At 43.0% G+C, this 128,462-nt stretch overlaps 1 protein-coding gene across 1 annotated transcript; it reads right to left on the bottom strand.

Moving 5' to 3' along the window:
• Nucleotides 1-26,290: 26,290 nt before the first annotated feature.
• On the bottom strand, nucleotides 26,291-98,312 carry ALDH12A1 (aldehyde dehydrogenase 12A1). The gene is made up of 16 exons (XM_087377821.1): nucleotides 97,997-98,312; nucleotides 97,831-97,913; nucleotides 97,593-97,696; nucleotides 62,491-62,558; nucleotides 55,391-55,448; nucleotides 55,152-55,265; nucleotides 54,552-54,635; nucleotides 54,203-54,307; nucleotides 51,541-51,654; nucleotides 46,628-46,759; nucleotides 38,486-38,575; nucleotides 38,040-38,129; nucleotides 31,078-31,287; nucleotides 30,873-30,983; nucleotides 27,250-27,329; nucleotides 26,291-26,981 (listed from the first exon to the last, which is right to left on the bottom strand). Exons 1-16 carry the CDS (start codon nucleotides 98,104-98,106, stop codon nucleotides 26,843-26,845), a joined length of 1,692 nt encoding a protein of 563 aa, XP_087233947.1. The 5' UTR covers nucleotides 98,107-98,312; the 3' UTR covers nucleotides 26,291-26,842.
• Between the last annotated feature and the right edge of the window lie 30,150 nt (nucleotides 98,313-128,462).

Below are 128,462 nucleotides of genomic sequence, written 5' to 3' on the forward strand. Positions count from 1 at the left end.
CAACCAAGCAAGCTTTATTTAGTGACATTCATCTGCAGCATTCAATATATTAAGATAATATATCCACCTTGGTGTGAAAACACTCCCGGACAAAGGAGTCTATTCAAGGTGGACATGGATATTGGGGGCTTCACCCGTCCGCAGACGAGTGTGAACCCCCCCTAAGGCCTTGCTTTCAACAAGGTTGCACAATCACTAAGTCCTCGTTTAGAGGTAGCTGGGGTAAATATTATAATGAAATTTTCCAATAACCTATAATAGGGAAACGAAAAGGTGTACAAAGGGAACGAGAAAAATGCAAGTAAACTTGAATGAATATGGGGAAAGATAGATGAGTGAAAAGAGAGGAGAGAAAAGAGAAAAGAGAGGAGATATGCCATTTATATGAGTGGGGGCATGGCAATTTTGACAAGAGGTCCTCATTTCACATGCTTTTAATAAAGGGGGTGTCATAGAAGCTAAGAGGAGGTGCTTGCGTCTCACTAGCGCTCTCCGTGCATGGCGGTTCAATGCCAGGTTGCTGCAGCGTGGCGGACGTTCTTGCATGTCTTCCCTACGCCAATTGCAACCCAACGCCATACGTGTGTTGGAACTTGGAGGAGCACACAACCTGCGAATGAACTAGTCCATCCAGTATCTTCCTGTGTGTGCAATTCCTCCTACCTCTGCATGCTACATACACACAATATTAAGACATGCATAGTACATACACATTAATTTAAATTAAAATAATACCTACATATTAAATTAAAATAATTTAATATTAACACCTGGATAGTACATACACGTTAATTTTAAATAGGTTAACTATATATTGTCTTATATAGATACATATGATACTTAGATATATATGCGTTACACACATATAGCGTAACATATATAGCTACTCACATGTCTATACTTAAAGATAAGTTAGATATATAGTCTACTCCATATATTTTTATTTATTTATTTATTTATTATTATTATTATTTGTATGCTTACATAGCTATGTGTGGTAACAATATTAACACATTAACAAATATTAAAACATTAACAATATTAGCACTACAACAACAAAAGAAACATCCGTACTCGACATAAGAAAGACCTTCAATCAGGAAGGACAAAATAGATACAAAAACTGAGGAGTGAAATGGCTTGCTATTGCATAAAGCTTAAGGTAATGGATTGATGGAAACCACATACTCTATCAATAAATCCCACATACGAGAGGCCTCGGGTGAGTCCTCATCTATTGCATAAGCAACATTCATGTTCTCTATCAATGAATCATTCATATCAAGCTTCGGAACTTCATCCCTCTCATCATCGTAGTCCAAGGTTAAGTTATGAAGGATGCAACATGTGTGTATGAGCTTTGTCAGATGTGGCACATCCGAATTCTTGATTGGGTCCATCGGGATCTTCCACGTGTTCTTCAGATGCCCAAAGGTGCACTCCACCCCACAATGCATGCCGATGATAGAAGAAAATTGAAGTGTGCTTGTCTCGGGTCACCAAGCAAACGATCTCACCTGTAAGGTATCATACACCAAGGCAATAGTTTAAAGCCATTATCTCCCACGATGTATTCTCTGAAACCGTGTCCTCCCATGACCATAGCTGCACCTGCAACAATTCCAACCCTTTCACACTGCCTAAAGAATCCACAACATGCTTGTCATTATTACAACGTGGCCATCCTGTCATGATGTCCACCATGAACCTCATGTTTGAATCCACTACAGCTTGCACCACCATGCTATAGTTCTTGTCTTTATCGTACCAATTGTACTGTCCTCCTTTGCCGCCGGTAGGTCTAAAAGGATGTGTGTGCAATCAATTAACCCGCAACAATTTGGAAACCCATGGAGAGCACGGAACCCTTCCTTCACCTTGTCCATCTCTGACTGTGTCTCTGGCCAACAAAACTGATGGGCTGCTCAAACTCTCAAGGCTTTGATGAACTTCCACACAAATCGGCAAGCAGTAGATCTTCCACATCCAAATTGCTCGGATATGTACTTGTACTTATGGCCAGACGCCAAACATAGCATGCAAATTGCAACTTTCCTCTCCAAGAAAATAGTCACCCAGCTACATCTCGCAAGCCAGTAGGAATTGGACCTTGTTCAAGATCATCTCGCAACATATCACAGAGGCTGGTAAATAGCCCAACAGGAAGGCTCAACACATCTCGAAACCTAGCATCATCAGCAAGGACAAAGAAGATGTAGTGATTGAGGTGGCGGATCAAGGAAAGCAAGCCTAGCACTTGCCTCATGTGTTGATGGTGGAGCAAGGCTATATCCTCCATGGCATCATCCTCCTCCTCAATAAGATTTTGTGATGTGAGTAGTCCCCACATGTTCCAATAGCTTCACAACACAAATTCTATGGCTCAGTAATTCAGGCTGCCCGCATGTCAGCTATCTCCTCCACCTCCATCCTTATGTGTCCTAGAGCTGACTCAAATGCATGGAAGTTTGTGACAAGACGCTGTGCTCTATCAGCCTCTCTGTCGTATGGCCTGATCGCCTCCTACTGCTATCTGATCTATCGTAGTAGGGTCTCACTGTGTCAGCGTATCTCAAGTAGATATAGCCCAATGCAAACCTGATCCTGGAAGTGGGTCAATCGTGGGGTGGACCGAAGCCGCTCCCTTCCTGGTAGAGGCAATGGTATCGTCCCCTGATTAGTAGAAAGGGTTGAATCCACTATTCTTTAAAAATTAATGACTATTTCTTTGTCATTTACTTCCAAAAAAGAGGAAGCCATCATGATCATGGCTTGCTCTATGTACAAGGCACACCAAATGCATGGTGTGGATCCCAATGATAAAATAGAGCAATTTGTTAATTAGTACATCATAACTGATGTTTCTTAGCTTAACCTCTCGCATCAAGACATGCACACCCATGAGTGTAGAAAAGCATACAGGAAATGAAAGCTTGCACATTTAATTTTCCATGCCCACCAATGCGCAATACAAAATTTTTACACCATCGTCTCCTTCCATGAGCACAAGCTCTCACAAGGATAACTTCAAGTGCATTTCAGCATTTCTTAGTGATAAGTCCATGATGCTCCGAGGCCTTGATGATTTCTTTGTGCATTTAGGGTTGTCGGAAGAAGAATACATAATGGCTTTAAATGCCACCACTTTGCAGCCAACATTGCTTTTGAAAAGGGACCCCTAATACATATTCCACAAACAACTTCAACCCAACATTGTCTAAGATTTGGGGAGCAAACACACAAACATCCAATTTGTATTGAACTCCCATGGAGCTGCATCATACTACAATTCCTACATTATACAATCTGATAACACATTGGAGACAGTCAAGATAGCACTCTCAGAAAGCCTGCGTACTAGTGCACCTACCAATGAGCACATACATAAAGTTGAAAATGCCATACTCAACACACAACACATCAATGCCATGCAAGCTATCTATCTGTCCTTATCGTTGCCTCTTACAACCAACACTTGTGACTTTCTATTCATCAAAACAAACATACTAGAGGAGTGCATATTGTTGTTGAAATGAGCAATGCAACTAGAAAAGATGGACCCTTCAAGCATAGTTATTTTCATCAATGACATAGTTGCAAAGTATCTTCATCCCAAACATTACCTAGCAAACGTGTGCCTTGCATCCCTTGCCAATAACGAGTACTTAGTTAGGAACATGCAAACAATAAAGAGATGGCACTCCAAATTGTACACTATAATAAATCAAAAGCCCTTAGAAACCATTATTATAGAGAGCTTTGTTTTCTTTATTTGCCTTTTGATGAAAAAGAGCACCTCTTGATTGACAAACTTCCCAACATGGTATGACATGTACATGCATCATCAAATTATAATAGAGGCTCTCACAACAACATTTCAACAAAGAAGATCCTTCTCCTATAGTGTCTACAAGTGCGAGCATCAACAATAGACCCATATTGTCTCCATTTCTTGAGGGCATTGCAAGCAACTTATTTGACCTTGCAAGAGAAATTATTTTCACAGGTAGACAAAATCAGATTCCACTAGGTTGATTAGCTTACATTCAAACTGATGCCTTATGGCAAATACTTTACCTCTCTCCAAAAACTAGGCCCAAAACAAAGAGATACCTTGGACAACATAATGCTAAAGAAATGCGTGGACCCACAACACAAATTGCAATTATTATTGTGAGACAATGTCGGGATAGGCAAAACTTTCTCTTTGTTGAAACACGTTCATTGCAATGGACATGCGTCTTCACAAAATAAAGCATAGTCATCTTCAACCTTTCGGAGGTGTGGACATGCTCCTCAGTGGTGACCTATGCCAGTCCGACGAAAGACTCTTGAATTTTCTTATAACACTCTAGCCCCATGGCTCTTTTGCCTCCCTTTAGAAGAACACATATATATTACTACGAGCTCACAACTCCGATGCACCAAGATTTGCTTGGGCAACCTTCACTTTATTTATGGTCTTCTTAATGGTTTAGATGGAATTTTCAAAGATTCCCACACAGGCTCAAAACCAACACATGTTTGGATTGAGTTCAATGGTGCAAAAATAGGAGCACAAATTCCTATACAAAACCACCACTCTACGATCATGGACCCTAATTCTTCAGATATCACAAGATTTTCAAATTGGCAAAAACCATCTAAACACTATTTGTTGATTCTAGCTCCCTATCTAGCTAGGTGCCACTCAAACAACACATCAATCGCGCTTTCAATGCATTTTCTCACATTTGACCCATTAAACATTAGATCACATGGCCTAGCTTATAACCCCCTTCACAAGTCTATGACCTCACAAAATCTACCCCCTTCATAAAGTTGAGCACACCCACATCTAAGTTGACCCATTGGTCACACAAGAATTCAATGCCTTTACAATCAACATACAAATGGCCTCTCAATCAAATAGAATTCCCATCGCAAAATTGCAACAAACCAATCTTGCAATCCACTCCCATGCAATAGACATCATGTGTTCCCTAAGCATGCTTGCAATAACAGTTCTTTTCCTGCAAGAGACACACATGCCACCAAACCAAATTATGTTGCTTACCAGGTTCTACATCATCAAACATAGGTGAGTGTATGGAATAGCCACCTACTACAAGAGGCACCTCCAACTTTTGCAAAATAATTATCCTTTCAATCAAAGAGGTGAGTGCTTGGTCTCCATATTTGACTTTCCAATCCTTGCACAATTTGCAATAATCAATGTCTACAAGGTACCACATCCACTGCCACAAATCCTCTTTTGTATTCTTCAAACAATGCTACTTAATATACCACACGATACTCCTAAATATGTCATTGGTTACTTCAGCCCTAACACACATACACGACTCCAAGCAACTCTCAACTCTGCCAGTTCATGTCACCTCACAAGCCACAACAAGTCATCAAAACATCTACAATAATCAATGTTTGTGTCTGTGACTAAGGGGTAATTCATTTGAGGCTCCTAGTACCTACATGGAGATCATATATGTGGCTTCTCAACATCTATTGGATGGAATCATGTGTTGCATGGTAGTGCTGCATCAACCAATCGTAGTATGGAATTAGCTTGGCGGTGAGCCGATTGGTTCTCTTGTGTAACGTTGATCAAAGCGGCTTCAAAGTCTTCAAGAACAAGTTGCTAATGTGAAGCTCTCTCTTTTCAAGACTCAAGAGGATTCACATATGGTTGTCTCTCTGTCACAAGATTTGCCTCAAAAGGATTCATGTATGGTTTTCTTTTTGCCAGGCCTCCATGGTTGGAATTAGGTTCATCATTGTCTAGTATTTCGCATGGGCAACTACTTGTAGGAGTCTATAGATTCTTTTGAGTTGATGTCTCTACAGCAACAGACCGATATGGGTGTGGAAAGTCCATGTCTTTCATCTAGTTATATAAGTTCATTACTATGTCAGGTTTTCTCTATGAATAAGCATCATTTCATGTGGAAATGGATTAGACTGTGTGAGAGTGAGATAATTAGAATTGCTTGTCGCTAAATCTAATGATCTTTCCCCCCAAAAAAAGGTAAGGTGAAGGCATCCCAAAAACAAAAGATGGCTCTCATCTAGTAACTTATCATCTCAAACCATGAATTGAGATCAAGAATTGGCTCAAACTAGCCATGGCATGGCCCTCACTAAATACAGCCATAAGAAAGCCATAATTCCAATGGAATCTTGTTCATGTCAATGAGGTCAGCAATGGTAAAAACACATAATCTATAGCCAACGTGTGAACAAAGTAATAGAATCTTGTACCATATGACCACATTGACCCATTCAAATGGGCCACAAACTCTTCTACTACCACTTGACCAACAAGTCAACCATGATCCTATCACTATGATCAAGCCCATCACCACAATATGCAATAAATTATTTTGGTGTGTGTTTGCAAAAATGGCGTCTCTCTCTCTCTCTCTCTCTCTCTCTCTCTCTCTCTCTCTCTCCCCTTGCTGCCCTTCTACTCCCCCCTTGTGACCTTTTCACTCACCCCTTGCAACCATCTATTGCTCGCAATGCCGATTGTTATGTCTACACTTCCCTCCACCCCTTGCCTTGTTATGATGTCGCCTCACTACCCTTGCTCCTTGTTACATAGGGTGCCCTACTACTGTTGCACACCCCACCCCCCCGACCTCTTATGGCTACTAGTACAACACCCCCCACAGGCTGTTCTTCCTCCTTTGCTACCCTATCTACTCACTCTAGCCCCCCCCCTCCACTGCAATGCCTTCCCTTTGGGCCCTGTGTGCTTTGCCCACCATAATCGAAGCACCTCCTTGCAAGGGAAACAAACAAGCAATCAAGTCAGCCACTTTCTAAATGGGAAAAGGAAAAAATGAGAAGGACAAAAAGAAGAAAAAGCACAAGAAAGAGGCAAATCAGAGCTGTTTAAAGTTTGAAGATGTTAAACACTTCAAGTCTAGTAGCCTTAGAGTGGACATCACACGGGTACATAAGGGCTCTACATCAATAATAACTACCTCACACACATCTACATCAGGGACCTTGACCTCAATAGGCCAGAATCCTCACCTATGTCACCATCACCAGGGATGACATACACAGGATCGTAGTATTCTTCATCCTCCCTCTCACCTGTCCCTCTCAGCCACAGCTACGTTTCCAACCCCAAACTCGAACAACCTCCCCATTGCTTCAGACATCCCGACACCCTGCTCAACTTATGTAGCCACCTCTCACTATTCAGCCCCATTTGAGGTCCTTCTTAGTTTCAGATCCCATGAGGGCTGGACTTCCCATGATATGATCTTCCAAATGGATTAGACTATGTAAGAGTGACATAATTAGAATTGCTCATCGCTAAATGTAATAATCTCTCCCCATTAAAAAAGGTAAGGTAAAGGCATCCAACTTATCATCTCATTGAGGTCTAGAATTGGCTTAAACTAGCCATGGCACGGCCCTCACTAAATACAACCATAAGAAAGCCATAATTCCAATGGAACATAATCTATAGCCAAAAGTAATAGAATCTTGTCGGAGCCATCATCTGTACTACATCAATATTGAAGGAAAAGTTTTTTCCCCTCCAGTTTGTTGTGTACTCTCTATTCTTTGTTCAGTTTCTGTTCCGCTGCACCGTGTAATTTAACACTTCATGCATTCCCCTACATCACCCGCTCCACTCACCCCCCACCTCTTGGTTATGTACCTTGCAATAGCTGGTAAGATGATGAGTGCAAGGCTCTTTGTTGCCAACGTTGATTCAGGATGAAGCATAGCCTTCTGAGCAAACCAGAGATGTTGCATGAGTACCACCATCTAGTACACTAGAAGAAGTAGGCTTTTGTCTACCAATATGAGGAGGAGTTAATAAACATTTTGTTTAGCAGCAACTCCAAGGACTTATGGCAAAAATTCCTTGAGTGGCTATCCCCATCACCCCTCACATACACCCATATTTGGCACACCTACGCATGCACATTATATGACATTCCACACAAGCTTGTCCCCAATTTCTTGCACTTACCTCGTCCTATCTCTTACTCTCTTTTCACCAAGGGTGGTGTCAAGGACACATTACTAAAGCTCCATAATGGCCAATTGAAGGATCATGAGGGGTTATGCACTGACTTGTTGCAAATAGGATTAATATCCTAGTGCTGATCTTAGCAAAGTACTTCAATGAGGCAGTTTGTCTTGACTTTCCACACACCTGGACTCTTAACACCATTGCACCCATTCACATGTTAGGAGCAACGTGATAAGGGAGCAACAATGCATGAAGTGCAATGCATAAAATACACAATACAGAAAGTGTACAGAATGGAAGAGACAAAGAGACACTAATTTATGAGTTTCACCCAGCGTGGGCTATGTCCATGGAGAAACATCTAGTCCTAGGCATTTCTTATCCAACAAGTGAGAAGTTACAAGATACAAGCAATATATCCACTCCTTAGTTCCCCACTAGATCATTCAAGCTGAGTTTGGGTCATCTATGCTTTGGCTTGATGCAGCCTTCTAGGTCATCACATATCTATATTGTGTTAGAGGATACGATGATTGCACCTCAGGACGTCATAGACTACCACAATTAGCACTATCCTCCTTCATAATCCCTATAGCTAAGGGTGATCATAGATGCTAGTATGCACACACATGCAAGTGGTTTGAGAGATTGGGACTACACATGGACAGATTGTATCCATCTTCTAGTACAACATTGATGCATCGTTCTCCCACTTGGATATCACGAGGTCAACTAGGTCAACGAGGTCATACATGAGGACCTTCTATAGCTACACACATTCAAGATTTGGTTGGCATAGAGTGAGCTCCTAGTGAAGATTAACTTCTATAGGGATCATTGCTTGCACATCTCCGATGACGGATTTATTGATCCTCCAGTTCATACCTCACATTGACTCCACATTGAGGGTGGGCAAGCTAAGGGAATACCCAAGGAGAGGTGCATATGTGCCTTGTGTGATCTTTGGAAGATTGAGTCAAACGAACACTTCATCTTCAAATGGCTTATGTACTATGAGATCCGCAACTACTACTATTTCCTATTTAGAAATAGCTTTGGAGTCCTCTCTCATTTCATCTCTTATCCATATCAAAGATCCCTAGTCCCCTTCATCCATGAGGCAATTAAGTATACAGAGCGCTTGCTCAATTAGGACAGGAACCATATACACAAATAAACTCATCTCAGAGGATGATTATAGAGTTCTTCCAACTAGATCGAATAGATCACCACACATGGGTAGCCGTTGAGGTAGAGATCCAAAGCCAACAACACGACACACTCGACGAAGGAGTCAATGCATAGATCATGATTGCATCCATAGATAGCTATCAATATTATATGTTTAACATCATACCAGCATGGCCCCACTTGCCACTAGGTCCATCTTGTCTCACTTGTAGACCTTCAATAAATGTTGTATCGGTCCAGCCTTGGCATCATATTGGATGTGATATGATGATGATCTTGATGTTATGAATATGTAGTACTCATGATAATATAGCATGGGTCATGATGCTTGTTTTAGTAGCTGCACTCTTTCGGCTTATTGTATCAAGTTTCTCACAACCTCATAGACCATTGGTCTTTCTAAAACTCTAGTAATTCTTTCTTTCCCATCTGCTCCCCTCTCTATCCCCCAACTCTCTTTTCTTGTCTTTTATATCCCTTCCTACTTTGATCTCCCTCTCTCTCTATGACTCTCTCTCTCTCTCTCTCTCTCTCTCTCTCTCTCTCTTTGCATTATCGTTCCCCTCTCTATCAAATCTCCTTGCTTCTGGTTGAGCTGAGTCCATGGCTTAATGAGAGGATTCACAAATCAATGGAGCAAACGAGATCATCGCCTGCTCTATAAACTCTCCCGCCAAAACTATATCACCTCTATTTATCATTGCCATGATGCATCTTCCTTAAAGAAGAGTTCAACACTCATTACCAAGAAATGCCATAGCCTTATCTTGGTACATTTGTCATCCCTCTACACTAGAGCTGCCACCATAACCTTGGTCAATGGGTGACCCTATGTAGCGAACAGTTCACATTTCCACCTCAACTATTTATGGCTTACTTTCATCCAACTCAATGTCAAGGCTTTTTGCTTGCTGCTAATTCTAGGTTTTTTGCTTTCCAACAACTCATTCTTGGCATTATGGGCAGTAAGAAGGTGAAGTCATTTGCTAAAGTGGTGGCTTTCCAATCATTGTCTCATACGATAATAAACACATAAGTTCTAAGTTTATAACAGCGGATTGAGGACATTGAAATAGGAAAACCAACAACTCTTGAAACTCAAGGTAGAGCAACAAAAGCGTTCAACCACTCTAGAGGGTCAAGTCAACAAGCAGCTCGACTCTCACCTTCTTCAAGGACCTAGTAAATAGGCTCTCTCTCTGTGCATCTCTCTCTCTCTCTCTCTATGTGCATCTCTCTCTCTCTCTCTCTCTCTCTCTCTCTCTCTCTCTCTCTCTCTCTCTCTCCCCGCTCCCTCAACACTCCCTACAATTCATGCCAGTAGTAGTTGCTACTAATATGCAACTACCTAGTAGAATGGAATGCTAAAGAACAATGTTGCTCAACTTGTGAACCTATGCCAAGCACTTGCTACTATGTAAAGTGACGAGGTTAGCTTAAATTAGATATGAGCCATCCGATGAGGCACTTTCATAGAAGGAGTCTACCCTCCTTCCACTTAACCTAATTAATGTAACTCCACTAAAGTCACCTCTCATAATTCAAAAATTTAGCCACGATTAGTCCCCTAAACCGTCCCTCTAGCCCTCCACATGGGGGAAAGTGCCAAAGTTGGACTTTCCTCCCAAGAAAGTCCTCTTCTGACTCTTTCCCCTACATATCAATGCCAAAGTAGCCACAGTTGATGCTTTCAAAGTGTGCCACACTTGCTATATGTACACGCAAATAAAAGGTGCCAATTTGCGAACCTGGTAACGAGATGACTACGACTAAATGAATCAAACAAGAGGATGAGAACTTGTGACAAATAGGTGCAAAATTAGTGTTGCTACCCTGCGATCATCCAACCATGTCTAGCCCATTGTAAATGGCACACATCCACTATGAACAACCATGCCAAACTTGTTGTTGATAATCATGATCAAAGGACAACACAAAGGCATAAAATCTATGACTAGTAAATTGTGCCAAATAGGTGCCAAATTTGCTACTACAATATCACAACATTAGCCAACATTTGGATGCCGCCAGATTGATGCCTACACTACTGTTGATTTGAAATAGAAAAGGGATCAAAGTTACATACATACATATATATATATATAGAGAGAGAGAGAGAGACAGATAGATAGATAGATAGAGAGAGAGAGAGAGAGAGAGAGAGAGAGAGAGAGAGAGAGAGAGAGAGATTAACATCAGTGGGAGTCCTCGCGGGCCTATGGGATAGACTCCAAAATACACCAAAAGGGGAAAACTCATACAAGCCACAAAGGGCTGGAGCAAAGGGCACACTAAGGCCCTTGTTGAGTATTGTGCTGAAATAAAGAGTCAATATCTCAAGAAAAATCAAGTACAAAACATGTCATATCATATCATGTACTATCTGAAGTAGGGTGAGAGCTGGAATTGGAACTCAGAATCCAAAACCCAGCATTGTGGTGGCTTGTCTATATGAGTGACAAAAATGTCTCATATTTGCATCTGTCTAGGTATCTCATGCCATGGTGGGTGAGGGGGATGTGGTCTCCTCGATCTCTGAACCCATTGAGCTATGTTCAGAGTGAACCCTCATCCCGAGCGATCTCCTATGAGGAAAGTTGTGATAGGTCAAATCTCATTTGAGTGTGCTATGATCGCTCTCCATGTCATGAGTGGCCTTTACAATCCTCTCTCAATAATCCATACTACCTACATATCAGGAGCTAGCTCCTCCTCCTCTACCCCAATGTCCTAGAGCTAACTCAAATGCATCAAAATTTGTGCCATGCCGCTGTATCTAGTTAGACTTTGTGTCTTGGTCATTACCTGCTGCTCTTTAATCTATCATAGTAGGGTCTCCCTATGTCAGCACATCTCAAGCAAATAGAGCCCAATGCAGACCTAGTCATGGAAGTGGATCAATCATGATAGTGGGCTGAACCCACTCCTATCCTAATAAAGAGACAATGGTATCATCCTCGGATCTCATAGTAGGTTGGGTAGGCACAAAGAAAGTGTTCCTCTATCTTAATCACTCCTAGTGTACATAGCATGTAGATCCGCTACTCTCTGGGTATATGTGTTGCTCTCCCTTTCTCAATCCTTAGCTCAATGGGATGAAACCCACATCTACCCAATTGCGATCCTTATTACGTGTGAGACTCCTATGTCCTCAAGATACTGTGGTCTAATGATGAATCCTATGTCCTTCAAGACTCTCAAGAAATGGTCGAGGTAGAATTGGGTCTTGGTGGGGAGCTCCTGATATCCCCCCCAGTCTGATCACCCAATATGACCCTGCCTTAAACACCCCAACCTTTCCAAGATCTGGTTGTTTTTGTCACTAATCATGTGATATGGAACACACATGTTCTTCCTGAGACCCCAGTATTCCCTTGCCTTAAACACCCAAGCCTTTCCAAGATTTGATTGTTTTTTTGTTTTGAATTCTCTTCAGAGACATCTGATAGGATTTGATCATTTTAGTCACTAATCATGTGATATGGAACTCACGTGTAATTCCCAAGACCCCTCCCTCTCCCATGTTGTTCAGCCCCACTTTTGAGACCCCTCTCCAAGCTATAGTTGCTCACCCAATAGTTTAAGGATGTTACAATGTTGCAAGATGTTACAATGAAGCACACACGCATGCACGCGCATGACGTGAATGCATGCATACAAGTGCATGCTCGACATATTTCTAGTCATGTGTTTAACTTTATAGCTGTTACCACCCAACTCTTATCAACATGTATTAATGATGCTTCCTCACTTACGAGACAATTTTAATGCACACCAATCTGATTTCTAGCATGCATAAATATAAGTGTTATCATGCTATTGTGCTACTCCCCTAGATTTTAGTTCTTCAATGTTGTTGGCTACTTCAACATGTATCTCTCTTGCATGTAGCCATGCCTATAGAAGTATCATGTAATTGTATTGTCTAATTAGCAAGCTTTTTAAAAAAATCTTTGGAATGGTTATGATTTGTCATCTTATTTTGCTACCTTCTTTTTGTCCAAACAAAAATCAATTTTTAAAAATCATGAAAATAGTATTAAAATATTATCTATAGGACAAAAAATATGAACCAGTGCTAATCCCTGTGCGTAGGCAACCAACATTTTTGCCCAATGCATAGATGTCAAGGCTTAAACCCATCCCTATAAGGACACAAGTGCCTTGGTTGTTGAGAAATCCAAATCCCCAATTGTGCCTCAAAGTTATGATCCCACTCCAACAATTGTGCTAATTCAACATCTATAACCTATGGAATTGGAGCCACAATACAAGTAAGAACCAAAGTACCCCATATACAAGTAAGAACCAAAGTACCCCATATACTCTATGGAAGGTGCAAATAGACTCATGCAGGTGTACCACATATTGGACACCCATCCAATGCTTCTTATGTGGGGAAATCCACTGAATAGCAAATTAGCCAAGATTAATTTCAACCTAATTGCGAAGTTGGGCATGGATTTCCTACGTAAAGTAAACTGAGGTATACTGCTTGGAATGATTGGCATTGAAAGTCAAAGTGTGACAACAGAAAGCTTTGTATCCCACATCCGATAAATGTGACAACAAGGAGTCAAAAAGAGAAATTCAGCAAGACTATCTTTTGAATCAAGAAGCATTGATTGTAAGAGCTAAACAAGCCTTGACTGCCGCGAACAAAGCGACACAATGCCAAGCACATCAGCACTCCCATTGCTACTCAAGAAGCAAAATAAGTCTACCCTAATGCCAAAATATAAAATCCTAATATCAAGCCTTAAGGCAATAGGTAAGGCAAGAACACGGGTAATTCGAGACAAACAAGTTAGTAGATTCAGTACAGAAAAAGTTTGTTGAACCTACCACCAACCAAAGGGTGATGAATCTACACATAATTGAGCCCCAATTAGAAGGAGTTGCATTCATAAGCTTAACTAGTTGCCCTATCATGATCACAACTAGAACCCTACTGTGTCACGAGGACGTGAATTTATAAAAAAAATTATGACTCTTGTAATTTGCATATGATTGCCTTGGGTCTCTGGGGCAAGGGAGTTTGGCCAGGTGTGTGGGACTTGGGAAATTAAAATTCCTAGTGGGTTCTTGAAAATTGTGAATGTGCAGGCCAATTAGGCAATTAATTCCTAGGACTAGTGTGTGCACTAGAGGGGCAAAAGAGTGGTGCAATTAATACCCCTGTAGTAGATGTCTTGGATGCTATATGCATTCCATTTTAGTTATTGAGAGTCATCTCTTATGTTTGGGCCACGACCATTTGAAAAGGTTTTAGAGGGAAAGAGGGTATATCTCTTCATGTATTCTCTAGAACTACCTGAATGACACGATAAACAAATCATATGCTTCATGTTGGTGGGTGAATTACCTACGAGTCAAGTACAGATTGTCGTACTGCACATGAGCATGGGAAGTCTACTGCACAATGTAGGGTGCATCTTAACTAGGCCTACAACATGTTGAGAGATCACCCTGAACATCCTGTGATCATATGTGAATAGCACTAACACTTATAGAGTGCTATAAAGGAAAGGGTTGGATGCCCTAACCCTAACCCTATATGGGTTTGCATATATTTAACATTTTCAACTAAATCTAGTGTACAATTAGTCATTTGTGGTGTGCTCTCTAGCTATGTCCTCTCTCCTCAACTCCACTCTTCTCCTCCCCCCTCCATATTTTGCCATGGTATCAGAGCTCCCTTGCCTTCTGCTAAGGCATTGAGATCATTATGAGAGAGATAGAGAGATCAGGAGCGATTGAGAGTTCTTTCACTTCCGTTGAGTGATAGAAAATTTTGGTTTATTCCAACAAAGATTTTCATTCATTGTGTTGAGAATTTCCATCCATTCAATTCCTTTCCATTCTCTGGTCATGTGAGAGATTTCCTCATGAGAAAGATAGAGGTTCATTTTGAGAGATTCATTGAGAAAGAGAGTCTCATTTCTCTGTTGCATGAGATTTCAATTCTAAGAGTCCATTCTATGAGAGAGAGAGAAATAGGGAGTCGAGTACATCTTATTGTCTAAGAGAGCGCACCCCTAGTTATCCTACTCTATCATCCTCTATGAAGGCAAGCTTGCACGGACCTCAACAACAATCAACGACCTTCAAGCTTCTATACCCCGTCCTGCGAAATGGCCAACCCTCTGACGACCCGAGCAAATCTGCAGACGAGCCTCCAAGCCTCTCCAAGCGCCTTTCAATGAACATAGCACCACTGCATCAATGCCTCCATCTACAGCCTCAAGAACGAGCAACTAAAGCCTAATGAATGCCGCATCCAACAACGAACCTTCTGCTGATGTGAAGAGATTTAGAGGTTCCGACGAGTCCAAAGGCTGAGCCACCTTCGTATTTGCCAAGAGTTGTCTCAGAATTGGCCTTGCAATAGCAATGAGTAAGAAACGTCTTTTGAGCAGTATAGTGATGTTCTCCTGCTTGCCCGCCCAAGCCTGAAACGATCAATTTTTTGTGCTCTACATGTCGTCACATCATGCGCACATTTTGGTGCAAGTATCACTCACTTTTGAGCCTTTCCAACAACAAATCCACTTCCTACATGCACATCAGCCTTTACATCGATGCATCTGACCTAGCACTTAAAAAGAACCAAAGAAAAAAATTTATTTGATGTTCTTTCATCGATCGATGGTTGGTATAGATCTAGATCAGAGTAGACTAGATCACCATAGAGGGGACACTTTGAATTTCCCCAAGTTGCCAATCTAAGCCATGCCCAAATTCCCGACTATTACCTACTCAGAGTCAGTCCCTACGCTCACATATGATTTCACATCATCACATTACCTGAAACTTGACGATTCATCAGTTCAGTGATCAAACTTCAGAGTGTTCAGAGGCATTGCCAATTGTTCAGTAGGCATATAGCACATGGTTTGATTTCACACACACATGCCATCATTGTAAAGCATATTCGGCTATTTCATGACAATGTGCACATCATTTCAGCCTTGTAAAGTCTCTTGGCTATTCCCGCCATCATTTGCTACAAGCCTTGTAATTCAAATTGGATTATATATATATTGTAATTCTATCTTCATCGCAAGTTCATATTTCACTTGCCACAATCAATGTTTTGGAGTTGATTTAGACAGTGATTTTCATGACATTTTGAGTACATTTCTTGCACCATGTCTACGACTAGCAATCATAATTTGGAGGCATCTACTAAGTTAAACAACAATTATAACACATGGAAATATCGAATGGAGACCATTCTTGTACTTCAAGACAAATGGGGGTATGTCGATGGATCTACACCTAGACCATTGGATGATCTAGCCACTAGTAGCTCTACTCCACTTGTCACAGCACCAGCAATGGGATCTCCATGTAAGAAAATAATAATACGTCTATGCTCAACAGATAACAGGATTTCGTATGCAAGAGAGAAAACAAGATAGTATGGAGAATCAAAAATTTGATTACTATAGAACTGATACAATAGATGGTGCTGCCTCCCAACCGTGCGCTCCTGTGAAAGAAGCTTCGATGGCATGCTGGAAACAATAGAAGATGGAGGCAGGATGCTAAAGAATCAGGGTTGCTGTAGCCAGTGATGAAATGGGCTTCACGGGCTTGCTCTTATATAGCCACTAGTCATAGTCGGTTAGGATCAATTGGGTGACGGACCCAGTCCACCCAAAACGGTCGACTGGGGGTCGGTCCTGAAATAGGCCACCGACCATACGATAGAACCGGTGCACAAAACAAAGTAGTTGACCTACGGAAGCCGTTCGGCCCAGAGCCATCCGGGATCATCTGAGGCTCCAAACGGGCCCTGCAACCCGAGAGTGGACTGCCCCAAGAAATGCTCCGTCTACCCTCAGTGCGGTCAGTCAAGGGATGCCTTCCCGCACTTGCATGTAGCCTAGTTGACGGTGTGCCAACTCTATCTGAAGCCGGGGTTGTTGCCCTTGTAAGATGTCTCCAACTTTGGCTATTATGTCACTTTAACGCTTGGACATAATTGCAATTTTGTCATCGTGTTGTTGTGAAGCTTTCAATAAATTTTGAAAGTTTTGTAGAGACAAATGTTGCCTAAAGACTGGTTTAAACTCAGCCTAGGTTGTGAGCTATTAGCATTGAAAAAGAACGATCGCTATATAAGCATCACTATATAGCGACACTAATAAACATCGCTATATAGCGACACTGGTAAACGTCGCTATATAGCGACAATTAACATAAGCTAAAAAAACATTAGTGGGGCTAAACAGGGCCACAACAAGCCCTGTTTTGCCCAATGTCAGAGAGCACTTCATCAGAGAAAGAGTGTCACTTAGTGACATCACACTGCAGCATTGTGATAGCAAAGAGAATGTTGCAGACTCTTTACCAAACCACTCGGTAAAGAGCTTTTCGAGAAATACTGACTAGCTCTTGGTTTGATGCAGAGGAAAGACATTCCCCCATTAAAGGGGTGTGATGGAATGTAATGTTCAGTACTTCTTCGATTCCCTAGAATCATCATCTTGAGGGAAGGCCTACTTCATGATGTTGATCTTGAGGGATGGTGTTGAGATCACGCTCAATATCCTGTGTGAATAGCAATAACACTTATAGAGTGCTATAAAGGAGACCTCTGTTCTTCTGATTGTGGCACTATACATCAATGACCTCATTCTACTATGCAATGATCTTCATTAGCACAAGCTCTCCAAGAAGGACCTCCACACTATCCTTTCCATGACCGATTCAGGCCCCATTATTATTTAGGTATACAAGTTCAAAGGGATCGCACCTCTAGATGAACTTACCTCCTCAAGGAAGTCAAGGTCCATAAGCTTTTGACCACAAAATTTATTGCTTTTGTAAGAAGCTCACTTTTAGTGGTAGTATTTAGCACTTCATTAAGCTTCATTGGAAGAAAGAGAGAACACGGATTGTTTCTGATTAAACCATGAGATACAAGTTGACTCTAATGACATGTCGTAGACCAATGTGTGATTATTAGGTAAATTGACACAACAACTTGTAGCATAGGCAATGTCTAGCCTTGTAGTACACAAGTAAATGAGGGTGCTCGCTAGTTGTCTATGAAGTGTATCATCAAACTTTTAAGTACATTTCTCAAGTGAAGTGAAATGGGTTTGTTGTCTTCCACCTTGAATTTCTGCAAAAGACTCTTGGCATACTTTATTTGAGACAAGCATCTATCATCTTTGGTCTGCCAAAACAATAGTGCAATAAGCCCAAATGTGTCATATCAAAGGTGTTTGACAGCTCACCCTTCACTTTTTAATCTTTTTACATTATTGCTAGTGAATATGATTCGTCTCTTCTTGTAGAACATACATAAATGACTCAATGGGAGTGTTCACAAATTCCTTGGACTAGAAATCAGTGTATCTTCAAATACAATGCATAAAGTGCTTGCTTCAGCCCATTAGAGCTTTGCATATCTTGTGCTCTTATCTTGAAATCTCAAACCCTTGGGGCTATGTACAAAATCCTCTTCTTTAAGATCACTGTTTGATCTAATATCTTTTTTTAGTAAACTCCCTCTTCTTACCCATACTCCTTGGTAACAAGATGGGTATAAATTTCTCCACATTCCCATCTAAAAAATATATGAAGGACATTTTACCTTATAGATTCATCTAGTGCCCACATTAGTTTTCCCAATGGGTAGATCAACCAAATCGCAAGTGGAATCCTTCTCTATAGATCTAATTCCATGTCCTTTTGCATTAATGGATGGCCCTATGCATATTGATATGTATGAGCCTCAATAGTAGCATCTTGAGGTGCTCATCAAAGCATGATTGACCTCAAATTGGCTTGCCTATGTTGGCTACGCTAGTCCTTCCTACAAAATGTTGTCCTTGGCTATTCTTAATAGCTAAGTTGGCTTGATAATTGCTTGTAACATTTTTATATGTTGATATGCAATGGGTTGCGAAGCAATTCATGGTGGCTGCCCATTTCTTAACAATTGGCTACAAATCTAAAAACAAGTTGCTTTGAGTTGTCATGTGCTTGTGCTTGTTGTTTGGTGTGAAGATTGTATGATATGCATGAGTTTGTGAGGTTAATGGCATCAAAAAAAAAGTCAAGGGCAAGGGATATGCTTTTGAAGAGCCCTTGTAGTCATATCTAGGAGGGGGAAATTGAGGCTACATTGATTACAAAAGCCATGATTTGACAAAAATAAAAAATATGGTTGTGGTACGTGGTTACCATCATGAGGGCCGCACCAATCAAGAAGAAGGTGTTAGTATCTTAGGTTGTGAGAATTTAAACAAGACTTTCTCTCTACATATCAATCCCCACTTGCTTGGCTATGCTTTGTTCTAGTGGTTTGATTCCCACTTGACTAGGTATGCTTTGACATGATTCAAAGCTCTCAAATTCTTGGGTCTAGTATGATTTTTATATAATTAAGCTAACTTTGAAGTTTAGTCTATACTAATTGATGTAGGCAAGGCTATTATAGAGCTGTACTATTGAGTACTATGTTCAAACACTAATATCTATTTTGTCCATTCGTTAAGTGAAGAGAAAAGCTATTGAAGTTGTGCCCTCGCCAAAGTTATGTTTGTAATTTCTTGCCATTCCTATTTGTGTCATCGAGATGATTTTAGTCAAAGGTGGAATGGGCCTCATTAGTGATACGTTATACACCTAGGCATAGTCAATAAGCCACTTGCATGCTCTCAAGGTTGAATCAGGTGCTATCAACGCATTTTGCAAAGTAAAGGATGAATTTGATTAAGAGTAGGGGTTGTGTATAGAAGGAGAAAATCCAAGGTGGCTTATGAAATGGATATAACACCAAAGCAATGGCTAAATTTCTTTCTTGAGCTTCCAACAAGGGGCCATGAAATCTAGAATTGTTCAGGAAGGAACATTACACACAATTTTATAAACTATACAAAACATGTTATTTAGGATATCCTTGAAATTTTGAAGTCAACCTAAGGCTTCAAGTATGAATTGTGCACTGGGCTAGTGAATTGGGCTACGTTTGTGGAGATCTTTGTGAATAAAATAAGGGTAGACTGTAGGTTTCTCAAAAAATTATCTAAGTTTTCCATGAAACTAGTGCGCCACATAGTGGCCTCGTCAACATCTATGGGTGAATCCATGGACGTTGCATGCACTCTAGGACCATCGGGAGTCCAAAGTGGACCTATAACTAAATCTTTGCCAGCAGATATGTTGGAAGATGTGAAGAAAAAAATAAAATATTCCATTTCATCATCTAATACAACAAATGAGATGCCTAAGAGTGCAAAGCGCATCCTTCATCGCATTGAGGACATATTCAAAGCGATGGTATACCTTAGGGAAACATTGCCTACAACAAAGAAGGCCTTGAAAGAAGCAAATAGTGTTAGAGGGAATGGTGCTCCTCATCTTGAGGATGATGTAATAGGTTTTTAATGAATGGCATTGCTACAGTCCTGGCCACCAAAGATACACCAAAACTTGCATGCACTCATCATAGTTGACTTTTATTTAATTTGTTTATATTGTATATTTTTGGGTGTGCTACTCTCTTATGTATCTTTCTTTTCTCCTTTGTTTTTCCTTTCTTTCTCTTTTCCTTTTTTCTTCTCCCTAATTTTTACTTTGTTTGAAGATTTCAAATGTCAAAAACGTACTTTAATAATATTTGTGTTCTTTAATAAGAAGTTGAATCTACATTGGTATGTTGAGGGGTAAAACTTATAGTACATGAGTTTTTACTTATATTGAAATGTGCTTTGTAAGGAAGTAATCGTTATAGTGTATTATACTGTCAAGCAACGTTTTGAAAAGCTCTACAATGTATTGAATTTTTTTTATATGTATAGTGAAAACACACACACACAACCCACATATAAATATTCACATAAACACGTGCATGCAGTCATGTACACATGTGAGGCAAAAGCAAACATTGAGTAAAGACTAATTGATATGATGCTACACTTTGAAGAAATGAAAAAATACTAATTGGAAGATACATAGATACTCAATTATGATTGATTCTCTATAGGTAGAGTCTTGTAAATTGTGTTCTCATTGCTTGGTTGGTGTTACAGATAATGCCTTTGTGAATGGATGAATTTAGCATGGGCCAAAATAGTGGGTTGATTATTTCTATGGAGTGATCATCCACTTATATGTATATCTTATGTTAACTTAGTATAGCATACAACTAGTCACTTTCATGGCTTTTCACTTGTATAATGTATTTTCCTTTTGTATATAGCTAGGCATTTAGGTAGATTTCGTATTGTAGAGCCTAGCAATCTGTCATTTCTTACTATCCTTCCTAAATGATATCAAAGTTAGTTTACTCCTTTTTGGATTGATCAACAAATTATTAAAAAGGGCTAAGAGTGTCTTGTGTTTGGAGGTATCCCCTTAGAGAGGAGTTGAAACTTTGAGAGGATTTTCTTTAGACCAAGCTCCAAGGACAAGCATGACATCTTGCAACTTGCAATCTCTTACGATGATCAGGCATAAGTTGTGACTTATACCATCAAGAGAGATAATATCACCATCATATCGTAGTGATGGCAAGTAGTCAAAAAAACTTTCAAAAAGCAAAAATAGAAAATTTGCACCATTATAAGGGTGCAAAGCCCTACAATACCTGACATGCCCCTATCATCACCAAGTCACAAAATGCCATAAAAAGGGATGCATATAGATGCATCAAATATGAGATGCTATTGGGCATGGATAAGTTGAGAATCTTTTATGCTCACTAATCTTAAGCTTCCCATCATTTAGGGTGGTCACTCATTGGTTGCACAATAGGCTAAACAAGATGCCCAAGCATGAGCTCTTATAGCAAGGAAGAAGCATATGAGGAATTGAAGCCCTTTATAAACCATTTTTGCTACTGATAAATGAAGTGTAGATCCATTAATAGGTGTGAAAGTTCATTTGCAAGATTGAGAAGGTCTCCTAGGATATTTCTACATAGTGCCTTGTAGTTCACATATTAGCCTTTTGATATTTTTGGCATATTTTTGCCATAGGTTTGGTCTTCTAGAGTGTTGAGGATGGTGTAAATTGCCCCATTAAGATAGAGTTCATGGGACAAAGCTCAACCCTAACCCTAACCCTAACCCTAACCCTAAGTTTGAGGTCTAATGTATATGTTTTAACTTTGGAATACAACTTAGTGTATAGTTAGTCATCTCTTGTGCACTCCTCTCTTTGTCTCCTTGATCCTCGAGCTCAAGCTCGTAGTAGAATTTTTGAAGGCTAATTTTGTACCTTTCTAGAAACATATTTCTTATTCTATGAATTAAGACGAGCATACCTCCTCTCTTGTGCTATAAGTTTCATGTAGCATTAAAAATATAAGCATGTACCTCAAATCCATTTTTGGGAAGAATACTAGCGTAAAATTTCATTGGGAAGTATACTAGCCGCAATTTTTATTGGGAACTTTAAAGCTATCTTTCATCAATTTTGCTATCTATCAAAAAAGGAAGACTCGAGTCCTTTTAAAAAGCTACATGGTGTTGAGGAGGATATCTTTTATATAGATGCATTATGTTGTATACATTGTTTTTTGCTTATATTTCACAAAATGACCAAACTCCCATACAAAAATAATATCCAATTCCATGGTAGGTCTTATTTTGAGAGAAAGTGTGGTGATGTCTCTTATGTAATAGGCTTATGAATGGATAATGTATTTCTTTAACAATTATAACAAAGTATATTTTTTGGGTGGACTCTTTTGGTTTGTAGAGGTTAAGTTTAGTAAGGGGTTATTGAGCATGTGGCGATCACTTGTCTTGTTAGGTGGAGGCTCTCATGGGGGACTTTAGGGCATTAAGAGGGCTTGACAAATATGAGGAGAGGTGTGGGTGATGCAATGGAGGTATGTGGATTCACTCAGTAAATAGACATAACATCCAATGGAGAAATTACTTGAATATAACTTTGAATCCACCCTAGGCCAAATATGTTTATGTTTCTATTTGCACATTAAAATATAACAACAATGGCAATCATACATGGAATATATAGTCTTGTCTCTTACATAAATGAAGCAATCGGAAATAGGTTTATTGATTACATTTGAATTATTAGAAATTGTGAGATCTTAGTTTGGTTGAAATTTGTCTTTGCAGCAAGCAAGCAACATGCACCCATCGAATACAATGATGAAGTAAACTCTTACAATGGCCCAAATGATGTGAAGAGTTTTCAACCATCTCCCCATAATTATCCCTCCATTGCTAAAGCAATTGGTCCTTCAAAAGAACATTTTATAGGTGGGGGGAATTCATTAGTATTGTTAAGCATTACACAACTATCTCATTGCACTCTTCATAGGTTTGTTTTTTAGAGAAAATTGCTTTGCGAATATGGTACATGTAAAGTTGCCAATCCCAAGTACCCAACCTTTTTGAAAAGCGACAATTGGAAGGTTAGATACTCAACAAATCACTCTCTCACTACTCCCCTCTCTCAAGTACTTTTACTTCACTCTTTGCAACAAACTTCTTTGGTAGATAGTGAATAGAACACCCCAATCCATGAACTTTACTCTTAAATTATTATTGGTTCATGAACATCCCAACCTAAATTGGACAAACTTCTCATGCATATATTAATTATACCCACCCCACATCAAAGGGTAAATTTGATCTCAATACCCCTCTTGGATGATAGTGCTAATGATGGGTATTGGCAAACTTTTTTTCAAAAAGGTTAATATATTAAATAGGGAAAATAATCACATTGACATTCAAAACACAAAAAGGTCTAGTGAGTCTCTCAAAAGAACCTTCTTGAGACTCTAACATAAAATGTTAGCATCCTTGATTTTTGCGCATTCGCTCAAATCTCAAAACTACTTAGCTAAAAAAAAGGTGATAATAGGTTTGAGGCCCCATGATTGAAGGTGATGAAATTTCTAGCCTTCCACACTAAAAGAGGCATAGGACCTCTTAACGAGGGCCAAATAATTGCCATGCCAAGAACCTCCCCAAGAAAGGCATTCTTCTTTTTTTAAAGAAGAAAAATTTAACTGAGATGCCAAACTAGAAAATCCAAGAGTCTACTTTACTCCAAATAAGTCTCACTCGTAGCCGGAGAATTTGTTATCAATATCCTTCCTCCATTGCTAGTACATGAAGTTCATTTTGGCACTAATCCCTTGCCACACTCTTGCAATGCTTATTTTCCATGTAGCTAAATGATTGTGTAAGGACTCTGACACTATCAAGCCTACAAATCATACTATCTTGAATTATTAGATGCTGATAAACATCGAGTTTTTTCTTTGGGTAAACATTGGTTGAGTTGCTTTTGTGGAGACTAGGAGTGCCAAGCACTTCAACCATTATTTTGCATTGGTGGTTGGGTTGGTAGGCCAACCTTCCCTTATCACCTCCAACACCTTTTCTAAAAGATTAGCGTCTTGTGGATTTAGCTAGAATTTTTCAACATTTTTGTGATGGATAGCCAATAGCAAAATTAATCACTCTATGTATCCTTCTAGTAGGCAAGTCCCATAGTGCAAGTTGCATTTTCTATGGGGCTAATAGCTCGCCACCATTATCAATACACTTCGACCACAAGATGCCACAATAAGGAAGTGTCCCCCTTCATGCCATCACCACCATTATTGTCAAGGAAGGAACTAAGATGCTTCCATGTTGCTACAAAGCTAGCAGAGCCTTTGGTCCTCAGAGAGAAGTGTGAGAAGAATCCAAGCTTCCAAAGGATGCCCTTCCAATTTCTCATATGGCAATACAGGGGTGGTGGTTGTGGATTTGTATAAATTCCTTGTAAGATTGTGTATTTTGGTATCATTTCATCTCGATAGTAGTGGCTTATCACTCTTTATTCAGCTCATTTACATTCTCGTGGGAGTTTCACGCTCGCTGTAGATGTTCTTGGCATTGTCACATCTTAATTATATTGCCACGGGGACATTTTAATAAAGGAATAAATATAAAAAAAATAAAACTCATCCACACCACACCCATACACAGAAGGAAAGGGGTGCCCTTGGGAAAACGGTTTCATTGAGGCTTGAACTCTATCCCAAGTAGGCTCTAACACCTTGATCATCTGCTTGAGTGTCTGGGCCGCTGCTGCCATGGGGTACCTTTTAAAAGCCGCCTTTATCCCATCATGTGGGCTCTCTTATCAATCATATGAATTACTGTAGTGGGCTAAAAGTTACTATGCATTTAATCTATGTAATGCTGATGCAAATTTCGTACCCTCATGTTGGCATTCCTTCCTAGACTTATTACTATTTTCGAGCATTGTGTTTCAATTTTCTAAAACATCAGCTTTGTTAAGGCACTTATATAAGATGGATAGCAGCCTCAAGTCTAAGGGTCACACCTATGAAATGTTTTGACGACTCTGCTTTTCATTATCTCCATGTCATTACTATAAGTCTCTTTACACCCTGACAGGATCCAATGTATCTCAATCTTACTGCCTTGACATTTGTCTGCATTCTACGATTTGTTATTACGACAAGCACAAGTATCCCACATTGTCCAGCAAGTATGAAAGAGAAAACGGGGTTGGTAGATTGCTGATGATCACAATTTTCTTTTAGTATCGTAAGCATTCAGCACTCTTTGACTTAAACTAGCTGAACAATAAATTCAGATGAGAACATGAATTTTGATGCTTGCAAATATAGTCAACGAATGCAATTCATAAAAAGTGAGAGGGAGGTTGGATAGGTATCAAAGGATGTTGTCCAAGAAAGACTACACAACTCAGATAAGAACCCTTTTGAATTAGCTAGAGGTAGCCTCATAACAGATTCTCTCTCTCTTTACGGACTAAAATTTAATGCAAGAGGACTCTTCTTTTTACTTTTCACTAGAACATGCGTCCCAAACCCGTGAGAGAGGAATTGATGTCTGCAGGAAATATAGAGGAGGATTGAAGGGATCAGAAAGAGTCCAGTAAATTACACTTAGAAAGTTATTTGCCAAGAAATTTCAATACAGAAGTGATCTGGAAAAATCAAACCACCAGAGTTCGCTATATCAATTTCTCCTGCTTATTTGTACAGAAGACATCAAGACTGAACGATTTACTAGTGTTGAGATCTCAACTTTCTATTGCAGACCCATGAAATTTGAGCCACTTGGTTCCATTGCACAAAATCCAAGTATCAGTTAATTTGACATCAAGAAAGATGATCTGCATCAAGTCGACTTTCATATTCTAGACTTTCCATGAGGCTTTAGAAGCCAATGGCAGTAAGTCAGTTGATCTAATGAACTATATGTAGAACAAGAAAACACCAAGCTCTTCAAATGAAACACACAATTTTCTTTGTACAATGCAATCTGAGTGATTAGCTCACGTAGATGGCAGCAACGTCCAGCTATGGGATGGGACCTAAATCTTGAATGATCTCACGATGACTGTACCGAATAAGCCTGATGGCCTCTGGTTACCATGGCCACTGATTGAGGGGATAAGAAAAAGAATCCACAAAATTACATTTGGAAACTTATTTGCCAAGAAATTAGGAGTCGTGTTTCAATGAATGAATTGAACTGGAAAATCCAATCACCAAGAGTAAGTCAGTTGATCTAATGAACTATATGTAGAACAAGAAAACACAAGCTCTTAAAATGAAAACACAAAATTTTGTTTGTACAATGAAATCCAAGTAATTGCTCATGTAGATGGCGGCAATGCCCAGCTATGGGGGATGGGGCCTAGATCTTGAATGATCTCACGATGACAGGACCAAACAAGCCTGATTGCCTCTGGTGTACCAATGCCTGCTCCCCTAGGATCTCCTGCTGGTCCAAACCTACAGAAAAAAGTTGTGCAAAATAAATAAGTGTGCACCAACCAAAAAAGACGTTCCTGTTTACACGATCAAGGTCTGAATTCGTGTCATATGAGAAGATAGCGAGGAGAACAGAAATGGTTGGAAAGCTGTGTGAAATGAAGAATGCATTAATGAAACAGATGTTCTCCTTTAACATGAGGGATGGTTGCAGTCCTCTTTCTGTCATCAGAGACAGTACAGAGAACTTCACTCCCAGAAACCCTGGAAATTATTTTGCTTGACATACCAATGATTCTGTGGAGCTCCTGTTGTGCGTGCCCTGATGCCCACATATGTTGTGCCATTAACGGTCTTTCCAAGAACCTCCTGCCAAGAAAAAATATGAAAGGTCAAAGCAGTACACGTCACCAGCTTCATATTTGCATAAACATACTGTGCCTAAGTATCCATGAGCAAGGAAGCAATCATTCCTGAGCTCTCCATTCTAGCCGTCCCTGAGCGCTCTTCCTCTCTCCTTTGCCATCGCCCCTATCTTCCCCTTCCACATCCCTTTCGCTCTATCTTCCCCTTCCACATCCCTTTCGCTCCCCACCCCCACCTCTGCCCCCATGCTTCTGCTTCCCACCATCCCTCCTCCTGTGCAGGTTCTGCTGCTCCCTCCGGCTTCCCCGTTGTATGCCCTGGCCACATGCCCCCCACAGCTGCCCATGGGCAGCTTCCAACCCACCAAAGGAGCATAAGTAGCATGGCCCCCCTTCCTCCACCCTTGTTTTGCCTCCCCGTTTGTGGGGTGTTCATGTCCCCTGATGGAGGCTTCAAACTCCCCCATGTGCCCTTCATCCCCCTTCCCCATGCATTGGCTACTGGTCAACCAGTGTGTTTCTTCATTGCCTGAGCTTTCCTTTTGAGCTTAATCCCTGTGTTTCTTGTCTGCACTCCCCATAGCCATTTCTTTGCTTCCCTTCAAGAGCTTCTGCCATTTTTTTGAAGACTTGTTCACTAGAGGGAGAAGATATTTAGATGGTGACCGCAAAGTGTGGTCAGAAGATCTCTCATGAAAGCATCCCTGACACAACTGCCATTCAGATACCGCTCTTCCCAAAGGACAAACAAAAGGTTGAGAACACTGACTAGCAGCTTCAAGACAATGCAGTTGTCAGGCGCATTGTTGGCCCCATCCCCACAAGAAGACATGTTAGAGACTAGTTTCAAGTGAGCGTCACTATAGAAGGAGAGACCAGATGCAAGATAGCTGCAGCTACAAATGCATGGTAGAATTTCTTGCATGTAGGAGTCCTTGCAACATTAAATGGAACATTGCAAGAAAAGAAAAATTGATTCTTTGCATCTTCTACCTCTTGCTATAGGTGTGGTACCCAGGCACCCTGTGCAGAAGAGAGGATAATGAAGATGGTGTGACACACTTAAACCCTCAATGTCTCTGATATCTGAATAAGATAATGCGGACATGTGACACTTATTCTATTAATAAAAATGTGCACACACGTGTCTAGGTCCTAGGGGCAGTAGGAAGGGAAGGGTGCATTAAGGTGCATTGAATGGTAGAAGCATCCATCTCTCTCCCTCCTTGCATGTAGATCGAAATAGAAACAAGTACTCTCATGAGAGCCCTCTTCCCCATTGGAGGGCCAATTGGCATTCAAATTCTGCATGCATTGCACACATTTGCATTCTCGAGAAGTCTGGTTCTTCACAAACTCCCTCTTTTTGACATTACTCGAGTCTTCTACCAAGCTGAATCCATGCTTGAAAACTTCCTTTTCACACAATTGGCAAGAAGAACATCCTTCTGAACATCTAAGGCAACGGGAGTCATCCAAATCAAAGCGGACTGATTTCTTCTTCATTGTTGGCAATGTTCTCTTTGGGGCAAGAGATGGCTCTCTTGCACCTCTCGCATCTCAGCTACAATGGATATTCGCAATGATTAAACGCAACAATAACAATAGCTCTCAGCATTTTAATTAATTAAAGTCTAATCATCCTTTAAAATTTTTCCCGATGCAGGGCCCTTCACGGGCAGCCTCTTCTAGAAGGACTGTTTTTCTTCGAGTTTGGAAGGGTTCTCCCTTTTTCTCGGAGGTCTCTACTGGATTGAGATGGCACTATCAGCCCCAATTCTCTCTACTGGATTGAGATGGCACTATCAGCCCCAATTCTTTCTTTTTGGCTCTTGAGCTTTGCATGCATTGCATGGTGTATCCCGTATGGAGCTTGCTCTAACGGCTTTCTTTAATACTTAATAGAAGTCTCTTTTTGAAAGAAAAAAAAAAAAAAAAGGCCCGATGACCACCTCTACTTATGCATATAATTAATTACACAATAAGCATAGAACAAATAGAATATCCTAGGCTTGCTAGGGCTATAGCTCAAGCTGGAAAATTTTGATTTAACCCCTACTAAAAGCAGTAATCAAACCTTGATGTGCAAGACGTAATGTGCATTTGAGTAATCGTATTATTTCTCTATTCACTAGATCAAACATAAGGATTGTTGGTTGCGGATATTATGTCCACCTTATAGGTCTATCCTTATTAACCAAGCATTATTGCCTTGAGCACATGCCTAGCACATCGAGACTTGTTCCCAAGGCCTAGTCTGAAGGTACTAGAAACCCTAAAGAGTGGGTACAAAAAACCCTTTGGATGTGAGGAGCATCCAAGTCTTGTGAGGCATGCTGATTAGGTGGAGGGTGATCCGATAACGAATGGATCAAGCCCTACGGATTGTGAAATAATTCCCCATGTAGTTGAATCACCCCATGCACTAGCTCCCAACATCCTGTCACTAAATGTGATAGTTGTGGCTATCCCCATGAAAGGTGCCACCACCATAGCAAATTGCGTGATGCAAGGTGAAGACCAATATCTTTATATAGCTGACCATTACCAATGTGTTACATTTGCAGAGGATAATCGATCGGCCGTGTGAAATCCTCAAACAAGAACTTAGATGTATGAAAAATAAACATGTGCACAAATAACAAATGAATGAGAAAAATAGTAGATCTTTATGGAAAAAGTAAGCCTTGTCAGATGGGTTAAGTTCATCGCTTCTTTTTAGTTTCCAAGGCAAAACGAAAACAGGGAAACGAGAAATGGAACGGAAACAGAAACGTTTTGGGATTTTTGGACGGGCTGAAACGGAGAAACACCGCGTCATCAAGAAGAGGGGGGTAGAAAAGGAGGTTTTGAGCTGAGCACACATTTAGAATGCCACAGCCTGCAGCCTACGTGTAACTTAAAGCATAGTGCATAATACATACCAGAAAGAGATATAGTGCATAAACATAGGGCAGAAGAGAGGGCTGAAGCGTGAAAGAGAGGGCTGAAGGAGGGGGCTGAAGAAGGGTTGAAAGAGAGCTGAAAGATGGATGGAAAAGAGGGCTGAAGGAGTTGAGGCTGAGCTTTGAAGGAGGGTTGAAGGGGAGTGGATGATGGAGGGCTGAAAGGACTTCAAAGGAGTAAGGGAGCTCAAGGAGGACCGGAAAACCCTCAGGAGTGCAAGAGTATGAGGCTGAAGGAGTGAAGGGAGTGCAAGGTTAGAAGTGGATGCCAAACCATAGGTAGAAACAACAAAAGGAAGCAGTGTAGGGGGTGGTTGTCTGAAAAGGCGCGTTTCAGCACATTCCAATCTAGAATCATGGCCTCTCTGCCTTAATGACTCAATTTCTTCTCTCTCTCCTATTTCACCCCACCTTGCTTGATCCCTTTCATCCCCACCTTGCCATGCATCCTCACAAGTGTTTTTGTGAACTATGTTTAAAAATCTGTTTGCAATCTCTTATTTAGCTGCCCTTCCAAGTTCCAACCTGATCATTTACAAACTCTGCAACTTGTAGGATTGCTTGTAAAAGGGAAATTAGTAAGAGTAAAAGCAGAAGATAACCTGGATAAAATATGGATCATTCGAAACAACAGCTGCTGTTAGGTGTGCATGCATCCTCTCACAAGCTTCCAGCACAAGTGGCAGCTCTTCATTTTTGTAATCTGTCACAATCTGCAGAGGGCCCCTTTATTCGGGTCAAAGCTGACAATGGTGGATACAGATGCTCAAAGAAAATGCATGCTCCCATACAATCATGGAAACGTACTTGCAAAGGTCCAAAAATTTCAGTTGTGACAAGGTCAAAATGGCTATCTTTCAGCATCTCAGCTAGTGGAACCAAAACAGCAGTAGGTTCCAGAGCTCCATAAATTTTTGGAATATTATGATTTTGTAAAGGCTTTCCTCCAAAAAGCAATTTTGCACCAGGAATTTCCAGTAATTTCTGCACGTGATTCAGCATTTTCTCTGTTGTGACCTGAAAAAGAACGAAATTAGATTTAAGATGCAGCAGCATTGGCAGGACTGTCTTATTTTGACTATGAAAAGATTGCGAAAAAACTTTCTAATGCAAAAATTATCTCTTACATGAAGAAAAATGGTGTGAAACCACCAGTTAAAACAAGTGATCCAATTAATGAGAAGGGAACATGAACAGAGTTTTTCTATGGAAAACCACAAACAGCAAATTAAAAAACTTGAAGTTTAAACAATGAACATTCAGATAAATGTTGCCAGTCTAAGTAGATTCTAGCTCAAACACGATCGTCAATGCCTTATTGAAATAAATCTAATGATCCCTAAGCTTGACGAATTATCCATACACTCTTGAGTTCTTTAAAGTTTGCATTCCCTTCTTGTACACACCACAAAGGGTAAGGATAATATCCAATGTGCAACCCCTGAAAGTACCACCTGTGGGATACATTTCCCAGAACTTAATGAAATTTGTGACCCTAAACCCTAGAACTAGATTAAGTTGCACAGCGACACTTGGCATAGTGCCATATGTACAGTGCACAAAATTATTATTGCACCATCCTCTAGGGGATCGTAGACAACTCCATTTAACTACAGTCAGATCCTTGATCTTGTTTACAATCCATGAGAGTATTATCCTATCCATGATGAGCATAAGCCCAACAATCCTCTCCATAATGCAAAATGGTTGTAGGGTCTGACTTCACCAAGTAATCTTTTTTTTTTTTTGCAAAAAAGAGACTTCTAAAGTAGGAAAGAAACTTGCTAGAGCAAGCTCTGTGCGGAAATACAACATGCTAGGCATGTAATAAAAAACACCTCAGAAGAATGAGGTAGAAAGAAACCAAGGCTGAGGCTGAAAATGCCAACTCAGCCCTGTAGAAGTCTCAGCAAAGAAGGGAGAGTCTCTCCAATCCTTGAGAAAAGTAACTCTCCTGGAGGAGGCTGCTCGAGATGATCCCTGCATGGTCGCCCATATGGCCATCAGAGTGTGTACCGTATCTGTCCAAGTACTGGCCAAGGTCTGAGAAGGGTGAACCTGAGAACCGCGTCCATAGCCTCAATGCATCTGGCTCTCCAAATGTGCCCTGCTACAATGCTAGCTAAAACCTCCCATGGAGAGTCAACTGAGGAATGAGCAGCCCTGAAGATAGTGGCTGGAACATCCTCTAGAGAGCATGACTCCACACAGTGTCGTCGGATGTGAAGAGCCCAAGAGGAGTCATGTCTCTCAAAGAAAACCTGGGGCCCTGAAAGAGTGAGCCAAGCCACTAATCCCCATGTCATATAGAAGGGGAGGCAAACAAAAGTGCTGAAAAGTCTTGCAATCCCCTTCCATATGATTCTTGCCTGTCTGCAATCCCAAAGGCAGTGTTGTATTGTCTCCGAAGCAAAAAGGCAACGAGGGCAAGTAGGGTCAGCCTCGAACCTGGATCTCCATTGGTTCACTGCTATCCCACCATGAATAGAAAGCCAAAAGAAGAGAGTGATTTTTCTATTCTGATGGGATTTCCAGAGCCTCTGCCAAAAAATTTTATGCAAGTCTACAGAAATCTGAAATTCTCCCAATGAGGAGCTCTGGTGGGACCTACAGCTGAGCTGGAATTTCTTGGCATTACTGACTGTGTAACGAAAGAAGGGGATGCCCTTCTCTCAGTGTCCTTCATCTATCCACTCCCATTCCCCAGGGTCCCACTGCAAAAACTTAATTGGGACACCTCCATAGAACCACTGTCTCCATGAGCCCAGGGCAATGAGTAGCGGGTTAGGATCCAAGTACCACTGTGAAAGAGAGCCATGCTCCATGAAGCCTACTATCCTGGCTGGCTGAAACGGTATCTCCAACAAAATACCGTCTGTGGATCTGAACAGCCTGCCCCCCGAAGAAACATCAAAGACTAGGGCATCCTCATGTGTGTTATGTAAAGCAATCACCTACAAAGGAATGCCCAATCTGAAAAATGCCCCCATCCAAGTGGAACAAGTAATAGGCATGTCATCTGTGTTCACCCAATCCAAGGGCAAGGCTGCATCAATCTGTTGGACTCTACCTACACTCCCTCTGAGATTATAAACCACCTGGGCCTGTCAGTCTGCAGGACGCATCCTGAAGGCTTTCCATGCTCCCACAGTAGTTGCAGGGCCCCTCTCCCATCTGGGCCACTGCATGTAAAGAGAAGCTCCAAGTGGTATGCCATGCTCATCCAAAATATTGTCGTTCCACATGATAGGTTGCCTTTCATGCAGAGTAAGGCTCTGCACTGTAGATCCGGGTCAATGATATTCAAACCCCCTTCTCTTGTAGGAAGAATCAAGGTCTCCCAAGCCACCCTGGCTGTAACATCAGTTGTGCCATCCAGACCACTCCATAAAAAGTTTCGTACGGGCCTCTTGAGCTGAGTGATACAATCCCTAGAGTGGCACCAACAAGAGCATACAAACCATGCTGTGGCTACCAGAACCTGGTTAACCACCACCACTCTGGATGCCAAGTCAAGTTTGGCTGAGCTCTAGAAAAGGAGCTTTCTTCTGATGCTCTCCAACACCGGAGCAAACTGTTGTGAAGGAGAGATGCCCACCCCAACCTGGCAGCCCAAATATCTGACAGAGACACCCCTCAGTACCCAAGTGAAACCAATATCATTACCCCAATCCGGGATGTCATCATCGCAAATCCAAAAACCATTGGATTTATGCCAATTAATGTACGCACTTGCAACCGTGCAAAATAAATCCAAGGCTGTCCGGAAAGAAGTGAGTGTCTTGGGGGAGGCATCCAAAAAAACAGCCGTGTCATCTGCCAACTCACTATCCAGGAGCTCTTCTTCTCGGCGGAGAGGAAGCCTCAACCCATAAATATCAGCTTGAGACATAGCTTCCACCACAAATAGAAAAAGAAAAGGGGCAAGGGGACAAACTTGGCGGACTGATCTAGAGATCTAAAATCTGTCCCCTCTTACCCCCCCAATAAGCACCTGGCTATGGGCTGATCTGTAGAGAGAGGATACTCCTCTAATCCATGCATCTGAAAAACCAAAGCGAGATAGAGTACCCTCTAAAAAATCCCAGTCTACTCTATCATAAGCTTTCTCAAAGTCCAAGAGTAGAATGGCCAACCTTTCGCGGCTCTGCATGGCCCATTCTGAGGCATCCCAAAATGAGAAAATATTATCGAAAATACTTCTGCCATGCACAAACCCTGTCTGCGTGTCATGAATCAAATCTGAAATAAAAACCTGTAGCCGCAGACTGATCGCTTTCGCCAGAATCTTGTAAAAAGTGCCCAATAGAGTGATGGGTCTCCATTGTGACACTAGATTCCTATTACCCCCCTTTGGGATGAGATGAATGAGACCATCTGTAAGTGAGTCAGGCATCTCACCAGAGTCCCACACGCCCTGCAGGGCTGATGTAATGTGATCACCAATCTGCTCCCAAAAAGTAATAAAAAAAGAAGGGGTAAGTCCATCCAAACCTGGATACTTGCACTTGTGAAGGGCAAGTAATGCAGTCCTGAATTCTTCATTGGTGAAAGGTGCATCAAGAGAAACAAACATCTCATCCTTCACCAATACATACACTGCCAAATAACCTCTCGGGCATCATCTATGGCCTATGTGCCTGGATCTGCAGTAAGAAGGGATGTAAAAAAATATGAAGCTACACGCATGACCGCATCAAAATCTAACTGTAACACCCCGTTTGAGTCAACAAGCTGCAAGACACTATCTCTACTATGTCTGGGTCCATGAGTAGAGAAAAAGTGTTTGTTGACCTTGCCACCCATCTAAATCCAAAAGGATTCCCGTGCATGAAAGGCATACTCTGCTCTATGGTCCAACAATGTTTGTATATGAGCCCTTGCTGCAGCAAGGCGCTCCTGAATCCAAGCATCTGTGGGTCTCTTCTGCTCTTCCCTCTGAAGGGACGCTAATTGCTGGCATATACCAATCTCACGTCTGAGAATCTCACGTCTCCTGGAATCAACGATTGTATGATAATAGTCACTAATTCCGGATAAGGCTGCAGCTACCTGAGATGGGCGGGCAACTCCACCCTGTATGTGAGAAACCCAAATCTGTAAAATATCCTCCGTGAGGCTCTCCTCTGCATAAAAAGCATCTGGAATCCTGACACTCGTAGAACATCCTCTCCAATGAGGCTCAAGAACCTGCAACACCACTGGAAAATGATCTGAAGTGGAAACCCCAGTAGAAATGCATACAGATCTGCCTCTGTCAAGTGCCCAATCGTCTACATAAAATCTGTCAATACGTGCATGGATGGGCATGTGAACTCTCCTGTTCGACCAAGAGTACAGGAGTGACTGTGGCATAACAAGAAAGGCATCATCAAACCAAGTGTCCCTGCCACTGTACTGAAAGAGAAAGGCATCCCAGGCTGCCCTCTCCAAAGAATGAATTCCACCTTGTATGCCTCCCTTTTTGTCTAATGGCAACTCAACCATGTTGAAATCGCCACCAATGATCCAAGAATCTGCAATGGGGGCCCAAGAGAGTAGCTCCTTCCAAAAGGAGACCCACTCCCCTCTGTTGTTAGGGGCATAAAGATTGAGAAGACCAATCTTACGCCCTCCAATCAAAATAATGATCCATTGAGCTCTAGCGGGGGAGATAATACCATGACCAGCAACCAAGGGGAGAATAGGAGGAGAGACCGAAATGCAAGTACCTCGCCTTGTGCCCATAGTAGGCGACCAGAAGGTATGTCCTGAAAGCAGTTTGCCAGACTTAGAGCAATCACTGGCATCCAACTTGTGTTCCTGGATAAAAAGGATATCAATAGCACCTCCGGTGACACCTGGATGAAGTTGATTCCGGATCAGCTACCTACGGCGACGGTGTGGAGCTCCGCCGAGGCCCTGTATGTTCCAGCTGACTATCCTCATCGACAGGAGGATGCTAGATGGAAAGGCTTACCCGACCTAGTAGAGGAGACTAGCTTCCCTTAGGCCGAAACACTCCTGCTGAGGGCAGGAAACTCAACAGGTGAAAGGATCCTTACTTATCAAAAGGAATCCCAATGACCGGGACCCCTAAGGTGGAGGGCACAAACTCCTCATCATCCATGAAAGTCGCCAAATCTACTAGTACCGAAAAAGAGTTCCTAAGAAGCAAGTCTGGCCGAGGAGTGCGAAGAAGACCTCCACTCGTGGAAGATGGAGGAGAAGGACCTGCCAGGCCTCTATCAGCAGAACTGGAGCTGGGGGCTGAGGAGGCCTATGGCTGGGCTGAAGAGGAACCTGGAGTCCTCATCTGTGCATACACTCTCTCGGTCGTCCTGACTATGGTGGGAACAGTCTGTGGGGAAGAAGTATCGGTCGCCCCCTCCTGATCAGAAACCAAAGTGACAAGGACTAGTACATCTAAAGGCCCCTCTTGATGTGGAACTGTAGTATCTGGGGCTGCAGCAACATCCACCTCTGGAGTCTGGATGGTGTCTGTCTGAACCGGATCAAAAGTCTCCTCCTAAGGTAAGGGAGCCACTTTGATCGCTCTTCATGGTGGTACTGGGTGTGCTGTAGGCTTTGGGCACCCTGGTGCCCCTGGTGGTCCTGGGGTGCGCGGAGCAAAGCGCCCTACTGCTCCTAGTGGTCCTAGAGTGCGTGATACAGGACGCTGGGGAGGTGCAGTCGGGGTAGTATGTGAAGGAGCCGCACCGGGTCTTTTTCTCTTCCTTGGGCAGTCTCTAGCAAAGTGCCCAAGGGTCCTGCAAATCCTGCACTGGTCCTGTCTACCTGCAATCTCGACTCTCTGTCGAAAGAGAGAGCCATTTGGACGTTCGACTTTTGGGACGTGGATTCTTCCAAGTGGTTTTCGACTCCCACGAGTCCACAACCCTTGTTCTCAAAGCTAATCCTCTGGCTTTGGGTCCGAGGAGGATCTTTCTTTTACCATGCACCTTGGGCTTTGATCCGGTCGAGGAGGGCAGTCAGGTCACATCATTGTTCATTAGATTTCCTGGTCTTCCTTCTCAGGTCTACCATCGACTTCTTGCCACTATTGGAGCCACATTCGGAGTGGTCACTGAGATCCCTTCCCCTCCTGACATGCCTTCTTTCTCAGCAGAGGCAGTCAGAGCGGATGGGGTGCCTCGAGTTAGGGTCATTGTCTCTGACCCTAACATCTCAGATGACCACATCATGCTTCTTCCCCTGAGGTGTGGGGCGAGATCTCCTGGTAATGCCGCCATGCTGCCCACAAAACTGCCTGGCATTACAGGTCCTTCCGTGGTCTGTCCCACCATTGCTTGGAACATTGAACCCCCTCCGAAATCCCCTTGATGCATCATAGTATGCAGAAAAACTTGCTGTTGCTGATTCACTGAGTGAAAGTTATTGTCATTACCCATTCCAGGGGCAACTGAGGGCATCATTGGTGGTTGTTCACCTGAGGGAGCGTGCCTATGAGTCTTCTTATGCTTCTTCTTAGATGTCGTTTTGCTTCCAGGAGGAGCAATACTGCCAGGAGGAGCTTGCATGATCTCCACGAGTTCTGTTGCAACTGTGACAAGGCTCCCACTGCACTTTGCATTTGCAACTGAAAATATATCTTTTTCGCATATACCTATTTTTCCACCTGATGTGCTTCTTGCATGGTGGTTTTCATTGACGATCCAGAAGTTGCGTTCCAGGTTTCCATCAAAGAAAAGAGAGCTTTCCAGCTAGATGCACACAGATTTGACAGTTTTTTTGCAAATAAAACTGAAAATGGCATGCATACAACTCACCGTAAGAACTGGACCGACTGTAAGATCTTCAAGCTTCCTGCGCTTTGCAAGGCTCCTCAACTTGTCCACAAAGTTGTTCAAATTCCAATTCTGCATAGAGTTATTTCGTTAAGACATTTGTATACATTACAGTGGTAGAACTATATGGTACAATAGTGGCACTTTACATCTTTAAAACGTGCTCCTAAACTTTGAGATGTGGTCTGAAAATATTACGAAAAGTCCCATAGGTATAAGCTTGCTATTCTGTTGATATTCAGCTACTGTGTGATGCAACATGGCTTTAGGTAAGCATAACCACAAACATTGGCACAAGAAAAGGACAGTTTGTGTCATGGAGCCTAGTGCACCTGCAATAATGAATTTTGTAGTATATGATCCTGCTGCTATGATTTCAATTAGTGGAAAACAGCTAGCTTGGTTGACAGAGGGAAGACTAACAGTACCTCGTGCATGAATAGTATAGACTGTGCAGAACACTTCTGGCCACTACAGGCATATGCATCCTGATCACATACCCAAGCAACATAGTCTTCCTGCAACCGAGCTTTATTGATAAGAAATCCCAGTTCAAGTTTCAAAAACATGCAAATATACAGCTCAAAACAACCCAATAGTGATTGGTACAAGAGAAATTTCAATGATCATTCAAAACTTTGGGAAAAGAGACAATGCAGCTATAAAATGCATCCAAGAGCAGGATTATACATTTGGACCTAAAAATATTTCATAATGTCAAAAAAATTTACCACAGAAAGAAATAAAAATGTGTTTTCAAATGATAACTACTAAACTAGCATGTTTTCAAGGTAAACAGAGTTCAATTAAGGTGACATACTGGAGTGAATCGCATGGCTTCCCGAAGTTGCAATTCACAAAATAAATTATCAATTAGCACCACACAAGAAGACCAAAACAATGCAACAAGCCTCTCCTCCACAAGCCTGGTATAAGATTGTTGGTCATGCAGTTTCTGGTAGTGCAATAACCTCCACTTGTTTTGTTGCATCATGTCTTTCACGTTCCTCATGAATCATTAAGTTTATTTTCTCTCATATGAAAATTATGAGATGACCCTTAAGTGATCAAGCTTCCAAAAAGCTACCACTGATCAGCGAAGGCATAATCATATTAAGATGAACCCTCCTAACAATTACCTCCGAGGCCAAACAGGAAGCATGTGCCATTTGATACTGCTGTAGCTAATTATGCAAGAATAGCATCCTTCTGACTTAAAATAGTTGAAGACAGCATTGCCACAAAACCTCAGAACTCGAAAGTTCTGAGATCTGTGAAGATGTTATGAATGTACATGAGACATAATAGTGAAGGGATAAGTAATTTCCAACCAACTTGTCTCAAAACCTCAGTCATGCATGTTGACATGACTGCTGCTGTGCTGCCCATGCAGGCTGTCACACAGGCTTGGAACCATAGTCAGCCTTGGGTATTGTCTAAACCTCTTACTGCCAATAGGCATTATGCCATGGGCTTCAAGGTGCCTCCACCAAAATCCATGCCGTCACCCTTTTCATCCCGAGGCTCTTCATGTGGAGGCATGCTGGATGTAGCTGCTGCTGCAACTTCTTCGCCATGCATGTGACTCCCTTCAGCCATTGGGTAGGAGAACATGAAGAGGAGTCTTGAGGTAAGAAGAAAGGAAAGAAGAAGAGCTGCGAGTAGGTGACTAGAGAGGAAAGTTTAGAGGCTGGATTTGTGTAGAAATAGGACGCTTAATGAGAGAAAGAAAGAAAGAAAGTTTATTGAAGTCTTCGGGAGACCGTGAAGGTCTATGAGACTAAAGATAACTGATACAATGAGCATAACGGTGGTGGTCTCAAAACGGGCCAACCAACCGTTTCTACAAAAAAAGAGGTTATGAAGGACTATGTGTCTAGTCCTGATACAAAAAATATATGTGTCTACCTCTAGATGATACAAAGAAGAAGAAGGGGGGGGCACAAAAAAGTGGGGCAGAGGAGGGAGATACAGTATACATGTGCAGGTGGTGATCGTCAGAGACCAATCATAGAGGGGCCATCAAATGGGAAGTCAGAAAAAACCCTGCGATAGATGATTGGCCTCTGACGTCACGCGGCCTAGTCGAGCTCGGTCGTCGGGGGCGGCGGGTGGCCCTGTGGATGAGGGCAACGGTAACCCCAGTGGGGCGGGCCGAGAGCAGAGACGAGATGTCATGGACCTGGATGTGTGAATCTGTCCGCTGACGCAGTTGTCGTGACTCTGGTTCTCGCTCACGTCCGCGTCATCGGCTAGACTGAGAAGAAGTATCCTGTGGCTGAAAGAAGTCAGTGATAGGCCGCTGGATATCCTCACGCTGTGTGTGCTGCTCGTGTCGCCGTGCTCGGAGAGAAGTATCTCGGTGGTGGGTCATCTCATGTAAGAAAGCGGCAAGGCACCGCTGATCCGGGAATTGTAGCATGTGTGAGAGGGAGCCGAATCCGTTGCGGAAGAGGCAGTGGTATCGGCCTCGAATGGCATAATAGATAGGACATCTGCAAGCAAAATGCTCCTCCGACTCGATCTCCTGTAAGTCGCAAAGTGGGCAAAGGCGGTCCTCTCGTGGGATACCCTCTGCGCGTCCACTCTCGATCCGTAATCGGTGTGACGAGACCCTAAACTGACCGAGGGAGATCCGGAGCGCATGTGGTAGATGAAGTTGTGTGTAACCCGGAGGTGTGATGAAGCCCTCCTGTGAGATCTGGAGGCAGTGTCGGCGGTAGAAGTCGAGCTTCACAGGAAGCTCGGAGTGAAGGAACCATGTCCGCCAGGTGTGGAGCTAGAGCAGATCCGCCTGAATGAGCCGGTTGACCTCCTGGTCAGTGGGGGAGAGGGGAGATGGTGGAGCGTCGAGGCTGTACTGAAAAGGAGGCAACCGGTCTAAGTCGAGGCCCAATCGGGTGAACCAACTGGAAAGACGACTGTACCAGCATCGCTGGTCCCCATCAACGGATAAGGCCATAGAGGAGGATAGGGCTAACTAAGGTAGGCGGAGGCGACCGTCAGCGGAGGAGCCAAAATCCCTGACTCTGTGGAGGTAGGTGATAGCCTGAAAAGCCGCATCAAGCTGTAGGGGTGAGGCGCCGAACTCTGCTAGAATGATTTGGTGTGGTACCGATGGTTTGCTACGGATCATCCGAGCAAACATCAGTATCTGCAGGCGCTCAACTCGAGCCCACTCTGTGTCTAAAAGGTCGACTCCCCACCAAGGGCTACCATACATGCCTGCTGGGCGGACCAAAGAATAAAAAAGGAGAGACTTGGTCCGCGGGTCCTGGAAGTGGGAGTGGTAGCACTGTCGCTCCAGCCTGGCAAGAGCGGTGTATCCCCGGCTGATCTTGGCCTGCATAGTCGGGCGCATCGTGAAGATCGGGCCTGAGAAGACAACGCCCAAGTATGTGTAGGAGTCAACTATCTCAACAGGGTCGCCGGCGAAGAGGAACTGCTCTAGTGTTGAAGATCATCACCTTGGTTTTCCCAAGGTTGACCTTCAAGTCATGTGTATCACAGAAGGCCTGAAGTCCATCCAAGTGTCACTGAAGACCAGTAGCAGAAGAGGATAGTAGTAGTACATCGTCTGCGTATAGGAGAATCTGGATGGCAGTCCCCGCAAGAGAGCAGCCTGCACCTCCGAGTGTCCTGATGGTGGTCTCGAGCTCGTCGATGTAGAGGCCAAATAGAGTCGGTGACAAGGGACATCCTTGTTTGACTCCGATAGTGCTCGTGATCTCTGGGGTCCAGCTGGTGCCAATCCTGACCTGCCCCGTCACCCGCTCATAGAGAGCTACTACTACCCAGATAATCGCCGAGTCGTAGCCTAACTCCTGCAGACGTCTGATGAGTCGGGCGCGGGGAACGGTGTCAAATGCCTTGCGGAAATCCACAAAGCAACAATATACTCTCTGTCTCCTGTGTCTAGCCTCCTCAATAATCCCTCTAAGTGTAAAAATGTGATCGTAAGTCGAGTGATCCATCCTGAAGCCGGCCTGTCCGGATGCCCTGAGCCCCTGGATCTCTGCGCGAGCACTGACCTCGCCATCTAACACTGATGCATAGATCTTGGACATAACATGTCCAACCATGATGGTCCTGTAATTCCCTGGATCCATGGGATCTCCTGCTTTGTGGATGGGTGTGATAGTGTTCAGGATCCAGGCTCTGGGGAACCCGTGACAGACAGCTTCATTGAACAGCGTTGCCAGGATGGGGGCTAGAGTTTTGATGCCGTAGGCAACAAACTCTGTGCATAGGCCCTCATGATCCTTAGCTCGACCGTTATGAAGCTTATGTGCTGCGTGGGTGACTCCCTCGGTTGTGAAGGGCTGAGAGGTCGGGGGGGGGCTGATCAGGGATATCATAGAGTGTGCGTGCGTAGGTGTGCCAAAGGGAAGTGTCCGTGAGGGGGGAGGGGAGGGGGATCGGCGTTCTAGGAATTTCCTCCAGAAATCCTTGGAGTTGCTACTAAACAGGATGTTCAATAGCGTATCCTCATTCTGGCGCAGGAAGGCTAGCTTCTTGCGACGGACTAGTCGACGATAATCCCTGGTGAGATGTGGGTTGGCCCTAGCGTTTCGCTGGGTTGTGAGTCGGAGTGTGCGGTGTAATGCTTTGCACTCGTCATCATACCATCTGTTGCAAGGGGTAGAGCCAGCGGGTGGAGGGCGGGTGGACCAGGCAGTGGAAGGAAAGATGTGGCAGGCTGCATTGTGAAGGGAGTGGGTGATAAGGGTGGCTCGGTGATCTAGAGAGGGTGTGATGCCTATGTGTCTGAGGAGGGAGGCTAGGTGGGCTGAGTAATCAGGTGAGAGGTTATGATCAAAGTGTATATCATGATAGGTAGTATAGTGCGGGGTGTGGTTGGGGGGGGCTCGGGACGCAAGTATATGAAAGAAAAGGTAAGTGTGATCGGCTCCTGGGGGTAAGGGTGCAGTGCGGAAGTCAGTGATCTGTGAGGTTAAAGCAGGAGATCCCAGAATATAGTCGACGACACTGGCTCCTCCGCCATGTGGGAAACATGTGAAACCAGAGGAGGCAGGCCATCGATCTAGTCCATTGTAGATGACCAGATCATGTATACGTCCAAGGTCCAAAAGAGCCTGCCCATACCCAGTAACGGGAGCGCGACTGTCGGCCGAGGAGCGAGGGAAGCCCGAGTCCTCTGTGTCCATCTCAGGTAATAGGACCGGATCTGAGTGGAAATCCAGGAGTGATGTCTGACGTGCACCTGTCCTTGCGTTGAAATCCCCAACTAGGAGGACCTCTCCGCGTCTGGAGAACTCCACAATGTCTGAGTAGAGATCTAGATAGGGGGATACCCCCGTGTCCTCGCGAAGCATCCGTGCAAAATGTGACATCTCTGGAGGAAAATAGCAGACTGCAATAAAGAGGTCGCGTGTGGAGGGGCGTCGGAATCGGAGCCATAGGTAACGGGCATGGGCATCCTGTCTAACCACGGATGTCAAGCTCGTGAGCGCTGAGCGAAGGAGTACTGCAACTCCGCCTGACCCTCGGACCCCCCCAGTATATCTGGTCTCCTCACGGAATACTGACTCCCAGGTATAGCCACTGACCAAGGGGAGAGGGCGCTCGGGGCTCTCATGTGTCTCTGTATAGAAAGCGATGTCGCGTCCAGTGTATGACTCTGAGAAGTTCCCAGGATCAGACCAAAGGGTACCATTACAGTTCCATACGGTGCATGCCAAGGGTACTGTGTGCTGAGTCTGAGTCTCATAGACCATGTCTCCCTATTTGGGGGGGGAGTCTGCTACCATGTCTGGAGTACCTGGTGGGGCTCGGCGACGGGGGCCAACTAACAGGCGGCCATCTCAGACGACAGCCCACTTCCCCTCCTGACGGGCTACATCTCGCTGCTGAAGCAGGGTGCGCCGCTCTTCCACCTGCATAGGTGTGAGATCCTCATCCATGAAGATAGTAGGGTGATCCCGTAGTGTAGCACGCTGCCTGAGTGCTGCAAGTCGAGCCTGAGTATCCTTGAATCGGATGATGAGTGGCTGTGGGCGCGTGGGATCCCGTCCTGTGCGCCATGCATGCTCGATGCTCGACGAGGCCGAGGGTAGAGGTCACAAAAGTAGTCGCGTCCGCTAAGGGGGTGAGTGAATCTGCGCGGGGGATACCTCGTACTCGGATGTTGAGAGCCTTACTGGCCCTCTGTTCCTGCTCGGCAATGGTGGCTGAAACTGCTGCTTTGGGTGCCCGTCTCGCAACGTCCACCCATCTGGTAGTCTCCGCAATAGCAGTCTGGATAGTAGCGATCCGCTCCTCTACCTCTGGTGCAGTGCGCGGAGCCGCTGTGATTGTAGCAGTGAGAGAGACAACCTCCTGACGGAGGTGAGTGATCTCCTGGCGCATGCTCTGAATAAGCTGGTCTTGTGCTACGGTGTGATCCCGTTGTCGATGTAGCTCCGCAAAGATGTAATCTATCGTCTCAGGTGGGACCCGGGGGGGGTGCAAACTGGGACATGGCGTATGGCTGTGGAGGCGTGGGCGATAGGCTAGCTGTATATGGCAAAGGAGTGGAGAAAGGCTGCTGGGTGAGGGGAAGGGGGGACATAAGAGTGGTGGAGACAGAAGGAAGCTGTGTGGGGGGTGAGGAACTGTGACCCTCTCCTGTGGGGGGCAGGCTGAGTGGTACAGTAGTGGGGGGGCAGTGATTGGAGTAGAGATGATGGCTACGGGAGAAAGAACTGCCCATTGCACCCGATGTTTTCAGGGCTGGTTGGCTGTCAATTGCTAATCCACTCCTGGAGATGCGCTTTGTGATCTCTCCCACGATTGGCTTCGGAGACTGTTTGGGTTTGTGGGCCATTGTAGGACTTGTTCAAGTGCACGATTTCCAGGGGAGGCAGATCTTGTGCAGCATTGCTGTAGGGGTGCGCAGGCCTGCACAAGGCCAGTGGCAAGCCAAGGCTTGCAGCAGACAATGACCCTCAGACCACGGGAAGGCTGCGGGAGGGTGTGGGGCAGAGGCTACGGGAGGGGGGGGGGCGAGAGGGGCAGCGGGGGGGGGGGGGGGGGGCGCCGAGGGCAGCGAGAGGGGCAGCGGGGGGGGCGTCGAGGGGCAGCGAGGGCGTGCGGGGAGGGCGTCGAGGGCAGCGGGGAGGGTGTCGAGGGCAGCGGGGGGGGCGTCGAGGGCAGCGGGAAGCGCGTCGAGGGCAGCGGGGGGGGCGTTGAGGGGCAGCGATAGGGGGCAGCGGGGGGGGGGGCGAGAGGGGCAGCGGCGGGGGGGCGTCGAGGGTAGTAGAGGGGCAGCGGGGGGGGCATCGAGGGGCAGCGAGGGCGTGCGGGAGGGGTAGCGAGGGCGTGCGGGAGGGGCAGCGGGGGCAGCGAGTGCGTGCGGGAGGGGCAGCGAGGGCATCGTGAGGGCAGTGTCGTGAGCGTCAGGGGCGTCGTGAGGGCGTCGTGAGAGAGGGAGGGCGTCGCGAGGGCGTCGTGAGGGCAGGCAGGGAGGGCGCTGCGCAGGCGGGTAGGAGCTGCGCGGCTGGGAGCGGGAGCTGCCTGCGAGCAGGCTGGCAGCAGAGCGGGGAGCTGCAGGCGGAGCAGCAGCGAGCAGGAGCGGAGGGGCGCGCGGAGCAGCGAGTAGGAGCGGAGGGGGAGAGAAATGCAGCAAACTGAAGCATGTTTAATTCACAATTAATTTTAATCTGTGTTTACAATTTCTGTAGTCTGGTTCGCAGTTACTGTGGACAAGTTATGAGCCTAGGGGCTCCTAAATAGGAGGGCGCAGAGTCTGCAAACGCCAAGCACTTTATTCTAGGAAAGCCAACTCTTAGGGCAATCCCAAAGCAGAGGGAAAGGAACTCCTATTTGGAAAGCTTTTCCTAGGACTTTCAGCCACCCCCAAGCACACAAGCTAGAGATCAGACTCCCACAAGCCCATGTGGGATCCCACACAGCACAGCATCTTGTAATCCCCATGTAGATGGCGACTCTTGATCCCATCCAGTGGTCTGAGCACAGCAAATGAACCCAATATAGCCTTGGCCTCTCTTTTATAGAAGAGCATCCTGCTTTATTAGAAATCCCTGGCTAAATTTAGCGGACTCACCCTTTGCTACTGCCCACGTCCTCCAAAGCCACATTAGCCTCCTTCCCTTGATTCCACGGCCCACTAACCCTGCTGGTTTAATTCACTAATCCAAGGATTAGCATCCAGGTAATAACAAAGGCTCAAACATTTTGTTCTCAAAACACCACTATATATATCAAGTGGGAATGTAACACTGAACCAATCATAAGAAACAAATACAGTACGACACATGTAAGAGACAAAAATGGTGATTGTTGATCTTGAGCAATCTTGAGAGAATCTATGAGTTTGTATCCCACTATGGCAATCTATTGGTGTTGTATCTTAATGTGAGACTGTGGCACTCAATGTACTGTCCATGGATAGCCACACAAAAAGTTACTAACAAGCATGAATACATGCATAATGACAAATTTTCCCATAATAAGCCTACAGCAACAATTTCAGCCCATCATTTCTCAACAACTTGGAAATTGCACCTCTTACGATACAAACCACATGGTAAAGAGGAGTACAAAGTTACCTCTTTCACATCTGGGCCAAGGATCTTCCAATCAAATCCGGCATCTTCAAGTTTTACTTGACCCTTCAAGTCCTCAGCAAGTTTCTCTGCTACACGAGAACTTCCCGTAAACAATGTCATCCTGGGTTTGGCCTGATTCAATTTGTGCAAATAGATCAAGACATTGTAAGATGTAAAGAATTCCAATACAACAAGGGAATGTCAAGAGATTGCCCCAAATTCAAAAACGTTTCACATTTGAATGCATGTAACTAAAACAAACGATTCACATTTGGATGCATGAAATTGTATAATATCCAAGAGAAACATGTTGCATAGTGCAATAGAAGAAATAACTCAGAATAGAGTATTCATGAAATCGATGCATTTATAAGAATTCATCCACCACCATAGCTCAGCAGCGTCCATGATTCAGTACCGCAGCCCACCTCTAGACATTAATATAAACAAGCTGCCTCTCTTTGAGCAAAGAGAATGTATCCACAACTTGCTTGGAGAGAGACGTATGTGTAAATCCTTTCCTACTATAAGTGATGCTCCCTACGAAATGTGGAGCAACATAGGGAAGGACTTACCTTGACCAGTCAAGTCTATTAGCACAAAATTTGAGAATCTATGATCTCCTGTCTTGCACAATCTCTGTTTGTTGAAGGTCTATGAGATTGTGAACAATTGAAGCTCCAAGCTTATTTTAAAACTCCATAAAGCTTCCTCAAGCTTCATGAAAAGCTTTCTCCATGAAAGCTTTCAAAAGCTATTTCCATAGCTTTTCTTCTATTCAACTATCTTTTCCCCTCACCGACAAAATTTCCTCCCTCTACCCGAGAAGAAGAAACCTAAAGACACCGTGCAGATTTCTCAAGCAAGACATGACCAAGTAAACACAACCACTCACAGATCGAAGGTGTCTTCGATCCACCGCGACTCTTCATGTGACGATCTACTCTAGTATAGTTGAGACAAATCATACACCGAGTCCTTCACCAAGATCATCTTCACCAAATGATGTTCTAGAAAGCCAACCATAGAGTCCATGATTTGGAACTCACCACCCAACCATAGATCAATCCGCTCAACCCTGAGCAGTGGAGGTTATAGGGAAGACACATATCAAAACCTAGGTTGACCTCCGTGTCCCATACCACGGAAGCCCTATCCACCAGGAATGCATCAACCTAGCTACTAATAAGAGAGAACTAAGGGGATGCCCACAAGGGACTAGGGTTAGTCCAAGAACTAGGAATGCATGCATTTCTCTAACCTTTAATGGTTTAAAGTGTTGGTGTTTGTTTGATTAATATGTAGGACTTGGAAGAGTGCAAAAAGGTCCATAATTGATGGAGCAAGAGCCAAAAAGCAGGTTCCACAAGGCGAAAAGCACAGACCTAGAAGATGGCACCACTAATGAAGGCTGCAATGGGGTTCTAAAAAGGTCATTAAAGCTACCCTAAAGTGGGCAAAAGCAGAAAAGCTTAACTTTGTAAAACAGATAGCTTTTCGAAAGCAAGTCTAGCTTTTTGTTAGACCAAGTTTATAAAAGAAGAACCTCAGAGCTCCTAGATCATTCAAGAGTTGTACATCCCTAGCTATTGACTCACCTATGGGTCTAGGGAGACCCTAGTAGATAGTGTGAAGACGTTAGGATGAGTAATCCTAACTAGAGTGATGTATTTGGATGGACGTTTAGAAGAAAATAGGGCCTATATGCTAATTGTAGCTATGGACTCAGGCTATATATTGGCAAAAGTAAACAAAGCTTATTCTAGTTAACCAAAGTCATTGTTCTTGACCCTAGTCAATCTACTAAAGACCCCTCTTTACTTATTGGGAGAAATACTAATTGGTGACTTCCCCTTGGTTTCTAATCAGTTGTCCTCAATTGAAAAGCTTCTTGATACAACTGTAAAACTTGAGGATACTTCGAGAAGATCTTCTCTCTTGGCATCAATTGCCTAGCAGTTGTCGTACTTGGCAAGATACGTGCGAGTAAGCTTGCCTCTGGGTGCTTTTCTTCTCTGTGGAGTACAAAGTCTGTTCTAGTTGGCGGATGTCCTCCATCTCTTTCACTTTAGGTGGCTCTTGGAATCTGGTAACTTCCAATTGTCAACTTAGATCGGTCTTTTGGCATTCTCTGCTTCTTTTGGCCGACTGGCCTTCTAGGGCAGTAACCTATTACGAAAACTGAAAATCAAACATGCTCACAAATTCATGATTTACCAAAACCATAGAAACCAAGAACAAGGAAACAAGTGGGAGAGAGAAGAGAAAGAGACAGTGACACTGCATGGGATCCAACGGAATTGTATTTCCAATATTTCTTGCTATGGAAATTATTTTATTTTAGTCAAGTGTGACTATGGCAAAGTATTCCATAGGAGCGCACCGGACGCGGCGAAGGTCCTAGTGGATGCTTTGTGGGGTTTAGTTAGGGATGCCTAACTACCTGTGTTTTGCTAGGCTGGTTAGTATTGTGGGTGATTCCATGTTAATACTAATGTCGCTAGTGTTACTGGTGTTATTGCAATTGGTCGCAAGGTGTGTATTTTGATGTCTGTATATCAAGCGTATAATTGTGTTGGGACGAGTTGGTGTGATGATTCATCAATTGATTGTAACAACTAACACAATTGGCTGCTTGAGTACAGATGATGAGTTGGATAACAAGGAACAGAGATGGTGAAGGTGATTTGGATTGATCGAAGTATCTAATGGCTGTCAAAGGCCATGGGTCATATTATAAAGTTATGAATTTTAAGCTGTAGGCTAATTTATTTTACAAATTTTGGATGAGGGCATATTCAGCCTTATGATATTTTAAGCTCATGGAGCTATGTTGAGCAATCCCTCTACTTATGGACAAGGGATGCTTTTGGATGTACTATTATTGACTCTTTGCTTTTTGGAATTACAATTATAAATACTCTAGATGGGAAGCAAGAGCCACCATCTAGGGGGGGCAGATTGGACCCCATGCAGTGTCACTCTCTCTTTCTCTTCTCTCTCCCACTTGTTTCCTTGTTCTTGGTTTCTATGGTTTTGGTAAATCATGAATTAGCATGTTTGATTTTCAGTTTTTGTAACACAACCACACGTCCCTTTTTCTACATCTGCAACACTTTCTTTCCTTGCGGAGATTCCTATTTTTCTCTGGCATTTCATGCTCTTTAAGAACATTGGGCAGCCATAGGCCTGTCTTTCCTTGGCAAATCCATGCCTTGTTTCTTGTGGAGTTGATTGCTTCTTCTTTGCCTTTCACAGGCTTTGAATCTGGCCATTTATGCTAGTGGGAGAAAAGTATTCCAAAACAGTCATAAGACTCTAAAGATAGAAATCCAAAAGCATTTCCATATTTTGCCTTAACGTCTTCCTTGCAGTTAACCTCAAGAGTCTAGTATACACCTGGCTGCTTCTTCTAAGGGCTCAGTATTTCCCCTCGGCTTCTTTGGCAACAACTCCATCTTTAATTCCCAAATAAGAGAAAGAAGACACTTGGCCAATAACCACTTGGACCAATACTAGAGCAGATCCGGCTTTAAGTCTTCTCATTTATGAGTAGTCTCTCCCTAAAACAAATTCAAGAAAAAATTCCACATTCTCCTTAAACCTCCAAGGCATTTGTTCCCTCCTGTATAAGAACTCTTCAAGCTATGCTTGAATCATATAAACTGATGACTTTGGAGTTAACTGAGACCAATTTCTTTGCACTTTATAGAACCACGAACCATATAAGGTCCAACTGTGTAATTCTCAATATCTACAAAAGATGTCCATATTCCTTTGCATTGGCAAGACTGCAAGTCTACAATCTTGATTGAATAGTACCAACTAGTTCCACAATGGAAACATCATAACTTAGATCTTGCTGAGCTTGACATAGTATAACTCAAAAAAATAAATACCTATGTGACACCCTCTTAACTAAAATTTTGGCCTTGCCATAATCTTTCCAAATCATGCTTGACCTTTTAATACTCTCTCTCGTAATTCATTACCAACATGCGACTTTGTCGGTCACAAACATTAATTCCATGGCTCCATATTTCTTCGGCATATTTTTTTCTTGCCGTGTCCAATACTTGGACAAAGAATGCTACAAGATTCATGGGATTATAATTGTGATAACTAATCAAACCACGTATGTCCTGTCTTCGTTTTCCTGAAATAAACAAAGAAAAACAACACACTTCTTTTCTTGCATTGTAGTACAAGGGATAGATCTTTGAAACCAAACTAAACATGAAAGAAAATACTTAGCTTCAGATGTTCAACAACATCTCTGAAACCACTCGTCCAATGACAAGCCTCCATGCTGCTGCTTTTTTTTTGGCTCAAAATTTTTGAAGGAAAACGTATGGTCTTGTATGAGAGACCATAGAAAACTTGAACCCTATTGCATGAAGAGGTTCAACTAAAGAGAACCATGAAGTTCATCTCTTGGCTGATGAGTACCTCTTCAAGGTTGGTTCGAGAACTCGGACTAAAATCAACACTTCTAGCATGAAATCATTTGAATATCTCACTGTCCTGGAACAGCAAACAAATCTGAACCAAATCGCCAAGATTTGGGGTTGATTTGTACTTGGAATTCACTGTCATTGAGCGGTAAATGGGGCTGAATCTTCCATACCAGATTTCGCCAAAATTCTGGGGCTGCTTGTAAATCAAATCGCTGGGACTCTATTCATTTATTCGTGGCGAAATGGAGCAGCAGGCCTTCAATGCCAGATAGAAGCATGTTCCAACAAGTATGACAGATTAAAGGTGGTAACTTAAGCATGTCAAGTTTAATGGCTAGACAAGTGTCTGTATGTACTTAGAAAATTAATGCTTCGTAATTCGTTAGACTCAGACATACATTCAAGAAACGAGCATCATGCTTACCATGCATTCAAACCAGACTTATATTTTATTACCTCTAACAAAAATTTGTGCATTGTTGTACCGTCACAATTTAGAAAATCAGCATCATCGTAAGGCATGCCACACTGATGAAGGAGTCTTAACATTTGCTCCATCACAACGCTAACCTGGAATCAAAACATCACAGCACTGAGTTAAAAACTCATAATGGCAATGATGAAAACCATAACCTCACGTAAACATAACGAAAACCGTTTACTTAATGAAATGCCATTATTTTATAACAAAGCCTTTTCACATTCCTAATATAGAACAATATATACTCCATCTGGGTAGCTGGGTGGCTTAATGTTTTACATCCACATTTCTAGACAATGATTGTGATAACCCTGGCATTACGCATTGTCATCCTCAGAAATTGTGCACACAACCAGCAGCCTGCAAATACAAACAAACAAGTTAGAAGTATCTATCCTCTCCATGGGCTTAGACACATTGTACCAGTGTTTATGTTTATGTATTTGTCTTGGGTGCCGATGCCTGCTCAAAGGCTGCACCCATCCAGCTCATTGTATTTGGTTTTTTTCGGTCTCATACACTCCCATCCAGCTCACTGTATTTGGTTTTTTTCGGTCTCATACACCCTTTAATCTCTTGAAGACCTCAATAAACTTTCTATCTTTGTTTCTTCCTTTCTTTCTCCAAGTTTGCTACCTTGCCAACCATTGCATCTGGGGAGAGGATGGCAGGCTACAATACGACCTCTCACCAATCTCTGCAAAATGAAATCGAATAAAATCCTCCAACTAGAGCCTCTTACAGATCTCAAAGACCTTTTGGACTTTGACTTGCTACAATGGCAAAGGATCAGAGTTGTGGGGAGGTAGGGCAAGCATTGGGCCATCAACCCTTGGCCAGCTAGAGACGAGTACTCAAAATGGGAACTTCGTCTATGGGAAGGCCACCCCCCCACATAGGTGCAATGGGACCTAGGAGAGTGCTTTTTGCTCTCATAGACAAGGCAGTCCATGAGGAACATGAAGCACCCTTCTTCTCATCCGCCACCCATATTGGGAGACAAGTGCAGCTGGCAGCCTCCCCCTGGACCCCATCTCACAAGAGCACCTAGCTTGAGCCTCTGGTCACAATTTTGTACCAGTCCCCAACCCCAAACACTTTTTTGGTTAGTGGCTCATGAAGTCCCCATAGGTTGAGATTGAAGCATATGAGGAGGGAAACTTGTCACAAGCTCAGGATACCATCTCCCATTGCTTGTGGAGTTTCCCTTTGGCACAAGGGATTCGCCAGTGTTCTCTCAGGATCATTTTGAGCATTCAGCGAGTGTTCACTTGGGGATGATAGCCTGCCTTTCGAAGGAGCGGCATGCTTTTATCTTGACTTGCTCCCAAGTTACAACTTAGAGAGCCAGGGTGCATGGCAGCTAGTTTCTCTTTCTTGTCAGTGCCACAAGGACAGCTGATTTTGTATCAATTTTCACAGCATTTACATGGGCATTCTCTACTCCATCCTGTCCTTAGCACAATGACACATCTATAGACTCGTATTGGCTTGAAACTCCGTATAGCAGAGTCAACTCCGTCTAATAAAGTTAACTCCTCCACAAGGCTTCAAATGGGATATTATTTTGGTGGAGTAGCAATGCAAGCCTTTGCACATCCTCTGGAATTTTTGGATGACACACACCCTTTAAGTTTGTGCGGTTTAGGACCAGCTAGACCAGAGACCCGAATTCCTCAATGAATTATCCAGTTATCTCATATGGATAGAAGTTTTTGTCAAGGACTCTCTCTAGTTGAGCACTTAGTCAAAGCTTCCATATGCTTGAAATTCACTATCACTTTACAAAATTTTGTGTGTTTTCTTCGTACAACGCATGTGCTTTTAAAATTCGAGTAAAGGGTTGATCAAAGATGTTCGAAAGTCAAGGATGTCGAGTGTTGTAAACTGTGCTGGGCAAATAGATTTGGGGAAATGTCTCTTGCCAACCTCGTTTCTCTACATTCATTTGCAACCCTAACTCTTATGCAATGCTCTATGGACATTTATATTCTTCTTGAGCTAAAACAGAAATGTGAAAGCAATCCCGATTAACCCCCACACTTTTCAAAAAGAAAGAAATCTGACAGAAACACCTAAGGATGGTAGGTGGCCTTGAGCTTTAAAAAAAGGTAATTCAGAAACCACTTCCCTTGCCTGGATTACAACATGATGTAACTTCCAACCACTTGACTATCGATTCATGACCCCTAGCCATGGCAATTAGTATATCACATCGCCCAAGATATGTATTAATCTATTAACAAGGGACTAGATGTTAAGGATCATGCTTAAGCTAGTGCCTGAAGGATATGTAAGTTTGCTACGAAAACCAATAACAACTCTTTGTATTAAAAAAGTTGCACGACTTAAAATGCATGTTTTTCTATCATCAAAGCCAAGGCTAGCATGTTTGCCCATTATATACTTGTGAAGTGCAAATTTGGGTCCCATTGCAAACACATATACTTGCAGTAAACCTGTATCAAAAATATCTTATGGACTTGATCTTCCATTTATTTCTTCATTGATATCTTTTTCTGTACAAGAGGAAAAGCAACCCTGGGTGTAAGGAGAGGGGGGGTGGGGGGAGTCGGGGACAGCAGGGTGTCCGGGAGAGGAAAACTGGGGGGGTGCTAAGGAAGTTGCGGGCATAACCTTACTGTCAACTTTAAGGATAGGTTTGTTTCCCATATAGAGGGCACCAAGAAGTTGCAAAACTGGTATCTCCAAAGGAAAGTTGAAAGGTGTGATAATTGCAACCTGAACACACCCATTTTAAAGAAATGTTACTTGCTGAAATTTTAACATCACATAAAAAACTAAACAGCCAGCATCTCTGTTTCTGGAAAATTAATCACAAAATCACTCTCACTAGCTGATCAACTCTTTTAACCATAAGTGCCATAGATACGTAGTAATTGTGTGGACATTGAACAAAAATGTTCAGCATTGCAGCATTTGAATTGCATTCATTCAATATTAATTATGAGCATGACACACATACAGGACCATATGGCCAACGCAACCCATTGCTTTGTTGTCCGGTATGGTTTCCTGGGACAGCAAATGATCTGGCCAGAAATCGAACCTGCCAGGAATCATGATCACATGTGAGCTTAAATCAATGTGCATTCAAAGAGAGAAGAGACGTGAAGATAGGATATGGGAATCATGGTCACATCTGAGCTTAAATCAATTTGCATTGAAAGAGAGAAGAGAGGTGAGGTAGGATTCTGATGCTAGAAACAAGAATCATTGTCACATGTGAGCTCAAATCAATGCGCGTTGAAAGAGAGAAGGGAGGTGAAGAGAGGTAGAATTTTGAAGCAAGAAATAGACAGTACAAAGCTCAACAAGTAGATTTCCGTCCCAAAAATACGGAACAAGCTTAATGGTTAGTACACAGCAAGTTTAAACAAGCAGACTTCTCCATGATAAGCTTTATTTTTAAAGCTAGGAAAAACTTTCATTGCAGATGCAGCGCCTAAACACGAAAAAAAGCCACTTTCAATGAAAAGATCAGAACGTATAAGAGATAAAGCCACTTTCAATGAAAAGATCAGAACATATAAGAGATTTTATACTTTAAAAACCAATTTCATACCTGATCTCCAGAGAAATTTTCAAGGAATTTCTGGGTTACAGTAACTTCCCCAACTGCTTGAGGAAAACTCTTTGGAGAAACACGTTGGATCAGCCTTGCAAAAAATCTCTCAACCTGTGAATGCTTTGAAGTAAATTCTGGTGCAAGGTTTTACAACTACCTATGGTAAAATGTGAAACTCAATGCCTGTAAATAAGGAAGAGAGTCAAGATTTCCACAGATCTCATTAAGATACACACCTCAGGTTGCTTCAACGCATTTGCTGCCTTTGCTGAAATGTCACCATATAGAAGATATCTGAACCATGTACGAATTCAGCTAAAGTAAGCAGTTCCTTCTTATTTGTTTAGTAACATAAGCACAAGTATATACTTGGGGACAAAAGTCACTGCAAAAAAAGAAGGCAACTACTCCATAGAAATTGTAAAACGTATAAAGGTGAAGCAAAGATTATGTCATCTTATATATTATCATCAGAACGAGCAAAGGTTTCATTTAGGCTTTGGAAGCTGTCTTCAAAATCCAGTTCTTGTTGAGGCTTCCAAGCTCGGCTATCTTCCTAGCTGCTCTTGTTGAGTGGCGTAAACATCAATCTCCCTTTGCTTGAATTTGATATGTTCTGTTCAAACTCATAAAAATTAACAAAGAAAGCACCATGAAAGTTGTTTATTGTGTGAAAGGAGGGAGCTCGTCAGCATGTTGAAGGGTTCAAGTGTGTCATGAGTGAGTTTGTCACAAACAAGGGAGCATATTGCTTGATCCTTGTTCTACATGTTCGTTGCAAACTCTTCGTAGATTTTAGATCATTAGTCGTTCTATTGCACACCTTAACACATTTCTTATTTTAAACGGAGAAAGACAAGTTGGAAGTCAAATCGATGTAAAATTTAAGATATTCAAAAGCGATCATGGTCAGCATGTGAGACATCCTCTAGTAAAGCAGGCATAGTCGTCGATTGTGAATTGTTGAAAATGGGGAGAGGGTGACAGACACTCATCACATGATTGGAGACAAGAGCTGAGGCACAATAGCTGATGTTGATAGATGGTGAAATCATAGCAAGTACATGGCCTCATTTATAGGTTGGGCAAGCCTTATCTTCCCACACTGACACCTCATAGATGAGGTCACACACAAGAGAATCTAGATCCTATAATCTAGGGGAGGAATCACACCTACCACATGAGGTGGCACAAGTGGCCTCAAGACTCTTCACACTCGCACAACTGTAGGACACTCCTAGGACTCTAGGACCACACACACTAGGACTCCAATAGTTCCAACAAACCCCCCTTCGGAGCTAGGGTGAGAAACTATGACATCATCCAGACTGTACATCCCAGGCAATCTCAGAGGCTAACAGCTGAGCATAATTCAAAGGTTGAACCAAGCACTCTCATGGCTTAGGTGTCAACGTGATCAGAGACTCAAATTTGAGCATGGATACATAACCAATTCATAGGTCTAGGGAGTACACCACCATCCTGGAACTCGGCCAAGCCTGATAAAGGAAAGACATAACAACCCCCCTGTCTCCTAGCTGGGTACATGGAAATAAGTGGAGCCTTTCATGGGACAAGGCACACAAAATGACAAATTATTACATCATTTTAGGGGGACTACCCAAGGCAGAGTACCTAACACACACACACCTCTAGAAAGCCCACTCTTCATCTATCACCTCATGAAGGGATAGACCAAAAACAGCAACAGTGCAGGCTTGTTCCTTAGGTCCAGAAGGTGTAGCTTCATCGTCTTCGTCCTCGCTCTGCTCCGCAACCAGATTGGCATGTTCTTTGGCTTGTACCTTTGCCATCTTCTTGAAGCAACGATCCTCTGTATGGCCAAGCTTCTGACAGTAATTACATTGAAGAGGTTTTCCTTTCTTCTTGGGCTTATTATTGAGAAAGAATGATTTGTTAGGTTCAAAGAAAGATTCTGCTTTCTCTGTAAGCCTACGGTCCTCATCAATGACATGAGCCACCATATCCTTAAAGCTCATATTGCGGCTGACTCTTAGGACAGCAAGGATCTCACTGTACTTGGAAATGTCTTCAATACTTGAGAGAAGTACATCAACTTGATCATCATCTTCAACAATGGCTCCGATGGCAGATAATTGTTGGAGAATCGACCCAAGATTGCTCAAGTGTTCATTGAGGGTTTCAATTTCCTTCATCTTGAGCTTGAAGAGTTTTTGTTTGAGAAAGACTTTGGAATTATTGATCTTATTTCCAAACAAATTCTCTAATTTTTCCCAAACGTCATTTGCAGTCTTATCAAAATCCACATGGTGGATAAGGTTGTCAGCTAAAGCTAGGCGAATGATAGCCATTGCTTTATCATTTTGGTTCTCCCACCAACTGATTCTAGCATCATCACTTTTGGGTTTTGGCTCCTTGCCATTGGTGATATTCCATATGCCTTCTCGCATAAGAAGAAGCCGGAGTTTTGTCTGCCAAGTTGGGAAATTGCTCCCTGAGAATTTCTCGATGAATGAGGAGATTTTTATGCTATCCATTGGTGGGAAGGTCTTAGCTGTTATTACAGCCAGTGTCTAAATCCCTTACAATGTTTACTCAAAAAAAAAAAAGGCACAGAGGAGACCTCAAACTATCAAGAAAGAATGCTGATTTCAGCCTTCAGAAGCATAACTTCAGGAATGAAATTGGAAGACATGGAGCTATACTAGATACATGCTCAAAAGTATCTTAAAAACAGCAATTTTTAATATCATACCATGTGAGACATCTTTCTTTCACTGTCCGGACTGAAACTTGCAGTAGGTGAGATGGCGTGCAGAGGCACTTTGATGCAGTTTTGACGGCCGGGTGAAACGGTGACGTGCGAGTCGATGGCCACAACCCTAGCAGGAACAGGCAATAGATCTGCTTAGTCTTCTCCCATGGTGGCGTGAAGAGTAGTGAAGGATAGAATTTGGCCTATTGTAACATATGGTGGGAGCTTTTACTGGCGGAACTGAGGCGGAAATGTGGGCAGCTCGAATGGCGAGGAGATAGAGCTGGGACGGGTGAGCTGTGGCTGCTGAATGGCGGGCTTAGTGCTGGAGCAGAGATGACGGAGATGCTGAGCTGCATGAGGTGGAAATCGCAGTAAAAATGGCGGGCATTTGCAGGGTTGTAGGAAGGCGAAGTATGCAGAGATTTATGGCGGGCAGGAGGAGCTCAGTTTGGCGCAGATTTCAGCAAGGAATAGGCGGGAATTGCAGGCGAAATATACTTCAGCAGAGGGGCGGAAGTTAAGCTAAGCTAGAGTAATAAATCTCGGGCAGATGAGGAGCGAGAATGTGGGTTTGCCTTCATCAAATGGCGGAAATTTTCACGCAGATACAGCAGCAAACTGTAGCAGCTCCACGTCTTCATTTTCTTCATGCTTCAAGTCTGCATGTTGGGGAAGCTCCAATGCCGGTGGTGAGGCTTGGGTAGGAGGAGAGGAGCTAGGCAAAGGAAGAAAAGCCACCTCCAAGAGGTTGAGGTAAGGCAGCTTCAGGGGGAGGAGCACGCAGTCTTCAGCAGAGGCTTTTCCAGGAGCGATGGAGAAAAGTGGCGTCCTTCAAAACAGTAGCTTTTCTCCAAGTCGGGGCAGAATTCCTGCCCGAGATAGATGCGTGAGCAGATTGCGAGGGAGGCCGACTGCTTCAATGTGGCTTCATCTCCACAAGACGCAGTTGCAGAAGCAGGCGACAAACTGAGCGGGAGAGCGTGTAGAAATGCGCAGGGACTTTCTCCATGGCCTAGCAACTACATACGATGTCAAGAACGTTGCTTCATCAGTTGCTGGTCGGCAGCTTCTCTAGATCTGGTGGGCGTGGAAGATAGGCGTAGAAGCACGTCGGCATCAAGATGGAAATGTGTCGATTATCTCCAGGCAATTCGTGCTCATGGCTCTGATACCATTTGTTGAAAATGGGGAGAGGGTGAGAGACACTCATCACATGATTGGAGACAAGAGCTGAGGCACAATAGCTGATGTTGATAGATGGTGAAATCATAGCAAGTACATGGCCTCATTTATAAGCTGGGCAAGCCTTATCTTCCCACACTGACACCTCATAGATGAGGTCACACACAAGAGAATCTAGATCCTATAATCTAGGGGAGGAATCACACCTACCACATGAGGTGGCACAAGTGGCCTCAAGACTCTTCACACACACAACTGTAGGACACTCCTAGGACTCTAGGACCACACACACTAGGACTCCGCCGATAGTTCCAACATGAATGTCATCTTTGCTTGTGTGGGAATGGTAGATGAACCTACACACTCTATGCAATGTAGAAAATCACAAAACAAATGCAGATTTGTGGAGAAAATAACAAGCAGATTGAGTTCCCAAACCTGGCATCCCAGTTTTACAACAAAACCAACAAGCAGGTGCCGACTCTACGTATTGGACATGGGCGAGGCCAACACCCACAAGGGAGGAATGATGGAAATGGAGGCAGAGAGCAAACTGTGGATTGAGAAAAGCGTTAAGTCTATCCACCTAAAGAATGACTATCAGAAAATCTAAAGGGTACTCTCAGTTGGTCTATTGTAGATGTTGTCTGGTCAAATATGTATGAATTTTCTCATCAAAAGTGCGTGGGGCTTGCTTCAACCCATAAAGTGCCTTATCCTAACTTTGCCTTCTTGAACAAGCACCTAAAAACCAACAGGCTGACTGAAATGGGCACCCAAGGCGGGGGTTAGCTAGGCCCAAGCCTCAGTGTAATCTAGGTTTTGACTTTGACACCATGGCCTGCAAACAACCATAGATTAGGAAGACCATAGAAGGGGGAGCTGGTGGGCTCACCACCCAGCAATAGATCCAGTATAAAGGATCACCCTCGTAGCCTGAGGCTAGACAAGCACCATGACATGTCCACGAAAATAACCACTGCGTCCCATACTACCACATGGTATCATGTCCGCATTTATTCCACAGTAGTCCAACAATACATCCATGAAGATGCTTTATCTAGGATTTCCAATGGATGCAATAAGCCATCTTGTCTCAATGATCCATGGAAATGCTTTCCCATGTTTTATCTAGGATTTCCAATGGATGCAATAAGCCATCTTGGCAATTGCTAGCATTCTCGGACATATCGTTCAACGTCAGCCCGCATCTTTGGCCAATGAAACTCTTCTTATTCTAATATTATGAAACAACCTAGAAATACATTACAACTTCTTGTTGTTGTTACTTAGTTCAAGAGATATATGAAAAGGTGTTGTACATTTAAGCTTGTAATTGATCACTAATAAAAAGAGTATGAGTGACAAGATAGGGACCCCCATATTTCCCCCTCTATGAAGTATTTATGAGAAGTCCAAGTTTTAGAATTCTCAATAACATCTCAAGAACCTATACATTTGAATTCAAGTTATGAGATTCTACTGATGACAAGCAATAAGTGTTAAGCGCACTTTGAAACTATTCTTGAGTTTGTCTTGACTAAATGGGGTTATATGCTAAGATTTACATTGGGGGGGAAGAAAGAAAGAAAAGTTCATTAAATTCTTTGAAAGACCTACGGGTCAATGAGACTCCAAAAACCAAATACAATGAGCTGCATTGGTGGAGCCTCTGAGCGGGCATCTGCACCCAAGACATGTACAAATACAAATTCTAAATATGCAAATCCATGGGGAAAAAGATAGATCTGCAATGCGCTATCACTGTGACGGTCCTCTATATACTATTTGAGGAACCAAGTCCACACGGCATCTAGGAATGGATAAGAGGGTCTCGACAGACAGAGGCTCCGATGGGGATCGGTGCTACGGACGGAGTGCTAATGTCAATCAACCGCATGGTCCACCCTGGTCTCCTTGCAGTAGCTCTCCGTCAGACAAGTGCCACTGTCACCCCTATCAGCTATGTCCCTAACCTAATCCAATGAACATGGGGAGAGAGATAAATGACATGCGTCCTAGCCTAGGTTTTCATGAATAATTGGAGCGTTCCTTCAAAAACATGAGATTGCAATCCTTTGTTTGGTTCGTTTACCCCTAGCTCCTGCTAATAGGTACACCTAAGGACATCAACAATACAATGCATTTCATTCCAATTCGCTCACTTGGAATTATCCATCTACCTTATTTACCTCAGGTTATAGACTTCACTCTTACACACGTTTAATCTTTCTAAATAGAAGCCATTCTCTTGTGTTCTTTCCTAATGCGCAGCGTTTGCAATGATGGTCTTGCACAACCTTCTCATGAAGTCACTAAGGCTATCTTATAATTGGACACCATGGAATCTATGAACACCAATGCATGTCCACAACAAAGCCATACAGCGACCAAGATGGGTGCTTAGCTTTCAAGAAGTTGTTTAGCTGAGCAAACTCCAGTCCTCTAGCTCATTTGTTGGCAGGTTTGGCAAGGCCCCTAGTATAAAACAAGACTTAACTTCATTTTCCACTAGTTACCACATGGTTGTGGATAGGTTTTTATTCCTCTATGTTCTTTGATTTGTGTCAGACTTTAAATTCTGATTCACAAACAAGGTGAAAGATCTTCAATCATTCATAAGGCTTGCCCGAGATCCAAAAAGCAAAAAAGAAGACGAATTGGATGCGTAGTGGAGATAGCGTGCAAAAAAGGGGGCGGAGATGATGAATTGAAAGCCGAGAGGAGAGAGAGAGAGAGAGAGAGAGAGAGAGAGAGATGGAGGATTTTCGGGAACGGAAATAGCAAGTGGAACTTGGACCAATCATAAAATATCAAAGAATTTCTATATTCAAATCTCAATTTCTCTTCTTAGAAGTGTGAATGTCCAATACGACCTATCCTTTCGGGCAGACCAAAAAAGAAAGGAAGCCAACCTTTATCACTTATGGGTGTGGCATCTAGTTATGGAATGTCCAATTTTAATGTGTAATCTCATGTACATCGCAAGTATATCCCTTTGAGTTCCTTGTATATCTATATTTCCATCGTTGGGAAAGATAACCAAATGTTTACAATTGGGTTACTTGTTTGGATGAAAAGTACAATAGAAAGCATTTGATGTACAAAATCACAATAGAAGTCAAGGATAGACTATTATAATGCCCATCTTGTATACATAGTTTCTCATTGCAAAATTTAGTGACGCATATGTAACATTACATACCTCTTGAATCCAAATAGTGATATCCTTGGCTGCTCTTTTTAAAGGGTCTAGGGCCCAATTTATCACAAATGAATGAGTAGTACCACTTTGACACCATATAAAGACCAAGAGAGGAGCTACAAATAATAGAGAAAATAACCCTTTCCCTTTATGATCAACATTGCAATCCCAAGGACACGAATTGAATAAGGAAGGAGGAGCAAACTTACCTTTCTGGATTTTTCAAAGGATTGTGCAGCCCAGATTTTGAACATGCTCCTAAACTCTCAATGAAAGGCTGTGATGACAGACGGACACATATATGTCATATGCAAAAGAAAACATCTGATAAATCTTGAATTCTAACCAGCTTTTTAATGAACTTCCAGATAGCTCAGTAATCCACCAAGCTATAAGAAACCTTAAAAGCAATTGACAAATCAACCATCAAGTAGCCCCTTGAATATAGCTGATGACCAAACAACCCCATATGCATATATAAGAGCTTTTGTAAGCACCTCAGGTAGAAGTTATAGCTATCTAGCAACAATTCCCACTAGAAATGCAGAAGGAAAAAACCTTTGCATCCATGCATCTAAGAAGTTTAATGGTCATGGATCATTTGTGAGAAAATATATGATTGTCAATTTGATTCAAAAAACCAAAAGCAAGAAGGAAACATTACCACAATCTCTCATCGCACAAGTGACAAAACAAGGTTCTAATAGCATCTCTTAGATCCAAATAATAATTGCATATATATGTCCAACAAAGGTAATTGATACTAAATAGTAAATAGGTTATAATGCCTAGTAATAGGTAGCGGATGGAATAAGGTTCCTACTTGACTACAAATACAACAAGAAGACAAGACACTTGGCTAAATACAGCCAGACCTAAGCCTATATAACACACTGTAGTCTTGGGACACTAATCAACACCTTAATGATCATTGTTATTCATAGGCAAGGAAGGCTTTAGTAGGCTATGGTAAGGACTAACCTATGTTGAAACAACATTGTACTATGTGTTTTGACTTATGCAAGAAAAGAAGCCTTGCAAGGTAATGATGCATAGTTGCCCAAAGATGCTGGATACATGGTTTAGCATTGGCACTACTAGGACAAAGACCAGTAGTTGTGCAATACAAGTAACTCTTGCATTCCACTGCAAAAGAACTAAACACTACGTTAAGAATAATCGATAGAGTCGCATCATCATGTGTATATAAAAATAAAGAGCAGCAGTCAAGTGTAGAAGAGAACCCAAACAAATAGTGCATACATAATCACGACAGCTTTCAAATGTTGGTATTCGCCGCCACCTTCAATAATGTACTACATCACTTACTACAGCTTGTACTTGAGGCAACATCTAGTGACTTTCATTCCATTTTTTCAAAAAACTACACCATTTAAAGTTCAAAAAATTGTGGTGGTACTTATTCATTTCGTTCTCCTATCGATAATACATATAATTGCATATTGTTTGAGAACATAATCTACATTTCTCAAACCAAATTTGCCTCTTTAAGGATCCTAAGAGAAGTTATCTCAAGAATGCAATAAGTGAAAAACTTGTCGTAGGGTGGAGTATGGTTCTTCACACGCTATGAAACACATTGTGGCCTCTTTTTGTTGTTGCACATTGTCTCCATTATTTTTTTCTGCATTATATTCCAAGAAAATATTTAATTGGTGGAATAATTCAAACCTCAACACAAAACAATTGATAATACCCCACTATATGAAGCATTTTAGAATGTTCAAATGTTCAAGTTTTTCCTAAGACTTATTAAGACTAAAGGAGGTAGTTTCAATCATTCATATCTATTTCACAGGGAAATCAGGTCCCCTCCTCTTCAAGAGACACATCATCTATACTTTCTCATATAGAGACATTCTGCGTCATAGTATCCCTTGTGAGGTTTTGGAGATGGAGAAAGCTAAAAACGTGGAGCTGAACTCAACTGAGATTACACGAATGAGATACAAGAGGGCTATTGACGCAATACCTAAAACCCTAGGTGAGACTAGGGTGAGTGAGTTGAAACTCACACAACTCCTAACTTCGCCTCTAACGATGGTTAAGGGGGACACCTTAAAAGTGAAAAGTGCCCCTAACCCTCCTAACTAACTGATATATTGGCTAGTGCCTTAAAACATTAAAATATTTCCAACAGCCCTTGCAGTGACAATGTCATGGTGTACAAGAAGTGGTCTCAATCACCAAATAGAAGTAAGCCCGAAGCTTTATAGAAAGCTTCAACCCTTTCTTTGGATAGGGCCTTGGTCCAAGGATCCGCAATGTTATGATGTGTAGGATATCGTGCATGTAACCTCTCGCTGACACAATGACAATGGATTTCAACGTGTTTCGTGCATGCATGAAACATTGGATTCTGTGCTAGTGCAATAGCACTCTGACTATCAGTTAGTATGGGAGTAGATGGCTGTGAACCACCACAAAGATGTGCCATCAATCTCTTGAGCCATACACATTCAATTGTAGTTGTGAAGGCTGCCCTGTACTCAGCTTCACAGGATGATGTTGCCACAATGGATTGTTTCTTGCTGAACCAAGGAATGCATGAACTGCCAATAAAAAAACAATTTCCACTGGTGGAATGTATGGTATCATAATCCCCAACCTAATTGGATCATTGCAAGCATGCAAGTCAAAGTCACACCCTTAACATAGAACAGATCAAGAAACTGAGTAACCTGCAACTATCAGAAAGCAAGCTTTACATAACACCCATGCTATGTCTTTGGGCTGCTCAATTGGGCTACACTGAACTGAGTATCTGGACGGGTATTGCAGAGCTAAACAAGGCATCTAACAGCCTGACATATATAACAGCATCAAAAGGTTCACCTGCGTCATGCATGGACAAGCTCCATGGGAATTGAAATACGCTTGCAGTCCTGAAAATTGAACCTTTACAACAGTCCTTGAATATAGTTTGACTGTTTGAGCACAATGCCTTCATCTCTTTGCATATACTTAATGCCCAAATAATAGTGTAACAAACCCAGATCTAAGCTTCAAGACCCTTCTTGAGTTCTCAATTTTCTTACGTTGAGACAAGACGAGCAGAGGGGAGTGACGGATCTGTACTTTATGTGATATGCAGGAGACCAAGACTGAGGATCACTATGCTTTCAGATGCCCTGCATACTATGAGATCCGTGGACAGCATAGTGGATGATATGCTGTGCAAAGGCGCAAATGAAGAGAAAGAAAGAAATAAATAAAGTTTATTAACATCTACGAAAAACCAAAGGGTCTATGAGACTAAAAAGAAACCAGATACAACCAAACCTAAGGGTTGGGGGCCACTAAAATGGGCACTTCTACCAAGACTGATGCTTGTGCCAAGAAATAAAAGTAGTACATCGTGCTATCCCTGCTAGAGAAACCCATAATGGGGAAGCAAACACCAAGAAGAATCCCTTGGTTGTCTATCAATTGGTCACCTGGCCTTGAGTGGTTGGACCTGTGTATGCTGTCTTGGGACCACACGACTCGATGAATGAGGAGAGACAAGAGGAGCTCGTCTGACAGTGGCTCAAGATCTGGCGAGGGCTGGTGTTGAGAGAGAAAATCAGTGATAGAAAGCTGCAATTGCTCAGCCTGCTGTCTGGCTCCATCCCTCCTTCTATGTAGTCTCTGTGATGTGGCCCGTTGTCTGACATGTGCTATCGTCACTCCAATGGTCTCTATCCCAACGTCGACGAGAGAAGATATGTTTGCGGCCCTCATGTAAGTGTCCACTTTGGGGTCGGATCTAGCAAGTCATGTCCTTTGGCTCTCTCCTGCGTTTGCTCCCATGCAGTCCCTGGCTCGGGCCATTGAAGAAAAAATCCGTGATTGTGCTTTGATTGGGCTCGGCCAGTCCTTCGTGTGCTCTCCTATGTGCTCGTATGCGCTGATCTTTGTGTCTCTGGGCCTCGAGAAGGAAAATAGCCACCCGCTGCTGATCTGGATGGACTATCCCATAGACCCTGTTTAGTCAAAATGTATGAATTTTCTCATACCAATCCTACGGGGCTTGTTTCAGCCCTAGCGCCTCATGGAGTTTGCATCTTTATGTTCCTTACCAGGCATCTGAAAACCAACAGGCTCACTCACATACACTCCTTCCTAGGAGTCCCCATTGAGAAAGGCTGTTTTTATATCCAATTGATGTACTTTCCACCCAAATAACCAGCCAATGAAACAACACACCTGATCGTGGTCATCTTGGAAGTGGGGGCAAAGATTTCAACATAATCTATCCATTCAAGTTTAGCGAGGTTACAAATTAGGCTTGCCATTGGAGCCGTAGGGAGACCGTTTTGGTTTTCTAGATTTAGAAAACTCCTTGGCAACCAAACTTGCCTTGTACCTATCAATGGTACCGGTAATTCAGATCTTCTTGTAGCCTTGTACACCCACTTTGTCCCAATAGTCTTCTTTATGGGCAAATCCTCTAATCCACATGTTGATCTTGTCCTCTCTACCAACTTGTTCAATGTCTATGATGTTTTAGCCACGAAGTAAATCCATATTCTTTTTCCAATAAACAAATTTTTGTGAAGGAATCACTAACCTTCTCTATGATATATTCCAAACATCTGAATGAAATAAGACAAATCCCCAACATATTTAAGTGGCCAAAAAAAAAAATTGGGGGGCATAAATAGCTTCCGCAAGAAGCTACCGTGTACTCTACCCTCTTTGTCCTTGTCCTATGATATGCATGACTCATGCATGCAAGATTCATCTCTCTGCCTTAGCTCTTCTCAGCCATCACGACTTCACCAGTGACTCCACTGACAACCTCCACTTCAAAATCTGGAGGGCGTGTTAAGAAGATCAGACAGAGACAATGCTCCCCATGACAATGAAGGTGAATAGGGGGGGGTTAAAAATAGAGGGCCATAGCCCCTCAAACCACGCATCCCATGTAAGCCTCTTTGCAAGGCACATAAAACAAAAGGAGCCCTTTGGTGTTATATTTGCCTGAGGATTAGTGTCTTCAACATGGTTTTGATATTTTCAGCCCACACCTTCTAGAACTATATTGATAGCCTTGATTGGTGATGTAGAGTGGATGTCACTTTATCATTAATCCTCCACACTATTTATAAAAATCCACACAAAAAAACTTAAAATGGAAGATTGGTTGACGGGCCAAGGTGGGGACTCCCGACTGTACCCTAACTTTATTCAAACACAACCCACCTTCAGAGTTCACCTGAACAAGACCTAGAGACCAAGACAATCACACAGACTGCCCAAATATATGTACAAGACTTTTGATTGGGCTATGTCCTATGAAATATCACCAAGTTAATTATTTCCATGGTGCAATACTATTTGTATTGTTCCAGCTAGAGCCTCGGGGAGTGAGATTAGTTCGGTTGATTATTACAACTAGCAGTAGTTCATCTAGTCCAGAGGGCAGCTTGTTTATTGGAAATGGCAGCAGTCCCAGAGCACTTCAGTGGCCAGCAGGTCAAAGCAGCTACTGATTGTGCGGACAACATATGGCCTGGAATCAGCAACTTGGGAAGGGCTGTTCTTCAGATACAATCACAATGGATAGGATGGACGTACCTGAGCAGGCTTGTGAGGCATGGGAGAGAGGGAGCAAGTGGGCAGATGACTTACAGCCAGGAGGAAGCCAATTCAGCCAATTCAAGAGAAAGAAAGAAAGAAAGAAAGTTTATTAAAGTCTTTGGAAGACCGATGGGTCTATGAGACTGTGAGAATCCTGATACAAACAAACTGTGAGGGTGGAGCTACTAAACAAGCAACCACACCAATGCAGGATGCAAAAAGCTAGTGCTATGTACTACAAAGTCATGTCAAAGTGATCAACTACACATCAGTATCGTCATCATCATCATCATCATCAGGTCATCAAGGTGGATGAGACAACGGAAGGATGAAGTTGGTGATAGAGTGATGTCGGCTGCCTGCGGGTGTGGCCCTGTGTCATCTCTTGGTCATAGCTTTGCACCTAACAAGGGCTACAGTGACCCCTATCGCTCGAGCCCCAACTCTGAACAGAGAGGGGATATCCCCAAGTGTAATCTGTGCATCAACCCTCTGTCTGAGCTGTCGTGTCGCTGGCTCTGGATCCTGATCATGTCAGGGCCTCGTAGTATGGGGGTCCACATGCTCTAGCTGAAAGAACTCCGTGGTTGAACAGCCTCATGGATGAAAGCCACCAAGCATCTTTGGTCTAGATGAAGCCAAGCCACCAAGCATCTCTGATCATGGAGAGAGGGCGTAAGTCGACAAATGACTTACAGCCAAGAGGAAGCCAATTCAGTATGGGATTTTTTGTGAGGGAATGAGGCCATTTGGGGGGGCGGAGGGGGGATGTTCTTGTTTAGGAGAGGAAGAGAAGTGAGTTGGAGGTATGGTCCAGCCACTTGTCGTACTGCTTGTTCAGTGCTTCATAGGCCCTTCAATCTTTGATTTCTGAAGAAATATTTTAAAATTGTGCCATCTAGTGCTCCTTTGGAATAAAATGTTCGCCTTCTAGAGTCCTTTGACATGAAAGCCACAATTTCCGAAAGCCCCAAATTGAATTACTCTATTTACTAAAAGTAATAATAGAGGAGTTTTAAGATCCAATTGAGCTCTGATGTATCCCCCAAGCTATAAGTAGTTCTAATGCTTCTTCATGTGCCCCAAGGAGAAGTCTATTAGTGTACAAACCTTGGCCAATTCATTTATTGGCCATTGGCTAAACTAGCAAGTTTGAGGATTGATACATTTTATAATGAGGCCTAACAATTCCTTTATTCATAATGTGATCTATATTAATTGAATTAAAGTCATCAAGTGTAATCAATCATTACATTAATTAACTTAAATTTATTTTTCATTTGAAGTATAAATACTCTCTCTCTCTCTCTCTCTCTCTCGTTCTCAATTTTATAAGTTTGCTTGAGTTAAAGGCATTTTATTTATTGTTCAAATGAAAATTCTTGAGAATGTGTGTGTGTTGGTTCTCACCCAAAGTTTACCACATGGTTGGACGATGAGTCCCAACCTCACATAAACATATATATCTCATTTAATAAGGAAAAAATGGATTAATTAAAACAAATCACCTAAAAAAGGATATCTTGTAGTCTCGTTCATGACAATAGTCCCTTGCTAATGAATTAGTTGTCCTCAGCAGGAGTGCTTCGTGGTAACGGAAAAGGAGCTCAAGATTTCTCTGAAAAAACCTTTCTTCAACCCAAATGGCATGTGTAGCTTTGACTTCAGCAAGTATCACCTATACACTCAACCATAGCGAGTCTCTACTTGGTGCATCAAGATCTGTTCATGATCCAACTCTTCGTAGTGCCCTCAATTTCTAGAGGGTCTTCATGAACAGGATCGAGCAGTACTTGACCCTTGAATTTCTTTAGTAAGCTGACATGAAAAGCATTATGCATTTTCCAATGGTACGGAAGACAAAGCTGAACATTTACCTCGTTGATCTTCTTAATTACCTGGAAACCCGTAGTACTGAAGCATTATCTTGAGATCTCAATTTGACCACTTCTTTGAGGATGGAACAAAATTGAGAACTTAAGGTGAGATCTCTCAAGGTTTTAGATTGGTAGTGGTGAAGAGAGATTCAAATCTGGGGTTATAGTCCGACGTGAAACTTTCTCGTCCTCTCATTTTTCCTACTCTTTTGAAACCTTAGAGTTGCCTTCCAAAACCTATCAACATAGTCTTTCACACTCTCACCCATATCTTGTCAATATAGATCCATTTGAGAAGAATTTCTTGTTTGAAATGACAAGAAAGAAACTGCAAGTGAAGGGCTTTCACATAAGATGTCCAGGTTCTAGGGTGTTTCACACTCTCGCCCATACATCACCAGAATAGATCCCCTTTTGGAAAGAATTTCTTGTTTAAAATGACAAGGAAGAAACTACAAGCAAAGGGCTTTTACAAAAGATGTCCAGGCTCTAGGGTGCTCTTAAAAAGATTCTCAAATTGATAGACAAAAGTAAGCAAAGCATCTTGAGACCCATCATCCAAAATAAACTTTATATTCCTTTGTATATTATCTAGACCCTTTGTTTCATGATGCGACACATCAGATGAGAATGGAGGACTATATGAATGGTGATGTCTTTTCCTCCACCACTGCACATGTTGCAAGGGGACATGCCAAACGAGGATGTTGACACCTTCTTGGACTGCACATGCCTTGATGCTAGAATCTAGATCGGCCATGTCCTTCCGCGCTCCTATCTCCTAGGCATCATTTTAAAGATTCGTTCTCCTCCCAAAGCTGGTCATTGTGGATCTAACTGACGCAGGTCTTTGGAATACTTTGATGATGATTTAGTCGGAAGAGGAGATGCTAGTAAGGACCCCATGATGTAGAGTAGATGAAACTTAGAGTGAAGGACTTTCAGAAGGAAATGACTAAAAATCTTGGGGGACAGCCCAAGTGACATATGCATCCACTAATAGGACTAAACTAACTAATCTAGACTGGTATGAACTGATGAAAATCCTTCTTTAACGAAAACCTATCATAGACACGAAGTGACGGTCACTATGCAATCGTAACTTTTCCTAGGACAAGTAGAGACAAAGGTATTCATGAATTCAATGCAAGGCGGAATAAACCGGGCACCATAGAATCAATAGGAGACATCTATGCGGTTGACTAAACATAGTTCACATAGGGCATTAAGACAACAATTAGTTATCAATCGCATGATTCCAATAGACTACATTAGCTACAAACTCGACAATACCAGTCTCTCCATCATATTTCAGCTCTGGGACTCCGAATGTAACCGGCCTCTAATCACTCAGAGGGTAGTGGAACTAAACCTTTAATCACTTTAGCACTTATTTACAGCTCACAAAGCATATATCACAACCATTAACCATTGCATGATCACCATTTGGCATTTACCCATTTGTTCACAAACAAAACCATTGAAAAAGGGATGGAGGCTAGAATGCCTCTGCTCAACAGACATAGACAAGTGCACCCGATTGGCCCCAAACACCGTGGCGCCCCTTTCGGTATTTCTTTATATTTCACAGTGAAATGATTACAAGTTGCATCTGGGAGACCTTCCCTGCAACTGAGCACGCAGCCCCAATTCACTAAGCCTTCGCAAGGCTTTCAAGCATAGAACACCATCACATAAGTGCACTTAACCCATAGGCTCAAAACAACCCAAAGGCATTCTCTTTTCCGAGTGCAATTCCATTGGCTGTCCAGATGCAATCACACTGCACCCCAGCTGCACTCTCTTTGAGTGGTTTCCAGATGGGGTTTTTTGGAGACTGCTTCAGGCTGTGGTTTCCTGGAAAGTGCATCAGCCACAACATTTTTGTTACCCGGCACATGTACAATTTGAAAATGAAACATTGAGAGGAAGTTAGCCCATCTCATGTGCTTTTCATATAATTTTCTCTACGTGAGAAAATATCTAAGTGACTGATGATCTGTCTGCACATAAAAATCAGCTCCAAGAAGGTAATGTTTCCATGTGGTCAAAGCATGTATCACTGCTAACATTTCCTTCTCGTATGTCTGTAAGTACAATTCAGCATCTTTGAGAACTCTACTCTCATATACAACCACTCTGCCATCCTGCATCAAAGTGCCTCCTATGCTGTTTCCACATACATCACAAGTTACAGCAAAGGGTTTTGCAAGATCTGGCAAGATAATAATGGGTTTAGAACACAACTTTTGCTTCAGCTCTTCAAAAGCTGCATTTTCCTTTGGTCCCCACCGAAACAGTACAGCTTTCTTTTGTAAAGCATGCAAGGGAAAAGCAATTTCTGCAAAGTACTTTATAAACCTCCGATAGTATGAACACAACCCAAGAAAGCTTCTGACTTCATGCAGATTTTTCAAAATTGGCCAACTCCTTATGGCCTCAACTTTTGCAGGATCCATCTTGACTCCATCCTTTGACACTATATGACCGAGAAAATGAATCTCATGCATAAAGAACTCACTTTTCTTGGTGTTTATTAATAGCTTGTGTCTTTTCAACTCTTGAAACACAATAGTGAGATGTTTCCTATGCTCCTGCTCATTTTTAGAGAACACAATGATGTCATCGAAGAAAGTGCCCACAAACTTTCTGTGCGCTCTAAAAATTCTGTCCATCATTCTATTGAAAGTGGCAGGTGCATTAGTCAAACCAAAAGGCATCACAAGCAACTCATATGAGCCAAATGAAGTGCGGAAGGCAGTCTTGTAGACATCTTCAGGCCGTATCCTTATCTGATGGTATCCACTTTTAAGGTCAATACGACTGAACATTGAGGAACCTTCCAACCGATCCCATATATCATCAATGCGTGGAATTGTAAAACGGTTCTTAATTATGACTTTATTCAAAGCCCTATAATCAATACACATTCTCCAACTGCCATCCTTCTTTTGCACAAGCAACACAGGGGAACAGTAAGGAGAATTACTGGCTGTATTAATTCCTTTTCCAAGAGTTCCTTCACTTGTGACATTATCTCTTCTTGTTGTGCCTTACTAACACGATAGGGAGGTATATTAGGCGGTGAGCTTCCTGGAATTATATCAATTTTATGATCCTCGGGCCTCTTGGGAGGTAATTCTTGAGGAAGTGCATCTGAGAAACAATCCTGAAAATCTGAAATAAAAGCAGCCCTTTCTCTATCTAAAGCAAAAAGAGTAGAGCCTTCCTGAACTGGTTGGCTGTCCTCTTTGACAAAAATCAAGTACGTTGAAATATGACGCTTTTATTACATTGGAAATACAAGAAGCTGAAACTACACGGATGGACTCCCCTTTCAACTTTACATCAAGTACATGATTTTTGTCTCTGAGTTATAGAAATCTTCTTGTTTCTCATCTGCACATCAGCCCCCACCCTATACATCCAAGGCATCCCAAGCAAAGCATCACACTCTGGCAAAGGCATAATGTAGAAGTCCTCTGCATCCTGATATCCCTGGATATGCATCCTCAACTTGCCAATGATAGGAGTGACAGGTGTGTTGAGTTCAGGGTTGGCCATATCACACATGCCGGATGGCCCCATTTCCTCAGGCTTGATGCCAAGCCTTCCTGCCATATCAGGAGTTATGAAATTTGCCTTTGCCCCAGAATCAAAGAAAAACAAACAATTCTGATTTCTGATTTTTCACCATGCTCTGCACATCTCAGTCTTTTTCATTTCTTCTTCATCATGTGCATGTGGCAAACTCCCAATCACATCTGGAAGAAGTCCTGCGGAAGGTTTAGGCTTTTTGCCCTTCCGATCAGCCTGTTTATCACCATTCTTATCATCATCTGACCTGTCTCTTTTCTTGAATGGGCAATCATAAGAGCGGTGTCCCTCTCCTTTGCATATAAAACATTTGTTTTGCTCCATGAGTGACTTTTTCTCTTCATCAGATAACTTGGTACGAGGCTGTTTATTAGGCTGTCCACGCCTTTCACCAGCTTTGAATTGGGCTTTTCCTCCCTTTTGAAACGGTCGTTTGCCATAATTTTTATTTTCAGATTTGATGTCCTTATCCTGGTGTTTGGCAGCCCGTTTGTTCTCTTCTTTCTTGCTGTCCATAAAGCCCAAATTCTTCTCCTGCATCCATGCATATGCTGTCCTTGCATTCTCAATTAATTGAGTCATAGAACCCACCTTGGTTTTGATGCAATAATCACGTAGCTCACTAGGCAATCCACAACAGTATCTCTCTATTTGCTCTTTCAAAGAAACATGCCTGTAAGAGCTCAATGGCAGCAAAACATCCCAAAACCTCTTGGTGTAATCATCAAGATTCTTGCAAAGTTTGTATGACAAGTCATGCCAGTGTGAAAGTACTTCAACTTCAAAAGTTGGAGTAAGCCAAGTAGAAGAGAACACTTGCTTAAATTCCAGCCAAGTAGCAGGTGCATCTCCATGAAGCATAAGGTTGGTGTACCACTTAAGTGCATTGCCTTTCAAAAATGTGGCGACCTTCCTCATCTTGGATGCTTCTGTAAACAAACCCCCAAGAAATGCAGCATCAAACTGTTGAAGGAATGTGAGGGCTTTGTACCTGTCCTGTACTCCATTATATGTATCAAACTTGACATGAGAACCACCATCCTTAAATTCTTTATATACATTTGATATTGGCTGTCCCATAGATGGCTGTATATTTGCAGCATTCCCTTAACTAGGGAGAGCCATGCTTGGCTGAACATTAGGCATGGGAGCATATGCTGTGGCTTGCATGCCTAGCTGCATTCCCACATTGTCATACATGGCTTGCTTTCTATGCCCAATTGGCGGTGAAATCAACATAGCATCAAAGATAGAATCTGTACCAAAATATTCAGGTTGCTGCCTCAAATATGGCTGAGGTAGTTGAGCCACATTTATGGACTACACATTATGATTTTGAGGAGTAGAAGTACCCAAACCAAGGCCTTGTGCTGGCTGCTCATACTGTTGCACTGGCTGTACTTTTTGTACCTCTTTCTCAAGTGCTCTTTTGGGTGATTCCTCTCTTTTGGAAGTCACTTTCTGAGTCATTTTTGATGGCTGTCCCTCATGGGAAACTGATGCATGAGTGTGCGGTCCGCCATGAGAAGCTGATGCATGTGTGTATTCACTCTTTCCGTGCTTGTTCTTTGTTGATTTCTTCTTCTTCTTGGCATTTGTTTGCACAATCTGAGCCAAATTTTGAGCCAGCTGAGTCAAAGCAGTCACTGCACTTGCAAGCTGTGCATTCAACATAGTAGCATCATCTGACTCACTGCTAGAACTAGTATCACCGTTGAGCTCAGTTGTAGCTTCATGTGTGGCTTGCTCAAAAGGCATTTGTTGTGCTCCCTGCAGCTGTACACTAGCTGGATCATTAAGGCTTTCTTGCCTTCTCCTTTGAGGAGTTGTGGAGCTCTCTTGCTCATGGGTACTCACCATGTTTATGGTTGTAGTATTCAGCTGTCAAAAAGTGCAGCAAAGATATCCTTCCACCAAACTACCGAGGCCCACCTCTTGAGAAAGAGTGTGTGGTATCCCGGCAATGGAACCAATGTAACCGGCCTCTAATCATCAGAGGGCAGTGGAACTAAACCTTTAATCACTTCAGCACTTATTTACAGCTCACAAAGCATATATCACAACCATTAACCATTGCATGATCACCATTTGGCATTTACCCATTTGTTCACAAACAAAATCACTAAAAAAGGGATGGAGGCTAGAATGCCCCTGCTCAACAGTCATAGACAAGTGCACCCGATTGGCCCCAAACACCGTGGCGCCCCTTTCGGTATTTCTTTATATTTCACAGTGAAATGATTACAAGTTGCATCTAGGAGACCTTCCCTGCAACTGAGCACGCAACCCCAATTCACTAAGCCTTCACAAGGCTTTCAAGCATAGAACACCATCACATAAGTGCACTTAACCCATAGGCTCAACCCAAAGGCATTCTCTTTTCCGAGTGCAATTCCATTGGCTGTCCAGATGCAATCACACTGCACCCCAGCTGCACTCTCTTTGAGTGGTTTCCAGATGAGATTCACAAAGCTTTTCAAAGCTCCAAAATAAAATCAGCAAAGTACCCAACCAAAGAATGCCTCATGTAGCACTACCTGGGCACCTGTGAGCCAAGAAAGAGGCGGCACACGAGGCCAACCAATAGCTTATGGCAAAAAGAAATTGCAGCAACAAAATCACAACTCACCAAGCCCTGAAAACTCGAACCAAGTCCTCAATCGCCAAGAGGACATAGTAGCCAATGCCCAATTGCATTCTCAACCAAAGAGGAGTGCAAAGGCATGAAGAAAGAGCATTTACAAGAGCCGACCAGCATGAATTCCACTGAAAAATGCGAAAAGAAGCACTTCTGTCGCGAAGAAATGGGAGTTCTTGGGCTCAAAAGAAGCGTGCTTGAGAGAGGAATGCATTGAGAAGGTTTTGGAGAAGTTTCATCGCCGGAAAGTCCTCCAAAACTGAGAAAAACCAGTCAACCAGCGCGTCAGACCACTCGAAATTCAACAGAAAGCTGTAGCTTTGCAAGAGGAGAGGCCCAAGAGGCAGTAGAAGAAAAAAGGTCCAGAAAAAGCCACTTTTGCAAATTCGACCAGCAAAAGAAGTGCTCAGCTCTGCCCGTTCTATCAAACGCACGGAGGGAAAAGCATATCACTACGAAGGGGAGGCAGAGGGGAAGCCATCGGGCCAAATGGAAGTCGAGGAATCCAAACGGGTAAGGAGTTATGAAGAAAAACGGAATTCAGCTGAAGGAGGCTGAAAAACCAGTCCGAAATCTCAACAAAGGGAGAAGATGAGAGAGAAACCACACATGTGAAGTTTAGAAGGCCCAGGAAGATCCAGGAATGGCAAAGGTGCATGTAGAAGGCACTAGAGCCACCTGGAACTCTAGGGGGGGCCACTGAAGGTACATGGCCCTCTAGGGAGCCCATTAAAAATGCCACATCATCATTTCCCAACAACCACTCTTTTAATTCCTTGGAATGCCTTTGGACCTAGGGATTAATTACGCTTATGTGCTAGGCACCATGCCATGTTTAATTACACATTATTAAGCCCACGCTTGGACTTTTAAAACCAAAGTTGTCACGGTCTTGTAGTACATTAAAGTACCTAGAATTTCACGCCCCCGTGACACCAACTACCAAATACTCAGCAATCATCAACTCAATGTTTGGGAAGTAGTTCTTATTGGAGTAATGCAAACCTTTGGATGGTCATTATAGGCTTCTTAGGCTGGTTACTGGGTGCATCGTTTTCATGTATGCTTATGTGTTGACAAGGTAGCCACATCAATTCTTGGGGGGCTCGCGGTCATTCTGGCAGTCACCTTGATTTTAGGCAGCATCTTGTACGTCAAGGACTGACCTATCAACTTATCTTTTGTGGGTGATTTAAGCTTCTATGGCAGCTCCTTTTTTATCTATAAGAGAGCTTTATGAGATTTGACTTCCAATGCTTCGACTCTATGGCCCATCTCTCTTTGTAATCACTCTCCAACAAGGCCCGTAGGTCTAAGGAGAAAATGATGCCTATTTTTCAATATATCTCTGTGATCCTGAATTTGTCAACTCGTGTTTATGCTAGCTAGGTCTATCAATCTCTCTGCTTTCTTTTGACTCGTATCAAAGTCCAACTTACAAATCGCTGTGTTCAATATATCTCTGTGATCCTGAATTTGCCAACTCGTGTTTATGCTAGCTAGGTCTATCAATCTCTCTGCTTTCTTTTGACTCGTATCAAAGTCCAACTTACAAATCGCTGTGGGTAGTCGTTTTGTGTCTAATCTAAAAGAGGGCTATCGGGAGCCATGACTGCGAACAAGTTTATGGAGTCTACGCGTGAATGTGCAGCTACATCAGGAAAATTCAAAGATTCAAATTTTCATGCCTAGCAACATGGTTGCTTCGGTGCAGGCACCTAGCGGTAGGATTTGAATCGAACCGTACGAAGCATTTTGGAATGCTTTGAATTGTTAGGTGCGTCTGTGAAAATAAAAAATTACCAAGTCACATCATGCCACGCCACATTTTTGCAGCCTTTTTGCTCTCTGTTCCGCTTCCGAACATTGCTGTTGCTCCTTGGTTGAGCCTTAAAGCTTCTCAGCCTTCAAAATTCTCTCTCAGCCCCTCTCTCCTGGTCCCCACCCCTCTCTTAGCCTTCTAAGTTCTGCCTGCATCTTGCAGCCTGCCCTCTCTCAGCCCACACACTCATGTGTCAGGATTCAACATTTTTACATAGTGATAAGGAGCCTTTGACTTAGACTCTAGACTTCCATTGTTTTATCCTATCACATGATTCATGTGATTATTGATATGCAGGCAGTAGTGTTTCCTGCGCAGGATGTATTTTGATCAGATTTCGTGATGTATTTACCAGACCTCTCTTAGTTCTTTCTTCTATCGGAGTCGCAATCTTTATTTCATGATGTCTATGGGTTATATGTGATATTTTTAGATCATTTCTGTGTTTCCTTTCGTCTCTGCATGTCATGTGAATAGTTTCTCTCCCCTTCCCCCATTTTTTCCAACCTTAGGTGCTTCGCACCTTAAAATTTCAAAAATAAGATTCATCCGAAGCTTGCACCTAACACGCTTCAAATGCTACGCACTTAAAGAATTGTACAACCATCCCTCACTACATGGAGTTTGACTATACCTAATGGAGCAGAGTCTGTGGATGGTTGTCCCGAGTACTGAGAATAAGCCTTGTCCAAATCAAGGAGCCACGAAGATTTAGATGTGGAAGATGACGAATGAACATGCCTTATGGATACTAGGGAGAGCGTTTGTCATGTATATATCATCACCTTGACTTGTCGAAGCCAAGAGCAGACAACTAGGTGGCAATAGAGACGCTTTTCGGCTCAAAAAAGAACTCAAGAATCATGCTGAAGCAATAAATTTTTGGGCTGCGCATGTCTGATGAATTCCACACCGTTTGGGAGATACGGGCCTTCGAACAGGGCTGATTTTCTAGTGTTATTTAAATTTTATTTTTTTAAAGAGAGCATGCAAATTCGCAATTGTGTTCTATTTTTGGATCAAGGGGGCTGTTTTGGGAAAAAGCAGGTTCACACTTCAAAAAGAGAGTTTTCTTAAGACAAAAGGGATTCCAGAATGCAGATATTTTCGCCATAGCTCCTCGTGTGTGGATTTCGAGACAGATATTTGACAAATCCAGATTTCCAATTCTGAACTGAAGATCTAGAAAGAGATTGAGATTGCGATTTCGACTTGGCTGGCCTGGACAAACCACCAGGTTGAGATCTAGATTGAGATTGAGATTCTGATACCTACCTCCGACTGAGATTGAGATTGAGATTGAGATACTAGAGGTAGGGCTCGTGGGTGGTTGGCCGGAACTTTCTTCTTGCGGAAAATATTTTCCTTTGTAAAGGATTTCCTTTTAATAAAGTTACTCATTCCTCTCCAATTCGAATTGTTTTTCTATGTGAAATCTCAAGTTCAGTGACTCGGCGCGTCTTAGCCCTGCTCATACATTCTTCAGCTACTCCACAAGTCACCATCAGCTCCATTCCTACCATCGTCATTCTTTGATAAAATGAACCTCTGCACTGAGTCAGAAGCTTCAACAAACTTTAGAATCTACAACAACCTTTTGGTCTTTAGTTTGCAACGACCTTTTACTAAACCGAGCCTCTACATCACATGGCTCCTTTGGAATAAATCATGGTAGCCTCAACTTCGAAAAGCCCCAAATTGAATTCATTAATCTATTTACTAAAAATAGTAATAGAGAAATTTAAGGTGCAATTGAGCTGTGCTATAAATAGCAAGTTCGGAGACTGGTCTCTATCAAGCATCTCCATGTTACCACCCTCTTCAAGCTTCAAGTCCTTCAACTACTTGCGGAGATAGGCAACCCTCGCCTCATTCCGTAGCTAATACAAGGATGCAAGCTAATCCCATGCTTGCTTAGCTGTCTTACAAGACCGGAGATGAGGGATAATAACCCGTTTCACTGAAAGAGCAATCACTGGATCTGCTCTTGTGTAGGAGGCAAAGTACCTGTAGCTGCAGGTGCTCTAGAAGTACCATTAGAACCATCACCTAAAGACCCATCACCTGAAGTAGAACCAGAGGCAGTAGGTGTAGCACCAGAAGCTGCAGTACGTGTAGGCCTGGCCTCAGATTTTGAAACAATATGCCATAAATTCTTGGCAACCAAAGCATGTCCCATCATGTATGACCACATGGGATAATTGGTGCCATCAAGCTTGTTATAGCCCCAAGCATCCCAAACAAATCATCCTTGCTGTTAGTCATGGTGTTGAAATTCAAGACAAATGCACCAACTGGCAAAGCAAATGAGAGGAAGGCAACCTCTCAAAATCAAGTGACAAAATTATGCTCAAGCTTCAAAGCTTATTCCTGCAAAAGACTTTGGTGTCCCAAGGTGTACTTGTTGCAAGAAAAATTCCCCAAAAGGCAACATGAGGCCTTCCAAGGCAACACAGGGCCTTTCCAAAATGCAAATGAAGCAAAAATTGGAAAGAACCAATGCACCTACGGCTTACCCAATGATGTAGCCCGAAAGGATAGCGGTGAAAAAGCTCTGAATGCGAGCAGAGAGATTCACCCTAGAAGGAGAGGTGGAAATGGGAGCAAATATCAATGAGAAATGCCAATAATGAGCTGGAAATGAGAATTACAGCAAGTAAAAGTTCTTCCGTGAGGAGGAGAGCACTTTTGAGATAAAGGCCCCTAAAGAGTCATACACATCAGAGTGGATCTCTATGAAGCAAAGTAAATCATGTGCTAAACGTGGGCTCTTCCTCAATTATGCTTATTTGCAGATAGCCATTTGAGATGTTCTTCTGAAAACACTCGGCTCCACAAAGCCGATCGATGAGATCATCCAACCTCGACAAAGAATGCTTGTTGTTGATCATGAGTCTACGCACCCTTATAGTCTATGCACAGTGCTTAGACGTATCTTTTTTCTTAACCAGAAGTACTAGTGCACCCCAAGGTAACTTACCAGGTCATACTTGACCTACTCGGAGTTATTCAATGCAATTTCATCCTCCTCAGTCGATCTAGTCCTATGAGGTTGCCCGAATAGCAGGCTGCACACTTGGCACAAGTTCGATCTTATGGTCAACATTCCTCCTACGAGGGACAACGTAGGGAAGTTCCTTTGGAAACACCTCAGATTATTCTGATATGATCTCTCGAATCAGTTGAGCCTAGAATGAATCATCACTCTCCGCCTAATCGAGTCAGTAACCTCAAGGATCTGAGCATCATAAGTTTCAGCCAGCTAATCCTCATCATAATGATACTGAGGAGCAAGTAGTCCATCCACATACTACACATCCGACATTGAAGCATCAATGTGGGCAGCTATAGTCATGGCTTAAGCATTATTATGAGAAAAATCAGCATTAAAAGACTTAACTCCCATTGCTGTTTTTTATTATGACACCAAAAACACTTCTTTTTCCCCCATGAAAAGAAATTTTATAAAGTATGAAAAACCCCAAAGAGCAAAGTGCTAAAGGCATCCAATACACCATGCACTGCCTGAGAAAGAGTGTCAACCCCAACTCAACTGAAAGAGCTAGGATTGAGGCTGAAAGCGCCACCTCCAACCCGTAGGGAACTCAAAAAAGAAAGGGCAATCCATCCATTCCCTGAAGAATCTCTCCCAAGATTCATATTGATTTTTATAAGCTATTTATTGAAAACAAGAAATGGCAACTGAAAAATCAATATTAACAACAAGCTTTTGAAAGCATACATGCGAGAATTCGCAGTTCACAACTCAGAAAATCCAAGGGAAAGAGATCATGCATTAATTCCAAAGAATTTTAGAAGAGAACATGAGTCGACAAATCTGATTACATACATGTGCAACACATGCTTCTCCACTCATGCAACACAAAATCTCAACTCACCTACATATTTTCGAGAGAGAAAGGGTGAAAGAGAAAAGTGCAAACATAATAGCAATGTTCTCTTTACAAAAACGAGTCGAAAATGTTCTTCAGATGGAAAACAGGCTGCTGAAAATCAGATCCAAGGTTTAACTGCTCAAATAAGGGATAACAAAGGATAGATGAGAGCAGACTATAGGAGGCAAAGAACTAGACCAAGAGATGTCTAGAGCAAGCAAGTTTGTCGAGGCTGAGGCTGAGGTACTGACGCTGGTAAACTGGTCGAAATAGAAAGCTTGTTGAAATACGAAAGGCGTGAAATGGGGAGAGGTGGGCCTACATGGCAACACTTATGCAAGTCTTAGTGGAGTGCGCATTGCAGCTTTTCAAGACCAACATGTAACACATGCATGTAGATCAGTGGTCATGCAAACAAGAGGGAAAGTAAAGGCTTCTATAGTCACCACAACTAGTAGCTCCCACTTAGGAATAAAGCCCAAATAGGAAAGCTGAAATGCTTCCAGCAGCTGCACCTGGCTCGTGCAAGTTCTTATGCAGCCAGTTTACAGCTGCAGAAGACTTGCAACCCTGAAATGAGGTCTTAAACAGCTTGAAAACCTCCAAAAATAGGTCAAAATTGCTGTAGGGCAGCTTGTGCAGTGATTTCAACGCCATAACTATTGTTAAAAGCCCTAAAATCTGCAGAAAAACCCCCAAAAAAGCAGCTTTGCCCCCTACGTCGATGTAAGTATAGAGCTGGATTAGATCCAACCGTATGATATGGTTGATCTCATCTCGTGGGATTGAAAGCGGAGTATGAGATTGTTCTAACCCTCTATCCACTAGTCATCAGATGACTCTAGTGCCAATGTCGGTAGTCTCCAGCTAGGCAAGACCCAAATCCAATCAAGGTATCTCACTGTCTAAAAAATGGCCTGAAGAGGTGTCATGGCAATCTCTGCCTGTACTATTTGATGAGGGACTGAGGGCTTACTCCAAATCATCCAAGATCCCATAATCACTTGTAGCCTCCACTCAATTACTAAGAAATCACTTCCCTAGAAGAATACTACACACATGGTTGTCCGCCTCAACGGGGTATCAAACAGCCATCCCTTTGTCAAGGGATCTTGAAAATGTGCCTGAAAAAGCACTGCCACTCTAGTTGAGCCAAAGCTCCCTAATCTCTCATAAGTCATGCCCTGGCTGCATGAATTAATGTGAAAACTACACCTATAAAAACCGCCCCTAGGTAAGTGTAGGACTGCAAGATCTCCACCCACTCCTCCTAGTAAGTGAAACTATGTTGACGCAATATCGCATGTGAGGTGCTGAAAATCATGACCTTGGTCGTACCAAGGTTGACTGCCAAGTCTGTTTCCCTTCAAATCACCTCTAGGGCCTCTAGACGTCTATATAAGCCTGCAGGTGATGAGGATATGAGGACAATATCATATGTGTATAACAATATCTGTATCATTAGGTCAACAAGGAGTGACCCCTCACCTCCAAGGCGGTCAATGAAGGTCGTGATCTCATATGTGTAGAGCCCAAAAAGTATCGGTAAGGGCGGCATCCCTACTTCACTCCGATCATGCTCTCAATCCCATCTAATAGGCCACCTAGGGCACCTACTCTCCCTCTCACCGACTCATATAGATTTATCACCCCCAGGCCATGACGCCACAGAAATAATTTCCACCACAAAACATTTGAAAAAATACCCAAAAAACAAAGAAAAACAAACAAACAATAACAGCAGCAATAGTAGTAACTAGTGCTAACACAAAAGAACAAAGATAAACCAACGTACACACACACAAACAAACAAACAAACAATAACAGCAGCAATAGTAGTAACTAGTGCTAACACAAAAGAACAAAGATAAACCAACATACACACACACAAACACACACAAACAAACAAACAATAACAGCAGCAATAGTAGTAACTAGTGCTAACACAAAAGAACAAAGATAAACCAACGTACACACACACACACAAATATATGTACATATACATACATACATACATATATATATATATGTGTGCGTGTTCGTGTGTACGTATATATATACATATACTTTTTTTTTGGGTAATATCCAGTGCATATATATACATACACACACACACACACACACACATACACACATGTATGTATGTATGTATGTATGTACATATATATGTGTGTGTGCGCGCACGCGTGTGTGTATGTAAATGTGTGTGTGTGTGTCTTTGGGTGTTCTGCTTCTTCAGAGACTGTGCCTCACATGTTTTGGCATTGTATGTGCTCTTGTGAGTTTTTTTATCTGCTTCGACAGTGCCTGCAAGCGAGATTCCCATCTGTTCTGATTGGAAAGTTCTTCTGGCTATTTGGGTTTCATCCATCCAGACCAGAGTTTCATCTTGGGTTTGCTACTTGGCACTATGGACTTTATGGACATATAGGAATTGTAAAGTCTTTAATGATCCTACTTTCTCTCTGTTTGGCTTTTTCAGGCGTTCTCTACAGCAATCTTTCTTTGGTTGCTTGCAAACCCGCTGCATAGATCATGAGATCTTTTTGCCATATACTGAAATTTTCAGTTGATGTAATTGTAGCATCTTGTTTTGAGGTTGCTACTCATGTAATATAATCAATCAAAGATTTCACCCAAAAAAAAGTATGTGTCTTTGGTGATCCAACTTTTTCACTTTTCTCTTTTTCCAGGCACTCTTTGCAGCAATCCTTTTATGATTGTTTGCAAACTCAGTACATAGACTATGATATATACTTGTCATATATTGAGATCTTCTCTTGATGTATTTGGGTTTTCCCCTTTTTTTGGGATAGTGACTCTGTAATATAACGCAAAAGAAATTTCACCAAAAAATGTGTGTGTGCGTGCGTGCGTGTGTGTGTGTGTGTGTGTGTGTGTGTGTACACACACACATATATATGTGTGTCTGTGTCTGTGTGTTCATATACACATACATATACATATACATAGATCTATATATATGTATATACACATACATACACATATACATAATATATACACACACACACACACATATATGTGTATACATATACGTAGTACATACATACATACATATTTACATGTATATGTATATATATGTATATTATTATATTTTTTTTAATTGATTTATTATTTTTTATTTTTTTATTTTTTTAAATATGTACATACATATACATTTATATGTACACACACACACACACACACACACATATACATATGTACATATATATGTATATATGTATACTAGAACATACATACATACATACATGCACACACACACACACACACACACACACACACACACATATATATTGCGTATATGTGTGTGTACATAGATACACACATATGTATGTAAATATATATATATATGTTGTGTATATGTGTGTGTGTGTACATACATACATACATATGTATGTATGTATATAGCAAAACTATACAGGTATCTAAGAGTAGATCGCCTCCAAAGATAGAACCGTGATCAATGTTAGGTTAGTAACAAGGTTAGGGGCACGTATTCCCTCATTGAACTTTTATTTTCTTACCCATGGTTGGTAGTTGAGTTAGTGTGTGTTTATAAGTCCTAACCCCCAATTTGATTTCACCCTAGGTTTTAGGGTTTTATACCCTTGTACTTCATTTTAGCCTCGCATTCTCAATATAGCAGTTCAATGAGTTATTTCTCCTCCATCATTGTGCACCTCAGGAGGCTCTTCTCATGGTTCCCTGGATCAATCCATTCCCACTCTCTGGGATCCCACTGCAGGGCTTTTATGGGAACACCCCCATAAAGCCAAACACTCTAAAAGCCCAAAGAGATGTTCTCCGAACAGGAGTCTAAATACCAGCCAAGAGCCACAAAACACTGCTCCACAAAGCCAACAATCCTAATAGGCTCTAAACATGCATCCACAAGATCCATGCATCCATGGATCTCAACAATCTGTCCACAAAGGGCACATCAAAGACTAAAGGCCTCCCCATCTGGATCTCGTCAGAGACCTTGTGAAAGTTGTGCGCATGTGGAAGAATGTATGTGTGAGTGTGTGCGCGCGAAAAAAAGTATGTGTGTGTGTGTGTGTGTGTGTGTGTGTGTGTGTGAGAGAGAGAGAGAGAGAGAGAGAGAGAGAGTCTATTAACGTCCACTGGAGACCAAAAGGTCTATGGGACAGCAAGAAACTGTCACGATCTGTGACGTATTCCTTTCTCTATATCTAGACTTATGGATGGTTTGATGAATGGACACTTGTGGAAGGGTATGCCCTTTCGACGGGACACTAGGGTTAGACCTAAGGTATGGGGCTGGGTTTTCCTTTTTAGCCCCTCTAGGTACCCTTTTTATAAGGTGCTTGGTGCCAAAAGGTGTGCCTATTCGAAGGGGTGTGACCCTGTTTTTAAAAGGGGTGTCCCCACATGAAGAGGTGTGTCCTTTTTTCCACGATGGGGTGTGTCCCTTGGGTGAGGAGTCAAAACTCTTCATCAAAAGGTGTGTCCGATGGTGGAAAAGGTGCGTCCCTTGGTTTTGGGACAGCCCAAGCACATGAAAAGACTCGATTTTTGTCGTGTCCATTCACATCAACTCGTGATGTGTGGGAGATGGAGAGGCCATTGATGACTTTAGGCAGGGTTGGCGCTAAAAATTTTTACACTCATTCTCTCCATCTCTTCCATGCACAATGTGCACGGATATCCTTCTAGCGGAAAGAGATGTATCAGATCGGCGCTAGAAGGTGGGGGGCATTTCCTACAGGCAGGAGCGAAATTTGCTCTGATACCACTGTAAGAAATCCTAGATTTACTATATTTAGAAATGTGCTAAGGAATAGAAAGGAGACTACCCACCCTTTAATTTTTTGGGCAACCACCCAACATAGGCAGCCACAAACGAAAAAAAGGGACGCTCCATCTTGACGCCCGTACGGATTTCGTCAAGCAGGCTCGCCTCCCTATGCAGCCCCCCCTCGCCGGTTTGCTGCCCTGCCCCCTCGCCGGTTTGCTGTCCTGACCCTCGCCGGTTTGCTGCCCTGCCCCCTCGCTGGTTTGCTGCCCTGGTTTCCTGCCAGTCTCTGCCAGCCTGCAGCGCTAGATCAGCGCCAATATACCTGCCATTGCTGCCGTGCATCAGCCTTTGATAGCCCGCAGCCTGTTTCGCCAGCCCTCTATCGCGATCCAGCCTTGGTAGCCGCAGCCTGTTTCGCCATACGCAGCCTGCCCCCTCTTTCTCACCACCTTACCTGCCAGATCAGCAGCAGTTCAGCCCCTCTATCGCGATGAAGACAGCCTGTGAAATTCGTCCTGTTGCTGCCTTCCAGTCCTGTCCAACCAGGCCGAGCTCTGTTCCTCGCACCCCACAGGCAGCTGTTCTCTGAAATCAACGCAGGAAATCTGCCTTTTCTGCATCCAGCCTCAGCCAACGCCGCTATCTGCCTCGAAAGTCTACCCGGCACCTATTTCTGGTTCACACATCCACGAGGATTTGCAAGGACAGCAGTATGGACCTCCGGACAGCGATCTGCAGGCCTTTTCTGTTGGAGAGGTCACCGCCCCATCTGTAAGCCCCCATATGAGGAGAGCATGGGGGGGGTGAACCTAAGCACAAAAGCATGGCACCCAGGTGCTAATGAAGGGCCTGGCAGAGGCAGCTCAAGGAGCCTTCATGGCAGGATGCAGTCACAGAAGAAGCGACCTGGATGGCAAGGGCTGCAGGCAGGATCTCGACCTGCAGCAAGCCCTGGACAAGGCGCATTGACAGCAGCAGGAACAGCAGTGCTTTGGGGCCTGGAAAGAAACCTGGCAGGCCAGCACAGCAGGCTGGAACAGGCCTCACATGGAGGCAGACAGTGGCGCAGGGCCACGTGGCAAAGAGGGGGATCAGAGGCTGGACTGGACCCTATATTTATAGGGCATCTGCCCTTGAAAGGTGGGCCAAGGGCCCTTGTATTGAGAGCCCCAAAAGGGCAGCCCACAGTCCCATAAATAGGGAGCTGTGGGTCGGTTTTGGTCGGCCAGGGGCAGGTGGCTGAACCGACCAGCAGTCGGCCCTTTCTAGGGCTGCTGGGTCGGTTGACTGGCCAGGCTCTTGGGCCTATATAAAGAAGGCATTCAGGCCTTATTTTGATCATCACTTGCAGCAGCAATTCCAGAGCAGAAAGGAGCAGCAGGCAGCCACCCTCTCGACCTACATTCAGGAGGATAGAGAGGTGCTAGCAGGGCTGCAGACTTAGACAGGAGGCTGCCCATCTAGGCTGGTTTCCAGACAGCAAGGTGGAAAGCTGAACAAAGATGAAGGCATAGTTTGATAGGAATCTAAGGATAAGGAAATTAACAAAGGAAACCTCATCTTCCTGCACAATAACAAAGCCTAAACTTACGCTCGAGGTGAAGCACGCGGACTCTAGTCTAGAGATAGCCAGCAGATAGGAGAAGGACTTTGTGGTAAGATCAGAGGACCACACCATTGGTGGGACTCTGGATCTATCTCTCTTGTATTGTGTCCATAGTTGTGGACGGAAATATATTATTTGGTGGTTTCTCTATCTAGTTTGGTTCATTGTCTATTGATGAGTCTGCACACCTATTGAATGCACATAAGTAAAGAAGTTTGTGATTCCACACCCACACCGCACATTGTGTGAGCTCCTGAGCATTATTTCCGCTGCGTGTACCCTCTGTTGGGTCTTTTCTAACATTTTCTACGCAACAAATTGGCAGATTAAATCAATGCCAAGTGGATTCTTTCCAGTCTACTTCTAAGGATTCTCTTGTCATTATCAAATTACAGCAAATGAAAGACGCTTCCTTAAAGCATGGAAACCCCTGGTAATTCACCCGTCCCTTCAAGGACACCTCAGGCATCATCTACCACACAATATCGTGTTCAGATTGCACAACCAGCCCATTTCGGAGCTTTGGCATCGTGGGTCTTCTGTGTCACGTGCCCTCCTAGTGATCTGGACCACATCCTATACCTTCTGCGTGAGGCACCTCAGTTACATTACTTCCTCAGCACAGTCCAGGTTGTGTTCCACAAGACACGTAGATACCCAGAACCCAATATTCCTCACGAGTTTGCTGTCCATCTTTGGAGAGACTTTTACCCCTCAGCTTCAGCATCTCCAGGGTACTCTCCACCTCCTTCAGCTCCCTGATATCTTCCTATACAGGTTGTACCTTCCCCAAGACAGTATTTACACTCTGAAGGCACTCCTCCTCCTGGATATCCTCCACTTCCGACAGCAGCTCCTTATCCCTTCTCAGATCCGTGGACTCTGCAACCTACTCCTGTACTCTCACGAGCAGTAACACCCATTTCGGCATCACCAGAGTTACCTCAGACAGGACCTCCTTTACCAGATTTCCATGGCTGGTTCCATCCTGCTTCTCCTGCCCCCTCCAACATAAGCAACCTCAGGGAGCAGCCCAATCTTCTTCCAGGAACGGTACAAACTAGAGCGCAGGTTCGTGCTTTTCTCACGGGGACCTCAGATATGTCGCAACGCTCGCGTGTAGCCTCTCCAGAGATAAGCGACTCAAGTCCAAAAAAGACCCCTGAAGTCAACTTACAAGGCGAAGCACTACTTCAACTTCAAATTTCCCAGCTTCAGGACAGCATCTCTGACTTGGTCCAGAAAGTCCAACTCCTCCAAGATTCTCGCAGTACCACACATACAGAGGATGACGTGATGCAACCAGACGACTATGTGGACTCCTTCCCACCAGAGGTAGAAAACACTGAACTACGTGCCCTCTACCGTTTACTCCAAGCTTCCAAAACTAAAAGACTTGACATTAAACTTCCGGAAGCCTACACTGGTCAACGCAATCGCCGAACAGTTGACCAATGGCTCGCAAAATTGCGCATGTACTTTGATACTGTTGACCTCACTGAAGGCAAAAAGATTACCTTGGCAGCCTCCCTCCTTAAGGATACAGCTTTTCTATGGTGGCAAAGACGCTTAAAGGACAGCAAAAGTGTGTTAACATGGGAACGTTTTGAACACGTGCTCCGTAAGCAGTTCATACCTGCCAATGCGGACTTCCAAGCACGTTCAAAACTCCAACAGTTGGAGAAAATAGGCTCCCTGTCTTCCTACATCTCTTAGTTCACCACATTGGTGCTGGAGATTGATGGGTTAACTGAGGATGATCGCCTTCATGCTTTCATCTCAGGCCTAAATCCCTCGTTAGGCATTGATGTCCTCAAAGCAAACATCACCACCACAACTGGCGCTATTGCTTAGGCAGAGTGCATTACTGATTTCCAAAACATAGGGAAGCAGAGTGCTAATAGAACACAGAACTCTACTATGGCCAAAGGTGCTTGCCCTCAAGTTAACCCCAGGTTTAGAAAAAACTCGGGTAATCAAGGTCAGCGACAATCTCAAGATCCCCACAAGTCTCAGAAATCGTATGCTGGATTCCAACAGAAGCACTCCTCCAAGGATCGCGCCTCTTTTTCTTCACAAAGTCATTACCGTCATCCCCAACATAAAGGTGCGGCCACTGACAAGAAGAACAACTTCAACACAAAAGGACTTTGTACCATCTGTACAGGCGACCATAGATGGTTCGATTGTCCCAAGCGACCAAAGCAAAATTCCAATATGGAACCTAGCACTTCCCAAACAGAAGATGCTACCCCAGCACAAGACAAGAAAGGCAAACCTGTTCGAATGGCAAATATCATCCACCTGAGCCTTGCCAGCAACCCCGAACCTTCCCTGGCCACTCAAGTACTTTGTGTTCAAGGATCGATTCGTGAAACAACGGTCACTATCCTCAGCGACAGCGGCTGCTCATAACTTCCTAGCTAGTTCTATGGTCAACAAACTTCGATTGACCACCAGTCCTAGTCTTATGAACTATCAAATTGAACTCGCAAATGGAACTACTTTCTTGTGCAACACCAGGATCAAAAACTTGTCTTTTCGCATCCAACATTATACAGACAAGTCGAACTTCGACATCATGCCTCTTTCTCGGTACGATGTCATACTCGGACAACAGTGGCTCTACGACTATGATCCATCAATCAGTTTTTGCAGCCATACTATCCAGTTTGTCCACCAGGGAAAACTTATTGAGCTAACTAGTTCTAGGGACTCTCCTTTAACCCCAGCTGCCTCTACCCTACAAGTAAAGAAGTGGGTTCGTAAACGTCAAGTAAAGACTTCACTTCTGTTGGTTACGGCAATAAAGGAAACACCAACAAAGGATCCTCCTGAATACCTCAACCAACCTTTTTTTCCAGCCCTACCTGGATATTTTTCCACAGGAATTGCCAAAGCAGTTACCACCTCGACGACCATAGGATCACCCAATCGAACTTATTCCCGGCAGTAATCCACCGTCGAAACCTCCTTATCGGGTTTCTTACACTCAAAATGAAGAAATCCAAAGACAGGTGACCGAACTACTCGATAAAGGTCACATTCGGCCCAGTCGCAGCCCTTTCGGATCTCCTGTACTACTTGTGAAAAAAGAATAAGTCAATGCGCCTCTGCATCGACTACCGAGCCCTCAACAAGCTCACTATCAAAAACAAGTATCCATGGCCTCGCATCGATGACCTATTCGATCAACTTCTACACGCAACACAATTCTCAAAGATTGATCTTCATTCAGGCTATCATCAAATTCGCATACGAGAAGGCGATGAGTACAAGACAGCTTTTCGAACAAAGTATGGACACTATGAATGTTTGGTCATGCCTTTTGGGTTAAACAATGCCCCGGCCACATTCATGACACTAATGAACGACATTTTCGGGCCTGTCCTCGATAAGTTCGTCATCGTTTACCTCGATGACATCCTCGTTTTCAGCAGATCCCTACATGAGCACAAACAACATCTTCACCAAGTTTTTGAAGTTCTCCACGCAAATTCTCTCTACATCAACATTGAGAAGAGTGAGTTCTTCAAGACCCAACTCAAATATTTGGGACATGTTATTTCAGCTCAAGGCATCTCTGTGGATCCCAAGAAGGTCGAGGTAATCCAAAACTAGCCTACTCCTAAGAATGTTCATGATGTCCGCTCTTTTCTCGGATTGGCAAACTTCTACCATACAAAGGTCTATCAGTTTTCTGAAATCGCAGCTCCTGTGTACGAATTATTGAAAAGCACAGTAGTTTTTCAATGGCTTCCCGGAACACAGTATAGTTTCCAACAACTCAAGCAAGCACTCACTACCACACCAGTTATGGCTATTGCTAACCCAAACCTTCCATTTGAGGTCATGACTGACGCTTCCGACATCGCTACAGGAGCAGTCTTGATGCAAGAAGGCAGAGTTATTGCTTTTGACAGCCATAAATATTTTGATATCCAAACCCGATACCCAGTTTATGATAAGGAGTTTCTTGCCGTTGTACATGCTTATCGATCTTGGAAACATTATCTCATGGCAGCCAACTCAGTGGTTAAGACAGACCATCACTCTCTAAAGTATATCTTTACTCAGCCAGTCATGAACGCTCGACAAGTACGCTGGGTTGAGTTTCTGGCCAACTTTCACATGACCATTGAGTACATTCCAGGACTACGCAATGTAGTTGCAGATGCTCTCAGCAGGTTAACTCTACCATCAGCTATGGTAATCTCTACGTTATCTGTGGATGTTCGGAATTCATTCAAAGGGAAGTATTTCAATGATAAATTCTGTATTATCAAGATCGCATCTGTGTACCACATGACAAGGATGTTCAACGTCTTTTGTTAAAAGAGCATCATGTAGTTCCTTATGCTGCCCATCCAGGCATCAACAAGACTTATAGGTTACTCAGTGCAACATACTACTGGCCTCAGATGAAAAGCGACGTCATCAAAATGGTTACATCTTGCTTATCTTGTCAACAAATGAAAGCAAGCTGACGACTTCCAGCAGGACTTCTTCAGCCTCAAACTGAAAGGTGGGAAAGTATTTCCATGGATTTCATTACAACACTACCACGATCCTCCCGAGGTAATACTCAGATTACCGGAAATTGTTGATCGATTGTCCAAAATGGCACACTTTGTTGCTTGCAAAAGCAGTGCACAGGCTCCGGACATAGCCAAACTCTTCATACAACACATCTTCCGACACCATGGATTGCCCAAGAATATCATATCCGACAGAGATCCTAAGTTTACCAGTCACTTTTGGATTTCACTGTTCGAATCTTTGGGAACAACTCTACTGTTCAATTCAGCCTACCACCCAGAATCAGATGGCCACACTGAAAGAGTCAACCAAGTTCTGGAAGAAATGCTTCGACATTATATTCAGTCACACCTAGCAGCTTGGGAAGAGTATCTACCACTCCTTGAGTTTGCTTATAATAACTCTTTCCATAGTGCCATCAGCATGACTCCATTCCAAGCAGCTTATGGACACACTCGATTGTACCAACGAATTTTGTACTTCAACATCGAGTGGCCCTAGCTGATCAACTGGTTCAAGAAATGCAAGACATTCTACTCCAAGTCAGGGATCATATGCGAAAAGCGCAAGGGCGGTATCAACCATCTGCCAACAAACATAGACGTCACCTGGAATTTAACACTGGTGACATGGTGCTATTATTTGTAGCCCCACATCGCTATAAGAAGGTTAATTTTGTGTTCCTAAGTTGCGACCAAGATACTATGGACCTTTCCGGATTGTCAAGAAAAATTCACCTTTAAGTTACAAATTGGAATTACCACCATCATGGGGTAAAATCCATCCGACATTTCATATTTCTTGGCTAAAGACGTACATTCGAGGCGATGAAGCAATTCCTCCTGCAGGTGATTATGTCTTAGAAATCGAAGACGATTATGTTCTCCTTATTCCTGAGCGTATTTTGGACCATCGACAGCGAGAGACTCGACATCGACTTATCACAAAATTCCTTGTTCTTTGGCGAGATCTGGACAACTCCGACGCTACTTGGCAATCTGATGAAGACTTACAGTAGTACCCTGACATTTTACAACAGTATTTTCAGAATTTACCGTGATATTTTCTGCATCAGTGCATTATCTCCACCAGGGTCTTATTTTGAGTGGGAGGGGATGTCGCGATCTGTGACGTATTCCTTTCTCTATATCTAGACTTATGGATGGTTTGATGAATGGACACTTGTGAAAGGGTATGCCCTTTCGACGGAACACTTCCTATGAGGCACAACCCTTCACAAGAGACATTCTATGGAAGAGACACTCCTATTGTAATGTACCCTCTCATCAAGGATCACACCCTTCACAAGGGGTACACACCTCTTCATGCACATACACTTTGGAGTACACACCTTTTCATGTGTGACTCTTCACTCTCTATATAAGAGAGGCCCAACTGTATGGATGACACACACTACAGATACACTACAGACACTCAAGCAATACAATTATTCCTTGTTCTCTGCTATTTCAGTCTCCTTTCTGTTCCTTAGCACGTTTCTAAATATAGTAAATCTAGGATTTCTTACAGAAACCCTCTAGTACATCTACTTTCAGGAGGGCACATGGCAGCTCCCAAGGAGTGCAAAAAGCAACCCCTATTATTTAGAGTACTTACATGATGTTCTGGAAGAGTAAACAGCCATACATCAGTTTAAGACTGAGAGTCTTTTGGTTTTGATTTAAACTCTCTGATTAGTGCTACACCTTCACGGTAAACTCCCCATTTTCCATCCTTTCTGGCAGCCCTGACTTTAGCTAATTCACTTGCCTTAATCTTGAGTTGAGTTTGTGTAAGCTCCTCTGCTATCCATACTTTGGTGCCCTTCGACTTGTAAGATTGTCGAAGAAGCTAGATCCGCATATCTTTTGACTTCAGTGTAAGGATTGCATGACCTCTATAGTGCAAAATAGAAGCTGGCCTAGAGGAGTCATCATCCTGCTCATCATCATTCACCCATTCAATGTTGGGCAAGCTTGATTTGATCTTTGTCAATATTTCACTATGTGTGTCCTCCTCTTTGTACCAATCTTCTAGGAGTCCCCCTATTCTAATCTTCAGCGCATTATCGCATCTAGCTTCGTGTTCTTTAATCTCTGCTTGAATATCAAACTTACTTGCTTTGTTGTCCACTTCCACAATCACTTCCTTCTTAGCAGTTTGTACTTTAGTGCGAACAAGATCTTTGACTATAGAGACTAGCTGCAAGGTAAGGGGGGAATCCTTACAAGATTTTACAACCTCATCAATTACTACCTGCCTACCAGGCCCTTCCAGGATGTGAAGTCGGGCCTTTACTTCTGCCAGCTCCAATCGTAGCTCTCTCACTGCCTGCTTCAAATAAAAAATCTGATCCTGTTGCCCGAGGATGGCTCGTTTTGGGCCTTCTTGTTGGTAATTCCGTGCATATGGAGAGGGTGTCATGGTTGCAACTGTAGAGTACCGAGTCCTGATGGATGTTGAAGGAGTTAAGCGAGTTGAGGAGGACTTGGAGGAGAGGGTAGGCCAGTCCATAATTGGTTGTGTGTTGAACCCCCTGGCTTAACCTAACCCCTGGGTTGGGTTGGGAGCTTAGCCCAACTCGGGGTTAGGGAGGACTAGGACTAGGTACAGACGGGACGTATGGAGAGATGGAGAGGTGTTGACGGGGGGAGGTACGGAGGTGGTACGGACAACGGCCGGAGGTACGGACGGTCTGTACGGTGCGGACGGAGGGGGCTGTACGGACGGAGAGCTACAGGAGAGGCTGTACGGAGGTACGGACGGAGAGAAAGAAAGAAAGACGTATTAACATCCTCAGAAGGCCTCACGAGAGAATGGGACAAAGTACATCAAGAGAAAAAACTCATACAAGCCTCCGCGAGCTGAAGCAAAGGCCGCAGTAGGTCCTTGCTGAGTGCTATACTAAGCTAAAGAGCTCAAGAGCTCAAACTCAAAACTTAAAACTGAAAACTGAAACTCAGCATCCAAACCCCAGCACCATAATGGCTCTCTAATGTACTGCAAAACTTGTCCCAGGGCTGTGTCTGTCGAGTTGTCTCTCACTATAGCAGAGGACGCGGTCTCCTCGACCTCTTTATCCGATGGGCTATGTCAAGAGTGACGCCCTGTCTCTCACGGTCTCGAAGGAGAGCTGAGATAGACCAAACCTCGATAGTGTGTGTGCTCTGGTCACTCTATGTGTCCTACATAGTCTCTGCATCCCTGGCTCAGTAGCGTCGCGTCGTCTCTCCCTGTTGATCCATATTGCCCTCATGTTAGCTAGGTCCTCCTCCTCCACCCCACTAGGTCGTGGAGTTGACTCAAATGCATAGAAGCCCATGACATGTTGCCGTGCTCGGTCTACCTCAGCCTCCTGTGGCATGGTCACGTCTTGCTTCTGTCTAATGTGTCTCAATAGTGTCTCTCTGTGCCGTCGCATCTCAATCAAATAAAGCCCAATGCAGACCTAGTCATGGAAGTGGATCAACCGTGAGAGTGGGCCAAAGCTGTGCCCCTCGAAAGAGGCAATGGTATCGCCCCCGGATCTCGTAGTAGGCTGGGCAGCACACAAGAAGTGCTCCCCTATCTCGACCTCCCTCAGCGTGCATCACCTACAGATCTGTTGTTCTCTAGGTGTGCCTGCATCTCTCCCTACCTCAATCCTCAGTAATGGGATGAGACCCGCATCTGTCCAATGGCGATCCTCCATGCATGTGGGATTCCTATGTCCTCTAGGTATTGGGGTCTGATGATGAGTCCATCCTCCAAAACTCTGAAGAAGTTGTTGTGACAGAACTGGATCTTGGTGGGGAACTCTTGGTCCTCCCCCCCCCCCCCCCAAGTCCGAGACGTATAGAGCTCGAGGAGATGAGGAGATCTAACCCTATGATACGGTTAATCTCATCTTGTAGGATCAACTCAAGAGGTGCGTCCATGCTGTGCTGAAAGGCGGGGGGGCGGTCCATCCGAACAAGCTTACTCGCAAACCATGTGGATACGCGTGCATGCAAAGCAGTGTTGACCCCACTCTCGTGCCAGCCTTAGTCTCCAGTGTGATAAGGCCCTAACTCTGTATATCTCAAGTTACACAAGCATAGGTATGCCTCATTGAAAGGTAACACCAACATCAAGCTAGCTCACAGATTCTATGGCCATGAGGAAAGTTATTGGGTTACAAAGACCAAATCCTCTGAACTAAAGTTTTAATGGAGTACTACATTAAATGGAAGGGGTTAGCAGAGGACAATTCATCATGGCAGCCTGAGAGCATTGTGCAGGAGTTTCCCAATCTGTTGAGCTGAATTGGAGCCCTTTCTACCCACATCTGGCTACAGTACCTATACATACTTCCTTCCATTCAGTTGTATCCTTTGTGTCCCTTTTGAGGACGATTGTAACATTAGTGAGTAGTTAGTTAAGTAATGGGCCTTGTTAGTAGGTCCCATTAATTATAAACTCTTCATATATTTTATGTACATTCAGTAGTGATATCAGGCTTTCATGAGGGCTTGCACGTGGCGCCCCTTTGGTGCTGGCCTACTTTCCTAGACCTATAAAATAGGCTCAGCTGTACTTCGCAATTCATTCAAGATCAATATAATGTAGACTCTACAACTGTTTGGTACTTTCAAGCATCGGTCCGTTGGGCTGCACATGCAAGAAGGACTAAATCTAGCCTTGGCTAGCCAGCTTTGTCGGAGCTCGGGAGCTGTCACATCCCATGCCCTCTTCCTAGTAAGAGTGAATCTTCCTTCTTTTTTCCTTCTATTTCTGCTACCTTAAACTAGTTATTGCTAGCAGCCTATAGTAGAAGTTTTGTACATGGGCTTGCAGTTTTTCATGCGAAGGATGTTGCCAAATAGTGCCCTGATCAAATTGGACACGAGTTCACCTTGCAAGTATATGTATGGAAAAGTGTCGTTTCATTCTGCAAAGTGATTAAATACTAGGAAATCATGTGTTTATTGGAATAAACTTCAAATACTTACTGATAACTCCGAAATAGGTGTATCTGGCACTGTCAAAAAACAATCACCATTCAGGGGGTCCACAATCTCTGCACGTTTTGAAGCTTCTCTCCAACGTCCGTGGACTGCAAGAAGATGCAACTGAGGCCTCTGTCTGTGACTTGCTGAATTAATTTATATTTCAACAAGAAGGGAACGTACGACACAGATTACAGCAAAAAATGCATGCCAAGTATGACACACGGAAAATAGTACGTACCCAGATTGAATATCTGCCCTGGTTGCGACCCAGAAAGTGTTTGAGGATTCAATGTTGTAAACGCAAGTGGGGACGTGATTGTTCTGAAATCAAATTTAAAGGAAATATAAATTTCTTCTGATGATACGTGAATGAAAGTACAAAAGCGTCTCTGTTCAAATATAACCTGTCCTCTAATTGCGCTCCGATCACACCATAGAACCTGGCACCATGGTTTTTAATAATATGTTTATAGTCTACTCCTTTGGAGAAGCGACTTGCAGCACGACGTTGCATCTCCCCAGGTGTTTGTGTACAATGCGAGACAAGCTATGGGATAAAGGATAATCTTTGTATATTTTTTTTGGGGTAGTGATTAAATTTGTTAGCATTGCCTCCTTGTACACCGTAGTGCGTGAATGGGGAATTGACTATGTAAGCAAGTAGTGCCCACGTGCAGTTGTACACTTTGTTAGGCAGGCAGCATAGGGGAACCAAACCCCCTCTCTCCTTGAGCCGGGTGGCACACTATAAAAAGCAATTCCAAACCCACATGAGCGAATCCTATATTTGATGTTGCTAGATAATGACTCCCCAGGTCTAGTTTCTCTCCCTCCTTTCTGGATAGGCAAGTGCCCAACCTAACAGCGTTCAGTGCTACCTGCCCGATTCTAGTTCATTGTGCATCCACGAGGCAAGCATGGGTTCATCATGGAGGTTGTTGTCTTTGTTTGTTTATTGTGTGATACATTTCTTTTTCTTGCAAGTTTTATGTAGAAGCATCAAAGAGAGTTTTTTGCCTGCCCATCTGAAGGCCTTCGTCAAGATGTGTGATAAAAAAGGAAAAATAGGTATTTTTTAGACATGGTCTAAGTATGCTCCATTGAAGCTCTTGTAAGGGGGTTTCAATGCATGCATTTAGTGAGTCCCCCTCCCTCCCCCCCCCTCCCCTTCCTCTCTCTCTCTCTCTCTCTCTCTCTCTCCCCCCTTCTTCTCTCTGGACAGGCCACATGAATGAAATTCATCTTGTTTAATTGTTGTGACTGTGGAAACATAACATTCTTCTTGAAGATTGACAAAGGATAGTTTGTTTTCACAAATTGTTATTTATTAATATGCTCAAATTCTTATACCTTCCTCTTGGGTTTTACAAAGTCATTTCTCACTCTCACATTTGCTTATCATTTACCAAGTGCCTTCGTGTTGGCAACTTATCATGCCATAGTCTTTTACAACCTTTCCCAACATTCAAGGTGCCTTCATATCGATGGCATATCATGACAATAAAAATTTAAGGCCTTTCTCAACATTAATGCGAAGCAAGACTATTATCCTTCAATGGGCACCACACAACTTTTGTAACGTGGAGCATGTCATCAATGGTTAATCAAGAATATCATTGATGTTGATCAAGTGTAGTGTTCAAGTAGTTCTTTAATATGTCTTATCACGAGAGCAAGTAAGGTATATTAAGTATATCATCAACCTAAATCAAATAAATGATTAAGTTAGATGATTTATCAAGTTCATAGATTAGAGACCAATAACTAAGCCCGTTCATAACATTGGAATCTTATTTAACCAAAAAAAAAATTGTGAAATAACTTAAAATCCAGCAACAAAGGAAAACTAAAAACAAACAAAACAAACCAAAAACAATAAGGGGGGGGGGGGATGTGCAACAAAATGAACAAAAAGTGAGTGGTAAGAAAGGACCCAAAAATGCAATTAAAGCATAAGAATTTTAAATAAAGGAAAGAAAGAATATTGACAATCCAAAAAGGGATGACATACTTGTAAACGCATATGTATGCACACATGCACACACACACATAGATAAACTTTGATTACATTCTAGTGAGTGATGGTGTGATTAAATTCAAATTTCTATCTACTCAATCACACATTGATATGGCTGGATGAGATGTAATAAAAGGTAAGCTTATGCATGTAAGATTCAAGCTTTGTTACAGTTGAATTCCACATGTTCTTGTTGGCAGACGTTCTCTTAACTTACAAATCAATGACACTCTAATAATGTACATCACTTTCAATGACAAATGGATGGTAATGTTGCATATGCATGGCAGTAATACCACTTTAGTATTTCGCACAAATAGACAACAAATATCAATCATAAATGCCAATGCATAGACTTGGATACAACAAAGCTTTAGAGCAGTCCTTGGATCCTTTGATACATATAGATTTGCAAAAGGATAAGGATAAGTATATATGACACATATACATGTATATGCATGGGGACTAGAATGTACATGTGATACATATACATGTATGTTCATACGACACACGAGGGACACACGAGGACAAGTACATGACACATATGCATGTATATACATGTGACACAACACATGGTGACTAGAAGAGGGTATAAAGGACACATGAGGAAAAGAAAAAGCATGAGGGGTGGGGTCAAGAAAGACGGACCAAGCTATGAGTATTAGGGCATGTACCTAGTAAGATAGAATCATTTCCACCCTTCAAAAATGTAACCCATTGGGTGGACCACCATCCCTATGCTTCTCCATTTTGACTCTCTCTCAAAGGATGGCCCTTGTGGCCCTATAAATAAAAGCATATGTATACTTCATTATATATTTTCCCATACATACTTTATTTTCCCATCCTTGAATAACCTTATTTGGGAGATGAACAAATTAATGTTGTTAAGATATTTTAAAACGTTATACTCTTGAACTTTGATAGGATGCGTTCCTTTAGAGCTACTTGATTTTAATGTATATACACTTGACCTTGTAATAGTGAATAATAAAGCCCAATACCTTTGTGTTCAAATAATAACTTACTTGTTAAAAGAGTACAAAATAGTTTTCTAGTAACCTTAAAAAAAGTTTGTTTTATCATTAAAAGGTGCATTTTTGTAATGCTTGAAAAAAATCATACAAACAGCTTCGAAAAGGAGCTGTTGATGAAAATGCAAAAGAGAAACAGGTTGCCACAACTATAAGAAAAACTGCCGTTTTTTGGATCTTATGGCTCACCACCTAGAGAGATTTTGATACAGGAGCTAGCAACCAAGATGGTGGTCTATACATCCAACAAATACCCCTCACCGATAGAAAGGGTGTAGAAGACTCCTATCGGCCATGTCTGGTGAAAATGCTCCCGCCTTTAGGTGATTGCTCTCGAGCCTAAAGTACCTCACTCCCACATGGCGTCCAAAGTGAAGATGATATCTTGCCAAATTTCTACTAGAGTAGTCGCCGGAGAAATCAGCTGGCCTTCCATCACTTGATTACATTGAGCTACCCAAATGTTCCAGGCAATGATGCTCAAAACTATCTCCTACACACCATCATCTCGAAGAGGTGGTGGGTGTGAGCAGGAGGGCTGAACTGCATCATGAATCTCAATCCAAAAAACATGTTGTCCTTGTATCGTATAAGCCGGAGTGACAGGGTCAATCTTGCAAAGGCATGTCATCACTTTGTGAGCTAGGCCACCATCCCCTAAGTGAAATCATGTTCATCCTCTGAGTGCTAGCAACAATCCTAAAGTACGCCAGCCATATCCACTGTGCGACTGAGCAAACCCATAGGCAGCAAGGGATCGTCTCCAAAACTCCATCCACACATGGAGTGCATCTGCCATCTACCCACACTAGTCTAGCCAGGTGGGGCCAATGGGCAGAACTCCTGTTGGGATAACTATGGTCAAGGGCTTGCTCTATGGTGCATGTGTGCATTTAGGGACTCACATGTGTGTGTGTGTGTGTGTGTGCGCGTGTGTGTTGTAGAGGCACATCTAGTGCTATGATGTGTCTAGTGTGTGACCTAAGTGATGATGTAAGCCAAAGGCCCCCACATGGGAGGTTCCTTTGATTTAGGCCAGTCCCACTGATGTAGGGGCTGATTGCCACTAATATAGGGGAGGTGCCTACACCATCCTCTCTTTCTATAAAATGGAGGTCATTCCTTCATTCTAATACATGGATTTTGCCTCACTTGTGCTCTCACTCTTTGTGCCATGATGCATCTCTTCTATCCCACACTCTTCTACATTTGGTATCAGAGCAAGGTCGATCCTACCTAGCTCCTAAAGTCAACTAGAGTCCAAGATTTCATCTTCTTCATCACCTTCATTTTGTTTGAACTCTCTTATGGCCTGACCATTGGAGGCATCATATCTCAACATCCGATCGTTAAGGTGCATGTCTTTACCATTGGGATCTGCACAATTAGGCTTCTGCTGCCCATGTCGACACTTAGACTGCTCGTGGAAATTTCACACAATTCAGCCTACTGCAGCCATATCTCATCAATTCCTATGAGGGCGTGCTGGGCAACACTATTGGGAAGGTGCTGATGAATTTTGGTGGACAATGGTCCACAAAATGTTGAGAACAGAGCAAAAGACTAGTCGAAAAAGACGGGATTCCCATAGACAATGCAGCCCGTTTTTTTGCCTATCCTCTCCTGAGGATCTTCTCTGATGTTAGGCCTTTCATTTGTCTCTAAAAGCCCCTTGAATGCCCTTTGCTACAACCTCAATTGCACCCTCCAGCTTCAAATTATTTGATTTGGGGGAAATAGTCAAAATATGGTCAAACTTTGACCATCCCAGAGGTTTGACCAGTCAAAAATTTTATTCTATATCTGTTTTAGCTAGATGCACTAATAGATCTCTGTTTTACTAAGTATTGACTCCGAAATGGACTCCACAAGTGTCATGGTACTTGTCATTTATGGTGATGATGTTTACATTGTCTATGTTTGAGTGCCATTTGCAAAGGGATAGTTATCATTTTGAAGATAGGTGACTTGTGTTGGGAGACTTATTTGTAAAGGACTAGACACCACCACATTAGTGGTAAGACCTTCCCAATATGCCTTCATCATATTGTTCCTCTAACATTGATTATGTATCTGAGAGGAAAGCATTCCAAAAGAACCCTAGAATGAGAGTAAAGCCCTATAATGGTGAATATTTCATCAAGGTAAAGACCAAGAAAAAGATATGGGCCTTCTGTGGAGTACCCAATCATACTATGGAGTATTGCCATCTAAAAAGGTTTTCTCTACAGCTGCTCTCCAAGAGACAAGCCCAAGAAGAGGAGAGGAATTACTTCCAAGAGAATGAAGCATTTCATGTGAGGAAGAGCTACATCAACAACAAAGAAAATCTTGCTGAAGGAAAGACTCCATCAACAAATGAAGAATCAAACTTTGTAGTAGAAGACAAGGACTTTGCCTTTTGAGCAACTTGTCTTTGAATTTTTTTATTATCACCATCACTTGGTCAAATTTTGAGGTTCTTTGCCTGGAGTAATACCCCAAAAAGAATGTCATATGTTTTGTCTTTTGTAAATCACCTCTGGTCACCATATGATGTAGGCCATGTGATATGTGCTTGGTCTATCCTAGTTTTGTAAACCTTGACTTTTGGGCACCTTTGCTAGCATGAGATCCTAAACATAGATCTATCCTTGACCACCATGAGATGGCATGAGAAACTATGAGACTAGATGTATCCTTGACATTGCAAGAGGCAAACCCTTGAGGGGGGTATGTTGGGATAACTACGGTCAAGGGCTTGCTCTATGGTGCATGTGTGCATCTAGGGGAGTCACATGTGTGTGTGTGTGTGTGTTGTAGAGGCACATCTAGTGCTATGATGTGTCTAGTGTGTGACCTAAGTGATGATGTAAGCCAAAGGCCCCCACATGGGAGGTTCCTTTGATTTAGGCTAGTCCCATTGATGTAGGGGCTGATTGCCATTGATATAGGGGAGGTGCCTACACCATCCTCTCTTTCTATAAAATGGAGGTCATTCCTTCATTCTGATACATAGATTTTGCCTCACTTGTGCTCTCACTCTTTGTGCCATGATGCATCTCTTCTATCCCACACTCTTCTACAACCCCATGAGCTATCAACCAAAAAAATAAATAAATCTTCAGTGGCGCAAGATCATCCAAAGATGAGGCAAGAAGCACTGTATGACCCTCTTGAGACATTCTGCTCTAACTAATGGCATTCCCTCAAGGGGGACCATGCTGTTGCCTTGAGCTATAAACGGCACTCGATGCGAGTAGTGAAAAAAAGAAGGAGACCTCGTTGATTGGATTGCCCTATGTGGGCGGGCCGGTTCCACTCTCTTGGATGACACTGAATGTCATATAAGGGTTTGCCCTCCCAAATCCATAGGCACCGCACTGCTTCCTCCGCCGGAGTCGATAAGACTGTGGAGGGGTCAATATACCAAGTCCTGCCCAAACATCCCACTATCCTGACTCTCTGTCACCCTAGGTCCTCCAAATCCACCTCTACCTCATCCTTCAACTCCGACTCTGTCAGACAAGCCTCCAAGTCCCACCCTATAAAAACAAGACTGGTGGGATCCAAGAGTCTCACAAAAGAAGCATATCTAGAGTGGTACCCCTATTCGTGGGAACTATCCTGACTAGCAATGGGGGGTCCAAGGCTCCATAATCCCTCCCACCATGAGTTTGGGATCGCCGGCTCTATCTCCACCATCCTAGTACATGCTCCTCAGAGGTGAGAGAGGACCTATCTACGAGCCTCTATCTCTCAGGGAAGCCATGTTTATACCCCAAAGGATCTAGCCGATCCACTATCCCACTGTGCCCATTTGATATGAGTATGCTGCCCAAGTATGCGCCCCTCTGAATCTATGATCTTCAAGTGCCAAAGGAGTGTCTGTCTCTCAAACACCTCTCTACAAGAAGGCCTAGCCCATATGAGTCCTCCTGCCAATCTCTGCCATGCTTGGTAGAGGATCGTCATCAATGGAGAACCCTTCCCTTTCGAAAAAGCCTCATAAGAGATCCACCTGTACCACTACTGCCATTGGCCACTAGTGTGAGGAGTGTTCCCAATAATCCCCCATTAGAGTAGGAGCTTCTAGGGTTCCGCTACTGGGGTGAGGCCTATCGCTACCATCTACATCTATTGTTAGACCAAATTGATGAAGGTATACCTATGTTTGTGTGTGTGTGCTTGTGTGTCCATGTGTGTGACCACTTCTGCGGTGAGTGTGCCTGTAGTAGGTGTGATTGATGATGTGTCAATCAGTAGGTGTGAGTGTGGAAGGTTCTAGTGGATGATTGAGAGATTCATGGAGAGACCAGTGGAGTGAATTGTGGATCTGGGATGCTCTCTCTTGAGCTCACATACAATGTATCACTAGCCTATATATTGGAACTTCCTCTCATGAATAAAGGATTCTTTCTCCTTCATGAGTGTAGGTGTTCTAGAAGGTTCTAGTGACTCATCGATTAGGTATGTCAGGTTGGTGTGATGTGTGAGTGATAGTAGGAGGTGACTGATTGAGATAATCATGAAGATAATTGTGGATCTGGGATCTACCAACATGAAGGCCATTGCCTATATATGTAACCACTCTTTGAATAAAGATTTACATTGTGCCTCATTGCTTTCTCTATGAATTCACATCTTTGGATCAATAATGCCAAGTCCATCCTATGCCTAGAGCAAGATCATTGTCTGCCAGGCCACCCTGGCTCTGATGTTGCACGTGCACCAATCCCGACCAGAGGAACTTTTGTACCAAGTGCCATAGCTTCCACATGCAACCTCGATGGAAACACCAGTAAGAAGCAATGTACCATGTAGTAGCAAGGAGCACTTGGTCAACCTAATGTTCAGCCCCCGAGTGAGAGTTTAGCAGAGGTCTTGTACAAGAGCTTCCTCCAAACACTCTCTAGAATTGGGATGAACTATTGCTCTGCCAAAATGTCGATGCCTATGCAACAGCCCAGGTATCTTGCCATCTCCCCTCTTTGGATCCACCAAATTTTCTCCCCAATATTGAACCTCCTAGATCTCCTCTGTGCCTGTGAAGAAACCAATAGATTTTCTCCAATTTATGCGAGCTCTGAAGGCCTCGCAATAAATGGACAGGGCCCCTATGGCCATCTTTAGACTAGATGCAAAGCCATCCATATAGAACATTGTACCATATGCAAACTCAGAGTCTAGGAGCTCCTCCTCCTGCCAGATCAGAAGCCTCACCCCTGTAAGGCCACAAAGAGGAATATATAAGGCGCCAACGGGTAGCCCTACCTCATTGAACAGGAAAGAGAAAAGGTCTTGCTTGTATGGCCCCCAACTGGTTGGAGCTACTTGCATAAAGAGCTATATTCCCTCTGATCCATCCCTCTAAGAAGACGAGCCTCTATATAGTCCCCTCTAGGAAGGACCCCTCTACTCTATCATATGCCTTCTCAAAATCGAGAAGAAGGATGGTGAGAGGTTACACCTCCTCCTTGGCCCAGTCAATTGCCTCCAAGAAAGTGAAGATATTATCTAGGATGCTATGCTCGTGGACAAATTCAGTTTGCATCTTGTGAATGATATCTGAAAGGTGGGGTCTCAAATGCACACTCAAGACCTTAGCACAAGATCTTGTAAGCTGTGTCTAGAAGGGTGACGAATATTTTATCTATCTCCTCCCTTTAGATTTAGACATATCCAACCTCTACTCAAGGAATATGGAAGGGATTTGGAGTCAAAGATCTCCTAGTAGGCTAGCCGAAGTGACATGGAGATATACTCCCAGAAGCATCGAAAAAAGATTAGGATCAGCAGGCCATCCTCTCTTGGGCACTTCTAAGCTAGAAGAGCCTGTAAGGCCTCCCACAACTCTTCATCAATGAAGGGCTCCCCCAAAAGTCTGCTAAGACCCTCCAAAACAACTGAGGAGAGCTTCACTCCCAAACTACCTCTCTAGCTAAAAGAGTGGTGGGCGAGGCCTCCTCTGACTGAAAGAGCTGGTGATAGAAGATCGTAGTCATCTTTAGGACCTTCTAGTGGTCTGTGTTCATATGCCTCTATGAGTTCTTGAGACACTATAGGTTGGATCCTTGCAGATTGTGGTAATGTGGTCTGGAAAAACTATCTAGTCATCCTATCATCCTACTGGACCCATATGAGAATCATATGAGAACTCTACTCTATGGAGCTCCAAGTCATGTAGCTCCAAACGTGCACACTCCAGATGGTCTCTAAGCCATCGGGACCCTGGGTCCTTTCCCTAAGTCTCTCGATAGATGCAAATTCTCACCACAAAGCTCTCTCTGGCTCTTGAAGAATAGCTCTCTATCTCAGGGCCTGGCATTGGAGCTCCTAACTACTCCCTTGAATCCTCTCAATCACCCAAGCCATCCACCCCTCATTGGGTCTATCCTCATGCTATCTCCAGAGCTCTACTATCAACTGTTGGATGTGCTCCTCCTATAAGAGATTGTTTGGTATACGGATCCCCTTTTGGGATAGTCCACGATGGGGTTGCTCCAAGTGAAGAACCACTGGAGAGTGGTCTAGCATCGTAGTACATGCTAAAATTTTGGTGGAGCCGCCATGGAGTAGAGCCCACCAATATGAAATCTGTCCAGGCACTCCAGCAACCCATCATGCTGTTGCTGGCCAAAGGAGAATTGCAGTCTGCCTGGAAGCCTATTAAACTCAGGCTCTTGCCAAGTATCCTTGCCACTAATTACAAAAATGAATTGCTCCCAAGTACTCTCCCAGATGGTATCTCTACGAAAGAGGCTCCTCCCTACTTATCCTCAATGAACTCAAGGTTGTTGAATTCTCCTCCAATAATCCATGATTCCACATCTGGGAGGCAATCTATGAGCTGCTGTCGAAAATCTAGACATTGATGTTTGCAAGCAAGTGCGTACATAGGATATCAATCTATGCCTCTCCTACCTAAAGACCCATCCACATTGCATGGCCTAGCTCGCAATATGCAAAAACCTATGGGGCAATTAACTGAGATACCGAAATGCATACCCCACCACTCCTACCAGCTGTACTGGGGACCAAACCTTTGGGCCCCTCTTAGGGAGAAGGCGATGGTGGTGTGTGATGTCTACTATTGAGAACATGTGCTCATGGATCAAGAGAATGTCAACTGGTCTACCTACTAGAGCCCACTACAATTCCTAGTAGAGAATCAAATATTGTGGCTAGCTCTGCACATGGTCATGAAGCCCGTGCACATTCCAACTCACCACCATCAAACTCATGGAGAGGGGACGGTAGTGAACACAAGACTCGCCTATGCGTAGGAGCATGGTCTAGGAAATCAGACTTTTGCAACTTTGTCGGGGGTCTAAAGGGAGAGTAATACGTATCCATGTGCCAATGGACTAGTGTCGCCACTAGCTCAATCACTATCCTTCGTGCCCAATACTGCATAATAGAAACATCTATGCCAAAAAGGTTGGCACAATGCTGGAGTGCCCAATAGTAGAGCTATGTGAGATCCATCTTTAGTGGCAAGCAGATCACTGCTTCTGCTAGGCATGACCTGGGCTTCGCTAGGGAAAAACCAAGCTGAAAAATATGCAGAGCCTCCATGACCAACCCAAAGCTCCATGACCTAAGCTCCCATCCACTCGTCCATCATTTAGTACACTCGATGCTCCATCATTGTGTCAAAAAGCTCTCGAGTCCACTTCTCCACCCCTATGGAGGCGAGATGGAGGATCCAAACTAGGTGAGTTCAAGATCCTACCGCACTGATGCCCCCTTTTCGGGGCTGCATGATCAGAATGGTCAACTCAAGGGGCATGGGGTGAGTATTTGGGATCTCCAAATAGTTCCAAGGTCCCAACTGCTAATACTCCCTTGGCAGATGCCTGCCAGCCCGCATAAGGAGGCTTGATGACTCAGCATCGAAACCCCTCTCCCCAAAAGTGTGAGAAGAAGATGTATCCTACGTGCCCAAACCGTTGACTTGCTATAGGAGAGAGGTCAACGTGGAAGCCTTTGCCTTACCCTTGCTCACAAAAGAGGGGTCTACTACCAAACTTGGTAGGGTGCATGAGGAAGAGGGTCCAAGCAAGGCTACTATTTCAGGGGAAGGAGAGGGGGCTGGAGGGGAGGGCAAGTGGTGAGGGGAATCACCATAGGAGGACTAGGCAATGGAGGTGTAGAAGGAGGCTGTCGAGAGGGGGATGGTAGATCTAGGGGGGATAGGGAGGGTGGTTGTGCGGGGTCTATTGCCATCACAATGGAAGGTCGTTGCAACGATGGCACCTGTGGCCTCTGAGGCTCCCCCTCTGATCTCTGAGGAAGGTGAGTTAGGAGGCCATGGGCATTAATGCTCTGGGAGTCTCTAGTGCATGCTCCTATTGCTATGGGGGATCTTATGGTGGCAAGGAAGAAGTCTCTCCTCCAAATAGGCCTGAAGAATGTCCTGAAGTTGAGGGCTTTCTCTCTAGATCTTGTGGTACACCTATCTATGGGCCACCAATCTCATCTCCCTGTGACTACGCAATTGCCTTTTGTGCTCGCCTCTTACGGTTGGCACCACATTGTCATTGATTCTTTCTTGCCCATTTGCTTTGCTTCTTCTTCCCCACCTTGGTCCACCTTCCCTCTAAAGGCTCAAACCAGAGGGTCTAGGACTCTACTTGTTGTCACTCAAATTGCTACTATGTCTCCCTAGGTGGCTTCTGAGTGCCACCCTCTCTCATGTCACTATGATGTCCCTATGTCTCCTGTGAGGAGGAATGCATCCTGTTCAGGCCTCTCGTACAATCTCTAGCTAGGTGCCCCTTTTGCCTACACCTCAAACACTATCTTGGTAAATCAGAGACCTCCAAATGCTAGCAAAAAGTACCTCCCTCCAAGGTTTCCAAGAGAATCACCTCTGGGAGGGTATTTGGGCTCTCTACCACCAACCGAGGAACCTAGTCACTTGTCACCACCATCGTCTCCAACTCTGAAGGGTACTCTAAAATTGTGCCAAAAGCCCACCCAATGGAGGGAAGGATGGACTTATATTCCCTCAAAAGCCTTGGGAAGCGGAGCTCATAAGAAAGCGGGCAACATGGTGAGTCGAATCCATGTCCTCCACCATGAATCCATGATACCAAGGAATAAGATACACCAAATGAGGGCCTAAGAGAATAGGGCTTCTCTTTAGAAGAGCAGAGTAGTATTTAGGGAGTCAAACTGGATAAGGAAAACATTGTGTCCATAGATAGTGACGTCCTGGATGTGGTTGCCATCTAGATCTAGTCCTTGATTTGTCTCCTTGAGGGAGTGAGGCCAACTATCCTACCTACAACTACCTTGTCCTGTAGAAGATTCAATTCCTACTATACCTGTTGCTTATTTGATGGTGAAATAATAACTTTGATAGCTATGGGGATCAAGGGTGTTGCATAGATCCCCTCTGGCCAAAACCAAAGATTACCACCAAAAATCTTGATCACTCGAATAAGCACTAAACTACACCACCTGCTAAAAGGAGGGAACTGAAAAGAGGAAGGTGAAAAGAGCCGTGAGGAGAAGGTCTGCCAAGAAATGCCTTGACCTCATCACAGCCTAGGAGGAGCCTCTATCTGAACCTTGGAATAGGGAATAGCTTAAAGGCAACTCAGTAGAGGAAGATTTGTTGAAGGGGAAACCCGACCCAGAGTGCTTGCACAAGCAACCTCAAGCTCTTAATCTTGAAATAGAATGGAATGCACAAGGTGAGCTACTAATCCTCTTTGAAGGACAGTATGCACTCAGGGCTACCTTCAACGAATGAGGGGTTGAATGGGGCTAGCTAGATCGTTGAAGAAAAGACTTTGCTGGCTGGCCACTCCTTTCTAGCCTCGGTGCAAAAGGGTTGAAGCAAAAGATGAAGGTTGGCTGGGTTGGAACTCGATGCATCAATGTGAATGATGGCTATTGTTTATAGAGGCTTGGGGGTGGATCTTGGACTTACGCATAGTTCCTTCTTATTGGGCATGAACGTGGGCTATAGTAAGCCCTTGGCAGGTGGTATGTACATACATCAGCCACACAATTCGTACAAGTTGTGGCATCAAGTGTTGCAAAAGGGGGCCACGATCTCAACACTCCCCCTTGTGGCTATTTGGCATATCATGTGGCCTCTAGTAGCAGGTGGGAAGGTGAGGAGTAGGCCGAGGGGTACAGCTCGTAGGGAGGCAACCTCCACCTTCTTTCGATGTTTATAGTCTCCCACACTTAGTAAACATAAAAAGAAGTTATTAAAAGGCCCATTAGTGGTCTTAGTAACAACTCGATGTAGATAAATACTATTCTCCATTATGCACTTATACCTCCACCCTGTTCATTATCATGAATGATATGCAAGACATTTTACTTCTACAAAAAGGAAGTGTGCAAACTATATCATCTCATGCAAAAGCAAGCTTCTTTGAAAGTTATTGCAATTCAACTTAGCTAAGTAGTGTATGATACATACATTTATGTATTATCAAGCCTTAGTAGAAGCCACATGCATATGAAAATGATACTCTTGCTTATAGTCTCCAAAATAGATTGCATTAATTATACCCTTAAGTACTCTATGTGCAAACTATGCAAAGTTCATTTCATATAGAGGAATTGAAACTCGTTTTGCTTGAACACTCAAAGAATTTCATAATTCCATGGGCCAATCCCATTGCTTGTGATTGCGCCACCTAGCCAATCAAATATTAACCTTAGGACTATAGAGTCCTCCCCATGAGGATGAGCTTCAAGGCTCTGAGCCAACATAACCCCCCTCGGCCAAAATGGGGAGTCATTGACATGCTCTCAAAGAGCAAGAAAACAACATGGGTAGCTCACAAAGAGCTCTATATAAAAAAACTTCATCAACAAAAAGAAAAATTGCTCACAAAGAGGTCGTTTTGCTCACACAGAGCTCATCTGCTCACACAAAGCCCATCAACAAAGTCTTCTTCAGATTTTTAAGGCTAAACCATATGTCTTTGTCTAGACCATATTAGATTACATGGGGATAAGCATGAAATGTGTTTATGTTATAGTATTTTTTTTAATTTTAAGGTTAAAGTATATGTCTACATTTTAGAAATGGATTATTGCCAACTAATTTAGTTTGAAATATCTTTTAAAATGTAGAGACAATATCAAATTTCAAGGGGGTTAAGCATGCAAATTTTGCATGTTATACTTTTTTAGATAGTATTTTGGCACCCTAAGTCTAATTATGCTTCATAAATGTTGTAGATATAATTGGGGTCATAGATATTGCAACAATAAGACAATTCTAAAGTTTATGTGACCCACTATACAAGTTATGTTTTGATGATGACGGTAGTAGGTGAGTGGATTTATTTCTCTAGCAAATTCGCAATTTGATTTTATGAAGACACTAAGGTGACTTGCTTCTAATAACACTCTAAATGCTTATGAATGTTGCTTTACCATATGCTTAAGTAGACAGTGGGCTACCATAGGCTTAATGATAGTGCAATTTTGTGTCATGCACTATGTAAAAAATCCATGAGTATAATGTAGAGTTTACTTATATGTTTATAATACACCACACAAGATGATTGGTTTAGCTCAAATATTATCAATTGTTTAGATACTCATCAGTCGCAGTTTGGCTTAAAACTTTCAGTTGTTTTGATCGACTAAGCTATTGCAAGTTGAAATGTTACTCTTTGATGAGATTCATGCTTTTTCCAAAAATCAAATACAACTAATATGTATGTTTTAGCCTTCTAATAGCAAATTTGTTAATGTCATATTGCATAGTTTTCTCCTAAAATGCATTGTCTTACATTTAATGTTTGCTTGTGCATATGTCACACATGAAAGATAACAAATATCTTTTGACTTACAAGTATTTACGATGTATTATGTTTCAATAGGGCAAGAGGAATCACCATAGCTTCAATATGGTAGTAGGAATTAGGCTATATGTGGGCAAGATGAATTACCATAGCCAGGCTTAATGAGTCACCACCTACTATGTCTTTTGCGTCACCACCTACTATGTCTTTTGCGTGCCAAGATATAATGGCAATGTTCATGAAAGACAACACATATATTTTACCTTACAAGTATGCATGTTGTGTTAAGATTCAATATGGCATGAATTGGAACAACTAGTCTGCATGAGCCACTACTTACTCTTTTGGCTTGCCAAGCTATAATGATAATGTTTGATTGGAGGGTCCATGTCAATATTGACACTTGGGTATTGCACAACCAACCTGATTCTAACAGTTTACTCATCATCTCACTTTTTTTGAATAAGTCCTTGGAAACGAGAAGGTGGGATGATACTATCAAGGTTATCAATTAGTTAGCACAAGCATTGGACTCGACTATGGAGGAGGACATCATGGCATTTAAAATTTTGCTAAAAATTCCATGAGCATAAAGGAAAAACTATTTCTTGCTTACAAACTAGGCCTCCCAAAATATATTTTGGGGGCTAAACGATTTTTCTCTAACCAAGAGGTCTCATAAGCTTGACCCATTCTAGCTTTTGCAACATTGTGGGGATCACTTACACCAATTCCTTTTCTTCATCCTGAGAACTTATTATGCATGGTAATAAGGTATGGGAGCTTGGGACATGAATCTAATAGCACCATTGGTAGTAGACACCTTGGATTTTATTTGTTGATCTTCTGGATGCTACCAAGACTAGCAAATGCAGAAGCAAAACAAGCTATGTAAAATTGAGATATCAATATCACATATAAGTTTACTCTCTCCAACTTATTGCCCATGCTCTCATTTGTAACAAAAAGGTGCCCTTCTCTTGTATTTGGAACCTATAATAGCATAATATTGGAAGGTGATAGAAGAATGCCTAACTACATCAATGCCATTTTTCATGTCAGAGAAATGTATTTACATTGCAAATGCCTTAAAGAGAAGTTGAATTGTAAGGCTTGATCTTTGTGGTATGGTCATATTATATGGTACATTGTTAGTAATGTGAATTCCTTCTTCTTGATACATCCTTCAAAGGCCACATCTAATTTCATTTTGCTTTTTATGAAAACCAATGACATGGTGAGTTCGTAAAAGATTCATCTTCAAATATATTTGAGAGTTGATGCTTATAGATGCCTCACACTCTCATCCCTACATCTTATCTTGCACCCTTCTCAAAATTCACTCCCTTCCCCTTCTTAAACACCACCTCATAGGTGTTATCTTTTATAGGAGAAGATTATTCACCTTTTGAATGCTTTAGTTTGTAGGGCTATCGAGACATCCAAGAGGGACATATTTTTTATTAGCCCAAGTACCGCCAAGGAAGATCAATTGCTATTCTTATCCTAAAAATTGAGAGAAATTGGATAGTCAAAAGCCATATGTAAAACCTGTTGAGAGTTGTGGTGCCATGAGCACTTGTAGAGCAAAGGTATGAGCAAAGGGTAAGCTGCCACATGGCATGGAGGAGATATCCCACATGTGAGCAAGCAAATGGATGTAAGTACCCTCACCTATAAAAGGGAGGTTCATTTGAAGGAATATCAATCAAGCACATTGCACTATCTCAAGATTCTCTTTATGAGTCCAAGTTAATCTATCTTGGAACCTAATTGACTTGAGATACATGTCATGAGCACTCTCTTCATCATGCTTGCACTTAGGTTGCATCCTCCGTAGATTAGTGTTGTATTAGGATGTTGTCTTAGTGACTAGGAGAGTAGGATCCTCACTTTGTCATGGTATCAAAGCATAGGTTTAGCTCTCCTAGTTTAGCTCATTAGTAGTTCACTAGGATTGCTTCCATTCCTAGATTAGTTGTAGGCATGTCTTAGGAGCTCATGTTTTTCTCCTAGATTAGTTTTAGTTTTAGAAGGAGAGTTCTTATGAAACTTCCGTCTTCCCATTCTGAAAGAGAGCAATTCCTTCATTATCTTCTCTGAGAGAGAAAGAGAAAGTTCTTTGTGTGCTTTTCATTGAAAGAGAGGTTTTGCTCTCATATCCTCTTCTAAGAGAGAGGTATTCAGTCTGAGAGAAAGATATGGACTCTACAACTCAAGCTAGCCCTGCATAGACAAAGCCTCACCAACGAGCAGCAACGACCTCTGAAGTGCAGCCTATCCAAGGGAACAAACTCCAATCGGCTTCACCAAGCCCTCAAATGACCTCCGAGCCCACGTGATTGCAGAAACGTCCACCAACAAGACGACACAAGCTAGCCAATGTCTCCAAAGTCTATGCTATAGCTTGCTTCACCAATAACTACGAAGTCCTACAGCCCGTTGGTCATGACCTCCACTAGTCTACAGCGGCACTCCAAGCGCAACCAGCCGAGAAGCTCCATTTGCAAGGCTCCAGAGCTTCAGCCGTGCCAACTGGCTCCAACAAAATGCACCCGCATCGGCCATCAACAAGCTAAGCTCCAAGACGGATAGCCACCACGAAGCGACAAACGACCCCTCCAATGACCTTACTGCACACAATCTGTGCTTTAGCACGTAAGAGCCGGAAAATGCCAACGCCTTGCATCTACTGTGCTCCAACTAGCCATATGCCTCTCTGAATAGCAGCGCCAAATCCCACCTGCTCGCCTTCTAGTTCAACGATGGGCAGCCCCTCTCCATCTCTAAACGACAGCAGCGACACGCAGTGCTAGTCTCGACTGACGGACGACTCCATCGACGAAAATTGCAGAAGAGAAATCGCCTCAGAAATACAAAGTCTCCTAAGGTTTCTCCACAAACGACACGTGGCAGATAGGTATAGTCAAGGTAAGGTTGGGTTAGGTGAAGATAACCCGGGGTTCAGAAGCTTGGTTAGCTTCTTGACACATGGCAAGATAAAAACTAACCACGGTTAGGTGTATTTGACCTTGGGTCAATCAATGGATAAGGTTGGTTAAGCTAACCCTGGTCAGGTCAACCCAATATGCCATGGTTAAGTTAGAATTAGAGTTAGTTAAGCCACATCAGCATGCACAGTCAGCAGTGCCTTTAAAGCACACAGCCTCTTGGTAAGCACAGCATGTGAATCCCTGTGCCACATCATCAAAGGCCCTCTTCTTCACAAAAGCTTCAACAAGCCATAACTTGCAATCCAGAAAGAATTTGCACACGGTCCAAAAAGGAAAAGTGATCGTCTTTTCAAGCTCTACGCACCTGTCAACTCAGATTTTCTGTATGCAATTAGACACTGCCAGATTTGAAAGTATCATCAAACTGGTAAGACCTTTGCAATGGCAATCCGCACTCCAACTGTTGAGAAGTTCATCGGGGATGGATTTCACACATGGTCTACACAAATGAGATATCTTCTGATGCACCAAAAGCTTTGAAAGATTGTAAAAGAAGATATACCCACTGCACAAAATGATGCTTGGAAGGAAAAAGATGAAGCAGCACTATCACTCATTGGATTGCACTTGGGTCCAAACATAATTCATCATATAGACTCTAAGGATCATGCCAAGGATGCATGGGATGAGTTGAACACAGTGTTTGGTGCAAAAGCAAAAAACCAAGAAATCCATCTTAAGATTGAATTCTATGGTATGCACATGGGCTTCAATGAATCCATGGCACAATTTGTCAACAAAATCAAAAGCATTATGACTCAACTAGAGGGCATAAATGCAAAAGTAGGAGAGAAAGATGCACTTGCAATTCTCCTTAAAAGCATGCCTGCATAGTATAGTGCATTGACAACCACTTTGAAGAATTTGCCAGATCCAAAGTTTGAAGAATGTGTATCCTCTCTTCTCGAAAAAGAAAGAGAGTTGAAAGCATCGACATCAACATCGACATCAACACACAACAGCTATAATGAAGAACAAGCACTATTCAGTAAAACATCAGTGAGATGCTACCATTGCGGAAGGATGGGTCACTATCAAAGTGACTGCAGATTGAAGAACAAACCAAAGTGTCACCATTGCAAGAAGCTCGGACACAAGGAAGAAGATTGCAGATTGAAGAATCAACAAGTCAACTACGTGGAGTCATCATCAAGCCATGAGCCAAAAGGTGACATCAATGGAATGTATTGAAAAGCAAAAACCTTGCCAACCTTGCCTATGTTTTGTAATCAAGCCTGACCACCTGAGAGTAGCTATGAAAGCACCCAGGGGAGGTATTGACATGTAGAAGCCACACTTGACCACCTTAAGTAGCATGCATGCACTAAGGGGAGGTGATGGAATGTAACTCACATCTGACCACCTTGTAGTAGCCAAAGGATCATGGCACCAAGGGGAGGTGTTGAGAGTTGTGGTGCCATGAGCACTTGTAGAGCAAAGGTATGAGCAAAGGGTAAGCTGCCACATGGCATGGAGGAGATATCCCACATGTGAGCAAGCAAATGGATGTAAGTACCCTCACCTATAAAAGGGAGGTTCATTTGAAGGAATATCAATCAAGCACATTGCACTATCTCAAGATTCTCTTTATGAGTCCAAGTTAATCTATCTTGGAACCTAATTGACTTGAGATACATGTCATGAGCACTCTCTTTATCATGCTTGCACTTAGGTTGCATCCTCCGTAGATTAGTGTTATATCAGGATGTTGTCTTAGTGACTAGGAGAGTAGGATCCTCACTTTGTCAAAACCCTTTCAAATTTTGTCCCGTGAAAGTCTATGTTAGTTACTATCAATACAAAAGCAAAATTTGATATTCTCAATGCTTACTCTAAAATAACAAGGATTACTTGGATGTAGGTATGTGATATCCATTCGAAAATACTCCAAGAGCTTCTGCATCGTAGACTTCAACTTGAAAATACTCCATGAAATATAAACGTTTGCCTTATCCATGTCTACTTAAATAATCCATGCTTGTCATGTCTTCCCACTAGGAAAATTGTTTAAAAGTCTTATTCAAGCCATAAATTTATATAGCCCTTTCTCCTTTATGATAACATAAAATCCTAATGGACTTTGATTGAGAATCTATCTTAAGACTTTTCTCACATTGAGGGATGGACTTGATAATAAATCTACCAAGAATAAAAATATATCATTACTAAATCGTGGGGACATGTTATAACACTTAATCTCAAGATTATAAAGAATGGCTTACTCTAATTAAACATCGAGAATGGCCTTAATCCTATCAACAATAGATGCCATCTTAGTTGGTTATTCAAATTTATTGCTTATCTCGTGACTGTAATGATTTTTGAGGTAGTTTTTGAACCTTATGTACATATTTTTATCCCATTTGGCTAAGGATAGTAGGGTAGCAAAAAAAGTACTGCAATCATAGCTCACAATATTCATGACCAACCTACCCAAGAAACAATTCACTTGAACATCATTTCACATATTAATGCCCACTCATTTTTTCTTTGTTTTGATAGATGACATTTTATGTAGGCACATGTGGGGGTTAAAAGGTCGCTGTGCCTTTACCCTGGTTATGTACAATACTCAGACACATATATAAATGAATAAAAAGAAGATTAGGGTGTTCTGCACCCACCAAAAAACTTGTGTGGCTCTCTGTTTCTCTCTCTCCCTCTTCCGTTCTGCTTCCGTTGAGAGCACTCTCAATTGGTATCAAAGCCCGGGTGATCTAACTGAGCATGCGTGAATGCCTAGAAGCTCAGCAGCTTTGTGGGAAGCTTTGTGGGTGATTTTACTTGGATCCGAGTGTGCAGAGACATTGAAGGAACCTTTGGAAAAGTCACTTTGGTTTTGCGAAGTGGTTTTGAGAGCCTATTAAGTGTTTTCAAAGAAAAAGTCGTTTTTTAAGGTTTTCCCTGTTCCGTTCGACGACAGAGACTCCATATTGACTTGTAGAGGCAACCATTGCCTGCTTTTGGTGTCCATTTCACTTTAGGAGCTTGGAAACACCTTCATTCTTGAATTTGTGATCATTTCATTGGATTTTTGACTCACTGTATCAGTTTCAATGTTTTTCTGCCCGGGTGTTGGAACTCAAGTTTGGAGCAACCATTTGCCAGTTTCGGTGGACTCAGGAGGTCCTAAAACTTCTATGTTGCTCATCATTCACACTCCGATGGAGGTTACAAACAATTCAGGTTCCAAAAACCTTTTTCAGTTCGTGTGTTAGACCCAGTGATTGGGACCACGGTTTCCAAAACCGGTTGTCCCATTGCATTTCGGACGCCTAAAAACCTCTATCTCTGCTCTCCAAGAAGAAGAAAGGCATATGGAGCTAAGGAAAGGCAATGACACTACTTATGTTATGAAATTCCAGAAGGGCAAGTATACTCCTTGCAATCACTGTGGAAAGACAAATCACCTTTCAAAGGACTGCTTCAAAGTTAATCCATGCAAGCACTGTGGCAAGAACAACCATCATGAGAAGTTTTGCAGAGCCAAAGCAAAGACAGAAAATGCAAATCTACTTACAGTTAATGAGCCTCCACAAGATGAGGCATCCTTTGAAGATTGTGCATTTTAAACACATCTCTATGTATGCTCCAGATCTCTCTTTTTATGTCAAGGTACTCAGCCTGGATAGTCCTCCAAAATGAATGAAAATAAACTATTGTGTTTTGTGTGTTTTGTAAACACCTCTGGTCACCTTATGATGTAGGCCATGTGTATGTTTTGTTCCATGGTACCTCCTGGAGACATTGTGTGCATGTACATGCAGGGGAGATAACCATTGGAAGGTCTGTTTGTATCCCTTTTTGTTTACCTTACACCCATGGGAACCCTTGCTAGCATGAGAACCTAGCCATAGATTTATCCTTGACCACCATGAGATGACATGAGAAACTATGAGACTAGATGTATCCTTTGAGAGTGCTCTCAACGGAAGCAAGAATGGAAGAAGGAGAGAGAGCGAGAGAGAGAGACAGAGAGCCACACAAGTTTTGGTGGGTGCAGAACCACCCTAATCTTCTTTTTCATTCATTTATATATGTGTTTGAGTATTGTACATAACTGGGGTTAAGGCACAGTGACCTTTAACCCCCACAACCTCCCACTTAAAGGACAATGTGCCTTTAAGGGAGAACAACCAGTGAGCATACTATCCAATGCCCATCAATACACGACAATACTCAAACCGCTGACTAGGTAGACTCTTCGTCAGCATATCTGCAGGGTTATCATCTGTATGAACCTTGACAAGCTCTATGCGCTTGTCCTCAAGTACCTCCCTGATGAAATGGTACCTGACCTCAATGTGTTTGGTCTTTGCATGAAAGACCGGATTCCGTGCTAGCTGAATAGCACTCATGGAATCACTATGCAATGTCGGTACACCTGTCTGAATCCCCAAATCTCCCACTAGTCGATCAAGCCATATAGCCTCCTTGCAACCCTCTGTGGCTGCAACATACTCAGCCTCTGTGGTAGACAAAGCCACGCACTTCTGTGCACGAGACATCCATGACACTGCACCACCTACAAAGGTGAACACATAACCAGAAGTGGATCTCCTACTATCCACATGCCCTGCATAGTTTGAATCTATGTACCCAAGTACACGCATATCTCCTTTACCAAAGCAAATGCACATCTCCTTGGTACCCTTCATGTACCTCATGATGCACTTAACTGCCTCCCAATGCCTCTTTCCTGGATTAGCCATATACCGGCTAACAACTCCCACTGCAAATGCAATGTCTGGTCTAGTAGCTATCATAGCATACATAAGACTCCCAACTGCTGATGCATAAGGAACCTTGGCCATCATGGCCCTCTCCTCATCTGATTTGGGACTATCTGTATGACTCAGTTTCACATATGGAGGCAATGGAGTACTCACTGCCTTCCCCCCCTCCATATTGAAACGCTGTAATACTTTTGTAACATACTCTTTTTGTGAAAGCCAAAGGAGTTTCCTACTCCGATCACGAGTGATGCGCATACCAAGAATATGACCTGCAAATCCCAAATCCTTCATATCAAAGGCCTCATGCAACTTGGCCTTTAATGCATCTAGCTCATAAGTATTCTTGCTAGCCAATAGCATATCATCCACATATAGTGCCAGGATTATCAGGCTACTATCCTTAGCCCTTTTAGTGTAGAGGCAGTGATCAATTTCACTCCTTCTAAAACCCTGGGACCGAATAAAAGCATCAAACTTCTGATACCATTCTCTAGGTGCTTGCTTAAGACCATAGAGACTCTTTTTCAGCTTGCAAACTAAATGCTCTTTGCCCTTTTCTTCAAAGCCTTCCGGCTGCACCATGTAGATGTCCTCATGCAAATCCCCATGTAAGAAAGCTGTCTGGACATCCATTTGCATAAGCTCCATATCCTCTACTGCCACTAGTCCAACCATGCATCTAAGTGTGGTCATCTTCACAACCGGAGAGAATATCTCATCAAAGTCCACACCCTTCTCTTGCTTGAACCCTTTAGCAACCAAACGGGCCTTGTACCTAGGCACATCATCACCTGTGACCTTCATTTTGTAGACCCATTTACATGGCAATGCTTTCTTTCCATGTGGCAAAGAAACCAAGTCCCAAGTCTTATTCTTCATAAGTGAACTCATCTCTGATTGCATATAGCATACTCCCACTTGCGTTGATCCTCACGCATCATAGCCTCTTTGTAGCAAGAAGGCTCCCCGCAATCAGTAAGCATCACATAGTCTACCCCTGGAACAAACCTATCAGGCGGTCTAGACACTCTAGATGATCTTCTCAATGGCATTTCAGCTTGCTGTCCCACTTGCATATCAGCCACATTTGGCTCATCATTTCCACCAATAGATGATCCATCATCTACCCTTGATTGTATACCTATGGGAGTACTTGGTGGTACCATTTCTTGCACATTTGGTGCATGGACAGCTTGCTGTCTATCAACATATGCAGGTGGATTCACATCCTGGAAAGTGATTCTCCTCATTTCCACATCCCTCATGGGTGCCTTATGCATCTTCTTCTCATTGAAGACCACATCATGGCTGCGTATGATCTTCTTTGCTTCTGGATCCCAGAGACGATAGCCCATCTCTCCACTTTCACCATAACCTAGAAAGATGCATTTCCTAGACTTAGGATCTAGCTTCTTTCGAAGCTCTTTTGGCACATGTGCATATGCCTCACACCCAAATATATGCAAATGAGAGTAAGAGGGCTTCTTGCCACTCCATGCCTCTTCAGGAATGCCACCATCCAAACTCTTACTAGGTGATCTATTGATCACATGCACTGCAGTCTTCATTGCCTCAGCCCAAAAACCACCAGAAAGACTTGCATTGGAAAGCATGCATTGCAACCTTTCTTGAATGGTACGATTCATCTTTTCTGCAACTGGACTTTGCTCTGGAGTACGAGGGGATGTAAGCTCCCTCTTAATCCCACGAGTATCACAGAAATGCTGAAAGTCATGAGAGAGATACTCTCCACCATTGTCAGTCCGTAGGCATTTAAGCGTTCTACCTGACTGATTCTCAACCAAGGCCAGCCATTTCTGAAATACCTGGAACACATCACTCTTTTGAGCTATAGCATAAGCCCACACTTTCCTAGTTGCATCATCAATGAATGTCACATAGTATTCAGCCCCGCCTAATGACTGTGTAGGCATGGGACCACATACGTCTGAATGCACCAAATCAAGCATTTCAAACTCTTTCTTTCCCCTTCTTTTCTGGGCTGATTTAGTCTGCTTCCCATAGAGACAATGCTCACAAAATTCAAAATCAGAGAAACTCAAATGCGGTACATAACCCAAACGGCATAAGAGTTTCATTCCATTCTGGCTCATGTGCCCCAACCTGCAATGCCACAAAGAAGTGCTTGGCTGCTCGGTTATTGCAACAACATGATCAAATACCCCTGATACATGTAAAGGATACAAAGTCCCACACTTGGCACCCCTGGCCAAAAGCATAGAGCCCTTCTAAATTTTCCAACTCTGAAAGCCAAAAGTGGTGTGAAAACCAGCAGCATCTAGCTGACCCACTGAAATAAGACTCTTGGTCAACTTAGGCACATGTCTCACATGTTTCAAAACAAATGCATTTGCAAAAGAAAACTTTATGTCACCTGCTCCCACTATGTCACATGCATAGTCATTTCCAAGATGCACACAACCTGTCTTTCCACTATCATAAGTGGAGAACCATTCCCTATGGGGAGTAACATGGAATGAAGCACCAGAATCCAAAATCCAATCCTGGGAATATGCATCATCTGAAGTGGCAAGCAACTCTGCAGATAAACTAGACATGAAGAGAACATCATTGTCACTATCATGTGTGACTGCATTGATCTCCTCAATCTTCACTTTTCCTTTGTCCTCCCTTGGACTCTCTTCCTTTTGATTTGCACCCCAATTTGCATTCTTTTTCTTATCCTTTTGCTCTCTTTTCAGCTTGTAGCAATCCTTTTTCATATGGCCCTTCTTGCCACAATGGTAACACTCAATGTTCCGTGCCCTGGATTTGCTACGTGACTTCCCTCTTTCTTGGGACTTCCCCCTGAACTGTGATCTGCCCCTTTGCACATTTAAGGCTGCATCCTGCTTGTTGCCATCCATAGGCTTCCGTCTAATCTCCTCGGCCAACAAGCTACCCACAACATCATCAAATTTCAGTACTCCACCAGGTGCAGAGTTACTGACAGCTGTACGGAAGGTATCCCATGAGGATGGCAATGAACATAAGAGAAATATTGCCTTAGTCTCCGCATCAAAATTCATTTTCTGAGCCTGAAGCTAGCTGAAAATAATATTGAATTCATTCAAGTGAGAAGCAATGGAGACCCCTTCCTTCATTTGCAGCTCAAACAACCTCTTCATGAGGTAAACTTTATTAGAGGCAGTTTCCTTTTCATAAGTGGCACATAGTTTCTTCCAGAAATCTTCCGTAGTCTGCTCATTTACTACTGTGAAATAAACTGACTCTGCAAGATGAAGTCTAATAGTAGACTTTGCTAATGCATCCAACTCATTCCAATCATCCTCAGACATATTTGCAGGCTTAGCTTCAATCCCTGCCAAGGGTTTAATCTGCTTCTTTTGAATAAGCACATCCCTTATCTGTTTTTTCCACAAAGAAAAGTTTGACCCATCAAACTTTTTAATGCTGAAAAACTCCTTTTCAGGCATGGAAGAGGATGCCATGATGCAAATAAAGCAAAATCCCAAATGCTAGTGCCTGCAAGAGAGAATCACACCAAATACCAGGTGCACCCAAATGTGTATGCCACAATAGAGTGAAATATCACCAAAACTCAAAACTCAAAGCATCTGACTCATGTGCATATACTATGCATCCATATGAGCAAATCTGGCCCAAAAGAAAATGCCAATAAGTGCCAAATGACTCAAGCATAAACACTGTCCACTGGCATATGCATCAATAATGTCTCATCCAAGAGAGCATAGCACTATCAGTGCATCACCTGCAATGTTTCAAAGCTGTCCCTCAGCTTAAAATAGCATCCATGTGCAAAGCGTCCATAAAAATAGCATCCCACAAGGCAATTTGGGCCTATCAGCGCATCCAACAAGGACCGCAATGCATCCAAATGGCCTATAAATCATCCACTGCAACCCAATGCATACCACGAATGAGCGCACACTGCTCAAACTGCAACCAGAGTGATCTGCATAAGGTATGCTCAAGAAATCATAGTCCCACGGTAATGAGCGCTACTGAAAATAGAACCTGAGATGCTTCAAAACATGGGCGCCATTGCATAATCGGACTCAGCAAGAAAATCTGCAAATATCTCTCTTCTGCCAGAACTCTAAAATCCCAACCGATGAGTGAGAAATGGGAGTCAACACTTATCCACTGCCATGTGGCATAAATCTAAGGTTTCAAAACCTTAGAATGAAAAATGCATAACAGAGAGACGAAATCGAATACACAGAGATCTATAACTCTGAAAATCCTCCACCAAATCATGCAAGAACTGATAGGTAGGGGTTTTTGGGCGTCCGGAACGCAATGGGACAGACGGTTTTGGAAACCGTGGCCTTAATCACTGGGTCCAACACACGGACCGAAAAACGTTTTTGGAAACAGAGCTATCTGTAAACTCCACCGGAGTGCGAATGATGAGCAACACAGAAGTTTTAGGACCTCCTGAGTCCACCGGAACTGACAGATCTGCAAATGGTTGCTCCAAACTTGAGTTCCAACACCCGGGCAAAAAACGCAGGAACTGACACAGTGAGTCAGAAATCCAATGGAATGATCCCAGATTCAAGAATGAAGGTGTTTCCAAGCTCCTGAAGTGAAGTGGACACCAAAAGCAAGCAATAGTTGCCTCTACAAGTCAATACGGAGTCTCTGTCATCGAACGGAACAGGGAAAAGCTCAAAAAACGACTTTTTCTTTGAAAGCTCTTAACAGGCTTTCAAAACCACTTCGCAAAGCCAAAGTGACTTTTCCAAAGGTTCTTCCAAGGTCTCTGCACACTCGGATGCAAGTAAAGTCACCCACAAAGCTTTCCACAGAGCTTCTCCTTCCTCCCACAGAGCTGCTGAGCTTCCAAGCATTCACGCACGCTCAGCTAGATCACCCGGGCTCTGATACCAGTTGAGAGTGCTCTCAACGGAAGCAAGAATGGAAGAAGGAGAGAGAGCGAGAGAGAGAGACAGAGAGCCACACAAGTTTTGGTGGGTGCAGAACCACCCTAATCTTCTTTTTCATTCATTTATATATGTGTTTGAGTATTGTACATAATTGGGGTTAAGGCACAGTGACCTTTAACCCCCACATCCTTGACATTTTGCTTGGGAATTCTTTGAGAGCTGAAAGCATTCACTGGTCGAAAGTCTATCAGCCTCCCTTGGCTTTACACGAACCTCGACGTTTCTACTTTGTCTTGTTTAAAGGCATCACCTCGGTTGCTGATGTTATAGATGATGCTGGTATTGTGCTCCCCTTTTCTCTAGCAACCACTACATATGGATTGGGCTCTCATTATCGTCCTTTGTGGCGACAGGCAGAGAGGGTGGTATTCATTCCCTCGAGAGAGCAGCTTGGGATGCCTTCTTGTTCAGGTTCGGTGTCACTATTGTGGCAAGAAGGGCCACATGAAAAAGGATTGCTATAAGCTTAAAAGAGAGCAAAAGGATAAGAAAAAGAATGCAAATTGGGGTGCAAATCAGAAGGAAGAGAGTCCAAGGGAGGACAAAGGAAAAGTGAAGATCGAGGAGATCAATGCAGTCACACATGATAGTGACAATGACAATTTCTTCATGTCTAGTTTATCTGCAGAGTTGCTTACCACTTCAGATGATGCATATTCCCAGGATTGGATTTTGGATTATGGTGCTTCATTCCATGTTACTCCCCATAGGGAATGGTTCTCCACTTATGACAATGGAAAGACAGGTTGTGTGCATCTTGGAAATGACTATGCATGTGACATAGTGGGAATAGGTGACATAAAGTTTTCTTTTGCAAATGGATCTGCATTTATTTTGAAAAATGTGAGACATGTGCCTAAGCTGACCAAGAGTCTCATTTCAACGGGTCAGCTAGATGATGCTGGTTTTCAGACCATCTTTGGTTCTGTGGTAGTTGGAAAATTCAGAAGGGCTCTATGCTTTTGGCCAGGGGTGCCAAGTGTGGGACTTTGTATCCCTTGCATGTATTAGTGGTGTTTGATCATGTTGTTGCAATAACTGAGCAGCCAAGCACTTCTTTATGGCATTGCCGATTGGGCTATATGAGCCAAAATGGGATGAAACTCTTATACTGTTTGGGTTATGTACCGCATTTAAGTTTCTCTGATTTTGAATTTTGTGAGCACTGTCTCTATGGGAAGCAAACTAAATCAGCCCATAAAAGAAGGGGAAAGAAAGAGTTTGAAAAGCTTGATTTAGTGCATTTTGCTATAGCTTGAAAGAGTGATGTATTCCAAGTATTTCAGAAATGGGTGGCCTTGGTTGAGAATTAGTCAGGTAGAATGCTTAAATGCCTATGGACTGACAATGGTGGAGAGTATCTCTCTCATGACTTTTAGCATTTCTGTGATACACGTGGGATTAAGAGGGAGCTCACATTCCCTCGTACTCCAGAGCAAAATCCAGTTGCAAAAAAGATGAACCGTACCATTCAAGAAAGGTTGCAATGCATGCTTTCCAATGCAAGTCATTCTGGTGGTTTTTGGGCTGAGGCAATGGAGACTGCAGTCCATGTGATCAATAGATCACCTAGTAAGAGTTTGGATGGTGGTATTCCTAAAGAGGCATGGAGTGGCAAGAAGCCCTCTTACTCTCATTTGCGTATATTTGGGTGTGAGGCATATGCACATGTGCCAAAAGAGCTTCGAAAGAAGCTAGATCCTAAGTCTAGGAAATGCATCTTTTTGGGTTATGGTGAAACTGGAGAGATGGGCTATCGTTCTCTAGGATCCAAAAGCAAAGAAGAGCATACGCAACCATGATTTAGCCTTCAATGAGAAGAAGATGCATAAGGCACCCATGAGGGATGTGGAAATGAGGAGAATCACTTTCCAGGATGTGAATCCACTTGCATGTGTTGATAGATAGTAAGCTGTCCATGCACCAAATGTGTAAGAAATGGTACTACCAAGTACTCCCATAGGTATACAATCAAGGGTAGATGATGGATAATCTATTGGTGGAAATGATGAGCCAAATGTGGCTGATATGCAGGTGGGACAGCAAGCTGAAATGGCCTTGAGAAGATCATCTAGAGTGTCTAGACCGCCTGATAGGTTTGTTTCAGGGGTAGACTATGTGATGTTAATTGATTGCAGAGAGCCTTCTTGCTACAGAGAGGCTATGATACACGAGGATCAATGCAAGTGGGAGTATGCTATGCAATCAAAGATGAGTTCACTTATGAAGAATAAGACTTGGGACTTGGTTTCTTTGCCACATGGAAAGAAAGCATTGCCATGTAAATGGGTCTACAAGATGAACATCACAGGTGATGATGTGCCTAGGTACAAGGCCCGTTTGGTCGCTCAAGGGTTCAAGCAAGAGAAGAGTGTGGACTTTGATGAGATATTCTCTCTGGTTGTGAAGATGACCACACTTAGATGCATGCTTGGACTAGTGGTAGCAGAGGATATGGAGCTTATGTAGATGGATCTTAAGATAGCTTTCTTGCATGGGGATCTGCATGAGGAGATTTACATGGTGCAGCCGGAAGGCTTTGAAGAAAAGGGCAAAGAGCATTTAGTTTGCAAGCTAAAGAAGAGTCTCTATGGTCTTAAGCAAGCACCTAGAGAATGGTATCAGAAGTTTGATGCTTTCATTCGATCCTAGGGCTTTAGAAAGAGTGAAATTGATCACTGCCTCTACACTAAAAGGACTAAGAATAATAGCTTGATACTCCTGGCACTATATGTGGATGATATGCTATTGGCTAGCAAGAATACTTATGAGAAAAGGCCAAGTTGCATGAGGCCTTTGATATGAAGGATTTGGGAGTTGCAGGTCATATTCTTGGTATGCGCATCATGCATGATCGGAGTAGGAAACTCCTTTGGCTTTCACAGAAGGAGTATGTTACAAAAGTATTGTAGCATTTCAATATGGAGGGGGAGAAGGCAGTGAGTACTCCATTGCCTCCATATGTGAAACTAAGTCATTCAGATAGTCCCAAATCAGATGAGGAGAGGGCCATGATGGCCCAGGTTCCTTATGCATCAGCGCTTGGGAGTCTCATGTATGCTATGATAGCTACTAGACCAAACATTGCATTTGTAGTGGGAATTGTTAGCCGGTATATGGCTAATCCAGGAAAGAGGCATTGGGAGGCAGTTAAGTGCATCATGAGGTACATGAAGGGTACCAAGGAGATGTGCATTTGCTTTGATAGAAGAGAATGCATGTACTTGGATACACAGATTCAGACTATACAGGGCATGTGGATAGTAGGAGATCCACTTCTGGTTATGTGTTCACCTTTGCAGGTGGTGCAGTGTCATGGATGTCTCAAGCATAGAAGTGCATTACT

Source organism: Dipteris shenzhenensis, chromosome 1, assembly GCF_047967505.1.
Source record: "Dipteris shenzhenensis isolate YYH24624 ecotype China chromosome 1, Dip_SZ_1.0, whole genome shotgun sequence".
Classification (NCBI taxonomy): Eukaryota; Viridiplantae; Streptophyta; class Polypodiopsida; order Gleicheniales; family Dipteridaceae; genus Dipteris; species Dipteris shenzhenensis.

Coding starts and splice junctions, on each gene's coding strand:
- ALDH12A1 (XM_087377821.1), bottom strand. CDS start 98,106: ATGCAACGTCGTGCTGCAAGTCGCTTCTCCAAAGGAGTAGACTATAAA. Junction 97,697..97,830: donor AGGGCAGATATTCAATCTGG/GTACGTACTATT, acceptor ATCTTCTTGCAG/TCCACGGACGTTGGAGAGAA. Junction 55,449..62,490: donor CCTTTGAAAAATCCAGAAAG/GTAAGTTTGCTC, acceptor TACATGGTTCAG/ATATCTTCTATATGGTGACA.